We start from the raw sequence: 144179 nt of genomic DNA, 5'->3' as shown, positions 1-144179 counted from the left end.
AGTTTTCTTACCCATTGAATTTAATTCTTATGTTCCTTTTCTAATATACATCTGTAAAAAGTTATACATTGTTAATGTTCTGCCATAATGCCATTTTGTTTTGCACATGGGCACCCCTTTAGCCAAGTCGTGTCAGTCATTGCTATGTTAAATCACCCACAAGCCCCCTGGAGTGCATGTCGTCATCTGCTTGACTGTATAAAGATCAGCACGTGTGGTTTCAAACCACCTGAGTATTGGATGAAAATGGCGTTAGCGTATTTACTTTGCTATTCAAACTCTTTTTGGTTATAGAACATTTTTTTTAGCACTAAGGTTTTTCATTTCTCCTTAGCATTTTAACCTTGACAATCATGCAGTTTGATGATTAGTTACGACTTTGGCTTCTCTTTTGACTCTGCTAACTTCGTTTGATCCCTTTATTCTAAAAATCTCTTTTTGAGTAAGATGACCTTACAGTTTTTGCGAAATTGATAGTAATATTCACTTTGCTTTCAGTATCTAAATCATGAAATATGAAACACACTAAAAAGAGGTCTGCGTTGGGTTGGCACTCTGCCCGGGATTTGTTCTTGCTTTTCGCTGGGATTGGCTCCAGCAGACCCCCGTGACCCTGTGTTAGGATATAGTGGGTTGGAAAATGACTGACTGACTGATTGACTAAAAAGAGGCTTTTTGAAATGTAAAGAATATTGCTGCTGCTGCATGTGTCTGCTCGCTCACTTTTTCTAACGCTATTCATCCTCTTAGCAATTCAGCATCTGCTTTGGCGTAAGGATCCTGTAGCGGATCACTTGCTAATAGCACCACAATCACCCATTTTTGCACTTGCATTGCCTGTCATAATGTCTAAAAACCCTAACAAATGACAACTAGTTTACACAACTGCTCAAATGGACAGGGACACACAGTGGGTGGGTTAAGAACTGACGGAGGATATCTTATTAGCTTCCAGCTACTGTATAAAAATAGGGTAATGGGATGTGAAGGGATATTGAACGGTATGTTGTCTGTATGTGACAAAGTAAACACCTTTCTTCCGGTGTCAATGCTGCAAACTTTGGAGGTTGCAAAACAATATTGTTTCACTTCAGATTCATTTTCATACACATTTCCGACCACGTTTCCATGTCTATGTCCTAATAGTTGTGCTTATTTTGTATGGAGTCTGCACGTTCCCCCATGTCTATGTGTGTTTTTCTAACACCTATCAGGTTACTTGGTGTTTCTCCTCTCATATTTTTCTGTCAGCCCTTTTGTAAAATCACTAGCAAGTCAAATCTCCTCCTTCTGGCACAAGACTTCCAAATTCTAAATTCATGAACATCCAAAGAAGGGGATGTCCCAGCATGGGTAGGTATTTTTTCCTTGCACCTGGAAAAGCTTTGGAATCATGAAGAATTCACAACAGAACATTATGGCTTTGTAGGCCAATGCCTCCAAATTTTGTTTCTCACTAAAGTTGTTTTGAAATTGTATTATGTGATGAGAATAATAGCCATCTATTTTCAAACGTGCTTATGTAGATTGGGATCATAAGGGACACACTGGGTAAAAAGTGGTAAGCAGCCATGGAAACCCCACACAAAACCAAGTACACACCACAAACCTTATGTGCTCAGGTTAGGCTTTGAACCCAAGTAAGGTAAGCTAAGAGGCAGCAATACTAACCTCTACTCCAGCCATGATAACCTTTCTATAACATTGTTTCCCAACCTTTGTGGTGTCACAACCCGTATTTTCACATGCCAGTTTATTTATGATCCACCTCGAGTCCCACTCTGTGAGTTTCACGTGATTTTCTAAGTTGAGAGAGGGGATGGACGCCATTGGTGAATTGAGCACGATCTTCAAAACAAGGGTTTTGGGGGAGTTCCACAGGATCACCAGAGCGTTAGATAAATCAAGCACAATCGTCAGTGCCTTTCCTCCATAGTAAACTGAACATGATTGGTTGAGCGTGTGTTGATGCTGCCGCCGTGAATTGAGCCTGATCAAAGGACCGGTGAACACGGATTTGCCAGAGTCTACCACAACTTACCTGCGATGCTGCTGCAGGGAATCAAGCATGATCATTAGAGTTGAGGATAAAGTTTCGTCCAGGGTCAGTTTGTGATACAACTGTGAGGCTGTTGCTGTGAATCAAGTGTAATCTTCCCACTCCAGTAACTTCGTCTGTCTCCAATCTTGGAATCAAAATGGATACGGTTCTGAAAATGGATGCTCAAGTCAACAGCACAGTAAAATCCTGCTTTTTCCATCTCAGGCGAATCGCCAAACTCAAGCCTATTCTGTCTAACCACCTCCTGGAATCAGTAATCCATGCATTCATTACGTCCCAGCTTGACTACTCTAATTCCTGCCTTTTTGGTATCAGTAAAGCCACTCTTTCTAGACTCCAACTGGCTCAGAAGGCGGCTGCAAGGCTTCTAACTGGAAGCAGCAGAAGCCAACACATTTCACCGATTTTAAAAACCCTACACTGGCTGCCGGTTAGATTCAGAATCGATTTTAAGATTCTCCTCCTAACCTATAAGGCATTAAACGGTCTAGCCCCCGCCTATTTGAGTGTCTTGCTCCATTGTCACAATCCCCCTCGTGTTCTTAGATCCGCAGATCAGCTGCTCCTAACCGTTCCCAAGGCACGTTTTAAAGCTCGTGGTGAAAGGGCTTTTCCGTCTGTGCACCCAGGCTCTGGAACTCCTTACCCTTCGTGGGGTAGGCGTAGGCAAGCCGCCTCAGTTGCCACATTTAAATCATGCCTAAAAACGCACTTCTTTACATTGGCTTTTAATTCTTAACCTGTTTTATTTTCTACTTGCTTCTTTCTATTTCTCAATTTTATTGGGTCCTCTGACCTGTTTTTAGTATCTCTGTTTTAATTCTCTCTTAATGTTTGTTTTTAGTCCTGCTTCTTTTTTAACTGTACAGCGCTTCAGTCAGTTGTAATGCTGTGCTTTTAAGCGCTCAACAAATAAAATGGTATGGTATGGTAATTGTTGGAGCAGTGGGGGTTGGGGGGATTGGTGGGCTTGCATATTTTCCTCCGCGGTTTTCTGTGGCCCACCTGGAATGCCACCACAGCACACAGGTTGGAAAACATTGTCCTATAGAATTTATTTTTATCAAGCACATATGCAATTTTTAAGTCTCTCTTCTATACTTGATTATGTATTAAACTACCTAGAGGAAGAAAAGTAGTGTAGAGGGTCATGTGTTCCTCTAATGAAAAAAAAATCCATCCATTCATCCCTTGAATCTGGTTAATCTAAATCAGAGTTGTACGAAGTCAGACACCATTAAAAGCAGCATTGTTCACAATGTTGGTGAGCATACACTGCTACAGCGCATTGCCGCACCCACCACTTGACAAAACAGCTCAGGATTCTGGTTAGCAACCCCGCAGGCAGACATGTGGACCAATCCCACCCTCCAGAAATGACCATCGATCTGCCACAGCCAGGTGTTACATGGGCATCCCCCTGGCCTGGTCCAGCAGCTCGAGTGCTGTAACTGACACTTCCTAGCAATGCAGGTAATGTGCTTCATTAAGGACTCCATGAGCAACTACTCATTTGCCCAAGGATTCTCCAAAGTGACAAAGTACTGAAGGAGTCCAGTCTTCGTCTCAGGTCACTGGATAGTGTCCATGTCTCGCAACCTTTTAGCAAAACAGGGAGCACCAGAACTCTAAAGACTTGGACCTTCATCCTTTTGCAGAGATATCGGGACCACCACATACTCCTTTGCAGCAACCTCATGACCCCCCATGCTCCCCAAATCCATCTACTGACTTATTAGGAAGAGTCACCATAAAACATGAATGTTGCTGTAGAAGTAAGTAAACCTCTCGACGCAGTTGACGCTCACTCCATAGACAAACTGCTAATGGCTGTGCCCAAGAAGTCATTAAAGTCCTGTGTCTTTTTTTTTTATCTAGGACATTTGCATGCCCAGACACTCAGATTATTCGCTCAGTCTCTTGAACACCCCGATCAGAGCCTCCACTGACTCTACAAAGATCACAGCATTGTCTTCAAAGTCAAGATCAGTGAATCTTTCTTCACCAGTAGATGCCCCACAGCTGCTGGACCCCATGACCCTCCCCAACACCCAGTCCTTCAATGCAAACATTGAGCAGACTAGGAGAAAGAACACCCCCTGACGAATCCTCAAATGAACACTTTATGAAAATCAACAAAGGCTGCTGATATTCAGGTTTGCACTTGATGAGAACCCTCAGTGCCAGGATGTGCTCAATACTTGACCTTTTAGGCATAAAAACAGACTGGTCCAGGTGATAGGTGAGCAAGTTGGTATGACGGTAAACTACATCCGGCCCTGCAAGTGGTCCTCCAACTTGCAGGGTAAATTTGGGGGTTGGTGGCAGGATTGGCGCTCCAGCCACTTCACATAGCTCCAAAACTGCAGCTGTCCACAGAAAGGCTGCTCGAATTTTGAAGGGGATGGGGGAAAGCCCTAAGGAGCCTCATCACCAGAAGAGTAGAGACCACCAGAGAGCCAATGGGTTGAGGCCTGTTGGTGATCAGCACTTGGGTCCCAATTTTGCGGTAGCCCATCTGGCTAGGCGCGTGGATGTTTTGTCTCTCCGGCATCATTGTTCACAAGGCAGAAACAGTACTGACCAAGATGGCAGTAATTCCAGGTTGACCTCACTCAAACTGGGGCCAATTTACCCTTAGAGTTACCTGTGTGTTTTTGAAATGTGCAAGAAAGAAGTATCACAGGCATAGAGAGAATTTGCAAAGTCTAAACAGAAAGTAACAAGAGTGCAATTTGACTCTAGGTCCCTAGAGCTATAAGGCAGCAGTGCACGTCCACAATGGGATCAGAAAATGGATGGACTGACTTTAAACACCTTTAAAAGGCTCTTTATAAAAAGGAATTTCTTTGTTAAGCAGGATTAAAGTTATAATGTATCTATACAAGGCCACAATTTATGTTAAAATGCCTGTAAAACTGGTTATGGAAGCATTTGCAGTATTTAGGTTAATAACGAATAAACGTTCAGTATTTCTTTAAAAAAAGTAGGAAAAACTGCAGAAGTGCTGTCCATCCTTCCATCAGTTTTCTAATCGATTCATACAGATTCAGGGTCACTGGATACCAGCAGGACTGGGCACAAGGTAAGTAGGTAGACCCTGAATGTGCCAGTCGATTGAAAGGCATACTTAGTCATTCTGGGCCAGTTTAAAAGTTGCCAATCCAGATGTGCAACCTTAATGTGTTAAATGACATTTCCTAGGACAGGGGTGGCGAATTCCAGGCCTCGAGTGCCGCAGTGACTGCAGGTTTTCATTCTTACCATCTTCTTAAATAGTGAGAGTTTTTGCTGCTGATTACTTCTTTTAATTAACTTGACTCAGGCCCCATAGTTGTTTCTTTTTATTTAAATAGCAGCCAAACAATAATGAGACACAAACCAAGCCACCATATGACCAGCTCCCCTGTGCCCATTACACAATATCTGAAATTAAAGAGAGGTGATGGTCTTGGTAAGGTTGATCTCTCAGGTCACCAAAACATCTTGATGTTGCTCTTAGAAAGAACTGAAAAACAACTGTTTTTGAAATGTGTGCTGTGGCAGAATGAGAGAAGTAACAAGCCATGGAATTAAATTATGGGTTTAATTAACAGCAAAAATTGGCTTCTCATTAAGAAAGTAATTGGAGTGATACTGGTTGGAGTTTAGCTGGTCATCTGTTAGCTCGTTTCACATCTCATTTCTGCTTGGCTGTCATTTAATGAAGAAAGGAATCAATTCAGAGGGCTGAACTCTTCTTACAGGGCTATTAAAGTGATGGGGAAAAAGTTAATTAGCAGTGAAAACTGGTCACTGATTAGGAAAAGGGTTAGAATGAAAACCTGCAGCCACTGTGGCACTAAAGGCCAGAAGTTCGCCACCCCTGCCCTAGAATATTAACCTGAACAGATTAAAATAATTGTAGGTGATTTTAATATTTGGCTTTTTTTCTAGTACAAACAAACTCAAACCATGTGTAGGCACATGTAGGATGCATATCAAGTTTGGCCTCTTTTCATAAAGGCATAAAAGCTTTACATTTTGCCATTTGCAAGGAATGCACAAAACCCACATATGCTTGCCTTGGCTTATTTCTGTTTATTTTGCCTTTGTCAACTGAGCGTTCCCTTCTGGAGTCTCTCCACACCCCAATAATGCCACAGAATGCCAAAGGATTACAAATTATTTAAATCATTCTGAACAATAATACACAAAAGAAAGATAAACTTGTGGAAAAAAAAACAAAAGGCAAGACAAAAAAACAATCCGTCTGCCTCTTGGGTCTTCCTTTTGCAGGTCCTGTCCCTGCCTGCCTGAAGTGGGATATCTCATTCACCTTGTAAGAGGCCATTTCAACCCCCCCTCTACCAAGAATATCAAGCTCCTCAATAGCAGTAGGAAGAATAGAAAGTAGTAGGAAGACATGTATTGTCTCAATAGATGTGACAGAAGAAGAAAGTTTGAGCAAGACAGAGATCGCTGACCATTGTGGCACCCATTCCATCAAATGAATAACCCATCAATTTCATATAGATGCTGTCTGTATGATGGCTTCTCTATGTTTACAGATCTCATTCACAGGATACTCTCAATACTTTCCCCACCCAGGTTAGAGGTGAAGAGGTCAAGACTGAATATCTGTTGGGTCCTTTTCAAGAACGTACTCATAGGCAAAAATCATTTTTAAAAGGTCATCTAGCTGCTCGGTCTTGGGTTCCTTCTGTTCAAAGGCACTAGAAAGGGTACTCTAAACATAAGTTGCCTCTATTCCTTCCTAGCTATAAATCTGAAACTGGTAGCATCAGATTTCTACAGTGAAAATTGCAAAACAAAGTAATTGTTCACTACTTGGAACATCTATGCCCTTATGGACATTGGTGATCATATTGAATGAAGAACTCCCAACACTGCCAGGAAACTAGTGGCATTCAATATCAATACCGTAGCCCTCAGCAAGATGTGTTTTCAAAGCAAGAGACAGGTAGGAGAATGTGAAGGTGGCTACACTTTCTTTTGAAAGAGACTACTATAAGGAAGCCAGAATAGCTATCATGTCATCAAGTACATCATGACCCTCTACATCAGTGAAAATCTGTTTATACTGGCTGCCAACAAAAACAAGGAACAGTTTTACTATGATCTTGACATGGTAATGACTGCTTGTCAGATAATTCGATTGAGGGACTTCTACACAATGCTTTGGTGTAAATCTATCATATTACAGGGTGCCATTGGCAAGAGAGGTGTGGGAAAGGGCCAGTTCTAATAGAATCCTCTTTCTGTGTTACTGTACAGAACTGATCTGCTGTGTGCAACATCGGGCTGGCTCACCTTTCCAGTCCCTGCTATTATGCGACATGCCTTCTGGTTACAATTTCTGGAGAAAATCTAGAAGCAATTGACCACTTTCCATACCTAGGCAACCCATAGTTCCACAAGGCAACTAATGAGGAAGATGTTCAACACTGCACTAGTTGTATCAACACCTTGTGACATGCGAATCCCTGTCTTGCACCCCAAAACACGAGGCCGAGTCTCAATACTTTAGCAAAACCATCTTTATTGAAAGAGGAACAGCATGGTTATTTATTGTAGCGGGATCTACCACTCTACTATACACAGAGACAGCAATCAGACAAGGTCGTGGCCAGCTTAGTGGCCAAGTAATACTGTTCCCTGCATTTATAATGTTCCTTGCATCACCCATCGATGGCTGGCGAGTATAGCGCAAATGCGGTCGGCTTGGCTTTGCTTTTACAGTGAGCCGCTACAGAGCTGGGAGCCTGCTGTTGCCCCGGCAACTGATATGCTGTCTTCTGCAGACGCGGTGATAGCACTTTGTGATACTCTTCAGTGTCTTCCCGTCGAGGGGAGTCCCAAAAGAGTTTAGAAACCTTACAACCTCATTTTGGAAACTGTGCCATTGGTCTATGAGAACTGTGACTTTAAGAAGAAAGACATCCTGATAATCTGCAAGATGGTTTGCACCACCTCTCCTCTACAGAGTAGAAAGACCTAGGTTACCATACTTTGTTACCTATTAATCCTTAAATTACTCCATTGGCATTTCCACTAGAAGATTTTCCATATCAGCTAAGAAAACCACATAATCAATTCCAGCATTGCAGAGTCAAAAAATTAATTATCATATCAGTGAAGCTATGCAACAACAACCCTGGTGGCTGGGCCAAAGCCTCAGAATGCCCAATTTCCAAATCACCAGACGCGGTGATAGCACTTCGTGATACTCTTCAGTGTCTTCCCGTCGAGGGGAGTCCCAAAAGAGTTTAGAAACCTTACAACCTCATTTTGGAAACTGTGCCATTGGTCTATGAGAACTGTGACTTCATGAAGAAAGACAACCTGATAATCTGCAAGATGGTTTGCACCACCTCTCCTCTACAGAGTACAAAGACATAGGTTACCATAGTTTGTTACCTATTAATCCTTAAATTACTCCTTTGGCATTTCCACTAGAAGATTTTCCATATCAGCTAAGAAAACCACATAATCAATTCCAGCATTGCAGAGTCAAAAAATTAATTATCATATCAGTGAAGCTATGCAACAACAACCCTGGTGGCTGGGCCAAAGCCTCAGAATGCCCAATTTCCAAATCACCAGACAAGTCCTCTACTCCTTGTTGATCCAAGGTCATACAATCCAAAATGCCTATAGAAAGACACCCTGAAGGCCTCCTTTACTAATGCTAGCTGGAAGAACCCAAACAACAGAACAGGGTGCTGTGAGTTTCATCCTTTTATTCTGAGACTCATAGTCTCTCTTTTGAGACGGACAAAAGACGACAGAAGGAGAGGGAGGAAACCCACATCTGCAGGAGCTATTCACATGCAGAATTTAATACTCTGACTGTCCTAAAGTCTATGGCTCGAGGATTGGACTCTGTCTCACATATAACCATGATGGATGTCATTCTCTTTTTAAGTGACCACAGAAAGATCCACAGCTGGTGTCCCTGCACACTTTCGAATGCCAAGTCTCTGAGGTAACCTTCACACTGTCTTTTTCTTTAAGAAGTGCAACACGGTTGAAAAGTACATGGACAAGGGCACACTCTCTGTTGTTGTCATGCAGTATTACATATAGAAAGAGCCTTCTGTAGATGAGGATTATCATCTGTAATAGTGTTAATAATATAAACTGATGCCACTTAAAAATGTGGATGGCAAGTATCTTCAAATTAATGAGCAAAATATACTTAAACAATTAAATGTTGTCACGACTCAGATGGGTCACTCTATTGGTGATGCTAGAAATTCTGCTGTAAGAATAAGGGTTTTCAGATTTTAAAGGCAGACAAATATCACCCATAGACCAATTTAAGTTGACCACCCCAAAAATTTAACAGTTTTGTCTACTTTGTTAGGCTGGGCCTGTACTAAGGGTTTCATCCGTTATAACCCAATTATTCTCTTTACTTCAAGTCACCTCAAATATTGCATTTTCCATGTATAGTTTTAAAGGCTGCTGATGACTAATCTCTTCTCTGCCCCAAGTCATTTCTTTGACCGCCTTCTTTCAAAGGACCAAGATGCGGTCATTTTTTTCCACATTACAAGGCCATCTGTTTTTTGTCCAAGTTTGCCGTGCTACCCATACATGCATTCTCTCTTTGTTTTGTCAACGGTCTTGCTTTCAAAAGGGTCCTACAAATCTAAAATACTGTAGCTGTTCCGCAAGCAACTTTAGAAAACCATTTTTTTCCTTCTCCCCAACCCCACCCCATCCAACTTCTTAAATGAATTTCCTGTTTTCCTTTTCCAAAGTAGCAGAAAAGTGCCATGTAATGGAATTGTAATGAAGAAGTGATGTATTGCACAAGGCTTTGTCAGACACTCTTGCATAGTGAATGAACTGTACAGTGCAATTTCATTTGTTTCAATACTGCTGTAACTTGAATAAGCCTAAGAGTGATTAACAAAAACTGCTGGGTGAAAAAGAGAGGCTGATAAAGAAAGACTAACACTGCCAGTCAGAGCACACCCTCACTGGTGATATCTGTATGTGTTGTGGGTTCCCTGGAGGGCAATTCTACCACTGAGAGGTGAACAAACAGGTGAGACAGTTTATGACCCGGATCAGAAAGCCAACTCAAATTCAATTAGCTCAGTTCACATTCTGACCGCTTTTTGTTCATCCCTCCAATTTTTCAAGATTCAAGAGTTTATTCATCACATACACAGTTATACAGGTACAGCATGCAGTGAAATTAAAAGCTGGTCTACTCCAAGATTGTGCAAAGCAAAAGCAAAACACACAACAGAATAAATCTCACCATTATAAAAAAAAAAATCTCGGAAGGAGACGAGACGTGATTTTCTCGGAGAGACACTTATATGTCCCACGAGATGAGTCCATGCCCGGTGCCGGAAATAAAAGGACAAACAGTAGATGAGGTTAGAGATAATGGAAGTACAAAAATTCGAAAGTCTCAAAAAAAATAGGATAGGAAAGATTGCATTAGCGCAAACAAACAGAAATTATTACTCGGTGAAAGAATGGAACAGCGAAGAGAGATCAAATATATTGTTCGGATTTATACTTTAAGTTGGAGACTTGTAGATTGTCTAATTTGTGTTGCCAGCGAGAATTAAAAGATTCCAAAAACGCTGGCGCAGTATGAAGTCCCGTGAGGCGGAGACTTTCAACATGAGATTCTTTCAAGTCACGCCCTACTTACAACTATTTTCAAACAAGACCACGGTCATCTAACCTCAGTCGTGTGAATGCTTTTGTCTGACACAGTTCCTGTGCTCTCAGCTCTTAAGTCGTGTGAATGCTTTTGGCAGGCACACGTCCTGTGCTCTGAGCTCTAATTAATTTTATCAGGATAGTAACAATTATATACGTTTTAAATGACAAGACAACGATGAAGCGAAGAAGAGAGCATGGACAAACATTTGAAAAAGTTGTTTTATTAATTAGAGAGAAAGAAACGATATTCACTCATAGGCAGTTATAAGTTGCGTTGTCATGATGTAAGTCCAAACACGGAATCAAAATTCAATGTGATCTTGAAGAAAAGTTAATTCCAAATATTGTTTCTACTAAAGTTTTAAAGTAAAAGTGAAAAATAATGCATATGTAACAATTCCCATGAAAACAGCAATTTCTTAAAATTGTATATCTGGTTAACCAAACCTGGGGGTGGGCGAGTGAAACGAGCAGGGGGCGGAACCCCCAAGTAATAAAATTAAGAAAAAAAGATAATAAATGTAACTAAATTAAATAAAATTGACTAAATTATGTTAAACTAGCTTAAAATTAAAGTATGAAATTTGAAACAATAAAAAAGTATAAAGTGACTGTGCAGTAAATTACAGTGAGCGTGCCATGAGTTTTAGGTTTGAATGTCTGTTAGCATATCAGTTCAGAATCTTGGTGGTCAGAGGGTAAAAGCTCCTCTTGAGTCTTTCAGTTTTTGCCATTAGGCTATACAGTGCGAGTTTAATTACTTTAGGTTTCTTATTGTGCATAGCCAGGATTTATTTGTTTTATTGCTTTACAGTATATTGAATAAAACCAACCACTTATTGCATAGCTAAGCTCAGAGGTGGAGTCCAATGGGACTCACTTCTCCTTCACCTGTGATATGCCAGATTCCTTATAGCTGATTTATGGAATGGGTGACATGGTTCTCTGTTGAAATCCTGGCTCCTGGCCAATGTCTGTTAGGAGTTTGCTTGCTGTTCCTATGTCCACATAGGAGTCCAGCCATTCAATCTTTCTAAAATGGCCCCAATATAAATAAGTGTGACTGAGTGTGCTCTAAACCAAGCTGTCCGTCTTATGACAGATGCTGCCAGGATAGGCTCTGGCCTCTGAACTTCTGAACTGGATTAAACAAGTCTGATGACGAATGGAGGATTTCCAGAAAGGAAAGATTAGTGACAGTGGGTAACCTCACAGAGCCTGATCAGCAGGTTCTAAGAGTTTTCTTAGAAACCCTGTTTCTTTTTAAAACCCCAAAACAATCCTTTCATGTTGGTTAGTATCTTCAAATTGCTCTGTGTGGATGTGAGGTTCCCTGCAGTAAATCAGTATCCCATCTTAGGCTGCTCTATTAAGTGTACATACTAGTGTTCAAAATACAAAAAGAAATGAAGGACTTTTCAGACGCAACTCTGCTTTTTACGGTAATGCACTGAATCATTCCGCTTATAGTTGCGTTTTGGTTATGTTTCAAGTCTTGCAACTGCTGGGATGGCAGAAGTCAGAGAGTTTACTATGATGAATGGCACCAAAGAAACTCCACAGTCCAAGTAGATTTGTTTCAAACTTTAGTGAAATTCCAAAACAGAGTCACAAAAAATTTCATACCAACACAAAAAAGTAAGGCATTCGAGGTTACAGTTCTAAACTTCTGTATCTTGTATACTGTATACTATAATATGCTATTAATGAAGACTACATCATACTAGTCTATCGTCAAAAAACTATATGACCACTTATTCAGCCATTTTAAGTCACTAATATTCCGGATTATAAAATAATAGGTTAGGACATTCCCTTCATATGTTAGCCTGTAGGGGTCAAGGTAGAACTTTCCATTATCCATCTAGTATTCTATTCCGCTATGTAAAGCTAAAAATTAATTCATAATTAAGCAATTTGTTTATGAAATGAAAACTATTTCTTTGATATTTGAAATTGAATGGAAAAGCTGAGGATTATCATTTTGTGTTTGAAGTTTATTCCTTAGGAATAATAAAGTTCAGTACAATCTGGAAAACAAATCAATACAAGATTAATCAGAGTTAACATGAGTTGTTTGGATTGTTTTTGCACTATCTGAATTAAATCTTAGGAATGGAGAGGAGTAAAGTTTCTTTCCATAGTAACATTCAAAACACATTTGAAATGCCACATTTTCTTATTTTTGACTGTATCTACTGCTCCCACCTATGAATTTTCACTTTCAGATCATCCTAAAAGATCAGAAAATTACTAGAAATAGCTGTTGTCCTACAATGCAACATGGGAGTTGTTCGCAGAAGCCAGTATTAGTTTGTGTACAACAGAAATATATTAAACAAATATTTGAATTATAGGAACTGGATTATTAAAATTATTATAGTGGAACATATTTCAATGGTCTCACCTTGCCCCTTGTCAAATTTTCTATGGTAAAATAAGTAGTATAATTTCTCCAGCAGTTACACACAAATGGTCCGGTATGAAGGAATTTAGTGATAGAGAGTAGATAGAGAGTATAAAAGAAAACACTAACATTTGAACTATTGCTTATAGAGTGTGACACATAAACAAAACATCATTTTTTAGACTGTCCCTAACCTTAACAACTTTTCAAAACACAGTAAATACTGTACATCGATAATTATGAAATTACATTTTTATATTTGCCAGTGTTTTGTCAATCAAAGGAAGGCACGGTGCTAGGACTGCCCAGAAGGGCTACGTCTTTTAACATTTAAAGGTCAGTCCTATTGTTTTGGAGCTTAATAACACAGTTCTAATAACCCACTGCCACATTGCAAACCCAATACAGTGGAACCTCGGGTCACGAACGTCTCTGAACAGGTACAAATTGGATTATGACCACAAAGTTTGCCAAACTTTTGCATCTGTTCATGACCACACACTCGGGTGACGAAAAAGCCAGTTTCCCTTGCGGTTCATACGCACCGGTGATTTACGCACGTGTTCAGTCTCTCCCTGTACAGTACATTGTTCTCAGTCCGACGTGCATCGCTCTCATGTCAAGAGAGCAGTTTTAAATAAATAATTGCTGCGCTTGCAGCTTAGTGAGGGGGTGTGGTGGTTGATTGCTACAGCTGCCACGTCCTCTTCATAAATAGAAGCGCGAGGCGGCTAAAGGGAGGAAAAAGAAAAGAAAGACAGAGGTTGTGGAGTGAGGAAGTAAGCAGGAAGCAGTGTGGAAAGAACCAGTGTGAGCGAGCGCGTGCTCGCAGGCAGGCAGCTGGACAGTGAGCCCAAGCAGGGGTGTTTTGGCCAACACTCGGTGGGGCAGAAGGAAGCGGTCGCTCCAGCTGAGTGATTAAGGAGCTGGAGTGACCAGAAGAATGACGGCTGGCCGCGTAAAGCAGAGAAGGCAGTTAAAGAATGCACCGGGCTTGTTTTTAAAGGGACTGCTTCGAGCATCGTTTTAACCTTGTTGTATTTAATGAAGACTTTTTTCTATTGGATTTTAACCCCCACTTCACTTCTGTTTTTATGGGATCATTTATTTAATGGAGGATTCTGAAAGCACTGCACTATTTAATTTGTTTTTGATTATTGTTTTGTTGATTTTAATAAAAGCACTTGGCACTTTTTGCACTATCCGATTGCTCCATTGTATTGCCTCACTGTCATGCTCATCGGTAACATTACCAACGGTGACGGGTTTAAAGCCTTCCGGAAGCGAGATGGGAGCATGCAGCGAACCTGCATCGTCACAGACTTTACCTCAAAACTGTAATTTCCTCTCCAACCAGTTCCTCCTCACTTCCTTCATGCCAGAACTCGACTCATTCTTGGTTGTTTATGGTTAGTTTTTGTATAAATTCCGGATTTTTCAAATGTTCAAAAAATTGTTTACAGAGAGTGGTTCGTAAGGCTATAGCGTGAACTCTTGCAATGTTAGTTTTCTCTGTTCAAGGTTTTCTCTGTGTTATTCAATGTTTTTACATTTAGTTTACTATTACACTGTGCATTCTATGGTATAATTAACTATTTTTGTGCTTAAATATATTTAAAAAAAAATATTTACATACAGCTTGTACGGTCAGGAACGGATTAATTGTATTTACATACAATCCTATGGGGGAAATGTACCATGTTGCAATTGTGACCACAAAGGGGTGCCAGAGAGCCCCAAACAGTAACAAAAAAGACACAGTAACACACTGGTCGTTAAATGCATAAAACAAATTTATTTCATTGTCCTGCTGGCCATTTTGTGTGTTACTGCATTGGCATCCCATCCGGGTAATGGAATCTTCTTCATCCATTTGCCTCCTACAGAATGTTTTTCTTTCTTTCCTCAAAAATGGCTGATTTGCTGCATCACAACACTTTCATTGTTGTTGCAAAGATATTTTTAAATCCTGCAGTTATTGGTTTTGTAATTTTGAAATACAGTATAGTTTCTTTTCCAACTACATACAGATCTGCCCTTCAGAGCAATACAAAGGCCATTGGTTTTCAATAATGGACATGTATGCTATAGATACTAATTTGAAAACAGTAAAAGAGGAGAAAAAGAATCCCGCTTTGTTTTATACTGCTTCAAAACAGTAAAACTAGACATCTTGTTTGTGGATATTTTTTCTGGGTGTTAATGACAAATCCAAGGACACTTTTAAGTCTTTGGAAGCTGATTTTAACATCTATGGAAATAAGAATAACATTCAAATTGCATTTTTAGGTAAAAGTGTTACTGTATTTTGCCACTTATTCTGCTGAAGAAGAGGCTACTGTCAAGCCAGATTTTAATATGGAATTTGTTTGTTTTTAAGACTTTTAAGAGAAATAATTTTACAGTTTAGAAGACTCATTCCCAAAACTGTGAGTGCCATCCTGAAATTCCCTCTCCTGTGCTATACATATGCAAATATAGACATTCAAGCACTTCTGTTTGATGCATAAAAGGGGTCTTATCTCCAACATTCCAGTCATCAATCAGCTCTTCATGCTCTTTTTGAACTCTGTGAAAATAAACGTTTCAGCTGTCAACAGGATCCCCATTTACTGTACTTTCCAAATCACAAAGACAAAGTCTTATTTGCCAATACACACCCTGTAATTTTCGAGCAACAGCTTCTGTTCCTTAAGTAATTTTGTGCAGTCTGTGTTTACTTTCTTTTATTAATGCAATTTAGGGAATACCTTTTCATGCACTCTCTTTTTTTATTTTTTATGCCCCTTTCTGTGATTTAATGAAAGTCCATACTTACTGTAATCCCAGACAACTCTTTACATCCAGTCATACAGGAGTTTTCTGATGGGACTAGACTCAAAGAGCCTTATGCTATTAAAATATATCGAATAGATGTATTTAAATTATTTTCCAATTACCTAGTTCTGTGAGAAAGGAAAACTGTCTTTTAAATTATATGAAAGAAGCAATGTCCCTAAAGACGGACTGGAATGTAAACATAAATGAGGAGCAAAATGCTAAGAAGCAATAAGAAAATGTCAAAGGGAAAAGAAGAAGGTATTTTCAAATTGTAACAGTGCATGAAACCGACAGTGACGCAGTGGCATTTGGTGCAAAGGTCAAGCAAAAGAAAATAAAAGATCAAATGTGGACAAACCATCCAGAGTCTATTGAGAGGAGTTTTAGTCCTGTATTATTAAAATGTGCAGAAGGAAGCTGGCACCACAGTTAAACCGCTGTGCTCAGGTTACTCATAGATCGTACGGAACGCCATTTATGCCAAAATGAAATAAATATAATGGTAATTACTGTAAGAAATAATCAGTGTGCAGGCAATACAGGTATATACTGTATGAGTCATTAAATTAAAAAAAAATGCAAAAATAGATGATTTTGAAATACTATTTTATAATTTTATTTATATTTCTGTATTTATCTTACATTTAACTATTGCATTTATTTAACAATGAGACTTTTCCTGAACAACACATTTCTGAATGGTCATCTTAATGCCAACACTATTTATTTAAGATCAGTATTTGTCACTTATCAATCAAGACCTGAAACTTTTCCTATTGGTTAATCATTTACATTTATATTTTTCTGTTTAGTAGACGGCTTTAACACTAGAATTACCAAAGCCTACGAAAAAACTCATAATCCCAGCCCACCTTAAATCCATTCGCACCTCTTCGTCAGTGTTGAGTTGTAAATGTGTCGATACGAAGCAAGAAACCTGCTATCCCATCCCCCCACCAATGCAGAAAGTTCTCTCAGCTCAAGTCTGTTTACCTGCGCGTGAGTTGCCTAGAGTTGTATAGGGTAAATAATATATCGTTATTTGGAATACATGCATTTTATGTGTGTTCCATGTCTACAACAATCTATGTAAACACATTGTTAAAACAGAAACATTTTTCATCTTTTAGTAATAATTGAAAAAATGTAGACATGAAGTGTATAAAGTGTGAAGCCTGAAGTCCAAATATCAAATAAACACTTTCACAAAAGGTACAAATATAACAGATCAAATGTGCTTCCATTCAAAAATATAACTGCAGAAAAGGAACTCACGTTAGGGTGCGACATTGACACTGCTCTAATAAGAACTGCTGACTGGTAATCAAAAGGTCACCGGTTCGATCTTGGATGCCTCTGTTTTGAGTAGTGAGCTGCTCTTATTCTTACTATTATACTGTAGAATAAAAGCATACGTTTGATTTGAGTCTGTAACAGCCGGTGTAAATTTATGGTACTTGTAAAGGTTAGTGTTTTTTTTTTTCTTTCTTTCAGTTTTATTGTGTCAGTCATGTTCACGCTCCCCCCGATCTGACACTGCCGTTTTCAAATAAAGACGTGCTATAACAGAGGTGAACTCAGATGACGATGAGGGTTCTACAATCGGAGAAAGAGAACAGAAGCCCTCCCTGCAAGAAATGTCCACTCAGATAAGAACAACACAGCTGTACCAGGCGTAAAGGCAAAAGATGGCACCATTTGGATGCAGCAAGAGGTCGGGCGTCATCCTGCCAGTCAGTCTACCCCATACCTGTTCTTCAATGAAACAGCAGTCTTTATAGAGCTCGCCAACATATCGTGCAAAGTCCTGTTTGTGATTATGTTTTGTGATAGTTGGAAGAAAATCAGGAGTATCTGCAGAAAAGCCTGGAAGAATACCCAAACACCATTGACAACAGAGGGATCAAGATGAGTTTGACCACAGCCTATTAGAGCTGTGAGGCAGTAACACTAACCATCATATCCAGTCTCTTTATAGTTAATATTAATAGTGCCACAGCATACCTCTGCCATAAGGAGGAAAAAGGGGAAACATCACTACCGTTGGGTCCACAAAATTAATTCACATTTGAGTTTGCAACATTTTTCAAAAAGGATATCTTGTCATGTTATTTTCTATCTTGTCTCCATTTTACCTTTGGCACATTGCTCTGATAATGCAGCAGACTAGCTGGAATTTAAGTTTCCATGCCAAATGGTGAAAACACCCCTGTATTTCACATTCATCAGCTTTACAGATTTTTAATTGTACTTTATTTTAAAGATTTCATCATAATGAATAAATTACAAATCAGTAACACAAAGTAATACATGTTATTCAATTCAGATCAGACATGTCCTCCTTTACCCATCAAATGAGCAGAAAAAGAAAAAATATAATGTAAATCACTCAAAGATGCGAAAATATTCAAGACCTTTATTTTTTTGCAATGGTTTAGAATAGTCAGTTCATTGAGGATAGCGTCGTGCCACATGCATGGGCCAATACATAATGGGGTAGGGCTGTGCGATATGACCAAAATCTTATATCCCGATATTTCATTTCATATCACGATATAGTACATTTTCTTTGTATTCAGTGAATAGTTTATATAATCACCACTCCTTTTTTTCATTTAAATTAAAAAAATCAAAAATGAGAAGTACTCAACTTGTAATTATTTCTGTTCTTTTATTTAGAACATTTGAGCAAATGTTTGACTTAGAATGTAAACATAAAATGTTAAAGTATCAAATATAAAACACTTTTCAAAAACAAATTACTAAAGGCCCAATATAAAATACTGCTATATAAAATGCCTGACATTACAAAATGTGAACTGTAGCAGCAATAACTCTCACAACATATATTAAATATAAAAGGATCAAAGCACTAACAACTAAACTATATAAGGCCAATAAACCCTTTAAACAAAATAAATACAAGTCTAACATTAACTGTCAAAACCAAATGTAAACATTGTACTTCAAACTGTAGCAGCAATAAGGCTTACGACAAAAATATATTAAATATATAATATTAAATATATTTTTTAGGCTACATTCTAGTAAAATGTTAATTTGCACATCGTAGTGTGGCAAATCTCCGTTAATGAGTTACAGCTGATCGCCCCGTGAGTGGGACTGAACGGCGCTAACGTGTTGATGCCGTCCAGCCCCAAGCACGGGCGATCCGCGGTAACTCGTTAACGGAGATTTGCCGTGTTAATGCAGTTGTGGCGTAAATGTCATTTTAACAAGATTAACGCTGACAGCAAACACTGCAGGGAAAATTATGCCTTAAGCAAATTGTTTTGGTAGCAATTAATCTTCCAAGCTTTTAACAGGCTCGTTTAAATAGTACTTTTACAACTGTAATATCCTACGTGGCCTGCCTCTCAGTTGTAAACTCTCTGCATGCTCGCTCACGTGCTTTTTGCAGAGGTGGTTACAAGAGGTTTGTCGTGTTGGAGTCTGTGGTAGCGATCGGTTTGCAGCAGCATTTGCACAGTACCGTTTTCTGGTCCGTGTCATACTCTTCAAATCCAAACCATCTCTGTACTACAGAGGTAGCCCCTCGTTTAGGAACAAGGTCCTTCTGTGTGGAGCTACCTGGTGTTGCCTCGTCTTCATCAGCCATGCTAGTGTGTCTGCATCCACGTGGTGGCCATCAAAACAATGAAAAAAATATTGCCGTAAACAGTTTATTTTGCTACACCACGAAACAAACGATAGCGTAATGTACAGCGATAGACGTTTTCATATTGTCATCCGATATATATGGTTATATCGAACAGCCCGAGTAGCGATTGGTTTGCAACAGCATTTGCACAGTACCGTTTTCTGGTCCGTGTCAGACTCTTCAAATCCAAACCCACTCCATACTACAGAGGTAGCCCCTCGTTTAGGAACAAGGTCCTTCTGTGTGGAGCTACCTGGTGTTGCCTCGTCTTCATCAGCCATGCTAGTGTTTCTGCATCCACGTGGTGGCCATCAAAACAATGAAAAAAATATTGTCGTAAACAGTTTATTTTGCGACACCACGAAACAAACGATAGCGTAATGTGCAGCGATAGACGTTTTCATATTGTCATCCGATATATATCGTTATATCGAACAGCCCTATAATGGAGGTCATTCATTTGTCATCTTCTGATCCTAAATGTCTCACTACTTAAGCAGATTCCTCCCACTGATCTAGTACTATATTGTTACATCATTTAAGTCTATTCCTTTTTGTGTCCATGTTCTTGTACTTTTGGTTTATGTTTGCATTTTCCTTTGGGTACATTTTACTTGATTTACTATATATTCGGGTATTTTTTGTGTTTGCAGCTGTGTTTTCACTTACTGCTTTAATATCCTTTCACTTCATGCTTCATCAACAAATTCATTATTATTAAAATAACAGTCAACAGCCTTTGTCCTTTTATGCTTGGAAGAATCTTTTCAAATCCACAAATAGGTAACTGCTTAGTGGGAAACATCCAAGATCAATGAGCTGTGCATACAGCAGCTTGATACAGCTAAATGCAGTTTTAAATATTAAAACAGATCAAATATATGTCTTGAAGTAAGGATTTAACAGAAGGTGGAAGTTTGCCTTCTAATAAGTAAATGGATAAACTGAAAAGCAGCTACCAAGAATTACTTTCAGAACCAGGACCAGGATTGAGAAACACATTCTCATTTTGTCTCCTTTGTCACTAAACTTTTCATTTTATATATAATGACTTAATAAAACACACTTCTCAAATTTTTCAGAGGAACAAATAATTTGTAATCATGAACAAAAATAGAAACTGTTTTAGGAAGGTGAAAATAAAAATCTTTTGCCTTTCCAAAAACCATCCATCTTTCCAAATTCTATTTCCTCTTTTTCCATTACAGAGTCATGGAGAACATCAGGTACAAGTCAAAAGCTTAGCTTAGCTTAGCTTGAACACCAGTCCAATAGTGTACATACTTGCTGATATTGGGACACATTAATCATAACTTTTCCTCATATGCATCCAGGAAAAACTCATATATATGAGGAGAACTCTGGTCCATGGAGTACAGTGCCTTCATAGAGTATTCAGACGTTTTCACTTTTTACACAGTTTCTTATGTTGCAGCCTTAAACTAAAATAATAATAATAAAAAAATCTGACATCAAACAACACTCAGTACTCCAGAATGACAATGTGAAAAAGGTATTTTATTAAAAATAAAAATGGAAATATCACATTGACACAAGTATTCAGGATTCTGCCACTGAGATTACCACCGGTTATCACTGAGGTGTTTCTGCACCTTTGGAGTTCACCTGTAGCCAATTCAATTTATTGGACCTGATTAGGAAAGGGCGGCACGGTGGCGCAGTGGTAGTGCTGCTGCCTCGCAGTTAGGAGGCTCGGGTTCACTTCCCGGGTCCTCCCTGCGTGGAGTTGGCATGTTCTCCCCGTGTCTGCGTGGGTTAACTCCGGGCGCTCCGGTTTCCTCCCACAGTCCAAAGACATGCAGGCTAGGTGGATTGGCGATTCTAAATTGGCCCTAGTGTGGGTGTGTTTGTGTGTGTTCTGCAGTGGGTTGGCACCCTGCCCGGAATTGGTTCCTGGGATTGGCTCCAGCAGACCCCCCGTGACCCTGTGTTTGGATTCAGCGGGTTGGAAAATGGATGGATGGATGGATGATTAGGAAGGTCCTAAACTGGCAATGTGTATCAGAGCAAACACCTAAGCAAACATGACAATGGAGACAGAATTATGTTGAGGCAGCAAAATATAATTCTACAGCATCAACACCACCGAAGGTTTCCAACTGCACAATGGCTTCAATAATTCCACAATAATAAAATAATTTTGTAACAACCATAAATCTCTCTATAGCTGGCTTCCCGGGAAAAAATGGATAATTGAAGGAGACACACCTTGTTAAGAGTGTTGACTGAAAAACCAATGGTCATTCTGGCCAAAATCCAGATAACCTATGTGAAGATGGGAAAAACTTCCAAAAGGACAATCACCACTGAATCATTCCACTAATTTGAGTTTTATGGTAGAATGCCAAAATGTCACATGAAACCCACTTGCAGTTTGGACTCTCAGACTGTGAGAAACAAGATTCTCTGGTCTGATGAAACCAAGACTAGTGTTATGTTTGGAGGAAACAAGGTATCATTCATCATCTGTGCAATAACATTCCAATTATGAAGCATGGTGGGGGCAACTTCATGCATGTTTTTCAGCAACATGGACCAGAAGACTAGTCAAGGTTGAGGGAAAGCTGACCAAAAGGCAGAGATATCCTTAATGAAAACCTGTTCTAGAGTGCTCTGGACAACAGACTGGGTTGAAGGTATTGAAAGATGGTTGATAAGGGGAAATAATTTGAATAATTCTAGCACAAGGCTGTAATATAATAAAAATGTTTAAAAAGTGAAGGGGTCTGAATACTTTTTGAAAGTACCATATAAGGCTTAAGTTGTGCCAACCCTTCTTATTTTTCTTTTTCAGATTTTATTTCCTGAAGGATGCTGCTAAAGAAGATAAACATTCGTGTTTTATTGAACTGAAAAGTAGAACATTTCCTGTTAAATCAGATTATTAAAATCAGTGTTCCTCACTAATAAGTGCCTGTATTAGTAGCTTAATATAATACTAGCCATCCCCTGTGGCTCTACCCACGTAGTAGTGAAACAGGTAGAGCAACTCGAACGGAGGCTGGCGCATGAGTGAGGAGGGCCATTCCTGGCTCCCTACTCCTGACATCATGCTTCCCCTTCCGTTGGCCCACAACCTCCATCTTGGAATAGCACGAATATATCACTCCTGCAACTGAACCATAATGCGATGAGAGAAGTCTCAAAATCAACCAGAATGTTCAAGCAAATTATAGAAAATAAAAATAAAATATATATATATATATATATATATATATATATAGATATGATGATGAACGGTGCCTGGTTTCCTCCAAACGTGATGCCTGGCATTCACACCAAAGAGTTCAATCTTTGTCTCATCAGACCAGAGAATTTTGTTTCTCATGGTCTGAGAGTCCTTCAGGTGCCTTTTGGGAAACTCCAGGAGGGCTGCCATGTGCCTTTTACTAAGGAGTGGCTTCCGTCTGGCCACTCTACCATACAGGCCTGATTGGTGGATTGCTGCAGAGATGGTTATCCTTCTGGAAGGTTCTCCTCTCTCCACAGAGGACCTCTGGAGCTCTGACAGAGTGACCATCGGTTTAGATGTCCGGCCAGCTCTAGGAAGAGTCCTGGTAGTTTTGAACTTCTTCCACTTATGGATGATGGAGGCCACTGTGTTCATTGGGACCTTCAAAGCAGCAGAAATTTTTCTGTAACCTTCCCCGATTTGTGCCTTGCGACAATCCTGTCTCGGAGGTCTACAGACAATTCCTTTGACTTCCTGCTTGGTTTGTGCTCTGACATGAACTGTCAACTGTGGGACCTTATATAGACAGGTGTGTGCCTTTCCAAATCATGTCCAATCAACTGAATTTACCAGAGGTGGACTCCAATTAAGCCGCAGAAACATCTCAAGCATGATCAGGGGAAACAGGATGCACCTGAGCTCAATTTTGAGCTTCATGGCAAAGGCAGTGAATACTCCTGTATTTTTAATTTTTTTTTTATTTATAATAAATTTGCAAAAATCTCATGTAAACTTTTTTCACGTTGTCATTATGGGGTGTTGTGTGTAGAATTCTGAGGAAAAAAATTAATTAAATCCATTTTGGAATAAGGCTGTAACATAACAAAATGTGGAAAAAGTGATGCGCTGTGAATACTTTCCAGATGCACTCTATCTGTTTATCTATCTAAATCTAAATCATTGAACACCTTGTTGCTGTTTTTCCCAGGATTATCAGATGTTGCGTCTCCCACTGCTATACATGAAATACTGTACTTTATTAGTGTATAGCTAGTGATTACTCTAATAGTGCAAAGTGCCTACCACAGGACTATTGCCCTTTAGTGGTTCCAGTTTATTTAACTATATTTTTCTTTCCTAAATTCATAGCATCCATTTCTTTCAGGTTACTGATTTTTCTCTTCTGAGAAATTTGTTTGATAATACATCTAGCGTACTGCATTACACTCTGAAGAAATAATCTTGAAAAAACCCCAATCCCAGACAAAGATCATAATTTAAACCAGTTAACTTGCATGCACTTAAACCTAATTAATAACAAATATAAAAATGCCAGAATCAACAAGAATTCAGAACTAGGCTCGGTGCCACAGGGGGTGGTGCCCCCTCAACTAAAGAGTCCTGCCCTCATAGCTTTGGACAAAAAATTCTGAACACTACATAACTTGCATCCTGAAAAACAGAAGTTGTCAGTGGTCAAATCATTACAATAACTCAAGCTCTGACAGAGTGACCATCGGATTTTTGGTCGCCGCACTGAGTAAGGCCCTTCTACCCCGATTGCTCAGTTTAGATGGCCGGCCGGCTCTAGGAAGACTTCTGGTGGTTTCAGCCTTCTTCCACTTACAGATAATGGAGGCCACTGTGCTCATTGGGACCTTCCAAGCAGCAGAAATTTTTCTGTAACCTTCCCCAGATTTGTGCCTCGAGACAATCCTGTCTCAGAGGTCTACAGACAATTCCTTTGACTTCATGCTTGGTTTAGGCTCTGACATGAACTGTCAACTGTGGGACCTTTTATAGACAGGTGTGTGCCTTTCCAAATCATGTCCAATCAACTGAGTTTACCACAGGTGGACTCCAATTAAGCTGCAGAAACATCTCAAGGATGATCAGGGGAAACAGGATGCACCTGAGCTCAATTTGGAGCTTCACGGCAAAGGCTGTGAATACTTATGTACATGTGCTTTCTCAATTTTTTTTATTTTTAATAAATTTGCAAAAATCAAGTAAACTTTTTTCACATTGTCATTATGGGGTGTTGTGTATAGAGTTCTGAGGAAAAAAATTAATTTAATCCATTTTGGAATAAGGCTGTAACATAACAAAATGTGGAAAAAGTACACACACACAGACAGAGATTTATACAGGGTTTTGTAAGAGACTTATTTCGGCCTTTCTTTAAGGAATAAGGATAAGAGTGGCAACATTTAGCAGTCCGTTAAAGCTATTACTCACCTTTTGACAAATTCAGATTGACAACCACAAAACCAAACACAAATTGAAATAAGAAACTTGAAGCCAATAATTATCTTCCAAATTGTTTTTCTTGTTTGAATGGTACATCTCTTACAAAGCCTTTTAACTTGTTAGTCAAAGTCTGGATGCTTTGCTGTGCGCTACCTCCCTTTAAAGAATAATCATGCTTCCAATGTTATATTTTAGCCAGGGTTTTTTTTGTGGCTTAAGTATATTTTTCTTATTTTTGAATGATTATTTTTCATGTTTTATTGTTCATCTATGCTTTATTATTTTCATATTTTGTATTTATACTATTTGCATATGTTGCTTCCTTTCTGTGGGTGGAACCCCAAGAGGCAGAGCCACCATCATGTCACAGCTGCACATTTCCTTTGGACCTTGCATCAGTAGCCTTACACATCTTGTTGTTTTAGAATAGACATCACCATTATTTGGAGAAGACTTTGATTACGTGAGTACAATATGATTTAGCACTTTGCAAATTGAGTTAAAATGGGAAGCTGATGAATATTTAGTTGCATTTCTGTGTGCATTGTTGAATATTTGATGTTAAGATATATTTCAGTACTTTTCTTTTGTATTTTTATGACAAAATGATATGTTGACAGATCTTCATTTTGTGTGACTTTTTGTATGCCATTACTTAGGATGACATTTAATCAGCACTGGTGCCGGTAGTCTAATACATTGGGAAATACAATCTCTGTTTCTCACCCTTCATGCAAGGTTTAATGGAAGTCATCTCCTTCCTTGGTTGCCATCCAGCTTTCCACAACTCCAGTATTCTTTTCCCTGCCATGTCCACTACCTGCACATCCATGAGACTGGCTCCACATCATATTGCTCATGTGTGTTCAGGGACAACATCATCTGCACTCACTTTCCATGACCCAATCCAAGCCAGGATCCTTTCCAGTTCTCGGGGGTGGCCATGTATCTAGGCATTAATGCAGTATTTAAGCAGACAAGTCAAGCCAATGGGAAAAACTTTATTTAATAAATCTGACCTAGACTTAATATTCCTAATACAGGCCTTACTAGAGTACTTACACATATTCCGATTCATCTTAATCATCTTCTGATCTTAAATCAGAACAAGTAATATTAAAGATATTGACTCAATCTCCAAGCAATCTTTGTGTCACCCCCTAATAAGAAGGTAAAATTCATATTACATAAACAAAAAAAATGAGCTTATTGTCAATCATCAACCGTAGAGGCGTAATCAAGTGAAAACTAGCATAATTTACAGTATTCACTCAACACCTCTATCTGCAAGTCAGTAGTAATTTCAACCAATTTTTAACAAAACCTTGAAGGTTAGCTGCTGGCATTTTAATGCAAATAGCTATAATGACAGATGCACAGTCATTCCTGGCAGACATCTAGGCCATAAAACTGATTAATAGAGAATGAAAGAGCAGCAGGTTTCCACTTTATATTTACAAACTACACTTTGGTATGGCAATAAACGCACCATGTTAACCTATAAAATATGCCATTAATTTGCATGTTCCCTACCCTTCTTTCATGCTTTTTTCCCTCTTTTTAATGGTTGTTATTGTACCGCAGCAATGGGCAGAAGCAGTAAATGAATGGGAAAGCATAATTACTAGCCGTGCAGTGTATAGATATTGAAATTAGTTTTCAATGAGTTATGGGAAAATTCCCAGCTATCTCATGAGTACTTTAAAAAGCACAGAGGACTAACTGCTGTCATTCCATTTTTGTGTAGGAATTGGAAGAGCAGCATTGTTTTGAGCCTCAGATTCTTGCCATCCTCATTTTCTAAACAGTATGGCAAACAGAAGGGACAGATTAGTCAATGATACTGTACTTTCACTAAGATTGATACATTATCTAAGATCTACCTGACATTTACAAAAGCAGGAAAACTAAGTTTTTTAAATACAGTGGTGTGAAAAACTATTTGCCCCCTTCCTGATTTCTTATTCTTTTGCATGTTTGTCACACAAAATGTTTCTGATCATCAAACACATTTAACCATTAGTCAAATATAACACAAGTAAACACAAAATGCAGTTTTTAAATGATGGTTTTTATTATTTAGGGAGAAAAAAAAATCCAAACCTACATGGCCCTGTGTGAAAAAGTAATTGCCCCCTGAACCTAATAACTGGTTGGGCCACCCTTAGCAGCAATAAGTGCAATCAAGCGTTTGCGATAACTTGCAATGAGTCTTTTACAGTGCTCTGGAGGAATTTTGGCCCACTCATCTTTGCAGAATTGTTGTAATTCAGCTTTATTTGAGGGTTTTCTAGCATGGACCGCCTTTTTAAGGTCATTGAGATGCCATAGCATCTCAATTGGATTCAGGTCAGAACTTTGACTAGGCCACTCCAAAGTCTTCATTTTGTTTTTCTTCAGCCATTCAGAGGTGGATCTGCTGGTGTGTTTTGGGTCATTGTCCTGTTGCAGCACCCAAGATCGCTTCAGCTTGAGTTGACGAACAGATGGCCAGACATTCTCCTTCAGGATTTTTTGGTAGACAGTAGAATTCATGGTTCCATCTATCACAGCAAGCCTTCCAGGTACTGAAGCAGCAAAACAACCCCAGACCATCACACTACCACCACCATATTTTACTGTTGGTATGATGTTCTTTTTCTGAAATGCTGTGTTCCTTTTACGCCAGATGTAACGGGACATTTGCCTTCCAAAAAGTTCAACTTTTGTCTCATCAAGTCTTGGCAATCATTGAGATGTTTCTTAGCAAAATTGAGACAAGCCCTAATGTTCTTTTTGCTTAACAGTGGTTTGCGTCTTGGAAATCTGCCATGCAGGCCGTTTTTGCCCAGTCTCTTTCTTATGGTGGAGTCGTGAACACTGACCTTAATTGAGGCAAGTGAGGCCTGCAGTTCTTTAGACGTTGTCCTGGGGTCTTTTGTGACCTCTCGGATGAGTCGTCTCTGCGCTCTTGGGGTAATTTTGGTCGGCCGGCCACTCCTGGGAAGGTTCACCACTGTTCCATGTTTTTGCCATTTGTGGATAATGGCTCTCACTGTGGTTCGCTGGAGTCCCAAAGCTTTAGAAATGGCTTTATAACCTTTACCAGACTGATAGATCTCAATTACTTCTGTTCTCATTTGTTCCTGAATTTCTTTGGATCTTGGCATGATGTCTAGCTTTTGAGGTGCTTTTGGTCTACTTCTCTGTGTCAGGCAGCTCCTATTTAAGTGATTTCTTGATTAAAACAGGTGTGGCAGTAATCAGGCCTGGGGGTGGCTACAGAAATTGAACTCAGGTGTGATACACCACAGTTAGGTTATTTTTTAACAAGGGGGCAATTACTTTTTCACACTGGTCCATGTAGGTTTGGATTTTTTTTCTCCCTAAATAATAAAAACCATCATTTAAAAACTGCATTTTGTGTTTACTTGTGTTATATTTGACTAATGGTTAAATGTGTTTGATGATCAAAAACATTTAGTGTGACAAACATGCAAAAGAATAAGAAAACAGGAAGGGGGCAAATAGTTTTTCACACCACTGTATATGATCTATGCAAAATCTATGTTATCTATTTGTTTTAAGCAAAACATCCTACTGTAATGCATAATCGTTAGCCTGTTTACATTGTTCATTTACAGTCCTAAGATCAATTCAAAACAGCAGCAAAAATCATTAACTAAGGCAACAGCACATGAAAGAAGGATAAGGAACATAACAAATGTATCAAACATTTTTGAATACTGCTCTGTAAAATAAATAAAAGTGGCCTAGGTTTACTCAGTCTTGTAGAGCAATAAATTTGAATTAGACATACAGTATATTTAACTTTAAACTATGAAAAAGTGGATACGAAATGGACGAATTTATTGGGGGTAAAATACTAGATTTGTGAGAATTCAAAAACTTTTTTTTTAATTTAGTTTTAAAACTGGAACTCTCCTGGGAGGTGGTGTGCTTGTTGTCTGGCCATTCCATCTCAGGTCTATTTAAATATGATCATTGCAGCAGAATTATGGCATCTTAACAACGTAACTACTTCTCCATGGTGTTAAAAATACCTGGCAGAATTTCATATTTTTATTTAAAAGATGTACAGAATATTTAATCCTAATTTTTGAACAAGTAAATGAACAGCATGAGCAAATATAACATGGATAAAATGCTCAGCTTGCGAGAATTAAGGCTGTTTTTGAGTTAATTCCTTATCCATAAGTGATGCTCACCACAGTTACTGTGTTTGTCTGAAAATGTACAGTGAATAAATAATGGATATTCAACACAGATACAGACTTGTTCTTGATACAGAATTAAAAATGTTAGTTCTAATACAGGTTAAGCTACATAGGACAACTGTGTCTGGTAGTGAATATGAGACGGCATACAGCATTCACAGGTAGGTAGCAAAAAAATGTTACCATAAATAAAACTGAATTCAAGCATACTCTGAATGCTCTGTTTAAAGTTAAAAAGTTTGCCACAGATCTCCTTTATAAACTTTCCTTATGTGTCTTTGCTTTTGTAAGTAGCATTAAAGCCATATATTAAAATGAAAATAAACAGAAAGCAAGAATAAATTTAGTATCGTAGAGCACCTTCATCACAGAAGCCTGGCTAATACATCTTGGTTCAAAGGCAAGTTTTAGTGGAGAACAAACTGCAGTGATTAAAAATTAAAATAGATAGGCTCAGGAGATTCTTTCATAGCATGTTAAGTAGTATAAACAAGTTTTGTTTTAGGTTACTCAGTCACTATACGTCCACTCAAAACTGCCATTTTTCCATAAACTTCATTTTGGTTAGGCCTAGACAATCATTCACCAAATGACCCAGAGAACATACAGTAGTAGGACACAAGTTCCTCCACATCAGAAGAAAACCTCTCCATGTTTTTTTCCTATGTTGTTCATTTGTAATTTCAAAATTTCAATTTCTTTTCTACATATTTTAACAGATTTACTTGCTCTGTGGTGGACTGCACTCTGTATAGGGCTGTCTCCATAATTGCACTTAGTCCTTCCTACGATAGCCTTCAGTCCACACTATTCAGTATTGGATTAAGCGGGTTTGAGAATGTTACTATACAGTATGTTCACACAATCTTAGTTTGTGATATTACGTACAACTTTTAATTACTGCCAAAAACCCAGCAAATAGATGAACAGAAGAGTAATGTGTTGAAAGATTTGGAAAAGGCCCGATTAGAAATATTTAGAGCCAACTCAAATGTTTGATGTCTCATTTAAGAATCCATTAATTACTCCATATTCATATATAATAAATTCATTAAACACAAATGCAACTCCCTCTCCATCCTCAGCTTAGTGGGTGGTGAGACCAAAGGATAGGTTCATGCAGTCATTCTGGATAGACTTCAAACCAACCAGATGTGTTACATTTGTGGTCTTTCCAATAGGTGACCTTTGACAAACAACATTACTCCTTTTCCAAGTAAAGTTAATGTAAAAACGGACTTCCAATGGGAGTTAGCTTGCTTGTTGTCTGGTCACTTCAACTTTTTTTTTTTGAATACAATCTTTGCAGCAGCATTAAACTTTCTAACAATGTAACTGCTTCTGCATGGGTTTAAAAACTCTCAGTTTCATTAAGTACATAGCCCTTTCACCATCCTCTGGCTAAAATGTTTCCTCCCACACAACTGACTAAAATCTGACACCCAAATTTATTTTAGGTGTTTGCATTGTTACCCCTTTATTATGACAAAACTCAAATATAGAGTACGTTTCCTTTAATTTTGCGCATTTGTGTACAGTAAGGAAAAAAATGAAATGCATCAGAACTTTCAACTAACGTTCTTAATACAAAACAAACAATTATGATAACGACCATTACTGCATAACACACATGTTCTTACCGATTTTTAAGGTAATTTCACTCTTAGTGTGTTCTGGACAAATGAAGAAAGCACAAACAGTGTAACTGTTACCATATAATTGAATCATCATGTTTTCGTTTGCTCATAATAGGGTACTCATATCTCAAAAAGGCAAAAAATAAAATTGACAGGATAAAAAAAAAAGTATTCTCATGTTTTGCCTAAAAGTGGGTTAAATTTGACCACATGATCTTACTTATGCAATAAATTCAGAAATAGAAAATTGACAAAATACTTAAGTTAAACATTTTGTAAATTACTCATTTAAAAGAGGCATGTAGAACTTGCATGTATTGTATAACTAAAAAATAATCATTTATAGTCTCAAAGACAGCAGATCTTGGAACTCCGAGTGTCTCTGATTAGACTGTGTTTCTTCAAAATACAGACACAAATGGAATAGATGTTTTGCTTATTGATGACAACATATTTCAGGTATTTATTTACTGTAAATATTAAATGTATGTCAAAATCAAAGTGAGCCTTTCTTTCTTCCTTATACCTCCTAATATGTCTCACCATATTTCAAGAAAATTTGACAGCAGTAGATGCAAATGTCACAGTGACTCAGTTTGTAGTATCAAAACTAAAATGCAAATATGTGAACATGCATTATAGATATGCAAATCCTGAAAGTTATACAGTATCTAAATAAATGGGAAGAACTTCAAACTAGTCACTATTTCTTCAGGATAGGCTACAATTAATTAAAGAACATTTTGGAAAATGTAATTCTTAAAAGTGCATGATGTACACTTAATTATATTGTTGCTTAGGCCCCGCTTATGTTAGTGAGGTGCTGGGAATGGGCATTTGGAGGGGAAGAGTTTATACAAAAACATGAGGTTTAGCTCTACTTCTGATGAAGTCAAAACTGTGTGAAAACAGAAAATTTGCTTGTTTGCTCCTTATGCACAGACGTTCATTATGGAAATACAATTTGGCATTACCTACTGTCCTCTTTCTCCTATATATTTCTAAGACTCCCATCCAATCAATGAAAGATGCTGGGGACACACCTGGAAAACGCTGGTTTCCTTCATGCTCAACATTGTGATTTGTAACTAGCCAATGTGCTTTATTATACAGTTCTGACAGAAAGACCAAAAACAAAAACACCCAAAGAGAGTACATGAATGTTTGCAAAAGATGGCATATTTTAAAATACATAAAAACTATATATGCTGTTTTAAACCTCTACAATGCCAGGTACCACTGTTCACCAATTTAAAGACACAATTTATAAGCTAAGACTGACCTGCTAATTTAACTCAAAATGAAAGACACACTTTCTTATACTGGCAAAAAGTTGTATTTTATTCAAAAATTAAAATGGTAAGTGGCAGGAAGAACTTATTATTCTTTCACAATGTACATTAAAGTGAAGAGGTCATGCCTGAATTTCTCCATCAAACAAAGAGTGGTTTAATTAATAAGAATAAATACTGTAATGTTATTATAAAGACAACAGAACACCTCAAAAATCAGGTAAATTGCAAAGTTAAAAAAAATTCAAGAAACTAAAAAATGTTTTGTGACAAGCATAGGGTACAACCATCAACTCTTTAAAACATACATTATTTTTTTTTTTTTTTAACAAAACCGTAAAATTAGATTGTCAAGAACAGATTTTTCAAATCAAATGCATAATTTGTAAACAAACACAAAAACATGAATACAGAATTCACCTGCAAACAAGCAGTTGCTGTCTTACCACATGATTGTTGATTCAACACCAACATAATTCAAATTAATTTTGCCCCCTGCCCTGACCATTTTGATAACACATTTGTGTTAGCTGTACTCTTTGCAGACTATATTTCAATTGCCAAACTTAAGTATCAAGGTTATAACATTCTTTTTTATGAAGAAATAGGGGATCTGGCAAAAGATTTTTCGATTTATTAAGTTACGGTCATGAAAATAAGTTATAAACAAGTTCAGTTTTTGCCTGCATAAAATAGTGGTAAAATTTTGAGCATAATTCTAAACAGAAGTTTACCTAAGATTATAATATTAAATCGGTGATCAAATTAAGTAATGGAAAATAAACTGACTCCTTAATTCCACCTACCCAAACTGTCTCAACATGATTCCATTTATTCTCATGTATATTGCCATATTACTCTTCTGAAAATTCCATACAGCGAGTACAAATAACGTTTTTGTGCTCCAAAAATCAAGCATGTTATGGTCAATTTAATTGCCCAATTACAACTTCACATTAAATACCTTTGGGTAGAAGGTCAGGTTGAAAGTCACCAAGATGCTACATCATTCCTTTAATTGCATCTAAAATATTCTTAAAGTGTAAAAATGTTTGGTTGTCCTGCTAAAAAATTATAAAACAAATATTTAATGTTCATATTCCACACCACTCATCATTTATGTACACACTGACTTCTTTGCATTTTCACATTCATTGAAATGGATATTTTTACGGTATAGCAGTAAGGTAATAACTCCCATTCAATCAAGTTTAAAGGCTGACTGTATAACGTACTTTACATATAAAATGAGTAGATACAAATTTTAAAAGAAACAATAACAGCACGGACCAACAACCTTCACAAAACAGCAAATAACACATTACTTTGAACAAATTCTGTTGCACCATTTATGTTAGTTTGGAACATACTTAAGTTCACTCATCTCTAGTAGCTCAGCCACTAAACTTCAACATCAACTATTCATAAAGGTCTTTTTTTACAACCTATTTTGAAGTTAGGGACTAAAGAAATTAATCACTGGACCAGGTATGCAATACACACCTCTGAACTATTAGTCTTATTTTTCCATGGAAAGTTTAAAGGGTTAGGGAACAAAAATAAATATCTTATAAAGTAACAGAATGGGTTTGCTTTAGAAAGCATTGGCATTAAGAGTGAAATCTTCACAGTGAAATAAGTTGCAGATTATTTCCCAAAAAACAGCATCAGTGCTTAAAACATTTAGGAAGCTCTTAATTTTATAATGAAATGTAAAAGTAGAAATATAACAGAATGCTAAAACACATATATTGTAATTTATAACCTTAAATACATTACTTAGAAGGTTGAAATTGAGCAAGCAGTGTTTATGGAAATATTAACTATTTAAAACCCTTCAGTTTAAATGTCTACATAACTTGTTTGATCACATCAGATAACCAGCCACAAATACACACACAGTAACAGTAGGTCTTTAGCCTCTGGGAATCTGTTTCTCTGAACTCCCTCCAAACCTCTCTCTCAGACAGAAACTCATCTCAATGTGTAAATTCTCATTAACAGGAGGTTATGTTGCTATTGAGATTTATACAATTCTTCTTGAATATGTTATCTATCTGTGTGTTATAACGTCCTTTTATTTCTAACTCTGCTATACTGTTTAACTAGTCTTATCCTCAATTGATTTCTTTATTGTGACTAAACACCAAACCATTTTCACTTCCTTCCCTGTGTGTTAGCTATATATTACAACTATGTATTGCACCCCTTGTTATTTAAGGACTGTGATCTGGTTGGCTCTGTAAAGTGCCAAATTGATAGCATTCTCAGTCAAAGCTCCAATATAAAAGATCCTTTCTTGGTAAAAATAATATTGGCACTACCCACCAACAACCAAAGCAAAAAAGAGAGTGGTACCTGATTGATCAACCAAATACACCACACATTGTCTATGTGCCTTAAACTTCACAGAAGTGTCTTACAAAATTAAGAATGAAGCAATATTAATCCTAATATCAGCTGCTGTGAACTTTGTTCCATTCTTTTACTCATTTCCACATCATTAGAAGCCCATGGCAGGAACAAAGCTTGGATGGGTAACCAGACCACAGTAGAAAATACTCACATTCAGCTAATTTAGTGATGCTATAAACCCAAATTTTACACAAAAGAGCGGAAGAGTTGATTTCATTCAGAAAGCACAAGAATTCAACAAACCCACCAACTCTTAACCTTAATGTTTGCCAAAATGAAGTACATGGATATGCCATATTAATAAAAATTATTCTACATTATCAATCATAAAAAGCATTTCTATTTGAAGTGCTGTGGATTGCTGATTTATAAAGGCAACACATTTTGTCCAGTTCATTAAAAAAAATCACGTTCGGCTGTAATATTTTTAAGGTATCCTTTCTTTTTTGAGCACAGGATAAATTGTCAAAATGAATAGTTGTGGCCTGACTGATCTGAAGCACAGCAGGTTTATTCATAAGCCAAGTTGCTTTCTACACATTTATACTCCCTTTTTTTCTATACATTTAAAAAAAGTCATATACTTTATAAATAATGGATTATTAAATGTTGAAATAAAACATGCAAAATCCCAGAAAATTGCGGTATAAACCATATATTTACCATATTCAGATTATTTTTTCGAATACTGCTTCAATTAAGGTAATGTTCTCCTAATTTAAAACTAGGAAATAATTGAAATAAGAAAAGGTCTACATGCAGTGAAAAATGAAAGGATCAAGATTTTTGATATTTCTGCCAGTGGAGAAGAATCTGGAGTAACCTTTAAATCACATATATGGGTTCCCTAACCATACAGTATATGCTTCAATCATATAATAAAGAGTCACTGAATTTAATAAATTAACAAAAGTCACCTAACTTTCTTGTTTTCAAAATTGCAATACAAAAACATTTAATTTTTTAGCACATTTCATTGATTATGGATAACAAAAAGCCATTGTTTTCAAAATGCAAAAGGGGTGAAGGGAATACTAAATATGCTTAACTAAAAGCAATATTTGATATATTTACCAGTTCCTGTCAGAATGAACAGAGAAAAAGAAAGTAAATGGATTCTGTTCTTTTTATAACTCAAATAAACCATAGTTTGTAAAGAATATATAACTTATGATAATGTGTTTGGATTATGGCTTGGACTGAAAACTGTATGAAGTGTTAATCAGTAATGATTTCAAACTAAAATGAATTAGTATAAGACAATATGCATCATAAAGTATTAGAGACTCCAACTTCTTGCTAAGAATAAAATATATAAAACTAAATACCTTTTTCAATAACACGATTTCACTTTCATGGATGCAAAAGTAGTTAGTCAAATGTTTAGCCAATAAACTTCAGTAACTCATCTACCTGCAATGTATTAAGAATAAAAAGTCTATTTGCTTCTTCTAGAGAAGGGGGTGGTTTCGATCTGCTCCATCTCAGAGTGAACATCTGTGCATGTGTTCCAAAAGTTGATTCTGAGTTAACAATATAAAAAATATCAACTTAAAGAGAAATTTAAAAAATGATTATCTGTTTTCATATATTTAATTTTTGTTGCAAATATTTTGAAACATCGTGATAGCACATAGGATAATTTGAATGGCACTGGAAACATTGTTTGACTAAAGCCACAAAAACAGAACACATGATGAATGTGGATCAATTTGTATTTCTGCAGTTGCTTCACATTCCCATAATCAAGCCAATGTCTTTTAAAAAGAAAACAAAAAAACTAACAAGATTTGCTGTTCTTAAAAAATAGTTGAAGGGAACACATTACTTTCTTTTGTTTGCATGAAAAGTTAAACAGTAGGAGTATTTTCTTGATTTGATTAAGGAGTATTATGCAGCATGCAGAGACCAAAAAAAAGAAGAAGAGAAAAAAAAAAAAAAAAAAAACTTGTGAATGACATGACCTTCCTCATAAATACAAAATGTACTTAACTCTATCTGCAAAACAGTGTCCAATAAAATACCTAAATAAACAAAATTAATCACCGCTTAAAATTCGTTCAATCTCCTCTAATCTTTTTAAAGCAGCAGCTCTTTTCTGTTCAATTTCTTTTATCTCCTCTGCAGATTTGGCTTTAGTCCGTTTGTCAGCCTGGCTGTTTTCCAAAGCTTGATTTGACTGCTCCTTGTTCTCACTTGTCTTTCTGGCAGGGGAAGGCTTCTGTGCATTCTTATCATTTTTTGGTTTTTCTTGCAGAGTTTTTTTTTTTTCTAGCGATGGACTCTGAGCACCACCTGCTGGAGATACTTGCTGCCCTGCTGCAATTTTCCCTCGAACTATATTCAGATGGCGATGGATGTACTCCTCATGCGGTGCTAAAGCTAAGGTTTCCACTAGGCATTTCTCAGCTTCAAGAAGATCCTGCTCTTCAAAATATACTACACATAAATTATGCTTTCCTTGTACATTGTTGGGGTCTATTTTAAGGATCCTCTGAAAACATTCTTTTGCTCCCTTAGTGTCCTTTTTCTGATTCATTAGGATGTCACCTTTTAGAATGAGTCCTTTAACATGTTCAGGATAATACTGCAGCAGCTCATTAAGGACAGGTAAAGCATCCAGTTCTCTCCCCATCTGGGAATAGAGAAGGGCTAGATTAAAGAGTGCACTCCTAAATCCGTGTTGCATTTGTATGGCTTTTTTCATCCATTTCTCTGCATCATCATTGTTATTATCATCCATGGCAAGCATTCCAAGGTTAAAGTAACCATTGGCGTCATTTGGGTCTTGTTCAACATAGAGTAAAAATCTGCGTTTAGCCTCAGGCCTCAGTCTTTCATCACCTATTTAAGTATAAAACAAAAGAAAGAGGAAAATAGATGACTGTCCATTTTATGACTGTCCATTTTATAGATCTATAACTGCATTTACATCTGCATGTTTTAATTTAGTCATTATTAATGATTACACAGTCATTCACAAATGCGGGCTATGTACTATACACAATCTTTATATTTTAATCTATGAGTTTAATAGCAAGCATAGGATTTCTAACTAGTCCTTCTGCACAATAAAAAGTGTTAATAATCTCCATCCTTGGTGACTGGGTCAGAATATTATTGTAAAGATGGACATTGAATGTTGATACATATCAATAACAGTATACAGTCATATGAAAAAGTTTGGGAACCCCTGTTAATTCTTTGGATTTTTGTTTATCATTGGCTGAGCTTTCAAAGTAGCAACTTCCTTTTAACACTAGAATTACCAGAGCCTACGAAAAAACTATATCATTTTCAGAATAACAAAATACTTTTTGTTGGACCAAACAAATTTTCATAACATCAAACAAAATATTCAGAAAAATTAATACTTTTTGGTGACCCAAACAAGTGTTCATATAAAATCATGTTAAAACAAATTTTGTTTTAATAAATGTAAAATCCAGTATAACAAATGTTTTTTCAACCAAAAATAGCAACCAAAGATAATTAATGTGATGCAAAAAATACTTAATCCTGTGCCTATACTTTCACTGAGTCTTGGGAACCCTCTTTTTTGTTAGACCACAACAAAGTGACAGTCTGTTGCAAAATTTCTGGTCCCGGACAGTCTTTGCAAGGCTGTAGGCACAACATAATACAGGTATAGCCAAATTCGGAGTTTCGGAGTCTGTGCTCCACCAACAATCCGTATGTTGTGTCTTGTACAGATACTACACTGTTCAAACTTCATGGTGCATGTCAAAGTTTTTGTTGCAGTGAACAACAGAAATGAGAAACGGCGTCAGTTTAACCTGAAAGACAAATTAACAATCTTGGAAAAATGATGTAGCGAAAGTGTTCGTGAAATTATCTTCACCTAACGTTTCATTTTTACTCTGTATTTTCATACCTGTATTTCTATTAAAGTAAAAAAAAAAAAAAAAGAAGGTTACATCTAATGTCTCATTTTCAAATAAAATATTTTTTGCCGTGGTGTTTTGTTTAAGTGGTGTTTTTTTTTTAATACAAGTATTATCAAGCTTGGGACATAGAGTTACACAAGAGACAGGAAGAGGTGTCCAGCTTTCCAAAGAAAATACAGGCACTTTATTACTGTAAAGAAAAGGCAGGTACAGTCTCAAGACTACATTTGAAATAAGAGCTGTTAGGAGATGCAACATGGGCAGGCGTCCTGCTTTAATTCCCATCTACAGATTAGAAGAACACAAGCAGCTCGGAGTCATCACTTTGGCAAAGGCAGTCTAGAGAAGGGAGATCAGGAGAGTGTGAGGAGGAGCAGGTCAAAGACCAGTGTTGCATGCTCTAAACATTATGCAACAAGCACATTATGCAGTAAACCAGATCTGGCAAAGGACAGCTCTGCCCTAGATTTATTGTATACCAGACCCAGGTGAGCAGCTACGGAGCCACTGCCATTAGAGATGACAAATTGCTAGTGACGCCGGTCACAATAGTAGAGATATTTTCCCCATATTTGTTAAAAAAATATATTTTTATTGTCTCATGAGTTTGGTTACAATAGGATTCCGCCTGTATTAAAAGTAAAAACTGCATTTTAACAGTGACAGTCCAAATTGGCTCCACAGAAACAAAGTAGCAACTTCCTTTTAACACTAAAATTACCAGAGCCTACGAAAAAACTCGTAGATCCGGCCCACCTTAAATCTGTTCGCACCTCTCCACCAGCATCCTTTGTCCTGTAAATGTGGCGATACAGACAAGCAGAAAGCAGCCGGCTCTTCCATCCCCCCACCAACTTAGAATGTGCACGAACTTCTCCCAGCTCATGCCTTGATTGATTATCTAGGAGTGAAGTGGAGTTTTAGACTGGAAATAATAAATTGTTATTTGGAACATACGCATTTCATGTGTGTTCCGTTTCTACAATAATCTGTGTGAACACATTTTCAAAACAGAAACTTATTTATATTTTAGTAGTAAATGACAAAACGTAGGCATAAACTATATAATGTATGAAGCCTGAAGTCCAAAGATCAAATAAACACTTTCACAAAAAGTTCAAGGAAAAGACAACTGCTTCCGTGGCGTAGCGATAAGATTTCCTGACTTGTAATCAAGAGGCCTCCGGTTCGACCCCCACTGTCTCCTATATTTGCCGTTTTCAATAGTGAGCTGCTCTTACTGTTAATATTATACAGTACAGACAAACATTTGGTTTGCATCTGTAACACACAGTGTACATTTATAGGACTTGTAAAAGTTACCATTTTTTTTTCACTTTTATTCTCTCTAAATCACGATCACAATACATACTAAAGGGATCTGACGCCGTTAGTTTTTATTTGAAAATGGGAATAACTGGAGATGTGAGTGGTGTTTTGAGACAATGGAACTGGACAGTCTCTTATCTGGAGGGATAAAAGCTGACACACAGACGCTAGTGAATCTGCCTTCTACGTATCTCAACGTCACTTGATTTTTTTTTATTCAGTTTTATTGAGTGTTCGATGCCTTATGGAAACAGTAGTATTTTAAACAATAAGTTTATTGGATTAACAGAAAATATGCATCATAACAAAATTAGACAAGTGCATAAATTTGGGCACCCCCGCAAGGATATTACATCAACACTTAGTTGAGCCTCCTTTTGCAAATATACTACTCAAAAGAATTAAAGGAACACTTTTTAATCAGAGTATAGCATAGTCAATGAAACTTATGAGACATTAATCTGGTCAGTTAAGTAGCAGAGGGGGTTGTTAATCAGTTTCAGCTGCTGTGGTGTTAATGAAATTAACAACAGATGCACTAGAGGGGCAACAATGAGATGACCCCCAAAACAGGAATGGTTTAACAGGTGGAGGCCACTGACATTTTTCCCTCCTCACTTTTTCTGACTGTTTCTTCACTAGTTTTGCATTTGGCTACAGTCATTGTCACTACTGGTAGCATGAGGCGATACCTGGACCCTACAGAGGTTGCACAGGTAGTCCAACTTCTCCAGGATGGCACATCAATACGTGTCATTGCCAGAAGGTTTGCTGTGTCTCCCTGCACAATCTCAAGGGCATGGAGGAGATTCTAGGAGACAAGCAGTTACTCTAGGAGAGCTGGAGAGGGCCATAGAAGGTCCATAACCCATCAGCAGGACCAGTATCTGCTTCTTTGGGCAAGGAGGAACAGGATGAGCACTGCCAGAGCCCTACAAAATGACCTCCAGCAGGCCACTGGTGTGAATGTCTCTGACCAAACAACCAGAAAGACTTCATGAGGGTGACCCAAGGGCCCCATGTCCTCTAATGGGCCCTGAGCTCACTGCCCAGCAGCATGCAGCTCGATTGGCATTTGCTATAGAATACCAGAATTGTCAGATGCACCACTGGTGCCCTGTGCTTTTTACAGATGAGAGCAGGTTCACCCTGAGCACGTGACAGAAGTGAAAGGGTCTGGAGAAGCCATGGAGAACATTATGCTGCCTGTAACATCATTCAGCATGAGCAGTTTGGTGGTGGGTTAATGATTGTCTGGGGAGGCATATCCATGGAGGGTCACACAGACCGCTACAGGCTTGACAAAGGCACCTTGGCTGCCATAAGGTATCAGGATGAAATCCTTGGACCCATTGTCAGACCCTATGCTGGTACAGTGGCTCCTGGTGCACGACAATTCTTGGCCTCATGTGGTGAGAGTATGCAGGCAGTTCCTGGAGGATGAAGGAATTGATACCATTGACTGGCCACCACACTTTCCTGACCTAAATCCAACAGAACACCTCTGGGACATTATGTTTTGGTCCATTCAATGCCACCAGGTTGCACCTCAGACTGTCCAGGAGCTCAGTGATGCCCTGGTCCAGATCTGGGAGGAGATCCCCCACAACACCATCTGTCATTTCATTAGAAGCATGCACCGATGTTGTTAGGCATGTATACAAGAACACAGGGGCCATACAAAGTGCTGCGTACAATTTTGAGTTGCTGCAATTAAATTTTGGCAAAATGGACTAGCCTGCCACATAATTTTTTCACTCTGATTTTTGGGGCGTCTTTGAATTCAGGGCTCTGTAGGTTGATCATTTTCATTTCCATCAAACGATGTGGCATCCTTTCATTCCTAACACATTACCCAGTCTATATCAGTATAGATATCCAAGAGGATTTCTTTTTCCCATTGAGATCTGATGTGTTTTCAAAGTGTTCCTTTAATTTTTTTTGAGCAGTTTATAACAGCCTCTAGACGCATCCTATAGCCTTTGATGAATGTCTGAATTCTGGATGGAGGTATTTTTGACCATTCTTCCATACAAAATCTCTCCAGGTCAGCTAAATTTGAAGGCTGCCGAGCATGGACAGCCTGCTTAAGATCATCCCAAAAATTTTAGATGATATTTCAGTCAGCGGGACAGTGCCGGTCATTTCAGAACAGTGTACTTCTCCCACTGCATGAATGCTTTTGTAGATTTTGAACTGTGTTTTGGGTCATTGTCTTGTTGGAATATCCAACCCCTGCGTAACTTCAACTTTGTGCCTGATGCTTGAACATTATCCTGAAGAATTTGTTGATATTGGGTTGAAGTCATCCGACCCTTGACTTTAACAAGGGCCCCAGTCCCTGAACAGCCACACAGCCCCATAACATGATGGAACCTCTACCAAGTTTGACAGTAGGTAGCAGGTGTTTTTCTTGGAATGCGGCATTCTTCTTCCACCATACAAAGCACTTTTTGTTATGATCAAATAACTCAATTTTTGTCTCATCAGTCCAAAGCACTTTGTTCCAAAATGAACCTCGCTTGTCTAAATGAGCATTTGCATACAACAAGCAACTCTGTTTGTGGTGTGAGTGCAGAAAGGGCTTCTTTCTCATCACCCTGCCATACAGATGTTCTTTGCGCAAGTTGCACTGAATTGTAGAACGATGTAGAGATACACCATCTGCAGCAAGATGTTCTTGTAGGTCTTTGGAGGTGATCTGTGGGTTGTCTGTAACCATTCTCACAATCCTGCGCACATGCTGCTCCTGTATTTTTCTTGGCCTACCAGACCTGGGTTTAACAGCAACTGTGCCCTTACATTTCCTGATTACATTCCTTACAGTTGAAACTGACAGTTGAAACCTCCAAGATAGCATTTTGTAACCTTCCCCTAAACCATGATAAAGAACAATCTTTGTTTTCAGATCTTTTGAGAGTTGCTTTGAGGATCCCATGCTGTCACTCTTCAGAGGTGAGTCAAAGGGAAGCACAACTTACAACTGACCACCTTAAATACAATTTCTCATGACTGGACATGGGCGACGCAGCAGGTAGCGATGCTGCCTCACAGTTAGGAGACCGGGGTTCGCCCTACGTGGAGTTTGCATATTCTCCCCGTGTCTGTGTGGGTTTCTTCCGGGTGCTCCGGTTTCCTCCCACAGTCCAAAGACATACAGGTTAGGTGCATTGGCAATTCTAAATTGTCTCTAGTGTATGCTTGGCGTGTATGTGTGTGTGTGTGTTTGTGCCCTGCCCGGGATTTGTTTCCTGCCTTGCGCCCTGGGTTGGCTGGGACTGGCTATAGCAGACCACTGTGACCCTGTAGTTTGGATATAGCGTATTGGATAATGGATGATTGGACACACCTGTCTATGAAGTTCAAGGCATAACGAGCTAATCCAACCAATTTTGTGTTGCAAGTAATCAGTGTTGAGCAGTGACATGCATTCAAATCAGCAAAATTACAAGGGTACCCAAATTTTTACACAGGTAGTTTTTCACATTTGATTGAATTTCATACAATTAAATACTGCTTCACTAAAAAATCTTTGTTCAGAAAACACCCCAGTACTCAGATGTTCCTAGGAAATGGAAGACATACCACTGTTAGGTAGAGTAAAGTATGCAGGCAGAGAGGGGTTCCAAAACTTTTTAATATATAAGAACTCTGTATGGTAGAACGAGAGAGAGAGAGAGAGAGAGAGAGAGAGAGAGAGAGACACAACGTAAATCTACCAAATTAAACCGGATTGAAATCTAACAATTAATTTGGATTATTTGACACCATTGACAAAATCTAACATCAGCCTGGGTTTAAAAATTTTGCCAAAATGTTTTTTGGTAACAGTTTTCAATTTCGCTACAACAACCTGCTAAACACAAAATCCCATTTCATTTCCTTTACACAAGTTAGTACTGGCAACTCTTGTTTTTTAGTCTTTGACTGCAATAATAATCAGAAAACCGGTTTATATGTAATTGGAGCAGGAAGTACATATGTATATTATTTTATTTGACACAACAATAGCATGTTGTGGAACATAGAAACAAAGCTCCAAGCATTTGAAAAGGGTTTAAAATGTTGTGTACAAAGTACTTAACTTTAAACATAATTATAGGAGGAGTTGCAATAATATAACTGCTGCAACGATGCCTAAATCCATGTATCCTAATAAAGTGACTGCCTGCTTGTAAATTATATGTACTCTTAAACTCTTATGTTTATGTAACCTACCCTACCCCATTTTCTATAGAAAGCAGAAAATCTTTCAGGTAGTTGACAAACTAAGGACTATAAATGAAGGTTAGTGATTGGAACAGGTGCACTGTTCCAGTCTGACAGAGGGTGGCAGAATGAGCTAAAGGAAGCTAATCTATACATAGCCTTGTTCAACAGAACCTGTAAATAACTCACCTTATATGATAAATTGCTACTAATCCATACATAGTATCACTATAAAAGTGTCAATATAAAGGCAAGTCAATGTCTTACAGAGACGGAAGCTGTCTGCAAAATTGTGACGTTTTACTCTTTGTCAAGAAAGATGCCTCCGACTTCTCTCAGAGAAGTGAAATGAAATCCTCAAAAACCCCAATGAAGAAATAAGACAATTATATTGATCCATTCCTTCCCTTCTACTGAATGTTGGTATATATTATATTATACTGCAATATATACAGGTCAGATCCTGTTATAGCAAATACCGAAGCAAAATAATTTTCAGAATAACAAATACTTTTTGTTGGCCCAAACAAACTTTCATAACAAACAAAATTTTCAGAAAAATGAATACTTTTTGGTGACCCAAACAAGTGTTCATATAAAATCATGTTAAACGAATTTTGCTTTATTAAATGTAAAATTCAGTATAACAGATGTTTTTTCAACCAAAAATAGCCACCAAAGATAATTAATGTGATGCAAAACATACTTAATCCTGTGCCTATACTTTCACTGAGTCTTGGGAACCCTGCAACAGACTCTTTTTTGTTAGACCAAAATAAAGTGAGTCTGTGGCAAAATTTCTGGTCCCGGGCAGTCTTTGCAAGGCTGTAGGTACAACATACAGGTATAGCCAAATTTGGAGTTTCGGAGTCTGTGCTCCACCGACCATCCGCATGGGTAGTTGTGTCTTGTACAGATACTACACTGTTCAAATTTCATGGTGCTTGTCGAAGTTTTCTTTGCAGTGAACAACAGAAATAAGAAACGGCGTCAATTTAACCTGAAAGAAAAATTAACAATCTTGGAAAAATGATGTCGCGAAAGTGTTTGCGACTTTATCTTCACCTAACGTTTCATTTTTACTCTATTTTCATACCTGTATTTCTATTAAAAAAAAAAAGGTTACATCTGACGTCTCATTTTCAAATAAAATTTTCTGCAGTTTAAGAAGCACTTTTTTTTTTTTTATACAGTTATTATTAAGCTTGGGTCACAGAGTTACACAAGAGACAGGAAGAGGTGTCCAGCTTTCCAAAGAAAATACAGGCACTTTATTACTGTAAAGAAAAGGCAGGTACGGTCTCAAGACTACATTTGAAATAAGAGCTGTTAGGAAACGCAACACGGGCAGGCATCCTTCTTTAATTCCCCATCTTCAGATTAGAAGAACACCAGCAGCTCGGAGTAATTACTTTGGCAAAGGGAGTTTAGAGAAGGGAGATCAGGTAGAGTGTGAGGAGGAGCAGGTCAAAAACCAGTGTTGCATGCTCTAAACATTATGCAACAAGCACGTTATGCAGTAAACCAGATCTGGCAGGGGACAGCTCTGTCCTAGATTTATTGTTTACCAGACCCAGGTGAGCAGCTACGGAGCCGCTGCCAACCAGGACACTTCTTGTTGCGGACTCCTAATGATCCTGCTGTCTTTGTCCTATTAACCATCTCTCTCTGCCTCATCTCCACTCCCCTTCCCTTTCACTGCACAGGCTCCCTTTTATCCATCCATGGGCACAACATCTCAATTACAATATACAATAGTCAATTAGGTCATTGGAACCAAACATGCTCTGACATGCAAATGTGACCAGCCCCAATTACCCCATCAAATAACCAGTGGCTGCACACACATACACACACACAGAGTTCAAATTAAAAAAATGTGTATTGCCACAGAATCTTTTCTTGTCCAGTTACACAGTTTGGCCAGATGGCCAACTCTAGGAAGAGTCTTGGTGATTCCAGACTTAATCCATTTCAGAAGTATTGAGGTCACTGTGCTACTGGAAGCACTCAAAGCTTTAAAGATGGTTTTATACTCTTTCCTGATTGAGGCCTAACCACAATTTGATTGTGAGGGTCTACAGAGAATTCCTAGGATTTCATCTCTTGGTATTTGTCCTGACATGTAATGTGAACTGTGGGACCTTACGTAAATAGGAGATAGGTGTGTCAGTCTATGACCTGTCCAATCAATTCAATTTGTTACAAATGGATTCTGATCATGTTCTTGGCACATTCAATGGATAACTAAAGCAAAAAGGATGCACTTGACTACAATTGAAAGTGCCAGAGCAGAGATTTTGCAAACATTACTAAAAATATGTTTTCACTTTGTCTTTATGCATTATTGTGTGTAGATTTATGGGCAACAAATTCAAATCTTCCTATTAAATTTCCAACACAAAAAAAGTGTGCAGAAAGTGAAGGGTTGGAGTATTTTCTGAATTCACTACATCATAAAGCAGATGGGATGCATTAAGGCGACCATACTATTTCTTGAAACAAAGCAGATTCAATTACCATCAAAATAAATTTCATTTTGCATATAAGCAAGCCTTTAGCAGGAACTCATTAATAAGCTGAAAAATTGTACTCAGATTTTATACTTCAATTCCTGAGCCACATGTCCTAGTAAGGATCATGGTGGAACCCGATCCAAAATAGCCATCTCCATTAACCTAGATATTATTCATGATTTTGCCCTTTGGTTTTCTACTAGTGAGCTTCTCCTAGTGATACAAAGAGAGGAGTCTTAGTGAAATTTACTACTGACTTAAACCCGAACTCTCTCAACTGGCTTCTCCCTATCCAGAAAAGCAATGTTTCTATTCGAATGACCTAGTACAGGGGAGTCCAACCTGTTGGTGATGATCAAACTGAATGATCTAATAATGGTGTCACCCACTTGGAAATTAATTTTTGGAAAACAGAATGTCATACTCACTGTATTAATGCAATTTGCCAGTTAGACCTGGGGATGGCAACAAATGTGGCAAATTTAGAACAACATAGTATTCTTGATTTTGATGCAATTTGCAAAATTTTAATATAACAACTGAAACATAGATTACATTTTGAAGCTGCTACTACACCCTAGGAGACTCGATTCACTCATCCTACAGTGTTTCACTATCCATTGCAATTTAAAATGTTCAGAAACATCATCTAAGTAATAATTTAATAACCAGAGCAAAAGCACCAAGCCTGCAAATTTCCAGCTTTGAAATCCAGCTCTTGGAGGACTACTCCGCTAAAACTGTTCTGTTTTTAATTTATCATGCAAGGTGTTACACTCAAATAATGTGCTGGAATACATAAAATGGGTGCATGTCACCAGGTAGATGAACTGCATATTTGTCTTTCATTTTAATTTCTGCTGTTCTGCAACCAGTAGGTAGTGGCCTAAGGTAGCTGTTGGACAGCATCTGTCCCAGCAGGAGACCTGAATACAGGCATAAAAGTGTGTGCGAAAGAAAGAAGTTTGTTATGTTATAATTGTGAAAGTTTATCAGAAATGACCAGTGATCACATTGTAATTCTAGTTCTAGAGATAGTGAAGCAGACACAGGTAATGATGTTGTATAAATGGGGAAACACTGACACCACTTCTAAATGTGCATGTTGTAACAACTCTGGGCAACGTAAATTATGGCAAGTATGATGTGTGTACACAGCAGCTCATCCAGCATTGTACTCCATGGTGCTCATATGGTCTGGTGTCAGTTACGATGAGCTTCAGATGTTTCTGTTGCCCGTTTTCTTTCACTGAATTGATGCTGCAACACAGCTTTCCAGGGCCTGACCTCAACTTGAGATTCTCCTTCCACAGCTACTCAGAAATGCCTGTACAATTGCCTCATCTTTTGTCTACTCAGTTTTGCCCAAGGCCCTACTTTACACTACTCACCTGAGGCAATTTGATCTACCATACTTTTCCCCAGCTACATTAGCCTGAAACACCACCAGTGACCATGTGTCCTGACCAATACATTTTATCAGATGAAATAGTAATAGTGGAGCTTCAGAGGCACCAGTTTCTCAGTTGTCTTCCTTCCTTCATTCTTCAGCTTTGAAGCTCCCTAGCAACTCCTCAGAAGATTTCAGCAAGTCCATTTTAGGTCTCTGTGGCATTCTGCCCTTTGCTAAGTAGAACTGAAAGTCTTCTCTTCCCATGTCAGATCCCAATATATCGCCATGCCACTGCAGTATTCACCAGAGCCAAGTGCCATCAAACCCTCACCCTTTTCAGATGCTCTTTTAGGTAGCTTGCTGTTTACAAACAAGTTGGAATTCATTTTGTGAATTTGGAAGACTTGCCTTTTTATAGGCTCTCTTATAGCTGGATCAAAAGCTGTTCATTTCAATGATGGAATGCCAGCTCATGGTGTTGTTGAACAATCACCAGCCTGATACAACTTGTCAGTACTGTTACAGAAAGTAATAATTTAAAAGCCTGACATTGAAATACTCTGATGAACAAAACATTAAAATCTGAAATGTCTTAATGACCCATCCTGGATAAGCATTACAAGTGAAAAATGTTTTTTTTAGCTTATTTGTCAGGTGTTTACAGTTTGCTGACAGCAACTCTTTTGTCATTTTTCACAGTAGTGAGAAGTACTCTTTGAAAATAAAATTGATCGCTACACTTTATATACCTGAGCAGAATGTTGTGGTTGAGTTAGCATTGTCTCTAATGAGCAACAGGTAAAGTATATTGGTTTATTGGTAGCTTGACAAAAACGTTTTGTATGAGTATGGTCCACATACCGATGAAAAACTAAACCTGCTGATGTGTTTTTGGTTTTCTTACATAGATGCAATAATAATGTTTTTATACATATTTTCCTCCCTGTTTAAATGTATCAGTGTTTTGGTTTTTTTTTTGTATTATTAAACATGGCGTCCTGTGCTCTGATGGCTATCAAGCATACTGTATTTCTGAACTTTAAAATTGCATACACTGCATCTTTTTTGCTCTATCACTCAAATTCACGTGCGGTTTCTGTGGTTTTTGTTTTTATTCATTCACCATTCCTGTGCTTGCGTAGTGCCTAGTCAAGCTTAACAGCTGCTAAGGTTTGACATTATATATTAGTTTATCCATGGTTCACTCAAAACACTTCGGTTGGGTCCAAACAATGGTTCAAACCCAGGAGCCCTTTCCCTACTAAGTCTACCTCTGATTGTAACAGCATACATTGATAACAAATTTGTAATAATCCTAAACCTAGAAGCATCACCAAATGGCTCTACCATTGCTTAGGCTCTGTAGCCCCATATAACTTAGAAGGAAAAATATGGGATGACCTCTACCCCAACTTCACACAGTTCAAAGGGAAAACTATGTTTAATCTCTTACTTCAAGAAAAAGTTTGCTTTTCCACATAGTAAAATTGGTTGCCGTTTGCTTATTAAATAAAACAAGCTAGACAGCATCTTTGAAACTCCAACACATTTTCTTTTGACTTTCCATATTTTCTCCAAATCTGTCACAACTGAGAATAAGAAACTGCACATGAAAATAAGGTTGTTTGATGAAATGTGTTCAGCATTCGCCAAAAAGTTTTTATTTTGGATCTGTGGAGAAATATGGCTTATGAACCTCTTTCTTGCCAAGTACACATTTTCTACATTTTAAAAATGTGCAAAAAAGGTGACCTGTAGGATATAAAAAATGCTATTACTCAAAAGACATTTAGAAAATTTAAAAGTGAGGGCATAGTTTACACTTCTAATATTTTTTAATGTGTTGTGAGTGATGTTACTAAATAGGTGAAAATCTGGTACAGAGTATGCGATGCATGTATGCAAATATAAACAATGTTTTTCTCTCACACAAAATGCTGTTCTATTAGCAGCACTCGTTTTAAGTAGGCTAATAGCTGGAACAGTAAGTAAGATGCTGGTATTGTTTAAGACCTCATTAAATGCACTCTGTGCTTTAGCAAAAAGATAGAAACTTAAAAGGTAATATGACACTGGGGTAGAATACAGCAAAAGGAATTAAAATGAATTTATGGCTAAATGATTCTGTGTAATGTCTATGGCATCTTGTACCATAATCCATGAGAGAACAAACAATTCTCTCCTAACTATTTGTGCAAAGAAAAACATCTGACTGGAATTGTAACTAAAATAAAGCAAGTAATATAAAAACAAACTCTTGTTCAATTTCCTCCAACAATAGAATTCTATAGCCACAATTTTCCATCCATCCATTATCCAACCTGCTATATCCATACACAGGGTCACGGGGGTCTGCTGGAGCCAATCCCAGCCAGCACAGGGCGCAAGGCAGGAACAAACCCCCAGGCAGGGCGCCGGCACATGCGCGCGCACACACACACACACACACACACAAAGGACAATTTAGGATCGTCAATGCACCTAACCTGCATTTCTTCGGAGGAAACCGGAGCACCTGGAGGAAACCCACGCAGACACAGGGAGAACATGCAAACTCCACGCAGGGAGGACCTGGGAAGCGAGCCCAGGTCTCCTTACTGCGAGGCGGTAGTGCTACCACTGCGCCACCGTGCCGCTCCCACAATGTTCAGATTATTTATTTATATTTTTTGATTGGATTACACATGCCAAAAATGGAAAAAAAAAAATCAGCTTTCTATATGGTATATGCTGGTAAGGGTAAAGGCACACAAAATACGTGAATAAATCAATTTGGATTTTGCCTACCGTTACTAAACGGTTTAACAGTTGAGGGGCCAAATGACACTGAAGGTCAGACTCCACATTTAGAATGTTCATGACAAGTTCTGAGATGGCAAAGTTGAGAAATGTCGCGGTCTACTTACCAGATTCCTGCATTAAAAGAGCAGAGTTGAATAGTGCCAATTTATGTTTAGGATTAAGCTCTAATGCCTGATTAAAATTGTTTAGAGCTTCTGAAGGTTCCTTCATTTCAATATTGACAATGGCCAAGTTGTACCATAGGTCTGCATTGGCGCTGTCCAGTTCTAAAGCTCTCAGATATGCATCTCTAGCTTCATTAGGCTTATTCATTTTCAAAAGCAACTCCCCTCTGATTGTGTAAGGAAACAAGAAATACAAAAAATAGCATTTCAGAAATTTAAAAGAAAAATGTAATGTACAAAGAAAAGACTTTTATTACTAAACATTTTGAAATATCTGACCAAAATAAAACACATGCAACTCATGTTTATTCAATTTATGTACAGGCTTCAGAAAAAGTTTCTTCAAATAAGAACACCTAATATTTTTTTTCTGTTGCTATCTCAAAATAAGATTAATAAATTTGTGTTAAATAAGCATTTAAATATACACAGCTCATAAAAAGGCACTCTCAAATCTGGCCTATATTAAGATATCGGTCTTTGCTTTCTAGACAGAAATCAGAAATACCAGTGGTAAGAGAGCATACAAATCCAGGTAGGCAGTGTAGTGTAGTGAAGTGGTTAAAGGCTTTGGACTTCAAACTATGAGTTTATGGGTTCAAATCTCGCTACTGACACTGTGTGAGCATGAGCAAGTCAAAGTCACACTGTCAACTGGAAGACCAAAAGAAATGTTACCAATAGTATCACAAATGTTGCAAGTAACTTTGGATCAAGGCGTCAACCAAATAAGTAAATGTAAATCCAACACAGACACGCTGTCATATTTGTGTCTTTCCAAAATTATAGTTAAAAGGGGTAAGAAAAAAAGTCTTTGGCAACCAGACAACAAATATTGTCCAACGAGCACAAGTAGTATTCATAAAACATGATTACAGAGAGAAAAATTATTGACTTAGAGGCCAAAAACAAAGCACATGTGTATACATGAAGTTAAAGTTCCTTCTAACACATCTAGAAAAGTAAATAATCTTGCTTATGGCGTGTGATCATGTCAGAAATGTTGTGGCCCTCAATCCAACCATTGTGAGTAACAGACTCTCAGACTAGACAACAGATATTTCAGGCATGGACATGTAGCCTCTCACCACAGTTAAGATGCATGTTAAATGTTGTCACTGAACACACACAACCTTTTTGCCTTCAAGTCTCCATCTTAACAATGCAGCAGATTCTGTAACTTCTTGGAAAGATTGTCAGCTACTGTATACAGCTGTCTGGCACTTAATTTTTAATCTTCAAAGTATTAGTATGGGATTGTAATATATCTCTGTTTTTAGCAGTTTTGAAAACTCTAAACCAAAAACAGAAAAATATAAATAAAAGTATCAAGCAGGCTTTAGGTATATTAATCACAATGTGACTGTTGAGAGTTTGGGTCTTATTCTTGGCTCAAAGCTCAAATTCTTAAATTAGATTAATTCAGTTGTAAGAAAAAAGTTTTGTCATCTTAAATTTCTAGGTGCAAGTCTTTTCACTCTTTAAAGGACTAAGATAGTTATACTGTATGTGCTTTCATTTCTTTTTGATTTGATGACTGCAATGCACTATATTTAAAAATGTTAAGTTCGGAGTTGGTCTCGCCCATTGTTGGAGATGAACTTTTAAGGGCGTGCTCCATTAGCAGCGGTGTTATTTTATATATAATATATATATAAAAATATATATATATATAAAATATATATATATATATATATAGATATATATATATATATATATATATATATATATATAAATAAATAAATAAACCGGATTCCAAAAAAGTTGGGACACTATACAAATAGTGAATAAAAACTGAATGCAATGATGTGGAGGTGCCAACTTCTATTTTATTCAGAATAGAACATAAATCACGGAACAAAAGTTTAAACTGAGAAAATGTATCATTTAAAGGGAAAAATATGTTGATTCAGAATTTCATGAATCCCAAAAAAGTTGGGATAAGGCCATTTTCACCACTGTGTGGCATCTCCCCTTCTTACAACACTCAACAGACGTCTGGGGACCGAGGAGACCAGTTTCTCAAGTTTAGAAATAGGAATGCTCTCCCATTCTTGTCTAATACAGGCCTCTAACTGTTCAATCGTCTTGGGCCTTCTTTGTCACACCTTCCTCTTTATGATGCGCCAAATGTTCTCTATAGGTGAAAGATCTGGACTGCAGACTGGCCATTTCAGTACCCGGATCCTTCTCCTATGCAGCCATGATGTTGTGATTGATGCAGAATGTGGTCTGGCATTATCTTGTTGAAAATACAGGGTCTTCCCTGAAAGAGATGACGTCTGGATGGGAGCATATGTTGTTCTAGAACCTGAATATATTTTTTGCATTGATGGTGCCTTTCCAGACATGCAAGCTGCCCATGCCACACGCACTCATGCAACCCCATACCATCAGAGATGCAGGCTTCTGAACTGAGCGTTGATAACAACTTGGGTTGTCCTTGTCCTCTTTGGTCCGGATGACATGGTCCCAGATTTCCAAAAAGAACTTTGAATCGTGACTCGTCTGACCACAGAACAGTCTTCCATTTTGCCACACTCCATTTTAAATGATCCCTGGCCCAGTGACAACGCCTGAGCTTGTGGATCTTGCTTAGAAATGGCTTCTTCTTTGCACTGTAGAGTTTCAGCTGGCAACGGCGGATGGCACGGTGGATTGTGTTCACTGACAATGGTTTCTGGAAGTATTCCTGAGCCCATTCTGTGATTTCCTTTACAGTAGCATTCCTGTTTGTGGTGCAGTGTCGTTTAAGGGCCCGGAGATCACGGGCATCCAGTATGGTTTTACGCCTTGACCCTTATGCACAGAGATTGTTCCAGATTCTCTGAATCTTCGGATGATGTTATGCACAGTTGATGATGATAGATGCAAAGTCTTTGCAATTTTTCGCTGGGTAACACCTTTCTGATATTGCTCCACTATCTTTCTGCACAACATTGTGGGAATTGGTGATCCTCTACCCATCTTGGCTTCTGAGAGACACTGCCACTCTGAGAAGCTCTTTTAATATCCAATCATGTTGCCAATTGACCTAATTAGTGTTTATTGGTCTTCCAGCTCTTCGTTATGCTCAAATTTACTTTTTCCAGCCTCTTATTGCTACTTGTCCCAACTTTTTTGGGATTTGTTGACACCGTGAAATTTTGAATCAACGTATTTTTCCTTTAAAATGATAAATTTACTCGGATTAAACGTTTGATCTGTCATCTACGTTCCATTACAAATAAAATATTGACATTTGCCATCTCCACATCATTGCATTCAGTTTTTATTCACAATTTGTTTAGTGTCCCAACTTTTTTGGAATCCGGTTTGTGTATATATATGTTTTGAGAAATCCTGTATTTATTCATCCCGAGGGGATTTAATAATACTACATGCAAGTACAAATAAGCACGAGTAGCAAACAAAGGGATCAGAAGGAAAAGGATAAGGCAGCAAAAGCCCCATCCAAGTCTAAACCAGCCTCAAGTTCATGGTAAGTCTTCCCAGAGACTGACCTGGAACAGACTGCTGAAAGTACAGACCTGCCAGGACCAGACACGGCAAAAATGCCCTCTAGCCGAGAATGTTAGTGGGAGTGAAACTGCGAGTGAGGCACACATTGAGCATTCAGTGACTCCAGGAGGATCATTGGAGCCAAGCATGGCCTTTTCATCACCGCTGGCAACTTCAGCTAATCTCCCAACGAGTCTGTGACATCATCTCATACTGAACTCGCAACTCTGCCTAAGGAGATCAGGAAAGTTCGAAATGCATTCTCCAAGCTGAAGGTAATGATCGCCGCGCTCTGGGGGTAACAATGTAAGGCAAGACACAAACAAGAAAAATATAGAAATAAAAGAACAAAATAAATTAACTAAAGAACAAAATAAAGGTTGAGAAAAATGAGAAACTATATCAAGATGTGAAAGACCTGGAGCAACGCTGGAGTACTAAATTCACTATAACCTTAAAAGAAATGCTACGAAAAATTAATGAAAAAAATACAAGTAAGTTAGAGAATATAATAATAGTATTTGCTGCTCTGTTTGAAGATGTTAAGCAAACGTTCACAGCCCGTATTGACATAGCTGAACAATCGCTTCTACTGTGGATAAAAAAAAGCAATGGCTGCAAAATCAGAATGCAAAGTGCTCGTGGACAAACTGGTACCACTGGAAGACAGAAGGAACAACATCAGAATTAAAGTCTTCCTGAAAAACGGGAAAGTCCAAACCCAATGAAATTCATAGCTGAACTATTTTCTCAAATAACTGGAGAGGACTTTAAATCGGACATCGAGATCTCTGCAGTTTACCGTACAGTGGATCGAAGGCCTCCAAACCAATAAGCCTAATTGTCCTTTTTGAGAAACTACAGGCCAAACAAAATCTCATCCTTTCTCAAACAGAAACACAAGATTTTTGAAAATACCCACATTTGTATTTTTCCAGATTTCTTATCTTCTACAGTTGCTAAACATGACGCATTCTACAACATTAAACAGTGCTTGTGTAGAGCTGAAATCAAATACAGCCTCTTGTACCCTGCGCCAAACTGAAAGTGGTTATTGAAGATCAGTTTTACACTTTTAGTTCTCTGGACAAAGCAGATAAGGTGCAGAGAAGACTAATCTCGACTTTCTTTTGAAACACATGATAATAAGTCACAGCATGTTCTGGCAAGGCAAAGAAGATTCTACTTGAAGCTTGTACTCTGGATCGTTTCTAAAGAGCAACTTGCCGTAACTATGTATTATATAGCTTTTTTTTTTTACTTTATTTTATACTATACTTCATTTCTGGTGATCCCTTTCCTCTTTTCATCTATTTAATAATTCAATCAAATCACTTATCTTGATATTTCTTTCTTTAATTATATGCACATTTGAACCACTTATGGCTAGATCTTGGCCAATTGATTACTAAAAAGTCAACAGTTATTGTTTAAGGTTCAGTCACTATATTTACATTTCTTTCATTAATTATTTACACACTTTGGCTACCACAAAGTAACAAGCTATTGTCTTTTTGTTAAACTTTCATCATAACAACAGTGGAGGGTTGTTATGCTGCCACTCCTCAAAGTTATTAACAATTTTTGTTAAAATTCGCATTAAACTGGAACTTTTTGCAATTGTTCACTTTCTTTTTATTGCATGTATAGTTCATGGATGCAATTGACTCCAACTGTGTTTATTTGGATTTACTTTTGTGGACTTTGCCTTGACTGGGTTTGCAGCCTCGGAGAAAACCGAATCTTTCTGTGGCACAATGGATGAATCCGATGGACATTTCTTTGCACTGTGACGATCTATGAGCCGGGGATCATCTCTCTTTTTAAACTCTGTCTTCTTGGTTATAATTTATACACTGGATTGCACTTGATTCCTCCTATACGTGCTTAATGGCAAAGAAATGATCTGAGGTTTACACCCAGCTGGATGCAGCTCTGTAATACCCAGCATTATATGTATGTGGCTATATGTTGGAACCTCCAAATTTTGGAATCTTTACGTGCATTTTGTAATTTCCTGCTATGCTTTTTCTGCTGCTTACCACTCATCTTCGCCACCCATCCTCCTGTCTCACCTTCTCCGCAGTGCTGTGCTGCTTTTCTGCTACTATCAGATAAGTATTGCTCTCTACTATGCTAAAATACTCTTGTGACAAACTCCTTCATATTAAACAGTTTGTCCAGAGGAAATGGCCAGACTGGAATGTCCTAAAAGACAATGGTATTGTGTGGCGCCCTAAATATTTAGATCGCGGATCAGGTCACCGCCACAGCTGGGCTGCAAATGAAAAGTTCACCAGCCGCATTTGCTCAAGAATATACCGTCCTACTCATGGCTTTGGAAATAGAAGTGTCAGTGTGCCAAATCTGCAATATGTTAAAATAAACTCTGGTCATGGATCTGTGCACAACGAACCCACATCGGCTAATATTGCATTGTTTAACTCAATATCTCTTAATGGCAAAGCACTGGTGCTATCAGAATTCATTACAGACTGAAACCTTGACTTGCTATGCTTAACAGAAACTTAGCAAAAATTCACATTCACTTCAAGAAACCTCGCAGCTCAAAACAAGGCGGAGGAACTGCAGTAATTGCTGGATTGAAGTTAAACATCCAAAGAATCCCCATTGACGGTCCATTGTCTTTTTAGTGTCTGGCTTTTAACACTAGAATTACCAGAGCCTACGAAAAAACTCGTAAATCCGTCCCACCTTAAATCGCTTCTTAAAATCGTTCACAGCTCTCCATCAGTGTCTTTTGTCATCTAAATGTGCTGATAAAAATTAGGCTGCAAGCAGCCGGCTATTCCACCCCCCCCCACCGACTTAGAACGTGCACAAACTTCTCCCAGCTCATGCCTTGATTGATTTTCTGGGAGTGAAGTGGAGTTTTAGAGTGGAAATAATAGATCGTTGTTTGGAACACACGCATTTCATGTCTGTTCCATTTCTACAGTAATCTGTGTAAACACATTGTTAAAACAGAAATGTTTTTTATATTCTACTAGTAAATGACAAAATGTAGGCATAAACTATATAATGTATGAAGCCTGAAGTATCACACAAATACTTTCACAAAAGCTACAAATCTAACACAGCAATTGCGCTTTTATTCAAAAATATAACTGCAGAAACAAAAAGCCGCCTTAACATGCGACATTGACACCCATTTATTATGACTCATTTGTCATATGTCATTTACTAGTAGAATATAAAAAATGTTTGTTTTCTGACTATAAAGCAGTGCTTTTCACTGTCTCATTACCTCTACCTCCTATCTGTAAAGGTCAAATTTCTTTCAGAAACCTTAAAAATACTGTCCCTCTGTTCTTGCTGGATCCATTTCTGATCATTTTCTGTCTTCACCTAATCCATCAACACTAGATAATCTTGTTGACCACTATAACTCAGCCCTTCATTCAGCACTCGATAAAACAGCTCCTTTAAAACATAAGGAGGTTTACTTTAAGCGTTCAGCTCCATGGTATAATTCAGAGCTATGATCTATGACAGCAACTGGCCGACACCTTGAGAGAATGTCACGTAAGACTGACCTCACTGTTCACATCCAGGCTTTCTTTGACCATCAAAGGGCTTACAGGGATGCACTAACTGCAGCCAAGAACACACATTATGGCAGAATAATAGGAAGTGGCCATGATAACCCAAGGGTTTTGTTCTCTGTAGTTAATAAATTACTTCAACCTGCATCTGGCCCAATTACCTCCTCTACTGAAGTCTGTGAAAAATTCCTCCACTTTTTCCACAATAAAATTAAAGATCTAAATAATTCAACTAACATAAATCCATCATCCATTTATATCCTTCCCTGTCTTCCCACTCCATCCAGCTCCTTTTCTAAAGTTTCACCAGTCATATCGGCATTTTTTAATGACCTGTTTTGTAAGATGAGGCCAACTACTTGTGTAATGGACCCCATTACACAAGTAGTTGTGTAACACCGCACTTCTTAAATCCTGCCTTCATGCCATAATCCAGACTGTTGCGACAATAATCAATACATCCCTCAACACTGGGTTTGTGCCAGCCACTTTCAAAATCACTACTGTAACCCCCATGTTAAAAAAGTCTGGTCTTGATGGTGATGATCTTAACAATTTTCGGCCCATTTCCCCACTTTTCTGTCAAAAATTCTTGAGTCTGTGGTAGCCTCATCGCTCACCAATTACTTAACCTCTGATAATTTGATAGAACCCTTTCAGTCTGGTTTCAGGGTGCAGCACAGTTGTGAAACTGCTCTTCTTCGGGTAGCCAATGATTTGCTTATGGCAGCAGACTCTGGACAAACCAGCATATTAATTCTGTTAGACCTCAGTGCAGCATTTGACACTGTCAGAAATGACATTCTACTGTCCAGAATGGAGAACACGCTGGGTATCTCTGGCACTGCCCTCCAGTGGTTCAAGTCCTATCTGACTGATAGGCAAGAGTATGTTAGTCTTGGGAACAGCAGATCCAGCTCACCGCCAGCCACACAAGGAGTTCCTCAGGTATCTGTCCTATGCCCTCTTCTTATAAGTACAATCACCCCACTGTAAACTTGCACTACAGTTATAATATCTCACAACCTGGGCCACTTTATAAAGCGCGTATTTACATTTGATGACGATATCATTTTTAAGGTGAAATGCAGCAAAATATGTTTGTTAAATTATACACATAAAACTTTAACTTCATTTAAATAATCTATATTCTTCACTGGAAGTGTCGTGAAGGATAGAATAATTAAACATGTACTACGAAGATATTTCGATGTTCTTTAAACGTTTTGAAGAATCGGTGATAAGCTTACAGATGGCTTAACGTCTATTACAGAGCTGATTGTGTGGCGATCGGTAACTTGGGGAAAGAAAAGCAAGGACTCTTGGGGCGGCCACGCCAATATATATTGAATATAAAACAGAAAGAGAAAATAACACAGCTAAAAACGCAGCGACAAATTTTGACAAAAGATAAATGCTTGTCATGAGCACGAGGCTCATGAAACACATGTTTAACAATGTGCTTTAGCTCCTATCATCATGAAAATGACATCACGTATACATCTCAGTATTTTAGTTATTCAGAGAGCTGTAATATCACAAATGTAATGGACTCTGTGTCCAGTTGGAGGAAGAGAGCCAGTTTAAGAAGCAAGTAGTGATTCACACACATAGATCACATACAAGTAGAAGATCAAATACAAAACAAAGCATTTAACGTGCTATTTTAATTACGATGTAATTTTGAGAAACTGGTTAATTAAACAATTTTAAGATGAAGTTTATAATGTTCTACTAAATGACAAAATAAACTAAGTGAGTGGAAATGTCGAGATTGAAGTTGACATTTCGTGCTTTTTCCCCCACCGTGTGCCTTTTTTCTCTGTACCCTAATAAGCTTTCATAAGACACTCAGACAGTGGGCTTACAACTCTTCTTTTCACGGCAACTTTGATATGTGACTTCTTTTTATTTCCGGCACTGTGCGATTTTGTGAATGTGAGCTTTCAAGTTTCTCCAACACGCTATGTCACTCGATCAACTTCATTTTGTTGATTATACCACGGTTTATTTGAACAAATAGTATGTTTTTCCTTTGCCTCCACTTGGTATTCGCTGAAATTCTTATATTTTCCCCGTGCTTTTCCCATTGTCTTTTCACAGAAGGCTGCGCTTAAGGGGAATTTATATTGATTTGCATATTCAAATAGGCGTAATTCTGGGAGGATTTGGGGTGTTACAAAATGCGCATGCACGAGCGTTAGTTTTCACGCTGATCGGGATTTATGTAACGAAAGAACGTGGAAGTTGGAGTACGCACAGATTCCTGCATCTGGATTTTTCTGTGCGTAAGCACATTTCGGCTTTTGTGCTTACGCCATGTTATAGTGCGAGTTCTACGTACGGCATTATACATGAGGCCCCAGGACTGTCAGATGCAATATCTGATTCTGAAGGGTGATATGTCATGGTTATTTAATACTAAAATTATTTTGATTTTTAATATCTATCCACCTAACGTGGATGACAGAGCTTTCTTTTCCACATTGTATTTGCATCTATCACTAAAATGAACGCTCACAAAATTATAAGGGTCGGATTTTGGGTTTTAAATCCAGGCCTGGATAGACCATTGGCTACAATGGCGATAACATCTAATACTGAAAAGTAAATATTAAACAGTCTGCAATGGGTTTCCTAAATCCTAACCTATGAGCATACTCCTCCTACTCACTCATACTGTACATCATTGTTATTCAAGAATTTAATATTTCCTCAGACAAATTTTTTGCATACTATCAAATCTTATTATCGTTATCTCTGACCAGGCCCCTGATTATGGTGCTTGAATTACTTCATCCTACATGCCCATCTTGTAGATGGCATCTTAACCCCCTGTCGTTAGCAGAATGGAACTGTACAGAATCTAAGCAAACTGATAAGGAAGTCCATAATGCAATAACAGCAATTAACAACGCAGACAGATATAAAATTATTGACCATAAAAATCTAACTGATACATTTAGAGATTATTACAAGTCCTTATATTGTACTCAATTTAAAAAATATAACACAACATCTAATCAGTTTCTTGATTCATTAGAGATACCACAGCTAGATACACTTAGTGCTACAGAACTAGATAAACCTATGACACTTTCGGAATTACTAGATGCTATAAACTCACTTCAAAGTGGGAAAGCAGCTGGCCCTGGTTACCCAGCAGAATTTTATAAAAAATTCTCAAATATGTTAGCTCCACTATCATTGGCAATGTTCATAGAAGTTAAAGGCAAAACAAATTCTACCTCAAACTTTTCACCAAGCATTAATTACCATCTTTCCTAAGAAGAACAAGGACATACTACAATGTACATCATAAAGACCAATCTCACTTCTGAATAAAATGTTAAGATACTCTCCAAACTTTTAGCCAGAAGGACTGAAAGTTCTTCCTTTGGTAATATCACAAGACCAAACAGGATTTATTAAAGGCAGACACTTAACTTCTAACCTTCGATGCTTGTTTAATATAATATATTCACCCATTATATTTAACACCCTAGAGATCTTATTATCTTTAGATACAGAAAAAACATTTGATATGGTTGAATGGGACTATCTATTCACCACATTGCACAAATATGGGTTCGGCCTAAACATATGTGCATGTATCAAACTACTTTATACTAGTCCAGAAGCCTCGGTTCATATTAACATGGTTTCAGATACTCGACATTAATGCCCCTTATCACCTTTGCTCTTTGCATTCACCATTGAACCATTGGCTGTATACTTTTGAAACACTTCAGAGATAAAGGGAATTTCCAGAGAAGGACTTGAACAGAAAATATCACTATATGCAGATGATATGGTACTGTATACAGTGGGGAAAGTATTGAATGCGTCCATGTTTTTCTCACTAAATATATTTCTAATGGGGTTATTGACATGAAATTTTCACCAGATGTCAGTAACAACCCAAGTAATCCAAACACAAATAAATCAAAATAAATAAGTCCATAAATTATATGTAATAAAGTGGACTGACAGAGGGAAGAAGAAGTATTGACATGCTTACTGAAATTTATTTAATACTTAGATGAAAAGCCTTTGTTGGAAATGACAGCTTCAAGATGCCTCCTGTATGGAGAAATTAGTCGCATGCATTTCTCAGGTGTGATTTTAGCTCATTCTTCAACACAATCTGTCTTCAAATCTTGAAGGTCCCTTGAGCCTCTTATGAGTTCTGATCTTCAGTTCTTTCCATAGATAAAACAGCCCCACACCATAATGTGTGCAATGACATCCAAATAGTTCAATTTTGGTTTTATCTGACCAGACTATATTGTCGTAATATTTCATTGGCTTGTCCAAATGTTACGCAGGAAACTTTAAACAAGCTTCAACATCCTTTTTTTTCCAGTAGTGGAGTCATGCATGGTGAGTGTGCATAAAGGCCATGGCAGTGGAGTGCATTATTGTTTTCTTTAAAACAACTGTACCTGCTAATTTCCAGGTCTTTCTGAAGCTCTCAGCCAGTGGTCATTGGCTCATGGACAACTTTTTTTTGACTCCTCTGTCAGAAATCTTGCAAGGAGCACCTGGTCGTGGCCGGTTTATGATGAACTGATGTTCTTTCCACTTCCGGATTATGGCCCCAGTGGTGCTCACTGGAACATACAGAAGTTAAAAAATACGTCTGTAACCAATGCCATCAGTATGTTTTGCAACAATAAGGTTGCGAAGTTCTTGAGAGAACTCTTTGCTTTTACCCATTATGAGACGCTTCTTGTGTGACACCTTGGTAATAAAAATCCTTTTCATAGGCCATGAATTAGGACTAAACCAACTGATATTAATTTGCACTTATTGAGGGCAGGATTGCTTTCTAAATACTGACAGATACTGACCGGTTTCTTGGCTTTCCATGCCTTTTATTACCTCCTTTTTTTCATATATTCAATAGTTTTTCCCTGTGTCATTATACTTTTACACATAACTTAGTTTACGGACTTATTTGTTTTGATTTTTAGTATGTGTGGATAACTTGCGTTGTTACCGACATCTGGTGAAAATTTCATGTCAATAGCCCCATTGGAAATATATTTACTGAGAAAAACGTTGACACATAAAATACTATTATTTTCCTTGCTGTATGTCAGACCCACAAAATTCTGTGCCAGCAGTCCTAAAAGCATTATCAAATTTTCAAAAGATATCTGAACTTAAAATCAATTTCAGTAAGAGAATACTTATTGAATTCTCTAGTATGTTATATCGGACTGGTCAGCTTCCCTGTTATCTTAGCAAATCAATTTAAATATCTAGGGGTAAGTATTACAAGTACATATACAGTAAAAGTTTTTTTCTTCAAAGCTTTGCTGCCTGCATGGAAAAAAAATAAACAAGATGTGACTAAATGGTATACCCTCCACCTTATATTAGCAGAAAGAATGAATATTGTTAAGATGATCATCCTTCCGAAGCTGCTCTTCCTATTTCAAAGCATCCTCATATACATTAACAAACATTTTTTTGAAGAAATTAGACTCAGTCATAACTTCATTTACTTGGAAGTCAAAAGTCCATGCATCCAAAGGGTGACTCTACAATGACCTAAAGCAGAAGGGGGCACGGCACTTCCCAACTTTCAATTCTATTGCTGGGTAGCAAATTATAGAAGCTATTAAGACCTGGAAAAAATCGACAGAAGCCTGGTCTACAATAGAAATAAAATCTTGCAGTACTTCTTTATATTCCATGCTCTGCACCCCAGTTAATACAAATTACTATCATTACACTAAAAAATCCTATTACACTTCATTCTCTCAGAATGTGGAACCAATGAAGGAAGCACTTTAAAAGCAGACAAGCTTTTATCTGTTGCACCTTTACATAACAACCACCTTTTTGCACCCTCTCAAACATATACATTATTCAATATCAGGAAAATGTTGGTATTAAAACATTTAGAAACTTGTATGTAGATGAATTTCTTTACATCCTATAAACAATTACAACAAATACAACTTCTCATCAACACAATTTGTTACATTTGTCTCGACTGTACGGAATGTTATCTGCTTCTAATTAAAACCGATAAAAATAAACAAACAGTTAATAAGTTTGTTTTATCCAAATTAGTGTTACTCTAGAATGCAGCTGCCAGGATGCTCACAGCTCACTGGTACTGGGAAGAGGCTCAGCATATAGTTAGTTTTAGCATTGTCGGAGCTTATTTGTCCAGTATCATTTTTGAGACCCTTAAAACCATCAGGTCAGTTATTTTTGAAAACTGCCCTCTTTCTCGTTAAATCAAAGGCACCACTGTTGGTTTGGAATTGTCTACCCCATTTCTTAGGGACGCACCTTATGTTAGTGCTTGTAAGGCCCAGCTTAAAGACTTTTTTGTTACCAAGGCTATTATGAGAGCTCAGTTTTCTTTCTTAATGTAACCTTGTTTTGCATGCATTTTAATTGTTTAATATCTTGGAATTTTACGAGTTAGTGAGAATAACGTTCTCTTATAGGCTTTCTTATTATTAAATTTACTCAATGAGAAGACATTTTCAATATGTTAAAATTTCTGAAACCAAAACATCTTAGAATCAATGTATACAGATGCTTATAGTCAGTGGAGCAGGAAGACTGATACAACATTCATCATTTTGACGTGAATAATCTTGGCCGTATGTGTGTTCACCTATTGGCTTGCATAAACAACATGTTGATGGCCCAAAACTACATTTAATTCAGTACATGCGATCCCATAATTGCCAAGGTCAAAAACTTTATGATGCAGAACTGGAATGACAGTGTATTCTGTACATAGAGATGCACAGAAATAAAGTTGCAAGGCATATAATTTCAGCTATGCACCTGAAAGAAAATACCATGTTGCATATTTTCATGTAAAGCAACAATCAAGGGCAAGATATTCAAAAGTTACTGAAATGTGTTTTAGAACAAGAAAAATGCAGTCTCCTAAACACTTCTTGTAGCAAATTGTGGAGGAAACGAAGTTCTATTAATTTGACAGAAGATACTGCTAATGCTCTCAAATTTCTGCCAATGCTTGCGCCAAGTTGGAATGCTGCTGTGACATAAGTGATTATGCTGAGAATACCTCATATATTCTAGTTTATTACCATAAAAACAGTGTATTAACATAAAAAATACAAGTGAAAACAGATTCAATGCATACTATTTTCTAAAAGATGTTACAAACCCACTAAGATTTAAAAAGAAAAGGTTAACAACTCTTGTCATTAATTATTCTGAATATAGCTATGGTGTGTTTAAAAAGACTGATGGTTCAGCAATACATTATTCCTCCTGAATTATGATCCTTATGAACCCTATGAAGCCATCCTTATGCATTTAGACTTAAATTTGAAATATACAAATGCTGAATCTAAAAATTACATTTTTTGGCAAAGCAGAAAGGTTGATAAATAACGAACATACACTTTGGACCTATCTAAGAAAGTTTTCTAAAGAAATTTCAATGCTTAGGTCAGGCTATGTCATGATGATTCTCCACCTTTTTAGGTGTAATTTTATAACTATTCCTTGAACAGCTGGAAGCTTTTAATTACTGCAACTACTTGGTATACAAAGAGAGGAAAAGCAAAATCCTTGCTGCATTGACTAAAACATTGTATTATTATGGGGTGTAATCAAAGATGTTTTCAAACTAATTTAACTTTTATTTTAAAATCAATGCCTTATTCATTGACACTGTATATTCCTAATAAGCTGCTTTTTTTTTTTTTTTTTGCAGAGACATTTGTGTGGATAGTTGGTTTATTATGAGTTAAATGTTATCTATAAAGCTAACTCTAGTGCTGCCACTACAATAGACTTTCCTCTCTCCATCACCAATAAATCCCTCAAAAAGGCTGTACAGTATATGAAAGCTTCTCTCTGAATAAACTTCAGAGTTTTAAAAATCTGTGTCACTCATATTGCCGGTCTTTTTTTAAAATTAAGCCCCTTTTCAGTCTTTTAGTATAGATTCAGTTTAACTGAACACTTTCCTTCAATTTTAAACGCAGTTCTTCTTGGTTCACAACAGACATTTCAAAATTTTAGTACTCATAAAAGGTTGCCTTTGTCCAACATGTAGCAGTAACAAAAATAGATACTGAGCTTCTGCAGATTAGGCCTTGTACTTATACTGAAGTCTTACCCACTGACATGTGGGAAAACAGATGAATGGGAGTATATCAGTCAACCCACATATTATTGCAGGGAATAATATAGCTTCCATCAATCTTCAAGTTTGTACTGCAGTGGCAGGTGTGTGAGTAACAGACTTTTTTCCTGTCCCCTGCATGAATTACTTCAGGTAGACTTATACATATATGGAAAGTAGAATTATGTACATTGTAAATGTGGTATGACACTGAAGCCACAGGAAAGGATGCAGACAGAATATGAATATAATGGATTACTTAATTTTAAATGTCATAAAAACACATACATTTAAGATAATAATAATAAAACAACAACTAACCTACTGATGTATGCTTGCTTGAAGTCTGGTCTCATGCTTATAGCTTGCCTATACAATTGGTCAGCTTCTTCCAAACGAGATTCATTTGCACGAATTAAATTTGCAAGGTTAATATACACATTAAGATGGTTTGGTGCAACACGAGTGGCATACTTTTTCCCAGGAATAACCTGTATTGGAAGGAAAAAAAAAAAAAAAAGTACAGCCTGTTAGTTAAAATAGCAGACCATACAGATGCATAGTTGGGTTTTTTTTCCTGAGGGGAAAAATAGTGCCAACAGCCTGAAAGAGACTGCTAATGTACATATGTTTTTGATTAACTGAAAGCGATGTTTTTAAGAGACCATATATAGTTTTAAAACTGCCAAGCAAATGATGCCAGAAATCATTTGTTTATGTAATACTTTGTCATTAATAACTGTTGTATGCTTGGGAAAGAATTGTATAAAAATGTCAAGCTTTCGTAAAGTGGTGATTTATACATGTATATGCTGAGGTGAGCACCTACATTGAGACTAATAGGAGTGAAAAATCTTATTACCTTTGGATAACCGAGTTCTATGCACACACTATTATATATATATATATATATATATATATATATATATATATATATATATATATATATATATATATATATATATATATATATATATATATATATATATATATATATATATATATATATATATATATATACGCTTGCGTGTGGATGTCTGTTGCCTCTGCTTCAAATAAACCAGCACCATCTTGTTTTGATTTTTGTGGATCAGTCACGAACAAAAGTGGACATTGACATCCAAGATCCACTCACTTACATTAAGTTATTCCTGGATGATGATGTAATCAACAGAATTGTTGTTGAGACGAATCGTTACGCTGAACAGTGTCAGGCAAATAACTGTACATCTAAGCAGTTTTCCCATTCAAAAAGATGGGAACCAGTAACTGCGAATTAAAATCTGAGCATTTTTAGGCTTACTGATATTACAAGAACTTGTAGTACAACCTGAGCAGCAATGATACTGGTCCAAGAACAAAAATCCAACTTGTACCGGCGTGTGCTGTTTAAAAACTGATAAATCTGGAAAGAAAATCTGAAAAGAAACAAGCTATGACTGATGCTGGATTGTGTCTTTCACCGTGCTTTAAGATATACCACACAAAGGACTTATTTTGAGATCATATACCGTTTTGGAATCATAAGTAGCATTATTATTACTGTTATTATTTTTGTTATTATTTTTATTCATCATTACTATTATTATTCGTATTATTATTATTACTAGACATTAAGCCCGTTACAATAACGGGCGCTAGAACAGTAGTGCTTAAACATTAGTAGGAACAGTCTATATTAAATGGCAAGGACCTTGACCTCATTGTTTCTTGTCTTAATTTTTTTTTGTCAAAAATATTTTTGCAAGAAGCCTAAAGTAAAATAATAATAAAAATAGGACCATCTACAACATTGACAAAAACATCTGGATAACTTCTAACTCTTGATAATGCAACATATAACTGACCATGGCTGAGTACTGGTTCTGGCAAGTAAATGCCAACTTTTTGTAAGGTTTGCTCTTCTGAGTCTCTCTCTTTTAGCGTTTTTCTGACGCTCATTTTCTTTTTCTTCAATCGATCTGTTTGTTCGTATTTTTTTTTGTCTTTCAGCCTTTCTTTTGTTGATGTTTACTTGTTGAGCTGACCATTCTTCCAGGAGATGTTATATAGGATTTGATTGTCTGTGTCTTTTGTCCTACTTGACGTGTCCTTTTTTTTTTTTTGGGTGGCATGTTGTTAGTAAATATGTCCGTAATATTTTCTCTTACAGTAATACTGGCTTGTATGTGGCTGTAATAAGCGTCAGTGTATTGTGTGCCTTTAAAATTTCTCTCGCAGTAATACTGGTTTGTGTTTCCGTAAAATGCCTGTAATTTTCTCTGACAGTAATACTGGCTTTGATGTCCGTAATATGACTTTAATTTTCTGTCACAACAGTGGGCAATCAGCAGAGTGTCCCCAACAACTGATGTAATGTGTGGCGTGCAGTTTATAATCGTGACTGTGTTGTCTCCCCAGCAAGTACTGTGCAGTTCCCCAGCAAGTATTTTAATCTGTGCTGGCGTTTAGCTGATTATTGTATGTGTGGCATCTCCCCAGCAACGGATTTAATGTGCACGGCCGCGACTACCTAATCAGCGCTCTCCCAGCAATTATGTCTTTTATTTGCTTATCATGTGCTGCCACGGCAAGGCCATTCACTGTGTGTCCAGCTTTCAGTGTGTGTGCTTTATTTGCTTATTATGCGCTGCCGCGGATAGGCCATTCACTGTGTGCCCAGCTTCCCGTGTGTGTGTGTCTTCTGGTGAAGTGCGCATGGGCGGTGCAATGTGTGTTGCGGCCCCGCACATGCGCACTTCACCAGAAGACACACACATACGGACACCTGGACGCACACAGGGCTTTTTTTTAAACAGGATTTGTAGTATTATACTTTTGAGATTTAATATAAAAATGTAATTATTCGCACAAAAAAATGCAATGCTTTTTATATGGTTTTTGGAATAAAATGCAATGCTAAGGAGGTTAATAGTCAGAAACTTCCAAAAGTACATATTAAACAGCTGTTTGGGGAATGTTAGTATAGAATGATTAAGATAAAAATGTATTACATTTTAAAGGTTACTTATTTAATTGTTACTACTATTATTTTTATTATTAGTGTAGCACGTTTTACTAACTGCTTTTAGAAAAAGCACTCAAAATGGTCTTTACCAGCTGGGGTGCAAAGTTCCTTGTGTTTTAACATTTTCATGAAAATAGACTTCAGCTGGTCTTTTGTGGTAATATACTGACACAGGAAAATGTCTTTCCATACGAGTTGCAATTTGGCAATAACCTCACTGGAAGTGTTTTTGTTTCATGCCAGTAGTATCATGAATTGATGAATTGTGTAGTTTACAGGAGTATACACATTGAAATATTGTTCCACAAAAAAGGATCCTGTACAAACAAACAGGTCTTCAATCACTTTTCTAATCAATACTACAGTATGTCTGCTCTCCAGCAAGCACAAACATTTTCCACATTCATGCAAAAATTAAATTGCTAACTCGGGTATTATGGGATATGGATATGCGTTATCTTTTTCATAGTTGCTATTTTTACCCCCCAGCAAAAGCATTATCAGTACTAACCTGTTCAAGCAGCAGTTTTTGCTATTTTCCCCCCCAGCAAAAGCATTATCAGTACTAACCTGTTCAAGCAGCAGTGAAACAGAACTGAAATGGAAAGCACTTGAGTGCTTGTCAAGTGGAAAATGGACTTGTGCCATCCTTAAAGAGCAGTAAAACTACAGTAGAATGATGGTGTAGTATTTCCTCCCTAGTATTTTGTTCATGGTATTTTCTTCATTTTCTTATCCACATCTTTTAATCTTTCAGATATGTCTTTGTGATTTTAATAAATTGTTCTATTATTGATCGTTTCCTGACAAATACAGCACTTGACAGTTGCTGTTCACAGGACTATTTTCTCACCTTTCAAGATCCATTCACCCTTAACAAGGAACCATCATGTTTGAATTCACTTGACATGGAAAATTACCAGATCACTCTGAAATATGTGAACAAGTAAATGTGTGTGGGGAAAAAAGCTTTTAAGTGCTTTTCTTCCTATCTGGCAAAACAAGTTCACGGTTAACTGCAAATAATATACAGTTAGTCATTTCATGTGTTAAGGGGCACAAATATCTTGCTCTGAACACACCAGTTTGGAACCAAAAAATTAAATTTCACTTTCCAGCAAACAGCATTATTAATACATTGCATGCAAAGTTGTAGCCAACTTTATTAAACAGCATGTGTCACACAGCCTGTGATTAAGAGTCCAAGTGCATACTTAAAACTTTACTACACATTTTAATTAAATATTGGTTGCACTTAATAGAAAAAAATAAATCACCTTAATGGTGCAGAGATCTAGGTAATAGTGACTTTAAATAATAATGTATTATGTAAAATTAACTGTAGTCCATTTAGTGTAAGTTGTGGCAAAAACAGCCCAACACAAAGATTTTTGTACCTGATGGGGATCCCAGACATGCAATTATAGCATATTATTTACATAATAAATATGCTATAATTGAATGAATAAATCATTGCTAAAAACCAAAATGAAATTAATGGCTGAATACCTGGGGCATGAGTGATTTTGCGACCATATATGCATCTTCAGCTTCTTTGGTATGATTTAAATTTTTGTATGTTCTTCCCACATTCATATGAGCACCAATATCATCTAAAAACAAAAAACAACAATTATCTTTACTCATACTTGATAAAGAAACTCACAACATGTATTCAAACAGATTTAAAGATTATATTTTTTAAACCTTAACTACTCACATGACTCCTCACCTCATTAAATTCTCGTGCGGTGAAAAAATGGACTATTTATATGCACGCTGCAAGGTTTTTAATCTCTTATATAGATTTCTCTTCTGGTTCGTCCTGCTTCCACTTCAAAACCGGTCACGCCCACACGGCATTTCTCGATTCCTATTCGTCCTCCTCCAAACCCTTCCCCACGTTGCCTGCGGCTCCTCTTCAAAACCGGTCCCACCCACACGCAGCCGACAGCATTTCTCGATTCCTATTCGTCCACTTCGCCACTATGAATCCTTCCTACCAATTCTGATCAGGTAGAATGCCCAGAGGGGACTGGGCGGGCTCATGGTCTGGAATCCCTGCAGATTTTTTTTTTTTTCTGTCCACCCGGACCTTACTTATTCTATGTTAATTAATGTTAGCTTATTTTATTTTCTGTGTCTTTTATTCTTCTATTCTTCATTATGTAAAGCACTTTGAGCTACATTTTTTTTGTATGAAAATGTGCTATATAAATAAACGTTGTTGTTCTTGTTGATCATGTCTCCACAGCAGCATATAATGTATGATAACACCAACACATCAGTCCTCAGTCATTCTTTTCTTTCACAAAACACTACAGTTTCATCTACTGGTACAACCTTCCTCTGCAACATTTGTAGTAAACCTTTCAAAACAAAACACAGCCTTGCCAAACACAAGAAAATTCACTGCAGCAACAAATTGTTTTTCAGTGTCACACTTGCACAAAATGTTTCACAACGCAGAACTATCTTCACAAACACACAAAAATTCACAGTTGAAAAATTACCTGACTCCCACTCCAGTAGCACATTCTTCCAGTACGATTCCTGCAACAAAACTTTTCAAACGCGAACCTCACTTGGTAAACACAACAAATGGCATTCTTCTAAACAACTATATGAATGCCAGAAATGCAATAAGAAGTTCACTACACAGGACAAGCTGACTAAACAAAACAAAACTCATTGACAAGTCTTGCAATGCAACATTTGCAAAGCAACGTTTCCAAACCAACGCAGTCTCAGCAGACATACACACAATCCTCTTCCTGTTAACACAGGTAGTTCACCTCATTCCTGTCTTCCCGTCCAAGAGTACAACATTGGGACTCCAGACCAGCAGTGTAAACACTGTGATGCACTATACTGGCCTGCTGAACGTAATACATCCAACAAGTACTCGAGGTGCTGCCACAACGGTAAAGCAGCTTTACTACCTTTGCGGGAGCCACCTGTGTCTTTAAAACAGCTTCTTACACAGCAAACAAAAGGTGGCAAAAATCATCATGAACACATTCGAGAATACAACTCTTCTCTAGCGTTTGCTTCCATGGGTGCACAGATAACTCAACCTCCTGGTCATGGACCATACGGTTTTAAAATACACGGACAAACTTATCACCAAATCTCTTCACTATACGCTAACACTTCTACCTCTCCAGGATATGGACAGTTGTATGTTTTTGACACAGCGCAAGCTACTGAAGTATGCTTACAATGTAAAGCAAACTCTGCATGCAGCGAAAACTTACTTCTCCCAGCTAGATTCCATGCTCAGAACCATCAACCTCTTCACTAAATCATACAAACACATGCATGAAATCGCTCAGTCCAATCCAACAGCATCTGTACGAATGGTTTTCAAGGAAAACCCTGGGCAGGATTTATGACGATACAATGTCCCGACATGTCACACTGATGTTGCAGTGATTTTAGTCGGAGAAGATGGCAAACTCCCTGCCAAAAGGGACATTTGCATCTATCCCAGAGGCAACTGCAGTAAACAGATTTCAACCCTCAATATGAATTGCGATCCTATGGTTTACCCACTTTTATTCCCTTACAGAGACATTAGCTGGCACAAAGATTTACAACATGTTCCCGATAAAAGAACCGGCAACCGAATCAGGCTAACTCAATGCCAATTTTACATGTACAAATTATCAATGAGGAATACATTTAGTATTTTGCACTCCAGCGGCAAACTATTCCAACAGTACGTCGTAGATGCGTATGTTAAAACAGAGGGTGTGCGTCTCAACTATCACAGATTACATCAACAAGATCTGCGCGTGGAACAATACAAAGGACTATCAGACGCACTGCAAGCAAAGGCTGAAAATAACGTACATGTAGGTAAAATTATCATATTAGCGTCCACATTTCCAGCAAGTCCAAGATAAAGGCAACAAACCTATTGTTGTGCGTGGCTTTTTCTAGGGTAAGATCTTTCGACTCATTATCTGTTGTCTCCAGCAAAACACCTATTCAGAACTGCGTCTTTCAAGAAGTATTTCTTCTTGATTTCTGAATTTCTTTCTCACCGTTTTCCGTTCCTATTCTTACACCGCCAGTGGGCATCGGCTAGTATAAAATATTGCAATAATTTTTAATTGTGCATGTTTTTCAATGCATTTTAATACCATATTACTTAATAGTATGACACAGTCCAGGACTATTAGAAAAATAAGTCTGATCCACATCTCCAGTACGCATTCGTAACCAGTCACACATTCATCCACTGCAGGATTTACACATCTATCATTTCACTTCAGTTATTGAATGTTCATTGCAAGAACAACATCTCATCGTTGTCATACATGCACAAGTATCCACGCTTTGTACCAAATGCACCATATGCAACTGTGCATCCACTCATAAAACCAGCTTGGGGGCACACTAGAGGAAAACCACTGCAACACTGTACTTTGTAGTGAATCAAGCCGAGGATAGATGGCGGATGTTGCCGGTAGGTTCAAGAAAAAGGACGTTGGACAATAATAACAGACTGGTGTACAAAATACACCAGCATGAGTAGTTAAGGGTTAATCTTCAAAGACAGACTTTGTTTTTGTACTATTAGTTCTGCTTGATCACCATGCTGAATACTGAAGACACTGCACTGTTAAACTTGCTTAACCCAGTCATGGCTGTAAAAAGTGTGAGGCAGGGAGCATCTCATCTAACAAAGGCAGTAATACAAAATTAATTCAGAAATTCATCCATCTGACTTGTTTGTTCAACTAGGGAGATAACACAGTCACATCAAAACTTGCCTTCTTAATGCTACTTTTATTTTGACAAATATATTAAAAGGTGCCTAGGCATAAAAATAGTTATTTTAAATTAAATTACTGTAACCACAATTAATAGGAGTTATTATTAGATTTCATTCAGTCAGTTCACTTTCAGTTAAAGAATGTATTGCTCCAAGGATAGTATTACTATGACATCTACACGCAAAGTTACCTTAATTTATGCTGTTGACAAGAAGTTCTAAAATAAGATATGTGAATACTAAAACTGTTCTATCAATACATAATTATTAACATCAGACTGTCATGGCTAAGGAGGCAGAATGGGAATTTTTAACCTATACAGCCCACATAAAACTTGACAAAAATATTATTTGTGATACTTTCCAGGCTACTAACCCATATAGAATTTGGTAATCACTGAAGTTTTGCAGTGTTCAAATCTGCAAAATAGTCAAAATAGTATTACAAAATAAACAGCAAGCCAAAGCGACTGTAGTTCAATGACCTCACAAGCTAAGTAATTTCTCCAGCGACAACAGCAAGGTCACATATCTGGCATTTGTTACAAAATGTGCATTAAAAATAGTAAAAAATTAGTCATCAAGAAAAATAATTAAAAAAAAAAAAAAAAAGACTACGTTTATATGCAGATCGTTGGCTCTTGTAAACAGAAATCTTTTGAAAAGTTGCAAGCTGGAATAGCAATGGGAAGAACTTTTCAATATACAATGTCATACACCAATAGCATTTAAAAGGGCTTAATGAAAGAAGTTAATTACCGATTTGTAAAAAACTAAGAAAAATACAGTTTACTTTGGTCATTTTAGGGTAGTTCAAGATGTATACTTTAAAAAAAATCAAATCCAAACATTCTTTACATAATAATTTTATTTAAATTCTTTAAGCCAAATTTAACCTATTAACTTCAATCTAAAATCACCAAAATTGATCAATTAACTTATAATACATAATTATGAAAAATACATTAATTACAATTATTCTCAGTAAATTGTACACTACTTTTAATGGTGTTAAGGCAGCAAGCAAAGAAACTGTTTATTTAGAACAATGGCATCAGTAAAATACTGGGAACAGAACGAAAAGGCAGTGATTTACTAATGCTCAAACATCTAGAACCTCCAGCAACATTTAAAGAAAAAAAACAGTCAATGGTACGAAGGTTGTTACCTTAAAAGTTGAAAAAAAAAATAAAAAATAAAAATAAAGGAAATTTTTACCAACAAAAATAGACTACTTTCTTAGTTATTAATTTAGTCTTTAGAGTAATTTATGTTTGATGCAAAAATAAAATTTATAAATCAGCTTTGAAGCTTGAAAAACCTAGGTAAATAAAACTGCTCTCCTAATCACATATGATTGCTGTAGTCCCAACAATAAGCAGCCAGCAATAATATTATTATAATTTATTATCTTCAAATAATATTGTCACTCTGTTCTGAAATGTGGACTTAAAATGAGAAAAAAGGCCATATGTTTTTGGTGTATCCTTAACCTGTGCAATTCTGCTATTAACAATTTACTGCAGGCAAAAGGCATACTGGTAACAACGAATTACAACAGACGGGCTTCCATTCCCAGCCAGCCAAGACAATACCTATGCAGAATCTATACTATTCTTTGGTGTGCTTGATTAAATTCCTTGAAGTGCTCAGTTTTTTCTCCCCAATGTACTAATAGTGCATGTGAAAAGTGCCGATGTATCGCTGACATAGAATACTGTTTCTGCAAATTTAAACTGGATAGATAGAGATACTTTATTAATCCCAAGGGGAAATTCACATAATCCAGCAGCAGTATACTGATACAAAGAAACAATATTAAATAGTAATAAAAATGAAAAATTGAAAAAAATAAAAATAAAAAAAAGCAGACAATAACTGAGCAATGTTAGCATTTACTCCCCCAGGTGGAATTGAAGAGTCGCATAGTGTGGGGGAGGAACGATCTCCTCAGTCTGTCAGTGGAGTAGGACAGTGAGAAAAGTCTGTCACTGAAGCTACTCCTCTGCCTGGAGATGACACTGTTCAATGGATGCAGTGGATTATTCATGATTGACAGGAGTTTGCTTAATGCTCGTCGCTCTGCCACAGATGTTAAACTGTCCAACTTTACTCCTACAATAGAGCCTGAATTCTTAACAAGTTTGTCCAGGCGTGAGGCGTCTTTCATCTTTATGCTGCCACCCCAGCACACCACCGCGTAGAAGAGGGCACTCGCCACAACCGTCTGGTAGAACATCTGCAGCATCTTCCTTTGGGACAGGAGTGATACAAGATGTTTTACAAAGCCTTGGGACTCTCCCCTGTTCCAGGCTCAGGTTGAAGATGCACTGTAGAGGACTCCCCAGTTCCAACGCACAGGCCTTCAGCAATCGTGGCGATACACCATCTGGACCTGCTGCTTTGCCAGCACGAAGTCTTTTCAGCTCTCTGCTCACCTGGGCTGCTGTAATTGTGGGTGGGGATGTCTCACCTATGCTGGTATCAGCAGAAGGATGGTTGGAGGATGCAGTACTCCGAGGTGAGAGTGGGTTAGGGTGATCAAACCTATTAAAGAAGTTGTTCATTTGGTTTGCTCTCTCCACATCTGTCTCGATGGCGTCCACCCGCTGCGAGCTGCAGCCAGTGATAATCTTCATCCCATCCCACACTTCCTTCATGCTGTTGTTCTGCAACTTCTGCTCCAGCTTTCTCCTGTACTGCTCTTTCGCTGCCCTGAGCTGGACTCGGAGTTCCTTCTGCACGCGCTTGAGCTCATGCTGATCACCACCTTTAAAAGCCCTTTCCTTCTGGTTCAAAAGGCCCTTGATGTCACTTGTAACCCATGGCTTGTTGTTAGCATAGCAGCATACTGTTCTTACTGGAACTACAATGTCCATACAGAAGTTGATGTAATCAGTTGTGCATTCAACAGCCTCTTCAATGTTCTCACTATGTGACCCAAGCAATATATCCCAGTCTGTAGTTCCAAAGCAGTCTCTCAGAGCCTGCTCTGCCTCAGGGGACCACTTCCTGAATGAGCATGTAGTTGTAGGTAGCGCCTCACTCTTGGTTTGTATGAGGCTGAAGCAGAACCAGGTTATGATCTGCTTTCCCAAAGCGCAGGCAGCAGGGTGGCGCTGTATGCGCCTTTAACGCTTGCATACAGTAGGTCGATAGTCCTGTTTCCCCGAGTGTTACAATCCACATACTGGGAGAAGGCAGGTAATGTTTTGTCCAGTGTTACATGGTTAAAGTCTCCAGCGATTAGCACAAGTGCCTCAGGGTGCTGCGTTTGTAACTTAGCAACTGCGGAATGGATGATGTCACTCGCCATCTCCGCGTTCGCTTGAGGGGGATGTAAACAATAACAACAATCACGTGTCCAAACTCTCTGGGCAAGTAATAGGGACGCAGACTTATGGCCAACAATTTGATGTCCCTGCATCAATTGGAGATTTTAACGCTTACATGTCCACAGTTGCACCACTTTGTATTGACATAGAGAGCGAGTCCTCCTCCTTTCTTCTTTCCGCAGGTACTTGCGTCTCTGTCCGCTCTAACTGTGCTAAACCCAGGTAGCTCCACGTTAGCATCTGGGATGGTGGTAGTTAGCCACGTTTCACTAAAACACAGCAAGCTGCATTCTCTGTAGGTTCTGACATTTTTCACCAGCACAGCCAGTTTGTCGATCTTATTTGATAGTGAGTTGACATTTCCCAGGATCACAGAAGGCACCGACGGTTTATAACGCCATTTTCTCTCAAGTTGTCTCGATTTAATCTTATCTTTTACCTTTGCCGCTCGGCTGCCCTGATATCGTCTTCTTACCTCGTCAGGTAAATAAGGAACCACACCGGCATAAGCATTTCTTCTCAGTGCTTTAAGCTGACTACTTGAATAGGCGATTCTCGGAGTGTAAAAATCCATGTCAAGTAGTAAAAATAGTAAAAAGTGTCCAGGGAGCAATTCCACATAAAAGAAAGTGGTAGAAGTGATCAGTGAAATAGAGAAAAACAGAGATAAAAAGGTAAAAAGATAAAGTCATATACGGAGCTGCTGGAAAGGCTGCCATTCGGATGCGGCGCCGGAAATGTAAAAGAATGTTAAAGAAAATGAATGGAAAAAAGGAAAAGTGCCGAAGAATAAATTTTAGGGTAACATAGCATTCATCTTTAAGAAATTGCATAAAGGGTTAATAAATGTCACAAACGAGATAAAGATAAAGTGAAAAACAAAATGTACACTGAAATACAAGAATCGGTTTAGGAAAAATACTGAATTGATCAAGTAAACAAAGAATGTACCTGAAGAAAGGTTGATGTAATATACAAAATGTACTGAAGGATGACTAAGAAATCAGCAGATATCCTATAAACTAGAATGGACAGTTGTTACACAGAAATGTCAAGAGTGGTGACTCATCTCAAAAGGTATAAGAACCACCAGAATATAATATAATAGACTTTTATTTTATATAAATCATTTGGGTGTAAACCAACCAGAGTAGAATGTATGCATTGATTGCCACTGTATGTAACATTGATTGACACTGTATGTAAATTCAACAGTTTCTAAAATTAACCTCTATTCTTTGATTCTCTGACCATTCTGTAACAGACTGCTTTTGAAGAATGATCCATCCAAGGCAATTTGCTGAGGAGTAATTAAAAGATACAATGAACAGTTTTTCTCCTGCCTGATTACTGAATTGCCCTGTTACAGGATGTTTCTTTCTTTAATAAGATGTTAAATTTCGATCACAAAAAGACTAGCTAGGCTGCTTACTTTTACCAAGACAAGAACTAACAAAAACAAATCCATACTAAATAATAAAATAACTATTAAAAAAGGATTACTAGAATGAAACACCCTATCAATCAATTACCAAAGTAACTAAAAAGGAAGCACTAATGGTCCTTAGACATAGGGTTGTCATGCCTCTACAGCTCTACATTAAGTTTTCCAACAAATATTCTGTTAAGTCATCTATCACAAACTGACATAAACCAGTTTTTGGTTGAATTCCCTAAACTATAACTGCAAAACCTATTATTTTGCCTAGGTTGGGGAGCACAGTCTGGGATCCTGTTGGCAACCCCCCAGGAATTCATGTGGTCCAGTCCCACCCTCCAGAAATTACTCTCTATCCGCCACAGTCAGGGGTTATGTGGGCGTCTCCTTGACCTGATCCAGCCACTTCGGTCCTCAACAATGAGGACCCTGCGAGCCGGAACACACTTGGGGAATTGCACCACATGGACGTAGTGCTAACGGACAGCTTTCTGACAATGCAGGTAATGTGCCTCATTTGGGACTCCATGAGCAACTGCTCATTCGACAAAGTCAAACCAGTTGTACCCAAGGATTCAGTTCAGTGGATAGTGTCCATGTCTCACAACCATATAGAAAGACAGGAATTCTCTATGGAACTTTGTCATTCTGAAAAGGTTTTGTAAGTGCCATACACCCCTTTCCAGCAACCTCATGACTCCCCATGCTCTCCCAATCCATCTACTGACTTCATAGGAAGAGTCACCAGAGACATGAATGTTACTGCTGAGGTAAGTAAACCTCTCAACAATGTTGACACTCTCTCCGCAGGCAGACACACTGCTGATGGCTATGCCTAAGAGGGCGTAAAAGGCCTAGATCTTGAATTTTATCCAGGACACTAGCAAGCCCAGACATTCAGATCCCTCACTCATTCTCTCAAGAACCCCAATCAAAACCTCCATTGACCACGCGAAGATCATAGCATTTACGGCAAAGTCAAGATCAGTGAATCTTTCTTCGCCAACAGATGTCCCACAGCCACTGGACTCCACGACCTTGCCCAACACCCAGTCCATGCAAGAACTGAACTGAGTAGGAGCAAGAACACACCCCTGACAAGCCCCAGAATCAAATGAGAAAAATGCAGAGGTTCTGCCTCCACTCTGCACAGCAATCACAGTACCAGTGTACAGACCAGCCATGATATCAAGCAATCTTGAGGGGATCCCACAAACGCTTTAAGAAAATTTTTTTTATTGAAATACAGGATTTTTACCATTTGTTGATTATCTGAAGTTGGGCTAAAACAAAATAAATTGTAAATTGTTCAATGTTGTATTTTATTAAAATGTGTGGTTTAACAGTACATGTGTGAATAATTAATGGTTAACTTGAGATGCACATATGACTTCTAACACACTACTATCAAGTAGTATCAAAATGCTACAATTATGCTACTGTATAAAAATGATTCAATAGTACCTATTTTAGCAAGGTTTTGCAATAATTAAATGCTTCATTGTGAAGTCAGAAAATACCTATACCATTTGATATTCAATGTTATTATCTGTATTACGTCTAGATTTTAAGAAAACAGATACAATACACATTGACAGTTATTTTAATCATTTACAGTTAGATGTTACCTGGTTGTACTCTTGTAGCTTGAAGAAAGAACTTCAGAGCCGTTTTGTAATTGTTCTGACTTTCCAATGCATGACCCACATTGTTCCAAAGCTTGGCATTATTTTTATTAACCTATGAAATGAATAGAGTGTTTGTGTAAAAAGAAAATACACTTTGACAGCTTTCCTTAATTATTTACCAAGTTTAAAGATTGTGAGGAGCAATAAACAATGTAATATTTTTAGGACATACACTTTAGAATAAGCACATCATCCCAGATTCCTTGAAATATATAACTTAATAATAAAATCTTAACAGAGTATAAAAAGACATAAAATACAAAAGTAAATGTGACACTTGTTGATTTAAAGTTTATTGTAATGTAGGTTATCTGAAATTATGGTTTACAAGCAATACTCATGGAAACACTGATTATTCAAACATCATTCTATGAAATTACCTTATACTATTTTCATTAATCTACTTTAGAAATATTTTTTTTAATTATAACTTTGTTCCCTTTTTTGCACCTTGAGCACAATGGAATATGAATTTTATTGTACTCAACACATACAGTACAACTTAATCAAACCTTGGATGACCAATAGCTATCTTTTTTGCATGTATACTACTTATAAATTTCATAATGAGATTCTTACAAATTTAAGGAAGTTTTCACAGTCTCCAAAGTACCTAATCCTAAAACACTACTTGGTAGCACACTGCATGTGTCTATGGCTGTCTGTATGAGCAAAACCTTTCTAATGTTTTACCACAATTTTCCATTAACAACTTTCCATGTGTTTTCTCCGGCAGAACTTCAACCTCATTCCGAGGGAGGCGAAGGACATTGAGTCTGAATGGGCCACGTTCCAAAGCCTCTATTGTCGAAACAGCAGAATGGAGCTGTGGCCGCAAGGTTGTCGGTGCCTCTCGTGGCGGTAATTTACGAACCCGGTGGTGGTGGACACCTAAGGTTCGAGAGGCCGTCAAGCTGAATAAAGAGTCCTATCAGGTCTGGTTGACCAGTGGGACTCCAGAGGCAGCGGAGGGGTACCGGCGGGCCAAGCATGTGGTGGCATTGGCTGTTGCAGAGGCAAAAACTTGGGCATGGGAGGAGTTTGGGGAAACCATGGAAAACGACTTTCGGTCGGCACCGAGAAGATTCTGGCAAACCGTCAGGCACCTCAGGAGGGGAAAGCGGTGCTCCATCAAAACTGTGTACAGTGGAGATGGGGCCCTGCTGACTTCAACTGTAGACGTTACTGACTGGTGGAAGGAATACTTAGAGGATCTTCTCAATCCCACCAGCATGTCTTCCTTAGAGGAAGCAGAGCTGGAGGACTCTGGGGGGAGGCCCGTCCATAACAAGGTCTGAGGTCACCAAGGTAGTTAAAAATCTATCTAAAAAAAAAAAAAAGCTCCGAGGTGGCGGGGGCCCCTGGAGTGGACGAGGTTCAACCTTGGTTCCTCAAGGCTCTGGATGTTATGGGGCTGTCCTGTTGACACGTCTCTACAACATCGCGGGCAGTGCCTCTGGATTGGCAAACCGGGGTGGTGCTTCCCCTTTTTAAGAAGGGTGACTGGAGGATGTGCTCCAACTACAGGGGGATCACACTCCTCAGCCTCCCCAGTAAGGTCTATTCAGGGGTGTTGGAGAAGAGAGTTCGGTCGATGGTCGAATCTCTGATTCAAGAAGAACAATGTGGATACCGTCCCGGATGTGGAACACTGGACCTGCTCTACACCCTGGCCAGGATCCTGGAGGGGGCATGGGAGTTTGCCCAACCAGTCCACATGTGTTTTGTGGATTTGGAGAAGGCATTCGACCATGTCCCTTGAAGTATCCTATGGGGTGTGCTCCAAGAGTATGGGGTACAAGGCTCGTTGTTACGAGCCATCCAGTCTCTGTACAGGAGGAGCAGGAGCTTGGTCCGCATTGCCGGTAATAAATCGGACTCGTTTCCTGTTGAGGTTGGATTCCGCCTTTGTCACCGATTTCTGTTTATAAAAGTTATATGGACAGAATTTCTAGACTCCGCCAGGAAGTGGAGGGGGTCTGGTTCGGTGACCTCAGAATCTCGTCCCTCCTATTTGCGGATGACGTGGTTCTGTTGGCGTCATCGGACAGTGACCGCCAGCTCTCACTGGAGCGGTTCGCAGCCGAGTGCAAAGCAGCGGGAATGAGAGTCAGCACCTCTAAATCCGAGGCCATGGTTCTCTGCCGGAAAAGGGTGGAATGCTCTCTCCGGGTTGGGAGCACAGTACTGCCTCAAATGGAGGAGTTCAAGTATCTCGCGGTCTTGTTCACGAGTGAAGGAAGAATGGAGCGGTGAGGTTGACAGACGGATTGGTGTAGCATACGCAGTAATGTGGCCTCTGCAACGGTCCGTCGTGGTGAAGAGAGCCGAGCCAAAAGGCAAGGCTGTCGATTTACCAGTCGATCGACGTTCCTACCCTCACCTATGGCCACGAACATTGGGTAGTGACCGAAAGAGCAAGATTGTGGATACAGGCGGCCGAAATGAGTTTTCTCCACAGGTTGGCTGGACTTTCCCTTAGAGATAGGGTGAGGAGTTCAGTTATCCGGGAGAGACTCTGAGTAGAGTCGCTGCTCCTCCGCATTGAAAGGAGTCAGTTGAGGTGGTTCAGGCATCTGGTTAGGATGCCCCCTGGACGCCTCCCTGGTTGTTCCGGTTATGCCCCACTGATAGAAGGCCACGGGGCAGACCCAGGACACGCTGGAGGGATTATATCTCCCAGCTGGCCCTGGAACGCCTCGTGGTCCTCCCGGAGGAGCTGGAGGAGGTGACCGGGGAGAGGGATGTCTGGGCTTCCCTGCTTAGGCTGCTGCCCCCGCGACCCGACCTCGGATAAGCAGTGGATAATGGATGGATGGATGAAGTTTCCATGTGTTCTCCCGTATTCTTGTTGAATAGTTCATTTTAAAGTAACAGCTGTAATTCACAACACTTATTCCCTACATAATTTTAACCACATCCAGTAAGTAACTGCATGATCTTTGTTTGAACTGAAAAGGTTCAATTATTGTAATCCCTCCTCACAACCCTACAATAAGCCTAATCTATTTTCTCTGGACTTCCTCTTCCATTGCTACCTATTCCTCCAAATAAGGAGACCAAAATCACCAATTATATGTTCAAATCTAACATTTTAACTTCCTACCTTATATTTGCATAAATAAAATTTTAGCTGCCACAAGTATGTTCATCCAATTTTGAATTCTGGCCAAGTCCACCTTTAATGATATGGCCAATTCCAGTTATCTGCGACTTCAAATAGTTTAGCATTATTTGCAAACATAACCAGTTTATTATTTATATTCCACCACAGATTCCTGAGAAACCCCTTTAAAAGTGTATTAGTGAAACAGTCTTCTACATCTAAACCCCTGTTGACTATTCACTAATATTCCTTGTTCTTTTCATGGGATGGTAATCCTTTTTTATAATAGTTCCCATTAAATTTATCCACGATTCAATGGGTAATGCAATGTGCTGCATTTTTTTCTTTTTTTATTAAATTAGTATCAACAGTTTATATAATGTACATTCAATTACCACCTTAAGCACTTGAAGATAAATGTCATCACATCCTGACAATTTGCTTGATTTCAGAAAACACATTTAAAGATTTAATTAGCATTAATTACAATTATTAAAAAAAAACATTATGTTTATATGCCATAATGGTGTATATATTCATATAAGATAAAAGTGACTTGTAAAAATATTTGAATGTTCAAAGCTGGGTATTAAATTTACTACCAAATACATGAGAATTTCAATATAACATGCAGTGTTGATGGAATGTAAGTAACAGCATGTAAAGCTTTAACATTTAGGAATGCTTCTAAAATATGTACTAATTTATTATGTTCTTACAGAATTCCATTAATGATAACCTTAATGTATTTCAATTATCTGCTTTCGAATACATTTGTCAAATACATTTTAAGGCATTACCACCGAATGCTGACTTATTGATTCTCATCATAGCGGTGCACATACTTTAGATGCAGCTACTTCTCTAGGTGTGGAAACAATTGCATTTGTCATTATTGTCATGCTCGTCCCGAGTGTCCTGGGCATCTCACTTTAAGGTATGATCGAGAGATGCTGCGGACTATTAAGTACAACTTTAAAAACTTGTGGAAGATTACAGACATCCCATATTGAAAGAGTGACCTGCACAGCCTCCGACTACTGCGGAGATCTCTGGAGTTGTCTAATACAGTTGACCATGGTAGGATGCGCAGGAAGCAATGTGAACAGAGAGGAAAGTGGGGGAAGAGGGCTGGCATTTATGCAAGGCTAAAAGCAAATTCAAACAGATGGACCATCCCATCACTTTTACTTGCTAACATTCGTTCCTTGGAAAATTATCTGGATTATATATGGCTGCAACTACATATGCAGCGCGAAGTTAGAGATTACCGTGTTGTTGTTTTGATTGATAATGTGGCTTCATAACATCTCCGATGAACAACCACCCAGTTGTACAGGATAAGATCCTTTTATACTAATAGGAATGCAGAGAGCTCCGGTAAGACCCAAGGTGAAGGACTATGTGTATATATATCAACAAATGACTATGTGTGTATATATCAACAATGCATGGTGCAGTAACAGTGAAATTGTTGCAACTCACTGTTTACATCTGGTGGAATATTTGATTGTGAAATATTTTTTTACCAGCCACAGGAATTCACTGCCACTCTGGTGGTGTCTGTGTACATTCCTCCCTGTGTTAACACCCAGGAGGCCCTAAGCAGTTCCACAGTGCCACCAATGAGCTAGAGACTGACCATTCGGACAGTCTTTTGTGGTAACTGAAGATTTCAGTCTTGTAAATTTAAAAACTGTTATGCCTAAATTCCACTAGCACATACTCTTTCCGACTGGAGGAGCCAACACGTTTGACTTGGTGTACACAAATGTCAAAGAGGTTTATAAAATAGCCCCTCGTCCTTATATTGGAGACTCAGAACCACATTTCTGTTATACTTTTTCCAGCACACAAACCGGTACTGAAATGCAACAAGACTGTACAGAAGCAAATCAGAGTCAGTACTTCATCACTGCTTTACATGCAGTGATTGGAACATGTTCAGAGACTCTGCCAAATACAACAATTTTACCATTGATGTAAAGGAGTACAGTAATCCCTCCTCGATCGCGGGGGTTGCGTTCCAGAACCCCCCGCAATAGGTGAAAATCCGCGAAGTAGAAACCATGTTTGTATGGTTATTTTTATATATTTTAAGCCCTTAAACTCTTCCACACTATTAACATTATTAGAGCCCTCTAGACATGAAATAACACCCTTTAGTCAAAAGTTTAAACTGTGCTCCATGACAAGACAGAGACGACAGTTCTTTCTCAATGTGTGTCAGGAGCAGAGAATTTCAGAGAGAGAATGTGTGTCAGGAGCAGAGAATTTCAGAGAGAGAGAGAGAGAGAGAGAGAGAGAGAGAGATGGCTAAGAAAAGCAGAAATCCGCAAACCAGTGAAAAATCCGTGATATATATTTAGATATGCTTACATTTAAAATCTGCGATGGAGTGAAGCCGCGAAAGTTAAAGCGCGATATAGAGTGGGATCACTGTACACCGATTCACTTCTTGGTTATATAGAGAAGTGTATGGGTAATGTCACAGTAATCAAAACCTTCACAACTGTGGACAATTAGACGCCGTAGATGACCTCAGAGGTCCGGAAAGGGTTTAGAATCAGGGACGCTGCCTTCACATTAGGGGACAAAGTAGCCCTCAGGCTGACAAGAGCGGACTCATCGGAGTCATCAAGAAAGCTAAGCTGAACTACACAGGAATATATGAGGAAACATTTTGTGACTCCAGAGACACAAGGCACATTTGTGTATTGTATTATATTGTATTGACCCTCTTCTTTGATACCCACTGCAAGCCCAACCAATTCTGGAAAGAGGTCTCTCTTTGAATTGCCTTTCCCAAGGTTTCTTCCATTTATTCCCTACAAGGGTTTTTTTGGGAGTTTTTTCTGGTCTTCTTAGAGAGTCAAGGCTGGGGGGCTGTCAAGAGGCAAGGCCTGTTAAAGCCTATTGCAACACTTCTAGTGTGATTTTGGGCTATACAAAAAAATAAATTGTATTGTATTCAGGCCAGAATGGGCTAAAAAAAGTATACCACATGTTGAGGTCATCGATGCCTCCCTCCATCACAGGCTAAATGAGTTCTATGGCAGGTCTGCGGCACTAAATTGTACATCAGGTAAGAAACCCCCCGCCAATGGTGAGCAGGTGCTTAGATTGTGTATAGCTGACAGGAGGAGGACACTGAGCAGCTGCAATCCACATAAAGCTGCAGGACCTGATAATATACCTGATCAGGTGTTAAAAAGGCTGTGCTGCCAAGTTAGCAGGTGTTTTTACAGACATCTTTAAAAATCATCCTTCATCAGACTGCCATCATTGTTCCTGTGCCCAAGAAAACAACTGTAACCTGCCTCAAGGACTTCCATCCTATGGCACTGACCTAACCCTAACCCTGGTCATAATGAAATGCTTCGAATGACTAGTAATGGGTCGCATTAAAGCTAGCCTCCCAGCTTCACTGGACCATTTACAGCTCACGTATCATGCCAATCGGTCCACAGATGACATAATCACACTTGTCCTATACACCTATCTATCCTACCTGGAGTAAAACAACAGCTATACCAGGATTTTGCTTATCAACTTCAGTTCAGCCTTTAATACTATCATCCCACAGCAGCTAATAGAGAAACTTTCTATGCTCGGAAAGAACACCTCCACTTTGTAACTGGATCCTGTTCTTTGTGTCAGAAAGACAACAGATAGTATGTGTTGGCATTAACATATCATACACCATCAAAATGAACACAGGGATCCTCAGGGCTGCATGCTCAGTCCATTGCTCTTTGCTAACACATCACTGTACTGCCAAATCCATCACAAAATCAACTCATTATGTCTGCTGATAATACAACAGTAGTAGGAATCATTAGTAATGAAGATGAAACAGAGCAGACGTGGAATAATTAGTGAGCTGGTTTGAGGACAACAATCTGTCACTTTATGTCAACAAAAGAGTCGATTGTGGACTTCAGAACAAAGGCTGAACATCCCAGACTGCATATCAGTGGCTATGCTGTGGAGAGGGTCAGCAGCACAAAATTTTTGGGTGTCTACATCACGAAGGATCTCTCCTGGACTCTCAAAACCATACACCAGACCAAGAAAGCTCAGCAGAGGTTGCACTTAATTAGGAGGCTGAAATAAATGAGAATCCCTCCTCCCATCTTCTACTGGGGCACCATTGAGAGCTGCATCACATCTTGGTTCAGAAACTGCAGTGCTTCAGACAGGAAGACTCTGCAATATGTGGCAAGGATGGCTAAGAGGGTTATTGGGGTCTCTCTCCCCTCCATTGACAACTTTTTTTTTTTTTTAAGGACAGATGCAAGATAAAAGCCCACTGCATTGAGAGGAGCTCCTTACATCAGTCTCATGGCAAGAAATGTTTGATTTCTTGCCATCTGGTAGGAAACATCGCTCCATAAAACCAAGAACAGCCAGAATGTAGCTTCTTTCCACAGACAATAATTCTGCTAAACAATATGAAACATGCACATAAGCCAGTTTTTCGACAATTTTTTAGCCACAGTACTGAAACTGACTATTTTACATAAGTATTGGTTAGACTGTTTTTTCCCTTTCCCTTTTCAAACATTTTCTGGTCTTGAGTAACACAATTTGGTCCCACTGCATTTTAGATTTGGCTTAAATGACAAACTTGAACTTAATGTATGCATGTATTTGTTGTACCTTTAATGCAGACATAAACAATGTATATTCAGATTCCCAGTCCCAATTTCTGTGCATGGTTTTGACAGCATGCGTAGCAATCAAAGCTGCTATACCAATCCACATTATTTTTTTCAAGTTACTAAAACAAAACAGAAAAGAGAAAATAAAATGTACAATACCGAGTATACATTTTTAATGACAGTTTAATAAATAAAAATAATGCCTTAAAAAAAAATTAATTTCCTGAAATTTGATTCTCAAAGATTTATCCACTGTCTTAATTACAGTGCGTATTTCTAAATGAAAATTAGCAAAAAGTTCTTACCAGGTGTATGCAAGCTTTTTCCAACCATGTGCTACTAATATACAATAACCCATACTGGGAACATAGAGGACTCTCTCTGCCACCACAAACCCAACTGGAAAGAACAAGTTTGATGCAGGAATAAACGGCAACACTAATAAAGACAATGCCTAAAAGAAGAACATGGACATATAAGATACATTTCTATTGAATCATACAAACACTTTAAAAAGACTAAATCAGAAGTAATGCATTGTATGCATCTTTATTATCTTAAATGCTTTTATTTCTAGCAATTATCAATAATACAAAAAGTAAGCTTAAGTATTTAAGAGCAAATAAATGAAAAAATCCTTTGAAAAATTGTATTTGAAAAGCTTAAACTAGCTCAAACATTTTTCCTTTTACTTTTATTAACCAATTTTATTACCCATAATCAAACTACTTCTTAATACATTATCCTCCAATTAGATATTATTTAACAGGCTTTGTTTTTAGCTACTTCAGAGTTTACAAAGAATAGTACATTTAAAGCACAGACGTGTTCTCTGATAAAAACTTTATAAAAATACTTTTGTGTGAAGAAAACAGTTTTTGCATAAATGTAATTACACATGCAACCTTCAACTTTAGGTCACTTTTTATTTAAAAAAAAAAAACACATAAAACACACACGCGTGCATATAGATTTGTCTTACTTCAACAGCAAATCAACCAAAATACATGCATTTTGAAATAAAGTAATAAAGGCTTGATTTTTTTCCCCTAATTAAAAGAAGTTTGCTATATAATAACTAGAATGGTGTCAAAACATTTAATTTTATTTTGAGATTATCAACTGCTCTGCAGAATAAGCTCTGGGTAAGGAATACAAGTACCCAGGTCTTCCTTACTCAACCTGAATGTGCCCATTAGTCATTTTGAAAACAAGGTTTAAACAAAATATATGGTTTTCAATTTCATGCATTTAGTATTAAACTAATTTCAACCAAATACAGCACGATTTAAATCCCTGCATAGGTTTATAAGCATTGTTTGATATTAACAGATTTTGATTCTATTCTTAGGAAAAAACATTAAAATAAATAAACTTAAAAAAAAAAAAAAAATCACATTAATGCTATATGTGGCCCATAAAATCTAAACAATTATATTCGTATAGTTAATAATAATGTTGCCGTTTCGTCTCATGGGTCAAAAGTGACCCTGCTGGTAATTGTCAGACCACAATAAGGTGCCAGGTAAAAGTCAGATTTAAATCAGCTTTTTTTTTTTTTGGATGAATGCCTAGATAAGTCACTCTCTATGTACTGTCAGAACTACAAGAATCTGAAAAGATTCACTGAACACGCAAAGAATATAAACACATACATTCTTAAACCCATTGTAATTCAATTTAAGCTCACTAGGGGCCTACTCTGCCTAGCCTACTAGCCTACTCTGGTAAAAAAAAGGGTGGAAGGCATAAAATCTTTTATAAAAAGGAGCTAATTAATATCTGTCAATCCACTTTCCTAGTACTACTATTGAGAATGAAGTATAAAAATCCATACATACAGAAAGAGAAAAAGCAAAATATACAATCCATATTAAAAAAAGGAAAGAAAAAGATGATTGAGGCAGCTGTGCTACTGTACTGCGCCACTGTGCAATGAAAAATAAAAATGTTTTTAATATGCAGCAGGTCTTTATACAGTAAAAAGATCCCATGCTTTCCAACACTCCTGTGTATACATTTACCAGGGTTCTTCAACTTCAGTCCTGGAGGGCCACAGTGGCTTCAGGTATATAAGTCTAACCCATTCCTTAATTAGTGACCCGTTTTTGCTAATTAACTTCTTTTGATTTTAATTGACTTGCTCTTGAAGACTTAGACTCCTTAATTGTTTGTTTTTTCTTCATTAGCAGATAAACAATAAGGAGATACATGACCAACAAACTGTGTTGATCATACGATATATAAAAATAAAGAAAGATGAAGGTCTAAGGGATGTCTCCAAAACATTTTAACAATGCTCTTAGAAAAGAGAAAAATCAATCATTTTGGAAATGTATGCATGATATTGCAAAACGAGAGCAGAAACAAGCCATGGAATTAAAGAATTGATTTAATTAACAACAAGAATCGGTGCCTAATTAAGCAACTGGATGGAGTGAAACTGGTTGGAGTTTGAGGCATTGGCTTAGCTGGTCTTCTGTTGGCACACTCGCATCACATTTCATTTCTGTTTGGGTGCGATTTAAGGAAAGAAAGGAAGCAATTCAGAGGAACGAGTAAGAAATTAATGGGATCAAATTTTTGTAAACAGATCAATTAAAATTAATTCAAAATAAGTTAATTAGCACCAAAAATATGTCACTAATTAAGAAATGAGTTATAATGAAAACCTGCAGTCACTGCCCTCCAGGCACTGCATAGAGTGTCATTATAAAATATACTAACCCAAAAAAAAAAAAAAATTATTTGAACTATTCGTAGGATGAGCTCATATAATCTATCATAGGTCAAAAGGTTGGACACTTTCATGCCTTTCTAGTCTGTACTATAAATATCTGCAATATTTTTCTTTCACACTTTAATTTTTACAGTAAATATTACTTAATGAGAAGTACGTTAAAGAAGTGGGTAATTTTGCTGCTGCCAGGCCCTAGGAAACTTGGCTTAAACAGTACATTGCTGTCTATGTTTAGTCTACACTTTCATCTCATATCCTACAGGTGTTCTCCTACGGGAGCCTTTTATAGAACACGTTCAAGATAAGATCCAATACACTGTGAGGTACTTGTGTACTAAATGGACGGCAGTGAAACCACCCCTATGGAGCCCAACACTAGCCTTTTCTTCAGTTGATGGCAGCACCAATGCAAAATGGTAAAACATTTTTTGAAAATGCTAACAGTTAATACTGTATTAAATCTGTATTATGTCATTGTTCTTTTTATCAATAATGCAAATCTATTATCGTGACACAAAGACTGGCCTACCCAAACTACAAATAATAACCTTAAATTTAGTGGGGGTGGAGGTTTCACTGCAGTCCGTTTAGTACACAAGTACCCACTGAAATAATAATAATTACAGTATTTGCCTTTATATAGAGCATTTCTCACTGCTCAAAGCACTCAGCAATTGCAGGTTAAGGGTCTTGCTCAAGGGCCCAACAGAGCAGACTAAATAAGAATAAGGGGTTCTCGGTAAAAGAACTGATAGAAAAAAAAAAATCATTGGATACAAGGTAAAATGGCATTTTTCCCCAGAGAGACCTGTACTATGTTACACTGCAGAACTATGATTTATCTTTTGGATGTTACACTCTCGCTATTTAGTCTACTCATATTAAGATGCAACCAAAGTACACATGCAACCCAAAGCCAAAAAAAACACATTATATTAAATCCAATGAATCAACCAGACTTATTTTAAAAGAAAATGACACCATAGAAGCAAAAAAGAATTTTTCTTTGACCTAAATTTTTTATTTCCAAAAAAAAAAAAAGACATACAACTGTCTGTAGCACTTTTTAGCCATTCAAATGGATACCATTCAGATATTGTAGCTTCACCAACCTTAAAATCCAATTATATTTTATCCACTGTCATTTGATTTAAACACAAGTTAGTAAAATCAAATCAGTTATATTGCATTAGGCGAGACATGAAAAAATACTCTGTGTGTCACAATTTAAAAAGTTGGTTTAAATTTAAGTCTACATACAAATGTGAGTTTTAATTCAGACTCAAGGAAGGTATTTCATTTATCAAAGCAGAGAATCTTAACTGAGTGTGATCCAAAAATTTCCCAATCTGGGAATGATAGATCAAGTGGATCTATCAGTTTACATCAAATGCTCTGAAAATGGTGGAGGGGAATTTCAGGTGGGCTGGCTTCAAATACAATATCCTGGCAGTACTGGACTTTCAGCAGCTCACTACAGCCATGAGTGCCTCCTGTTGTCTCAAATTACATCTGTGACATGGAGGCAGTGTTAACATGGTCTTCCAGTTCGCCACCAGCTTCCCTAAATCAGGTGAACACCGCACACAAACTCTCTACTCTACACATCCTCTTTCTCAAAAAGTCCAGGGGCAACAGACATAGAGCAAAGAGGAACAAACTGGCACTAAATCAGCACTTTGCAGTAAGATTCCATACCTGACTTCCATTAGCAAAACTCAAGACCCAGATAAAGGTCAACAAAAGGTGAAAAGGGAGAGGTTAGAACTAGCTTCATGACATTATGAAAGAGAAAACCCACAAACAGGAATAAGCAAAAGGACCAATAAATTTCATGTTCCTCTTGCTAGGCAGAACCACATGACAGTCATCAATATCTACAAACCCTGAACACTTCTACCACAACCTTCAAGAAACTTTCCATAATATTTATGCACACACTCACAAAAAGAAACAAATATACAGATTATAAATATACAATATATATCATATACATGCACAGACATAAACACAAGGTTTAAAGAGTTGTTAGAGTTGGCAATTGCTATACTCTGGTAAGAAAGTGAAGAACAAACACTGTAAAAGTATGCCTCGATGCATGCTCAATAATCCAGGTAAGGAAATTTTAAAAAGTTGATTCAGTTCATCGGGACATAGTTAATTTCCAGGGAGATATGTTACATCACTCATCCAAGTGACTTCCTCAGTCTCAGTTAACTGCAGGTTTCTCCAACCTTATAAACAGGCATACGTGAAAAAGGAACAACCATTTCTGAACCGAGGAGGGGGCCTAAGGGTACATCTTTCACCATCAACGCTGTGATTGCAGGCATTTCCCAACTCTCTGTGAATGGTACTCGTGGACATTGATCACACAGCCCATTGTTAGTCAATGGCGCTAGTTTCGGTCATTATGCAAAGGTATTGTTTATAAGGTTGGAGAAACCTGCGGTCAACTGAGACTGAGGAAGTCACTTGGATGAGTGATGTAGCGTATCTCCCTAGAAAAGAACTATATCCAGATGAACTGAATCAACTTTCTAGAACTGTAAAAGTATATTTTTAAGACAATTCAAATATACAGTATGTGTCAGCCAAATATATAATGTTTCTGACTGTTACCATGAATATAAGAACTGTATGCAAATTAAAATACAGCCAGAAAGTACTCCTTACAACCTTTTTTCTAGTAGAAAGCAGAATTATCATAAAAGAATACTAATAAAACTTTAAAGACTAATGATTCAAATATTCAGACTTACACTTAAACTTAGTTTAAAACCTTTAAGCAAGATTATAATGAGCATCGATATACTGTAGTAACAGAAAACAAACAAAAACAATTACAGGTCAAATCCTGTTATAGCGAATACTGAAGTAACGAAATTTTCAGAATAACGAACAGTTTAACTTATCCTGGACAAACATTCAAACAACATCATGTTTAACGGATTTCATTTTAACAAACTGTAAATTTCAGTATAAGAAATATTTTTTTGACCAAAAATGATCACCGAAGATATTAATGCAATGCAAATAATACTTAATGCTGCAGCTACAGTTTGTTGCAAAATTTCTGGTTTCGGGCAGTCTCAGTGATGCTCGACAACAGTGTGGCCAAGACATCATACACATAGCCGAATTCTGAGTCAGTGCTCCACCAAGCATTCACATGGGTAGTTGTCGCGTGTGTTAATCAGTTTCGTAGTGCTTCTCAGTTTACTTTGCAATGAAGAGAGCAAAAAAAAAAGCAGGCCGCGTCAGTTTATGCTGAAAAACATCCAACATCCCATTTTCAAATAAAATATTCTTTGCAGTTTAAGTATTTTTTTTTTTAATGCAGGTATTGTCAAGCTTGGGTCACAGAGTTGGACAAGAGACAGAAAGGCGAGTCCAAGTTTCCAAGGAAAATAGTTACCTTATTATTAGAGCAGTTACTTCAGCACTCAAGCACACAAGACAGGAACCGCAACATGGTACCTGCTTTAGCTCCCATCTACAGATTAGAAGAATTACTGCTGTGGCAGACCAAGAGAATGCATGGAAGAGCAGGTCAAAGCCTGGTGTTAAATGTTCTAAATATTGTGACACAAGCATTATACGAGGTAAGCCTGATCTTGCAGAGGACAACCAATTACTTTGCCCTTGGTTTACTTTTTACCAGAAGCAGTGCAGCTACAGAGCTATGCTTGTGCCGCTGCTGTTAGAGATTGTGAATGCTATGAGATTTCCGTTATAACCAAGTATTTTTTCGGTCCCATGAATTTTGTTAGAATGTGATTCCACCTGTACCATTTTGCATGCAAATTCTGTATTGAACTCTTGCCAACATACTTTTTAAATGAAAAATACATAAAATCTTACCATTATAACAGATTTTGATGAATGGCCAAAATATTTAAGGCTGTTATAAACCATTATTCCTAAAACACCGTAAAATGCAACAGTGGCTACATTTCTTATATCAAGGAAAGACTCCACTAGGGGAATAGTTCCCATTGTCCAGTCACAACAGAGGTCAGAAGGACTTAAAAGCAGCCATGCATTTACAGGAAGAAGGTAGTTGAAGGTTAGCTGTCTTGCAGGGGTCTGGCTAACAGCAGCAGGATTATCAAACCTGAAAAAAGTAAATACCAAAATTTAATTCAAACCCTCAGAGAGAAACAAAGTATTCCCCATATGCTCAATATTGTAGAATTACTTAAAAATACATGGAAATGCTAATAGTCTGACAGACAAAATTAAAAAACAACAAAAAAAATCCACCCATACCTTATGGACACCCCAACACAGTTTTCAAATGTAGTGTTTATGCAACTGTTTCTCAGAAATAATTTCAAGGGGTACATTTTTAATTTTTTACACTTTATTTTAAAATTGCAACCTCCAATACATGATACACTTTAGCAAAATTAATCTTGTTTCCTTTCTAGAACAGCCAATAGTAAAAGATACTGCTCTGTTCTACCTCCTGTGATCAAGAAAGAAAGCAATTCTAAAAACATTTTTCAAATTTAATGTTAGCCTTTGATAGACTGTTAAAAACAAATACATTAAGACTTTTAGCACATTATTGCCTCTTTGAGAAATAGCCCTTCAGAGCAAAAATACAAATTAGTTATTAATAAATTCAATGCAATTAAGTGTATGTAATTAATCCTAGCAACATATTTTAAATGCTGCCGCACACAAACAAATCAGGAACATCTCCAAAGCATTGTTAAGGTATGGACACTGACACTAACATATGGGGAGACATGGTTGGTAACAGACTCTTGTTTTGCTTGCAGCTCATAGGAAGTAATGCACAAAGACCATTTCCATTTTGATATCAGAGGTCTCACCTCTTCTATCCCCTGGGATATTTAAAGAAGAAGATTGCTGAAGCCAGCGTTCAGATCAAACCTGAGACCAAAGAGTGCTGATCTCTGCTATAATGAAGCAAATAATTTCCTAAGGAAAGGAATTACATGCTGCAAATTTTATTTTTGTCTGTTTTTATCCTTTTGCATTAAATGGGGTGCAGAATGGCTCACAACCCTTTATTTGCAAAAAAAAAAAAAAAAATTTTGAAAATGTATTAAAAATCAAAAACTGAACTCTTTCATCTATATAAGTATTCAGGCCCTTTGCTGTTGAAACTTGACACAAATTGCGGTCAGGTGGATTCTGTTTTGGTTTATACTTGTGACGTGTCTAGCATTTGATTAGAGACCACTTGAGGCAAACTGAATTGATTGGGCACAGTTTAGAAAGACAACTGTGTACATAAGGTTACACAATTCGCAATGCATGCCAGGAAAAAAACAAAAACAACTAAAAACCATGAAGTCCAACATCTAATGAAGACCAAGCACTGGATATCAGTTACTTGATACCATCATCTCTGTGGTGAACTATGGTAGCTGCAGCATCATAATATGGGGGTGGTTCTCAGTATGAGAGACAAGGACTGCCCCAGACTGCAAACAACCTTAGACTGAGGCAACTGTACACTTTTCAGCATGACAATGGCGTGAACCATACAGCCCAAACATTGGAGTGGTCTCTTATATACACAGGTGTGAACTCTTCTAAGCTACTGTATGTCTAATCAATTCAATTTGCAAAAGGCCTTGAATACATAGAGATTTCAGTTGTTGATTTTTAAGTACATTTGTAAAAAGTTCTGAAAACATGCTTTTGCTTTGTCAATATGGGTTATTGAGTATAGATTGGTGAGCAAAAATGGCAAATTTATCCACTTAAAATTTAATCTACAATAAAGGGACAATAAAGTGAAAAGATCTGAAGACTTTTTTGAATCAACTATGTACATGTCACTTCAACAGAATGAAATCCATTATGAATTAAAAACATTTTATTATAATGTATTAGGGGGCTCCGCTAGCCCAACCCCAGGTTTGGTTTACCAGATAAACAATTTAAAGAGATTATTTTTATGGGAATTACACATGCATGATTTTCATTTTTACTTTAAAACTTTTTGTAAAAACAATATTTTTCCTTTATTTCCTGCCCCAGGCATGGTTAAATCTCTTTCTCGCTCGATTTATAACGCTGCTCGTGTTGTGAAATGGGGGTCTGAACGCACGCTAAAGAGATGTGAATTGGTTCAGCTTCTGTCTTGCTGCTGCTGCTGGCCAGCTGCATGTTCTGCTTGTCACGCTTTGTGTCAATCATTTAAAAACCTGTACAGCAGCTGTCCTTTTGCCACTTCACGTTTCTGCTGCTAGTGTCCTGAAGCGTGGGGGGTATTGGCTGAACACATGCCAAGGATATGCGCTCTGATCATCTGCAGGCTTGCTGCAGCTGCTACTGCTGGCGAGCTGCGTGTTCTGCTTGTCGTTGTTTTAAGAGCTGGGAGCACCTGAAGTGTGTCTGCCAAAAGCATTCCAACAACTGCTACATTAGATGTCTGTGAACTTGTTTTAAAAATTGTAAGTTGGGAATGATATGCAAAAGTCACTGTCTCACGTGTTTTGTTTCCTAAGGTTGTAATGTCTAGTCTTGTGTATCGTCAAAATGTCTCTCTCTGAGATGATCTGGTCTTGATTGCTTGGCTCAGTCCCCCAGACCCCTAACCCCCCGGAGATGCGCTATGCTCCTGCCACTTCGTATTACTCTCGCTCGCTTTGTGAAGGGAGGAGCTGAACACATGCTAGGGAGAAGTGGACGGATCAGCTACTGGCTTTGTGCTACTTCTGCCAAGGTGCATATTCTCTTTGTCAATCTGCACGACGAGAATTTAAAAGCCTGTACAGCAGCCATCCTTCTGTCTCACTGCCTTGTCTTGCATGACATTTAAACGTCTCTTGTGGGACATCAAATTGTTGTCCGAGAAGACCATGTCTTGTCTCCCTGCCAAGATTTTTTTTTTATAATAGAGAGAAATGAATGGTGCCATACAAATGTGCTTTCGATTTAGCATTCTGGTTCCACTTTACTTCCACTACTCTTTACAATATGAAATTCATACTTACCTAGTAAAGACTGGCAACTGTGACTGAATAACTTGAACTCGAATGATTACTAATAATAAAGTGCTGAATGTGAGAAAAATTAGCTTCAGAAGCATCTGTAGTACAGGGTATGGAAGGCCATCTTTTCCTCTGATGAACTGTAACACTGCTCCCCAGAGGACTTGCAAATTAAACTATAAAATGGAATAAAATAAAATCTCAATTACAGTTTTGAACTAAGGATTTAGGTTATGAATGAATAATATATGATGAAGGATCTAACAATAGTAAACTACAGGTAAAATTTAGTTACAACAAATATCTTTACAACAAAATTTTCATTACAACAAAGTATTTTTATGGTCCCAACAGTTTCTCCATATGACACGAGTCTATAGAAATCACATTACTACAAAGTACATTCAGCAGATACTTTCATTATAACAAAATGCCAGAATGAATCATCCACATTGCAGTTAGTTCTGTGGTCGCAGCTCAGTTGTGCACAACGATCCCCAAACAGAAACAATTTTTTTTTCTTTCTTCTGACTTTCCTTGCACTGTATTTATTTATTTAAATTTGTTGTTTTTGTTTTAGGTGGTTTTCAGTGATACCTTTTGCTTATTGCTTGTCAACATTTGAAAAACATACATTGGAATTTAACTCATTGTCAGCCTCCTATAGAAACGGCAGACACAAAAAAACGATAACTGTTCAAATTAAGGGAAAAAAAAAAAACACCTTTACATTTTTGTAGCTCTTGATTGCAGCAAAAAGAAAAAGACGTTGCCAGTGAATTCGGAATTTCTCCATTGACACTGTCAACTTTCTTGAAAGGCTGAGCAAAAAAAAAAAAATGAATAAAAACCTCAGGTCCCAAATGTATACGAACCGCTGCATTTGAAGACGTTGAAGCAGCCATTTTTATGTGGTTCATCGATTCTCGTTCAAGAAAAACATTCCTATTAATGTGGCACTCATTCAAGAAAATGTTAGTTTTTAAAAATCTCTTGGGACCTCCTCCAACTGGACAACACACCGAAGAGAATCCCAAAGTGCGATCACTGCATCTGTGGAAGATTGTTTATCTGTTGCCAGGGCAACGGCAGGCTCACAGCACGGGGGCGGTTCTTCACCAAAGCAAACAGGAAAGATCTTGATAGGTGTCTGAGTATAGGAGAGAGGCAGATCACGCTACAACAAACAACCCTGATGTTCCTGTTTAAAGCTGAATAAAGCTGGTTTTGCTAAAGTGCTGAGACTAAGCCTCGTGTTTTGGGGTGCAAGACAGGGACTTCTAGCATACCCACAAATCTTTTAGGATTCACTTCTGTGGCGCCTCACTGCAGCGTTTTGAGCCTGTGGTTGCCCTGCCCCGGCAACAGACAAAATCTTCAACAGATGCAGCAATCGTGCTTCGGGATGCGCTTCAGCATGACATTCCCGTTAATTCAGTGTAATGTTGAATTAATGCTTTAAGATAATACTTGAAGAACTTTGCTAATTTGTATTAATTTATGTTTATATTACAGCTTTTTAACAAATAAAGTGTGGAACCAGTCACTAAAATTGCACAAGATAAACTCATTCCTTTTGTGGAGATTCCTTGGAGCAAAAAGTGTTTTATTTTACTCATTTTCTTAACATTTCTTTTAATTATAACACAGTGCACTATAAAATGTCTAACAAAAGGAGCCCCCAACATTTAGACATTGCAAAACACTCATGCTGGTGCCATTAGTTCACCACTAACAAAGACTGCATTTTAAATTTAATTTAAATTTCTATTTAGATAGATAGCTATGATAACCAGTTTTATATCCAAATTACAAGTTAATATCAAACAAACAGTTGATTTAACACTATTGTTGTACATATTGAGCAGTGGAGAGGTGCATTATTACCAGAAGTGTAATACCTTTTGTTATCCATCACAATTTAATTGCAAATCATCAAATAATGGCAACATTACAATACTGTCCTTTCACTAAAAAACAATATTGTTCAAATGGTTGTGTCCTTGAACAGGCTTCCAAAATATAAAGAAACTGCTGAGCAACTACAAATGCTGAGGGTCTTATCATAAATTATTTTAAACAATACACAGAACATATTAAAATAAAATACTGTTTTAAGTGAAAATTATTTAAAAGAACATTAACCACTCTGTTAGTACTTCTGGAGAGATTGTTACCTAAACATTACTTTAAATATAAATGTATATAAAATTGTTATGATATTCAACAAACACTAGTAATAACTAAATAAATAAAACATTATATACAAAAAATACATCTATACTAATAAAAGGCAAAGCCCTCACTCACTCATCACTAATTCTCTAACTTCCCGTATAGGAAGAAAGCTGAAATTTGGCAGGCTCATTCCTTACAGCTTACTTACAAAAGTTGGGCAGGATTCATTTAGAAATTCTACGCGTAATGGTCATAACTGGAATGCATTTTTGTCCATATACTGTAATAGAATGCAGCTCGATAGCCGTGGGAGGCGGAGTTTCGTATTAAAGCATTTAACCAATCACATTTCAGCCATCATTTGTTACCAGGCAGAGAGGCTTTCACAATCTGTTGTGGAGGCACTCCAACACAGAATAAATGTCGATTAACCTGTTGCTTCAACCAATCAGATTTTGGGTTGGTGTCAGTAGGGCCCTCTAGCAGGCGTACGGCAACGTCACCGTATTCAGACCCACTGATTGGATAGAAGCCGATATGAGGAACTCTCCGAGGTCACTGAACGCACCGCAAACGCTCCGAGCAAAAGATCGTTGCGTGCACTACGGCCAATTCCATGGCAGGATTCTGGACAATATTATTTGCCAGAGACAGACCAGATTTCAAGACCACGAAAACCTGATGTTTGTCACGCTCCTTGAGCCCCAGAAGTTTCGGGAATACAAGAAAAATTACACGCATGCAGCCTTCTCCACTTTAACACAAGAGCCACGGAGCGCTTTTTGATCTGTCTAGGCTAAAAACAGAACTGACTGTAATGTATGCCATGGATGATTTTGCAGGAAAATCTCTCACTGATCTCCTTGACTTCCATCATCAGAAAAATCTGAATGAGAGCATGGGGCAGCTGTTCACATTGGTATATTTGGCGGTGAGCATTCCTGTGTACACTGCTTCTGTCGAGCGGACATTTTCAGCCATAAAGCAAATTGAAACTTATGCCAAAAATACCATAGGGTGGGTTCGCCTTTCAGCATTAGCTTCGATGGCGATAGAAAGTGAGGTTATGATGGAACTGAAGCGCACGGATAATCCGTACGACAGAGTAATTGAAATGTTTTTGAGGAAAGAGGACGATGGATTTTATTTACAAATAATCCGAATTTTTGGTGAGTAAAATGTTGCAATAATATTGCAAGTTTATGAGTTATTATTGATGTTTATGTGTGTCACAGCTGTGACTGCAGTAGAAAAGAACTTGTTCATCCCTGGTTTGTCTATTCAATACACACAGTGGTACCTCGGTATACGTCTGCTTTGGAATAAGTCCAACTTGGTATACGTCCTGTTTAGACACGAAAAATTTTGCTTGGTATTACGACCTTTGTTTGGAATACGACTCACTTGCTAACCTTGTTTACCTCTCTCGAGACAAAGCCACGACTGCCCACGAGCATTAGTGCGCCAGTTGCTAGCATTCAGTGAACAACCCGCGCTATAACTCTCTGTGAACTTTCACGTGTGTGATATAGCGGGTCCACAGCTCTGTCAAAGTCCAGCTTTAAAGTAAATAATCACCGCCGCAGCTTGGTGAGGGGCGTGGTGGTTATGTGGCTGAAGGTTGTCAGGGAGATTAGCGATGTGGGCGTTTCTCACCAAAGTGCACTTGTGAGGGACCGTCCGCATTCATGATTGTTCCTGGGGCTACTTATCTTGATAAACAGAAGTGCGCATCGGCTAGAAGGGGAGGAAAAAGAAAGAACGGACATGAGGTTGAGAGAGAGAGAGAGAGAGAGAGAGAGAGAGAGAGAGCAAAGTAGCTGAAGTAGGCAGAGTTAACGTCAGCTGCAAGTAGGGTGACTCCCCTGTTGGGAAGCAGGGGGGCCGCCAGGTAAAAAGGCACCGGGCTTCTTCTTGGGTTTTTTTTATAAAAAAAAGAATGCTTCCTGCTCTAATTTAACTTCGTTGTTTTAAGAAGACTTTTTTCTATTGTTTTTAACCTCCACGTTTCACTTCTGATTTTATGGATTATTTATTGGAACTTTGGAGACTGCACTTTAATTTGAACACCTTGTTTTGTTAATTGTTTTAATAAAAGCACTTTGCACTTTTTCACCATCCCCTTGCTTTGTTGTTACCGATGAGGTTAGCAGTAAGCACATTACCGATGGTGTAGGGTTCAAGGGCTCCCCGGCAGCAGATGGGAGCATACAGCAAACCTGCATCGTCACAACGTGATTTTGCGTTTTTTTCCATGTAAATTTGAATTGATTGTTGAAAAGTATGAAGGTGGCATGCGTATCTATATATAGGCACTCGGCCGGGTTCGCCCAGGAGGACCAGAGGAGGGCTTGTACCTCCTCCAGACCGCGAGGGGGCGTCCATCCTGGTTACGCTGGGGGCCTCGGGTAGGGGGCATGGAAGCCCAGCCCCGTAGGGGCCCGTGGCCACCGCCAGGCGGCGCCCCGCTGCCTGAACAGCCCTGGAGCCCAGCACTTCCGCCACACCAGGAAGTGCTGGGGGGAAAGACTACAGGGGACACCCGGACGACTTCCGGGTGCGCAGCCGGCACTTCCGCCACACAAGGGCGTGTCTGCGGAGGACTGCCGGGAAGCAGCTGGAGCCCATCCGGGTTCCCATAAAAGGGGCCGCCTCCCAGCAGTTGGCACGAGAGTCGGGAGGAAGGAAGACAAAGCTTGCGAGAGCACAGGAGGCGGCCAGGACTTTGGGGGATCGGTGCAAGAGGCACTGGGGTTTGTGAGAGCACGGTAACTTTGTAAATATTAGTCTGTAAATAAACAGTGTGTGGTGAAGAACAACATGTCTGTCTGTCTGTCTGTGTCTGTGTCCGGGCCAGCGTTCACAATATTACTCTCATTTTACTCTCGCACCCACTTGGTTTGAGAAGTATGAAAAAATATGAGGTTAACACAGAAAAACAGATCACCAATTGAAGCTTTATGAATAATGGATACTTTATTCGCCATCAATAATTGTTTTGGTAAAGCCATACTCCAGCTCTTCTGAAAGGACCCTGAGGCGTTCCAAGGCCAGCCAGGAGATATAATCCCTCCAGCGTGTCCTTGGTCTGCCCCGTGGCCTTCTCCCAGTGGGGCATGCTCGGAACACTCCCCCAGGGAGGCGTCCAGGGGGCATCCTAACCAGATGCCCAAACCACCTCAACTGACTCCTCTCAATGTGGAGGAGCAGCAACTCTACTCCAAGTCTTTCCCGGATAACTGAACTCCTCACCCTATCTCTAAGGGAAAGTCTAGCCACCCTGCGGAGAAAACTCATTTCGGCTGCTTGTATTAGCAATCTTGCTCTTTCGGTCACTACCCAAAGCTCGTGGCCATGGGTGAGAGCAGGAACGTAGATCAACTGGTAAATCGACAGCCTCGACTTTTGGCTCGGCTCTCTCTTCACCATGATGGACTGTTGCAGAGCCTGCATTATCTGTCAACGTCCTGCTCCATTGTTCCCTCACTCGTGAACAAGACCCCGAGATACTTGAACTCCTCCACTTGAGACAGCAATGTGTTCCCAACCTGGAGAGAGCATGCCACCCTTTTCTGGCTGAGAACCATGGCCTCGGATTTAGAGATGCTGACTCTCAACACTGCCACTTCACACTCGGCTGCAAACCGCTCCAGTGAGAGACGGAGGTCACTGTCCAATGAAGCCAACAGAACCACGTCATCCGCAAATAGCAGAGATGAGATTCCGAGGTCACTGAACCAGACCCCCTCCACTCCCTGGCGGAGTCTAGAAATTCTGTCCATATAACTTATAAACAGAAATCGGTGACAAAGTGCAGCCCTGGCGGAGTCCAACCTCAACAGGAAACGAGTCTGACTTATTACCGGCAATGCGGACCAAGCTCCTGTTCCTCCTGTACAGGGACTGAATGGCTCGTAACAACGAGCCTTGTATCCCGTACTCTTGGAGCACACCCCATAGGAGGGACTGTCGAAAACCTTCTCCAAATCCACAAAACACATGTGGACTGTTTGGGCAAACTCCCATGCCTCCTCCAGGATCCTGGCCAGGGTGTAGAGCTGGTCCAGTGTTCCAAGGCCGGGACAGAATCCGCATTGTTCCTCTTGAATCCGAGATTCGACCATCAACCGAACTCTCTTTTTCATCACCCCTGAATAGACCTTAACAGGGAGGCTGAAGAGTGTGTGTATGTGTATATTTTTTTCTAAAAAATAAACACAAAATGTATAAATGCAACTGCAATACTTGTTTGGGTACAAGAGACTAAATTTTTCCAAAATGAGACACACTGTTTCCAAACAGGGGACCACCTTGTGCCAAACTGTATAATTTTGCAATGTTATGGTATATGGCATTTAAAGTCATATGAAAAAGTTTGGGAACCCCTCTCAGCCAGCATAATTTACTCTACTTCCAACTAAAAACAAAAAAGATAACAGTGATATGTCTTTCATTTCCTAGGAACATTCGAGTACGAAGGTGTTTACCAAACAAAGATTTTTAGTGAAGCAGTATTTACTTGTATGAAATTAAAATCAAATGTGAAAAACTGGCTGTGCAAAAATTTGGGTACCCTTGCAATTTTGCCGATTTGAATGCATGTAACCGCTCAATACCGATTACTTGCAACACCAAATTGGTTGGATTAGATCATTAAGCCTTGAACTTCATAGGCAGGTGTGTCCAATCATGAGAAAAGGTATTTAAGGAGGTTAATTGCAAGTTGTGCTTCCCTTTGACTCTCCTCTGAAGAGTGACAGCATGGGATCCTCAAAGCAACTCTCAAAAGATCAGAAAACAAAGATTGTTCAGTATCATCTTTTAGGGGAAGGCTACAAAAAGCCATCTTGGAGGTTTAAACTGTCAGTTTCAACTGTAAGGAATGAATAAGGAAATGGAAGGCCACAGGCACAGTTGCTGTTAAACCCAGGTCTGGCAGGCCACGAAAAATAGAGCAGCGGCATATGCGCAGGATTGCGAGAATGGTAACAGACAACCCACAGATCACCTCCAAAGACCTGCAAGAACATCTTGCTGCAGATGGTGCATCTATAAATCGTTCTACAATTCAGCGCAATTTGCACAAAGAACATTTATCTCTATGGCAGGGTGATGAGAAAGAAGCCCTTTCTGCACTCTCACCACAAACAGTCACCTGTTGTATGCAAATGCTCATTTAGACAAGCAATATTCAAGTGTTTTGGACTGATGAGACAAAATTGAGTTATTTTGGTTATTTTGAGTTATTATTATTTTGGTCATAGCAAAAAGCGCTTGCATGGTGGAAGAACTCCGCATTCCAAGAAAAACACCTGCTAACTACCGTCACATTTGGTGGAGGTTCCATGGGACTGTGTGAAGAGTTCAGGGACTGGGGCCCTTGTTAAAGTCGAGGGTCAGATGAATTCAACCCAATATCAACAAATTCTTCAGGATAATGTTCAAGCATCAGTCACAAAGTTGAAGTTAGTTACACAGGGGTTGGATATTCCAACAAGACAATGACCCAAAACACAGTTCAAAATCTACAAGGGCATTCATGCAGAGTGAGAAGTACAATGTTCTGGAATGGCCGTCACAGTCCCTGGACTTGAATATCATCGAAAATCTATGGGATGATTTGAAGCAGGATGTCCATGCTCGGCAGCCATTAAATTTAACTGGAGTGATTTTGTATGGAAGAATGGTCAAAAATGCCTCCATCCAGAATCCAGACACTCCTCAAAGGCTATAGGAGGCATTTACAGGCTGTTACATTTGCAGAAGGAGGCTCAACTAAGTATTGATGTAATATCTCTGTTGGGGTGCCAAAGTTTATGCACCTGTCTAATTTTGTTATGATGCATATTGCATGTTTTCTGTTAGTCCAGTAAACTTAATGTCACTGCTGAAATACTACTGTTTCCATAAGGCATGTCATATATTAAAAGGAAGTTGCTACTTTTAAAGCTCAGCAAATGATAAACAAAAATCCAAAGAATTAAGAGGGGTTCCCAAACTTTTTCATATGACAGTAAATTTGGTGCCATGACAGCTAACGGATTACAGCATAAAAAGAAATTTTACTCAAGGTTTGAGCATCGTAAAATGTTACGTACTATAAAATTCAGTCTTTTCGACACTATTTTTTCTGCGTTTTCTTTAATAGATATTGCCTTAATCGTATTTAAATTAAAAAAAAAACACAACTTTTAAAACTTTGGAGTGTACTCACTGCTCTTGAGTAATAAAGGAGCTGCAAATGACTGAAGCAGAATAACATCAGTTTATTTGTGGGTATGTAATCTGGGCACAATAATACCCAAAACCCCATAGGTCATAAAGGGTTAAGGTGGTCTTGGCCCAAACTATAAAGACTATTGCTGTGTTAATGTGATCCTGGAGAGAAGGGAAATGGAAGTTTCACAGTTGGAAATATCATGTGAACACCCTTTGAAGTGGGACAAAAACAGTGCTACATTTATTTTCAGAGTTAATATAAAAATTTTAAAAACTAATGAGACAGAAATGGGTTTTTGTGCCAATGTGTATTTGAAGCAACAGGTTTACTTTACTCTTTAAGCTTAATTTTATTTGAATATAAAAGACCAAGTAGCAAATTAACAGCAAGCTTTTATTTCTACCAAAAAAATCAAATCAGAAACTGACATGAACACAATTAAAATGGGAAAGCAGATGTCATTTTGGGACAGACTGTACCAGTAATTCTGAAAACTCCCATAGCATGTGAACACAGCATCAATGTATGAGCAGAAGTATTTATTTATTTTTTTTTTAAATGGAAGAGAAAATGATGAAAAATACCTTTAAAACTGAAGAAGCACCAAACACTTTCCCAGCTAATGTGGCTGACAGCTAATTCAAAAACAACCCAAAAACAAAACCAACATCTGACTTCTTGGTTTTGACTTTTCTTATTAATTTCCTTAATATATATTAGGGAAATTAATAAGAAAAGTCAAAACTAAGAAGTCAGATGTTCCTTAGGCCAAAATGCAAGACAAAATTTAAGTCAAAAATTACAGAAGCAAAGGTAAAAAGGTTTCAAAAGGCACAAAAGGGTTGTTTTTGAAGCCACAAACCTGGATAAAGAAGTGTTTCCAAAGGTGCCTTTTTAACCCGTCACATTGTTAACTTTGGGTTATGGCCTCTGAGGACACACCCCTAACGCAAGAGGCTCCCCTAACAATGGGAAGTCAAAATAGTGTCAATTATGAACAAACAATAATGTGGGCAAACACGGCACAAAATAAACAAAAACAAATGCAAGTTTTAAATAAAAAAACTAGAGCCAGACTCAAATTGTAAAAGAAAGGAGAATATTGTGCAAAAACTGAAATAACGAATCACTAAAACCAATGAAATGATTAAAACAGTATCTTCACAAATTATGAGAACTGCAAACTATAAAAAAATGATTCCTTAAATATTACATGCAAATAGACTGGAATTCATGTACATTTTCTCTAAAAACAAATTCAGAAATAAATACATGTACAAAACATGTAGTGTATGTGTTCTTACCCCTTGAGCTATAAATACTTCATAGACACAGCATATTCCAATGACAGTTATCCCCTGCTCTTTACATAAAGTTGCTATTGCAACTAAAATCACTGTCAGTGCAATGGGACCCCATACTGCAATACAAAACAAAATTAGTTATAGCTTTCATTTATTTTCCTGCATACATAAACTGTGTTTACCTATATACTATGTTAATCTATCACTTCATTAACTTTACTTAGGGGTCAGAAATTCACATTTTGAAGCATAAAAAGTAGTATAAAAAGTATAATATTGTACACAGATTATAGATAACACAACTGGCACTAGACAATAAAGAACTTACCAATAGTATTGTCAGATCCTTTAGATTTGGTATATGCTAGTAATGCAGCTAATAAAAATATTGATGATAAAAGTTCAGCTCTACCAACAACACCAGTAACCTAGCAAAAAATAAATAAATAAAAAGTGAAAAAGCCTATTGACAGTTTTTAACAATATACTTAGTCTATTTCATGCTTTATTAGTACAAATGTGTGCATTTCCTCTCGCTTTTACCACAGTGTTACTGATATTAGTCCTCATTTAATGTTCTATGATTAACAGCTATATATAATTGCATTTTCAAAGTAAAGTAAGGAGATCGCATTGCCTGTACCAATAAGAAAAATTTCAATATTCAGCCCATGATGTTTGTTTACTTTTCAACCCATCATCAAAATTACCAAATGCCATGTACTAACCCTCCATAAAGCAATTTCACCACATGATACTTTGCAATACTGTACTGTGTTGACAAAATTATCTGTTACGCTCTAACACAGATAGAGATTTTTTTCGTACTTTAGACTTATGTTTAATCAATTTTGATACTTGCATAATAAAATTGATATTTTAGTAGCATTTATTCTACTGCTATCAATAAAATGGGAAGGTTTCTATTCACTGAAAATGGTGAGTTTTTTCTTTTTCAACTGGGGGTGGTGTGAAGAGTGAGGCTTCATTCTATTCAGCTAGAGGAATCAGGTGGCTTAACACTCTCTCCTTCAGTTGCTAAACATTTGACAGCTAGTCCATGCTACATGAAGAGATAAATTTCTGATTCTTGGCACATACAAAATGACATGATCAGAGTAGCATACATTTTGCATTATCCACAAACTTGTCACACAAAGTAATTACAGAAATTGGTGAAAACACATTTTTGGCATGCAAGGAAAAGGGTGACCTCATAATTACCCAATGTCACAGGAGTCAAATATGATCAATATGTCTCAGTATATGCCCCCCAGTTTGGCTGAACACAGAAAATGAATGCCTTAATTTAAATTTTCAGACATTAAAAAAAAAAAAAAAAAGAGAGCTAGACTAGATAGATAGATAAGGTTAACTTACTGCTTCTGTATGTACTGGATGAACAGCAAAAAGCAACGCAGCTACTAAACTTGACTTTTTATCCAAAAACAGCTTACAGACACGAAGGAATATTAAACAAACCACAGCATGAAGAAATAAGTTTAAGAGATGATAGGACATGGCAGAGAGTTCGCTGAACATATAGTTTATACGAAATGTCAGGACAGTTAAAGGTCGGTAAGACTTGTGACTCCTTTCCTGCAAAGATAAAAGGAACAAATAAAAGAGATTAAAGATGGGTTAATGCTCTAATATATGCCTATATCCATAAGCACCCTAAATTTTCTTTTGCAGAAATAAATTAGCCATATATTTTTGCCTAAATTGATAACACATTTAAAAGCTGACTTGCTCTACTTAAATAAAATAATCACTAATAAATTAATAATGTTGCCATTGATATAATTTCTACCAAACATAATAATTATGGTAATGATGGCTATGTATTTCAGCAAGAATTGCTCTTATCAAAGTAAGTGTGCCGTGCCCTGAAGTACTGTCATTACTTATTGCTAGTCTCCCACCCTCCACCTTTACTCAGGAAATTACATCACCTTGAACTTTTTTTTTCTCCCCCTTAAACCTTTTGTCACTTCCAGTGTTTTGTGTGTATTGATCCTGGGCTATTGCTTGTTTCAAAAAAGAATTTATTTCATCTTTTGTTCTTGGTTTACCAGCATGTATGCAAATTTTACTTCAAGATTATGACTTGCTTTGTTGTGTGTGACTCTGAAGTCTAGTCCATTTTGCTAACTGCTTTAAGGTGCTATTAAGTGGTATTTTAAAAATAGATGTGCTACAGAAAGATAGAGAAACTGTGCTCAATGATTACTACAAATGAATATCAGAACATCAAGATAAGAACAGAGGTCTGCATAATAAATTTAATTGAAGATGAGCAACTTTTGCTTCGCCTAATGAACTATGAGCTATAATATCCCACTGACAACACTTGTGTGCTCCAGTTTTAGTCATTTCAGTTAGCCACCTCATTTTAAAGTAGGGATATTTCCTTTTGGACAGATATGCCCTAAGAATGTCTCATAGTATAAAAATCAACTCATATTTTCCTTTGAAGCTATGCAGACTAGTGAAATCGCCAAAATTTTTAGTTCAAGCACTTTGTCACTGTATAACGCAACAAAAATTACTTTTGAGACAACTCTAAGGTGCATTTAAAATCCAAAAGGCAAAATAGTTCAAATAGATAAACAATACAATAAATACAAATAACTAAAAACAGAGTTATCACATAAATTACTTTCAAAATATTAGCAAGATGCCAAATACAATGTTAAATTTTGAAGTCACCAGACAGATTGCTATTGCATAAATGTATGGCAGCAGAGATTATTATTGCATATTATTAAACAGTATATTACACATTACCTTCATAACTCATTGTACATGTTCAACGAAAAATTCTCAGAATGAGGACACATCAGAGTTCAACAAATTTATAGCAATTGGGAAGAAGCTGTTTTTAGTCTATATGTATGTGTACGGACTGATCTGAAATGCCCGCCTTATGGAAGGAGTTTAAAACAAGTTATGTCCAGGATGAGTGATGTCCTTGATGTTTTTAGCTGTTCTCACAAAGCGAGTCTTGCATAGATGTTCAAGTGATGGCAGTTTATTGCCAATAAATGTCTTGTGCTGTTTTTACAACCTGTTGCAGAGTTTACTTGGCGGCTTTTTTGCAGTTGTACCAAGCGGTCATGCACATAGTTAAAATGCTCTCTATTGTGCATCTATAAACGTTGCACAATAGCTTCTGGGGAAGGTTGGCCCTCCTTTGTCTTCTCTGATTGTAATGGTGTTGTTGTGCTTTGCCTACTACCACTGAAGTGTATTGTCAGCCCAGGAGAAGTCCTCTGTGATGGGTTGACAGTCATGGGTGAAAAGTGCATAGAGAAGGAGCCTTAGCACTTAGCCCTATGGCACACCAGTGCTTAGGGTGTGGATGGAAGACATGTACTTGTCTAATCTACAGACTGATGAGAAAATCCAGTAATCAGATGCATATGGAGGGAGTTAGTCTTACTGCATGAAGCTGATTGATCAGTAGACTAGGTATGAAGGTGTTAAACCTTCATCACTACAGCATAAATTGTTAGGGTTACTGTATTCAGCCACTGCACAAAGTGGTCAGTAAGGATTTACTTATTTACAGTATAATAGTAATACTACTACTACTACTACATTTTATTTATTTGTAGGCGCCTTTCTAAACACTCAAGGACACTGAACAATAGATAAAACAGATTATAAACAAAAGTAAAATGCAAAATTAAAATCAGACAGAGCAATTGTAATCAAAGAGAAAAAGCAGTCTTTAACAAATGAGTTTTAAGTTTAGATTTGAAAAGTGAAAATTATTCAATATTTCTAAGCTCAGATGGTAGCGAGTTCCAGAGCTAGTGGTAAGACGGACAAAGGAGACAGTCAAGTGGATGGAGGAAGAGGATCTAAAGGTATGGAAGGGAATGGCAACATGGAGGTCAGACAGATATGGAGAGGCAAGGTTGTGGATAGCCTTAAAAGTTAGTAGGAGAATTTTGAATTGGAATCAGAACTGAACTGGAAGCCAATGAAGCTGCTGCAAAATGGGAGTGATATGGTGAATGGAGGGGGTTCTAGCAATGATGCTAGCAACTGAACTCTGGACCAGTTGAAGCTTATAAAGAGATTTGCGCGAAAGACAGAGCCCTGGGGCACACCAGAAGTAACAGCAGTGGGTGGGGATATGAAAGCTTTAAGCTGAACAAACTGAGTGCGGCCTGAGAGGTAGGATCTGAACCAATCTAGTGGAGTGTGGGTAAAGCCAATCAAAGATAATCTATTGAGAAGAGTAGTGTGACAGTGTCAAAGGCTGCTAATCAGTGATCATGATAAATCATACCAATGGTTATATGAGGGAAAAAAAAAAAAAAAATCACTCAAATCCACAGAAAAATCATGATACTGCACATAATATATAAAAGGTAATGAACCTAAAATATTTCGAGCTTTTGTTAACAAGATATTTCTAACATTTTAGGGATTCGTTTGCAATAGACCGTACTGATATTTAGTATTTTCCTCCCAAAAACTACTTTGATCATACAAAATAGGAAGCGGTGTGCCATTTGAAAAACAAAAGTCACTTATTCTTTAGAAACAAAACTTGAGTATCTTCAATGATTTTTTTTGAAATACAGACCTCCCCACCCCCCACTAAAAAGAAGTCAAACAAAAGAGATACAGCAGGAGGTTGAAAGTTATATATATATATATCAAGTTTGTAGTTACAGTACTATGAATGATTTTTAAAGGTCTAAAGAAATGTAGTAATTAATGAAGCAAATGAGAATTTCAGGATTTACAAAAAAGTGATAAACAGAAGCAGAGGATCATCCTTAATGATATTAATTAACCATACGCACATTGAACATTTAAAATCATCCAAAAACTCAAATCATAAATAGGTTTGTCTGGCTTTTTAAAAGTTGTTTAAAATGTGATTTTCTACCCAACACTTCAAACAGTTAATCTAATCAATACTCAAGCATCCAACTGTACTCCCAGGTTTAGTAACTCTTACAATACCAAATTATGCAAATGTTTTAATTTCATTGGTAAATACCATTAAGGGCCCTTAAGCAACTTAACTATGCTACAGCATCTTAAGTTTCTGCACAAACTTGTCATATAATAGTGAAGGTAAGACACATTACTTGCTATGTACTGTAGAATGAAACATTCATAAAAGGTGAAATTGTATTTCTGATGGTCTGCTGTGAGATACAGGTGCACTTCAATAAAATAGAATATCATCGTAAACTTAATTTATTTCAGTAATTCAATTCAAAAAGTGAAACTCATATTATATAGATTCAATACACAGAGTAATATATTTCCAGCTTTTATTTCTTTTCATTTTGCTGATCATGGCCTACAGGTAATGAAAACTCAAAAGTCATTATGTCAGAAAATTAGAATATTATATAACACCAATAAAAAAATGACTTAATACAGAAATGTTGGCCTACTGAAAAGTATATTTATGTACGCACTCAATACTTGGTTGGGGCTCTTTATGCATGAATTACTGCATCAATGCGGCTTGGTATGGAGGTGATCAGCCTGTGGCACTGCTGAGGTGTTATGGAAGCCCATGATGCTTTGATAGCCGCCTTCAGCTTGTTTGCAATGTTGGGTATGGTGTTTCTCATCTTCCGCTTGACAATGCCCCATAGATTCTCCATGGGGTTTAGGTCAGGCGAGTTTGCTGGCCAGTCAAGCACAGTGATACCATGGTCATTAAAACAGAAATTGATACTTTTGGCAGTGTGGGCAGGTGCCAAGTCCTGCTGGAACATGAAATCAGCATCTCCATAAAGCTTGTCAGCAGAGGGAAGCATGAAGTGTTCTAAAATTTCCTGGTAGATGGTTGCACTGACTTTGGACTTGATAAACACAGTTGACCAACACCAGCAGATGACATGGCTCCTTAAGTCATTACTCACTGTAGAAACTTCACAATGGACCTCAAGCAACTTGGATTCTATGCCTCTACACTATTCCTGCAGACTCTGGGACCTTGATTTCCAAATGAAATGCAAAATTTACTTTTATATGAAAATAGGACTTTGGACCACTGAGCAATAGTCAAGTCTGTTTTCTCCTTAGCCCAGGTAAGATGCTTCTGACATTGTCTCTGGTTCAGGAGTGTCTTGACACAAAGAATGCGACAGTTGTAGCCCAGGTCCTGGATACATCTGTGTGTGTGGTGGCTCTTAAAGCACTTACTCCAGCCGTAGTCCACTCCTTGCGAGTCTCCCTTTAATTCTTGAATGGGCTGTGCTTCAATCTTCTCAAGGCTGCGGTTACTCCTATTGCTTGTGTACCTTTTTCTGCCACATTGGTTTTCTTCTACTCAACTTTCCATTAATAGGCTTGGATACAGCACTTTGTGAACAGCCAGCTTCTTTAGCTATGAATCAGTAGTCTTCCACATGACGGTGTGACTTACTGAACCAGACTAAGAGACCATTTAAAGGCTCAAAACACCGTTGCAGGTGTTTTGGGTTAATTAGCAGAGTGGAGTGTGATACCATGAGTCTAGAATATTGAACTTTTTCACAATATTCTAATTTTGAGAGATACTGACTTTTTAGTTTTCATTATCTGTAGGCCATAATCAGCAAAATGAAGTAAAAGCTTGAAATACATCACTCTGTGTGTAATTAATCTATATACTGTATGGTTTCACTATTTGAATAGAATTACTGAAATAGAATATCATTGAAAACTTAAATTTAAAAATTTACTGAAATGCAATTATGTTTTTGGGCTGCAAACTGAAATAAATTACCATTATGACATTTTAAACATCAATTATTAGTTACACTGTGATTTTGCATGAATTATAAAACTACCAACAAGTTATTATAAAAATAATCATTTTAGATGTTCACATTGCTTTTGCAGGTCTTCTCACTTCGCCCCATTAAATACATTTCCCTGAATTTCTAATAAGGCAACCTTTTCACACATCAGGGACCTCATGCAGAACGCCGTGTGTAGAATTCGCACTATAACATGACGTAAGCACAAAAGCCGAAATGTGCTGACGCACAGAAAAATCTAGATGCAGGAATCTGTGCGTACTCCAACTTCCACGTTCTTCCGCTACATAAATCCCAGGCAGTGAGAAAAGTAACGCTCGTGCACGCGCCACCTGTCCCGCCCCAACTCCTCCCAGAATTACGCCTCTATGTATATGCAAATCAATACAAAATAGCTCTTAAGCTCAGCCTTCTGCAAAAAAGACAAATGGGAAAAGCATGGGGGAAAATAATAATTTCAGCGAATACCAAGTGGAGGCAAGGAAAAACATACTATTAGATGGTTTAAACAACTAGATGGTGGTATAAACAACAAAATGAAGTTGAACGACTGACATAGCGTGTCGGAGAAGCTCGAAAGTTAAAGTTCACAAAGTTGTACAGTGCTCCAAATAAAAAAAAGAAGTTGTCAGATACTGAAGTCACTGTGAAAAGGCGAGTCGTAGCCCACCATCCGAGTGTCATATGAAAGCTTATCAGGGTACATAGGGAAAAAAAAAAAAAAGACACACAGTGGGGGAAAAAGCACGAAATGTTAACTTCAATCTTGTAGTTTATTTTGTCATTAAAGTAGAACATCATAAACTTCATCTTAAAATCGTTTAAATTAACTAGTTTCTCAAATCACACCGTAATTAAAGTAGCATGTTAAATGCTTTGTTTTGTAGGTGTTCTTCTATGTGCTCTGTGTGTGTGAATCACTATGTGCTTCTTAACACTAGAATTACCAGAGCCTACGAAAAATCTCGTAGGTCCGTCCCACCTTAAATCGCTTCTTAAAACCGTTCTCACCTCTCTGCCAGTGTCTTTTGTTAATTTAAATGTGCTGATAAAAGAAAAGCTGCAAGTAGCTGGCTATTCCATCCCCCCCAATGACTTAAAACATGCACAAACTTCTCCCAGCTCATGCCTTGATTGATTATCTGGGAGTGAAGTCGAGTTTTAGAGTGGAAATAATAGATTATTATTTGGAATACACGCATTTCACGTGTGTTCCGTTTCTACAGTAATCCGTGTAAACACATTTTTAAAACAGAAACATTTTTCATATTGTAGTAGTATATGACAAAATGTAAGCATAAACTATATAATGTAAGAAGCCTGAAGTCCAAATATCGAACACTTTCACAAAAGGTATAAATATAACAGAACAAGCATGCTTTTATTCAAAAATATAACTGCAGAAAAAGGCCGCCTTAGCATGCCACATTGACACATACTTACTACAGCTGCCACGGTAGCGTAATGGTATCAGCCGCTGACTAATATTCAAAAGGTCATGAGTTCGATCCCACACGATTCAGTTTTGAGAAGTAAACTGCTCTTATTCTTACTATTTTAGAATAAAAACATGCATTTGATTTCAGTGTGTAACAGCCGATGTAATTTATGATACTTGTAAAGGTTAGGAGTTTTTTTTTTTATTCACTTTTCATTCTCTCAGTCGTGTTCAGGATCCTTCCCTAATCCGAGAATGCTGTTTTCACATAAAGCGTACTTGTGACTGCATTCTCGTACCAATGCTTGCGAACTGAAGTGCCTGCGTGCACTTTTCGTGGCATTACACATCTATTTTTTGGAGCATGCCCGTGTCGCTCAAACACATGAACATATGTTGGTGTACAAGTATAACAAAACAAGTGCACTTTTATTCTAGAGTATAAGTGAAGAAAAAATAAAGCAAGTTACAGTAGGCGGTTGATACGACAGCTTGCATGGTCCAATGCTAAGAACTGCTGATTTCCGATCTGTGCTATATAAAATCATCACATTCAAATATTAACAATTCCCACACACCCTTCCTACATTCAAGACATGTGTACACATCTCTCTGTGCTATGGTTTCTATTACACTGAATGAGCACCTGACATTGTACTTTCTTCCCTATATAAATAACATTTGAGCTATAGCGTGTCTTTATATGAAAACAGCATTGTCAGAATGGGGGTGGGGTGGGGGAGGGGAGATGGTCGTGAACGCGACCGAGAGAATGGAATTTAAAAAAAAAAAAAAAAAAGCTAACCTTTACAATTATCATGCATTTACACTGGCTCTTACAGACTGACTGAAATCAAATGTATGTTTTTATTCTAAAATATTCAGTACTGTACATGCAATATTATTTGAAAACAAACAGTGTCAGATCGGGTTTGAATACACGCTGACGCCGTTACAGAAGGAGTCAGCTTATTCAGTGCAGCAGTTTCAACGCACAGTACATGCAATATTATTTGAAAACGAACAGCGTCAGATCGGGCACATATTCAAACCCGATCTGACGGTGTTCATTTTCAAATAATATTGCATTAGTGCGATGATGTTTTTACATATATTGTCTCTTTCATTCATCTTGCGGTTTGTAATCAGTGACTGCGTGTTTTTTCCTCAATCTTGCCAGTTCGCACATGTTGCTGTATGGTGGCGTTTCTTTTGTACTCCAGGACATGCAGAGGACAGAATAGTACAGAGCAGTAAGTTCAGCGCTATATGCAATCAGACAGACAGACAGGCAGAGAAGGCACTAGATATATAAATAAACAGGGAAGGCACTGTATAATAGATATATAAAAAACAGCTAAGGGGATAGATATATAGAAAGGTAGGAAGGAAAGGCATTATATGATGGCAGACAGGGAAGCTCCTATATAATAATAAAATTACCGTTATTACTATATAGATAGACAGGGAGTTCAGGCAGGCAGAACGGCGAAGGTTAAAAATAAATACATTTTCTCCCCAGTGGGAAATCGAACTTGGATCTCTTGAGGTACAGCAAGTCTACTGCGCTCTAAGTGACGAAATCTTACCAGTACGCCACGGAAGCTGTTGTAAAAGTCTTGAACCTTTTATGAAAGTGTTTATTTGCTCTTTGGCTGTTAAACTATAAAATGTGTGAAGCCTATGTCTACATTTTGTAACATTTATTACTAAAATATGAAAAAGTTTCTGTTTTAACATTGTGTTTACACAGATCACTGTAGAAACGGAACACACATGAAATGCGTATGTTCCAAATAACAATCTATTATTTCCACTCTAAAACTCCACTTCACTCCCAGATAATCGAGGCACGAGCTCGGAGAAGTTCGTGCACATTCCGAGTCAGTGGGGGGATGGAATAGCCGGCTGCTTGCAGTTTGTTTTTAATCGGCACATTTACAGGACAAAGGAGGCTGGCGGAGAGGCGAGAACGGTTTTAAGAAGCGATTTAAGGTGGGACGGATCTAAGAGTTTTTTCGTAGGCTCTGGTAATTCTAGTGTTAAACCGGCGCTCTTCCTCCAACAGGACACAGAATCCATTACATTCGTGATATTACATCTCTCTGAATAACTAAAATACTAAGATGTATACGTGATATTTTCATGATGATAGGAGTTATAGCACGCTATTAAACAGTGGTGCAGTGATTGTGTGTGACCTTTGATGAAATAATTTATTGCAGCAGTACACAGGGGCGGCTCTAGGTGGCCCTGGGCAGAGAAGGAATCAGTGGCCCGTTTGCCCGTCAATGTCAATATGGTATCTTATGAACAGCTGATGGTCACGTCCATTGCAGACACTGCATAGCCGCCTCGTGCTCTTGACACAAGCGTTTAATTTTTGCCGCTGCATTTTTAGCTGTGTCATTATTTTCTCTTTCGGTTTTATATTCAATATAAATTGGCTTGGCGGCCCTGTGCAGGTGCACAGTTTGCACATGCCTAAGGCCGCCCCTGCAGTACTGTCTCTTTCAAACGTATGAACCTCCAATTCCTGTCCTTCCTTTTCTTTCTCCAAGTAACCGATCACAACACAATCAGCTCTGTAATAGACGTTAAGCCATCTGTAAGCTTATAACGTTGATTCTTCAAAACTTTTAAGGAACACTGAAATATCTTCGTAGTACATGTTTAATTATTCTATCCTTCACGCCTGTCCCAGTGAAGCATACAGTATGAGGCAGGAACAATCGTGAGCAGAGCGCCAGATTCTTGCTAGCGTAGCAACACCATGTCCTTTAATTATTAACAATATAGGATTATTCAAATTAAAAGTTAAAATTTTATCTGTATAATATAATCAACATATTTTGCTGCATTTCATGTTAAAAATGATATCGTCATCATATATTAATATGCACTTTATAAAGTGGCTCAGGTTGTGCAATATTATAACTGTAGTGCAAGTTTACAATAAGGCGATTGTACTTATAAGTACAAGCAGTTCTACAAGGAGCAGTTTATGGACTGATTGAGTGCGTTTAGAGCTCTTGGGATGAAACTCTTTCTGAACCGTGAGGTCCAGACAGGAAAGGGGTGAAGCGTTTGCCATGTGAGAAGAAGTTCAAATAGGAAGCATGGCAGAGGCAGCGTGTGCTGGATGCTGTATACCGATAATTCTCTTTCCGATCAGCTTCTCCGAGTGGTGCAGTAGAAGTATAATATGGAAAAAGATGATCTGCTGTGGCAACCCCTAACGGGAGCAACTGAAAGAATAAGAAGAAGGTGCATTGAGAGTAACAACGTTAAAGCAGTTATGGTATTTGGAATAGTTTGATCATTCTGTGGACCATTATATTGTTACAGGTTAATTACAATCAGATGCATTAAACTAACAAAAAATATGCGGTTAATTTCAGTGTATTTATAAAGCCGTGTCAGAGACATGGATCTGAAAAAGCAAGAAACCACATAGGAACAGTAGTACTGCTTTGATGCTGGGTGCCACCAGTCTGCAAAACCGATCGGAGAACTTGCGTACGACAGGGTATGAGGTACCGTGGAAATATGCGTCGCTTTACGCCAAGTAGGTTTTATACATCACGATTTGAACGTGGAAACGTTCTTATGCAACATTTCTGTGCGTACACACCGTTAATACATGAGGCCCCAGGTCTTTGGTGTCCTTTCAATTCTTGAAAGTGTATCTGTTTTTAGGATAATGTATATTTCAATTTTGGAGTGATTAAAATCCCTAACTTGGTATATCTGTGAAATTTTCTTCCTGTTATTACCCTAATTATAGAACACTAGCAAAATACCTGCACTTCGCAGCGGAAAAGTAGTGTGTTAAAGAAGTTATGAAAAAGGAAAAATTTTATAAATAACGTAATATAATTGTTTTCACATACATACCATACATATTCACTCACTCACTCTTTGGGGTGCGAGCCGTTGCTGGCCAAATGGGTGCCCTAAGCAGAAATTTACTTGTGCCCCCACCACAAAATATTACGGAAGTAAAAATAAAATAAAAAAAAAAAAACCTACTTAATGACACCATATGGTCATTATTAATCAATAATCATAATTGCCTCTGTGTTTTAATATAATGCATTTTAAGTCATTTTATTTATTTTGATCTGCTTGTATTCATATTAAGAAAGATGTGTTAGTTGTGAAATTATTACCAACATTAAAAAAAATTATCAACGTCGACAGAATAAAAAAAGTTCCATAGGATGATGAATGTACCTGAAAGTGATGCATGGGCTTCATCTTGGGCTTTTTTTTTTTCTTTCGTTTCTCGGCGCCGGACTGTTGATATCGCTTTCCAGGACCAGGCATATTGTTCAATTATCATCATTTTTGGCCAAATAGGCAGCCGTAACAGAGGCGAGGGTGCGCCGTGCGCGTCATCACGTGTGCTTGGCCTACTCTGCGTTCACCATAAAATGCAATATATACGTTTATATTTTTGTTTATTTGTATATGTATATTATTAATATTAATTTATTATTATAATACTGTATATAAAAACAATTTTTTTGAGCAGCTGGGATCGTACCCCCTTGGGAGTTGGTGCCCTACGCAGACTGCGTACTCTGCGTATAGGGAGCGGAGGTACTGCGAGCAACTGTTGCTGGGGGTGCCAGAATCCATCAAGGAAGAAAAATGAAAAACATTATTTGTACAAAATCTTTATTTATCCATTCCTAAATAATTAAATGGGCAGGCTATTTTGTATCAGTGCAATACGCGGTTTGTTAAAACGGATGACTCGCTCTCTTACATGCAAGTCTGCGTGGATATTATGAACTATGGTATCTGTTGAAGTTCTATTTAAATTTTTAAACAGAAGGAATTTTTATTTAGTCAACAGAAATATCTTTGGTAGGAATTTAAGTTAAATGTAGGCATCATTGCATACATTTTTCTTGACAATACAAATGTAAAGAGTAAATCTGCCTTACATTCCAACCAAAGATATTTGTGTCGACTAAATAGAACTTGAAAAGATATATTTTTTCGAATGTGATCGCGCAATTCAGATCGAGTTGATGCGCACCGACGCATCGAGCCCGCGTGCTATTGTGGTTTTGCCTGCGTGCCTCAATAAGTCACCCTCCCCTTGCTCTTACTTTTTTACCATTCATCTAATAAATACACTGAGTATGGCTTTACCAAAACAATTATTGATGGCGAATAAAGTATTCATTATTCATAAAGCTTCAATTGGTGATCTGTCTTTCTGCGTTAACCGCATATTTTTTCATACGTCTCAAACCAGGGGGATGTGAGGGTAAAATAAATCGGGAAGCGCGTGTACATACTCGGTGCACCCCCTCTCGGGAATCGAACCTCAGACGTCGGCACTGTGGTTGTTTCTTAATGCATCAGTAAACGGCTCGTCTTCCTCTTTATCTGAGATGTAACACACTGCATGCACTGTTTTTTTTAACACTGTCTTCCTTTAGCATGACATTGACTTTTTCCACCCCACGGTTGTATTTAATGTCAGCTAAGTTTCTCTCGCAGTTTCGCGGAGTTTGTGCCAAACACCACCCTGACCATCTCATCTTCTTCTGCATAAGCACAGTCCTTCACCCATGAATATTTAGCGGCAGTGTTTCTATTGGATTGCCGCTGACGGACAGCCTTATATGGGCAGGCACTAAATTACGTGGGAGGCAGCATCGAGCAGAAGTCTATTATAGTATATGGACAAAAAAAAAAAAAAAAAGGTTCCAGTTATGACCATTACGCATTGGATTTCGAAATGAAACCTGCCCAACTTTTGTAAGGAAGCTGTAAGGAATGACCCTGCCAAATTTCAGCCTTCTACCTACACGGGAAGTTGGAGAACTAGTGATGAGAGAGTGAGTGAGGGCTTTGCCTTTTATTAGTATAGATAACCAAGAAAGCTTTCAACATTTAAAACATACAATGGAAATGTCACAATTGGATCATTCTTGTGATCACAACCCACCAAGGCTATGTTCAGGAGTTTACTTAAGTGGGTTAAAAACTTAACATCAGCATGGATTAAGGTTCTATGGCAGTGTTTATCTTCCATCTATATAAAATCTGTTTGTCTGTCTGTATATCTGTCCGCTTCTCATAAGAGAACTACTTAACTGATTTAGATTGGGTTTTTTTCTATAATTTGCTTGAACGTTCTGGTTGATTTTGCAACTTCTCTCACTGCGCTATGTATCATAGTTCGCTTGCAGTACCTATTTATTTGCGTGAATCCGAGAGACAAGCAGTGGGCATCGGGGAGGGGGGCAGAGCCCTCCTCACTCACACGGCAGCCTCAGGAAGAACCGTAACTCTGCTTAGCTAGCATACGAGACAACTACTTAACGGATTTAGATCGGGTTTTTTTCCTCTAATTTGCTTGAACATTCTGGTTGATTTTGTGACTTTCTCATCGTGATAAGAATCATAGTTCGCTTGCGGGAGTGATATATTTGCGCTAATCCAAGAGAGAGGCTGCAGGCTAAGGGGAGGGGGAAGCATGACGGCAGAAGTGGTGAGCCAGGCTCCTCACTGTCCCGTTTCACTAATATGTGGGCGAAGTTGCAGGGGACGGCTAGTTTCAGCTATAACAAAACCTTGATTATCCATCAAGGGTCAGGATCAACGTCCTGACAGATAAGAGAAGACAAGTAACAGCTACTTCAAAAATGATATACAGTAGATTCACTTAGCAAACAGTTGCATTTATTTACACAAAAAAAACTAACTTAACAAAATTATATAATATTGTAATGACCAGCATAAGTAAATACAGCTCAGAGATATTGTAGTTTTCTCCGTTATCTGGGTTACAGAGCACATCTCCAAAACAATAAAAGAATGCTTTTCCTACCAATAATTATCTCCTGCCATTCACTTCCTATCTTTTCTATACCGCAAACACTCCTGCTTATTGTCTCCTGACTTCCTTCTCAAAACTTCCTTCTGCCACGCCTTCCTTTTTCTCCTAAGAGGCGTGTTCCCCTCCTTACAGAACAGAAGCCCTTAACCCAGTCCTATCACTTACACAGCATTCTGCCCTTTCTGCCACTACACAGCACATCTCAAGCTGCCTGCACAACACAATATTAACAAAATAGCAGAATTTAAAAAGAAAATTAGAAAGCAGACGAACGTTAACATTAAACACAGAACATAACTTCAGTGGTTTCAATTTTTGACACCTTTTTCAATTTTGTTGGCATCACACTTTATATTGTTCACGGTTGCTCTTCCCACTCCATAAACTGAAGCAATACTTGAAGTGCTTGTCATTTCGTAAACGCTATTACAGCTGAAGGGATGTAACCAACACTGTAAATTCAAAATGCGGTATGACATGTGGTGCTGGGGAAAAACACTATGTGCTAGAAAAGGGAGAGTTGTTCCAATGTGCAGAGCTCGCAGCGTATCGTGCAACAGTAGTATTAGGTAAACGATGATGTGCACAATGTTTTGTTTTAGATTTTTTTTTTTGCCCTGACAGTTAGAGACTGTCGGTTAACCGAGTTACATATAATTAAGGTTTTACGGTAGTCTAAATATCTGTCTCAGGATATTTTCTCATAAACTGCTATTTACAATTTCTTCCTACATTCCATGTGTCATGTCATGTTACTACTGAAAGTTTTAAAATTTGCCAACTGTCTCTACACTATCTTCTAAATAATTTTATGGGCAGCCTAAATAAGAAAAAGATCTAGATTCACTTTTAGTTAAAGTAGAGGTTCAGTATTTTGACAAATGACATGCTTACAGTCCTAAAAAGCTCTCTTAACTATTTGATCCTTAGCGGTCTTTTACAAAACTCACAAACAGTCCTGTGTCAACGTTTGTTGCATTGTGTATAAAACAAAGCCTGTAAATATACGGTGATGTCTCTAATGGATTTGTTTCTTAAAATTTATTTTCAAAGCATTCAAAACCTTGCTGTTCTCTGTGCCCAAAACCTGTCTAATGCCAGGTGTGTGCACCTGCTATGCTAAAAAATGTGACATTCTGTCAATTGCTACGTATACAGCTTGTCTGAAATTTTAAGCAGTTTTTGAATGCTAGAGTCGAAACGTTAATGCAAATGGAAAACTAAAGCTAAAGGAAAGATTGTGCATTTGGTGAAGGTAGTAAGCATTCTAATAAGTTAACTGTGAGCCACACATCATACACAATACATGCACTTACAACATATTCAGTGCTTCCTTCAGTAACCAATTGCTAAAATATAACTACCTTCATTGTCCCCTTATTTTATTTTCTGAAAACACTGTACCTCAGACATCGGAGTACCCCAAAAGTCATTGAAAAATAGATTCTTGAAAGGTGTTGAGGGTCTAAGGTCTTTGTTATCCAAAATAGCTGAAACATCATCAAATACAAATCCACAGAACAAGCAGTTCCAATAGCAAACTACCACAACTCCAAAAACTAGTATCAGCTCCTTCCAGGTAACTTCAGCCATCTTCATGTAGACTTTATGGATCCAAATCTGTTTAGAAATGGATATAAAGAAACATTAGGGGGAAAAAAATAGATAATCTAATCTCTTAACAGATGGATTTTCATTATACATGTTTCTCTGTTTGCAGGTGAAAAATTGTTTGGTTACACTTAGTCACTGCTCAAGACAACTGGACAACACACTATTAACAGTGTATAATGCAATACTTGTATTATATTATAAAACATATTGTAAAAGTTTTTAAAGTATTAAAACTCACTGAAGATAAATTAAACACACACACACACACACACAGCTTGTCATGTGGAAATGGTAGTTAATACATACCCATTTAACATCTTGCCATTTTAACCTTTTTATTTATTTATTTTTTTTAATTTCTGCTGCCTTTAAACCATAACTGTTCCCTTAACACAATATTCAAAGAATACAATGCAATATCATCCTTGTGTAATACTTGTATATAACTAGAACACTAAGCTACATTACTTTAGAGCATTAAAATTATTTTAAAAAAAAAAAAAAAAAAAAAAAAATGACAAGAGATGTATCCAAATGGACTACAGTATGATGCTATTTAATCCTTACATGCAACTGCTTGAGGGAAACTTTTGTAATGTTGATCAACTGGCTTTTGTGAATCACTTCAAAACTGAAATTGTACAGGAAAAACTGTATTAGTCTGAATTGAAACTGGTAATCAATAAGAATAATGTGAATTTCAAGTATATATTATCATTATTAGATGTTTACGATTTTCATTTGTTTACATTGTACAGTCAAGAATTTCTTTACATGTTTTCCCATCACTTGTATGTTCAAGCTTTATAGTCAGACTATAAAGTTCTAACAAAGAATCATGTTTTGCTTTATGTGATATTGGCCATGTGGTGCTGTGCTCATTTTAAATAAGCAATTGCACCCTGCAACAGTGCATGCTCTAATCAGGTATTAGCCCGCTTCGCTCAGAGGACACTTGGGGGGTGCATGCCCGATAACAAATACACCTGTTAATTAATAGCATCAGGCAGGTGCCACATTAATTTCTCGGATGGCGTGACATGTTCACATGAGTGCCCTGTAAGAAGCATTGTGTAAGGAGAGCCCTGCATGGGACAGAATGGGAGAGGTGAAAAGAAAAAGATAATACAGAAGCAGAAGTGTGAGAACAGCATCAAGAGAAGCACACAGCCAGCCAGGGTGTGAAAGGCAGCACAGTGGATGTCCCCACAATGAAGCAAGGAGCGTTGCTCCGGGGGCGGATCGTCTCCACCGATTTACTGTTGTGGAATGGGAACGACTGTGGTGGAGTCCTACCCCAGGGAACCAAAGTACGCCAGGGGTGCAGGAAGGAAGATGGGAGGACAACCGAACCCAAGCAGTCTTCCTAACACCACTTGTGGCAGCCAAGGCGGGGTTCAGGTTGGTGAGGACTGTGGCTGTTGGAGTCACCGCCAACTGAGGGAGCTATGGGTATGATGGGCTCATCAGTCAGACCATGAAGGACCCGATGGTTGATGGTTTTAATCTCATTTTATTCTGGATTTTTAATCTCACGGATTGTAACCTGTTTTAATGGATTATTTACTTACTGAAGAGTTTTCAGCACTGCACTTTGTTCTGAACAATGTTTTTGTATTGTTTTTAATAAAAACACTGGAGTACTTTTGCACAAACCCCTTGCTTTGTGTGTTGTGTCCTCATCCACTGGCTCATCCCTTTGGTACGTTATTGGCGGTAGTGTAGGGCTGACCAGCACCATCTCACTTTAACTTATTACAAACAGGAATGAAGTTTACAGGCTTCACATTTACTTGGCCCATGCAATGAATAAAATGCTTTAATCTTTGTACAGAAAATAGCAGGAGAAAAGTAGTAATTGTGTGAATGGCACACAGCATGGGTTATGGAAAGCATCTATAGTGCAATGGGAAGTCCTTGGTGGTGATGATACGAAATAAATTGCAGCAGAAGTCTGTATTAAAAAGGACATCACCAATATTATAAAGGTGATTTAAAACTGATCTATTCAAAGCAGAACACCTCTAAAAATCCTGACCCTCATTTAAGTACTGCCTCTTTATACACAGTGTCAAAATGACTACCAACAAAAAAAAAAACACCTTACTAATTATTTTTAGTCTCTTAAAAGAACTGCCCTGTTCTATTCTTGTCACATTCTGAAAAAGAGCGTCTCCATCAACTACAGAAAACATTGCCCTCATTCTATTTAATCCTGGCTTGGCTTCATCTATTAATTTGCGGAGTGTTTTTTTAATTTTTCATTTTTAAATTTCCGCTGTATGTGATTTTTTACTTTAAAAAGCATTAAATGCTGATCATTTAGCAAAGTACAGTAACATGACATATGTTAAGTCAGTTAGTGTATCTGTTTTATTTCTATTAGGGCCCATTCACACTTAAGCATTGTAGACTTCCAACAATTGTTTGGCATTTTTCAAGCTTTTTCACGGCACTTTGTAAAGTGTTTACAATGTAGCATTTTGTAGGGAAAATATGATTAACACCATTCCCATCACCATTCTGTGGACTGTGAGATATTCTAATGTTGTGATGCGATTGTTACGTCTCCAGAATATCTTCTATAGTATGCCTTTAATGCTTACAATTCCGACAATCACAGTACTGAAACGTACGTGTCAATGTCAAGAGCACAGATATTGGGTTCATCCTGTTCTTCAGCAAAAAGAGTGTACAGGAAATAGAATAAAGAACTCAGGCAGCATCCTAAAAAATTCCAGGATTAGACAAGGCTGGTAAGTATATAAGTACAGCGATATGTGATGGTGTCTTTATGGGATTAACAGAAGTTTATTCCTGTCACTGGAAAGTAATTGTATTTTTTTGCAAAGACATTGTCTGCTTTCGTCAGCGCAACATTGTGTATGCATGTGCCCCCACGATCTAGTACGAACTAGTGAGATAGAAATTAAGGAATCAAGAGACAAGTACTGAACAGATGTTAGACATACATTTAATTTTGTATGTGCTGACTGGTAAATTCAATCAGCCCAGTTTAGGGTCACAGGGAGATGGCAATTATCACAGCAGCACCAGGCTTAAGGCAAGAAGCAAATGTTAGTTCTGGTCTCTCAATTGCCAGCTACACATGTGCTTAACCCCTCTATCAACAGTAGTCGCTAGAAGAAAGAAGCATGGCCGAAATAAATCTATTAGCTATAATTTTCACATTACCACTTATGAAAATAGATACCCTAAATGAAACGTGTATGAAAGACTAAGCCTAGTTTTATGTAAACTTTTGGCCTCAATTGAATAGAATTTTAAGTAAAAACAACTACCTATAAATTCAAAAGAACAACAGATACTATGGAAGAAAGGAGAATATTTACTTTTCATTGAAAAGTCAGAAGTTACTTTACTTCAAAATTACTATTGTGACGGATGGCTGGAGCCCATGCCTGGCCGGGATGCCCCTTCACCATACAGTGGGTACGGAAAGCATTCAGACCCCCTTCAATTTTTCACTCTTTGTTATATTGCAGCCATTTGCTAAAATCATTTAAATTAATTTTTTCCCTCATTAATGTACACATAGCACCCCATATTGACAGACAAAAAAATTTTTTTGAAATTGTTGCAGATTTATTAAAAAAGAAAAACTGAAATATCATATGATCCCAGTATTCAAACCCTTTGCTGTGACACTCATATATTTAACTCAGGTTCTTTCCATTTCTTCTGATCATCCTTGAGATCACCTTCATTTGAGTCCAGCTGTGTTTGATTATACCGATTGGATTTGATTAGGAAAGCCACACACCTGTCTATATAAGACCTTACAGCTCACAATGCTTGTCAGAGCAAATGAGAATCATGAGGTCAAAGGAACTGCCTGAAGAGATCAGAGACAGAATTGTGGCAAGGCACAGATCTGGCCAAGGTTACAAAAAAATTTCTGCTGCACTTAAGGTACCCAAGAGCACAGTGGCCTCCATAATCCTTAAATGGAAGACGTCTGGGACGACCAGAACCCTTCCTAGAGCTGGCCATCCGGCCAAGCTGAGCTACCGGGGCAGAAGAGCCTTGGTGAGAGAGGTAAAGAAGAACCCAAAGATCACTTTGGCTGAGCTCCAGAAATGCAGTCAGGAGATGGGAGAAAGTTGTAGAAAGTCAACCATCACTGCAGCCCTCCACCAGTCAGGGCTATATGGCAGAGTGGCATGTCGGAAGCCTCTCCTCAGTGCAAGACACATGACAGCCCGCATGGAGTTTGCTAAAAGACACCTGAAGGACTCCGAGATGGTGAGAAATAAGATTCTCTGGTCTGATGAGACCAAGATAGAACTTTTTGGCCTTAATTCTAAGCGGTATGTGTGGAGACAACCAGGCACTGCTCATCACTTGTCCAATACAGTCCCCACAGTAAAGCATGGCGGCGGCAGCATCATGCTGTGGGGGTGTTTTTTAGCTGCAGGGACAGGACGACTGGTTGCAATCGAGGGAAAGATGAATGCGGCCAAGTACAGGGATATCATGGACAAAAACCTTCTCCAGATTGCTAAGGACCTCAGACTGGGCCGAAGGTTTACCTTCCAACAAGACAATGACCCTAAGCACACAGATAAAATAACGAAGGAGTGGCTTCACAACAACTCTGTGACTGTTCTTGAATGGCCCAGCCAGAGCCCTGACTTAAACCCAATTGAGCATCTCTGGAGAGACCTAAAAATGGCTGTCCACCAACTTTTACCATCCAACCTGACAGAACTGGAGATGATCTGCAGGGAGGAATGGCAGAGGATCCCCAAATCCAGGTGTGAAAAACTTGTTGCATCTTTCCCAAGAAGACTCATGGCTGTATTAGCTCAAAAGGGTGCTTCTACTAAATACTGAGCAAAGGGTCTGAATACTTAGGACCATGTGATATTTCAGTTTTTCTTTAATAAATCTGCAACAATTTAAAAAATTCTTTTTTTTGTCTGTCAATATGGGGTGCCGCGTGTACATCAATGAGGGAAAAAATTAATTTAAATGATTTTAGCAAATGGCTGCAATATAACAGCGTGAAAAATTGAAGGGGGTCTGAATACTTTCCGTACCCACTGTATCTGCCAGGGGAGTAAGGGTGGGAAGCCCAGTATCACCCCCTGGATGCTAGATAGCAGCCTCCCTGGGTTGCAGCGGTGCCTCTGACTCCCCCAGGGCTTCATGGGGGTTGGAGTTCTGTGGGGTTCCGCAGGTGCCGCCAGGGGGTGATGAAACAGGAGCGGCTGGCCCCTTTTGGACACTGGTTTCGCCGTACCCAGAAGTGCAGCCGGATGTGGGCAATCAAACACCTGGAGCACTTCCGGGTAACCAATAAAAGGGAGCCAGAGACCACCACTCAGCAGCTAGAGTCAGGAGCAGGAGGAGGACAAAGCTTGTGGAGATGTGGTGGTAGAAGAGGAGCGTTTTGGTGTTTAGTGCTTGTGTTTGGGACTGCGTTATTTGATTATGGGGAAGACGTGCTCTCCAGCTGAAGAAAATAAAAGTCTTTTGCACTTTTATACGTGCCTCCCGTGTCCGGTCTGTGTCAGGTTGGGTTAAAATTCAGTAACAATTTTTGGTATACAGTATATGCCCCAGGTATACAGTATATGCCCCAGATACAACAGAGTGCAAACATAATGGGATTTACATTATTGTTGTTGAATGTAAAAAGTGGATGAATAAAATGTATCCCTAAAAAGCTAAGTGTGCCTTACTAATTAAACAAGGTTTAATAGTAACAAATCTATGCATCAGTTTGGTGAATCTTTTCGTCTTTATTATTCTGAACAATTTTTAGTTATCATGAATTTCCCCTGGAATCTGAGAGAAATATTTTTTGTCAATAAACTAAACTGTAACTACATCACATACAACATTCTCAAATCTACTTAATCTAATTGTGTTATGGGATGATGGATCCAACTTCAGCTGTATCAGGCACTGTAGGAAGAAGGTTACTTTGTACCAATATAATCTGTGAAAATTTATTTCAAAGAGATGCAATTCAGCTGAAAGAGGGAGACAGTCAAGAGAGATGGACAAATGACAACTGGAAGGCTCAGGCTAGTGAAATGGACAGAAAACATGTGAAGGACACACAATAATGCTATTTTAAAAGTGTTGATGTATATCAATATGGTTTTAAAAAAAAAAACACACACACACACACACACACACACAATCTGCCATAAATGATGAGAATAGGTGAAGGTGTTATTTGGATTCAGTCCAGAAATAAACAGCCTGTCCCCATATCTGACAAGAATTCTATGTCTGGCAGTTGCCCATGTCTGACAAAGATTTTATGAATATGTAAATATGTGAGTGGTTATAATGACAAGGACCCAGCACAAACTCAGAAAAGCGTCCATGTCCTCGACACTCCGCTGGATGGGATATCTGTTCATCAGCATTCCCCCACTTGGTTGTGATGTCTCTTGGCTTCTCTCTGGACTGAATATGTACTCTGAGATAAAGAGACTTCAGCTCTGAGAATTTTGCATCTGCGTTGACTTCAGCTGCCTGGGTGGGGGATGGGATAGCAGGGTGCATGCTGCTTGACATATTTGCACAACAGATGCGGATAAGGAGTGCAAGGGAATTTAAGGTGGCATGGCATTACTAATATTTTCATAGGCTTCAGGGATCCTAGTGTTGAGATATCCATGAAACAGATTTTATTGGGCTATTTTTTTTTTTTTTTAAAGAATACAACATTTACTGTAGTTTGAAATTATTCAGCACACAACTTACTGCCTTAGACAATAAATAAGCATGACCCTTTTTAAACTTTCTGTGTTACAAAAACTATGGACAATTTTTTTTTTCTACTCAATGTTATTTCTTTATAATCTTGGTATATATATTATTTTGCCCTTTGAAATAGCATTTTTATAATTTTTTTAAAAATACCTTATCTGTTCTTGCAGGCAGAATTGGGATTTATGGAGCAAGGATCCATAGGCGATAGAAAAAGCCTAAAAAAAAAAATTTAAAAAAAAATCAATTACATCTACTTTGAGTGGAAAAGGTTTCAATATAAGAAAACATCGCTTCTGTGTTTATGAGGCATCATTTTGACAATGGAGGAAAACTAGAAATAACTACACTGTGTGCACAATTATTAGGCAAGTGAGTATTTTGACCATATCGTCATTTTTAATGTGTATATTCCAACTCCAAGCTGTATTAACTTGAATGCTTATTGGATTTAAGCACGTCAGGTGATGTGTATTTGTGTAATGAGGGAGGGTGTGGCCTAAGGAGATCAACACCCTATATCAAGGTGTGCAGAATTATTAGGCAGCTAGATTTCCTCAGGCAAAATGGGCCAAAAAAAGAGATTTAACTGACTCTGAAAAGTCAAAAATTGTAAAAAGTCTTTCAGAGGGATGCAGCACTTTTGGAATTGCTAAGATATTGGTGTGTGATCACAGAACCATCAAACATTTTGTTGCAAATAGTCAACAGGGTCGCAAGAAACGTGTTGAGAACAAAAGACGCAAATTAGCTGCCAAAGATTTGAGAAGAATCAAACGTGAAGCTACCAGGAACCCATTATCCTCCAGTACTTTCATATTCCAGAGCTGCAACCTACCTGGAGTGCCCAGAAGTACAAGGTGTTCAGTGCTCAAAGACATGGCCAAGGTAAGGAGGGCTGAAACCCAACCACCACTGAACAAGAAACATAAGTTGAAACGTCAAAACTGGGCCAAGAAATATCTGAAGACAGATTTTTTCAAAGGTTTTATGGACCGATTAGATGAGAGTGACTCTTGATGGACCAGATGGATGGACCTGTGGATCAGTAATGGGCACAGAGCTCCACTCCAACGTGGAGGTGGGGTACTGGTATGAGCTGGTATTTTTAAAGATGAGCTAGTTGGACCTTTTGCATTGAAGATGAACTCAAAATCAACTCCCAAACCTACTGCCAGTTTTTCGAAGACACTTTCTTCAAACAGCGATACAGGAAGAAGACCATGATTTTTATGCAGGCCAATGCTCCATCACTTGCATCGAAGTTCTCCACTGCGTGGCCAGCCAGTAAAGGCCTTAAAGATGAAGGAATAATGACATGGTCCCCCTTCCTCATCTGACCTAAACCCTATCGAGAACTTGTGGGCACTTCTTAAACGCTAGATTTACGAGGGAGAAAAACAATACACCTCTCTGAAGAGTGACTGGGAGGCTGTAGTCTCTGCTCCACAAAAAGCTGATCGTCAACAGAAAAGGAAACTGACAGACTCCATGAATGGAAAGGCTTATGACTGTTATTGGAAAGAAGGGTGGCTATATTGGTCATTGATTGATTGATTGATTGATTTTTTTTGAAATGTCAGAGATGTTTATTTGTAAATTTTGAGGTGTTTGTTTATTATTCTCACTATAACAGATGAAAATAAACAAGTGAGATGGGAAAATTTTAATTTTCCTTTAGTTGCATAATAAATCTGCACACTAATAGTTGCCTAATAATTGTGCGCACAAATGTATTCCCCTGATGATCTTCACACTCACATTTCTGTTGTGAAACATTCAGGTTTCAGGTTTATTAACATTTTGGATTGACTGATAGCACTGTGTTTGTTCCATATTAAAATTAATCCTCAAAAATACAACTTGCCTAATAATTCTGCACTCCCTGTATTTCATCACAGATTCTTGGTACTATTTCATTGAAGTAGGGACATGGTCTTTGCTCATTTGTCTGCCTCCAGCAGCCATAGAGAGTGCAGTTATGACAGAACAAAGCCGAGCCACCCCAGCATATTACATTCTGTGTTATTTTACACAGTTTGTGGAGCCAGATATATGCAGAGTGTGAGTGCAGGAAATAGCATGTATGAGTTTTCTTATACTTAACTATATATTTGAATGGAACCGATCACGCTGCACTGTATTATTAATAAAATCCCTAGATTTCTGAAAGTGCCCAGGCATCTTTCCCACAGTGTGTCTTGCGCACACACTATAAAAAAATAAACTTGAAAATGAACAGAGTGTGTGATTGAGCAGATTTAAGCACCTCAAACCAATTATGAATTTTTTTTTAATGCATGAGGAGTTATTTTTGCCAATTATATGGTAAAAGAACTGAGCACAATGTTATTCAGTGAGTAAATTCACTAACACTGATGCCAATTAACCTGTACATACATGGTGAGAACATGCAGACTTCTGTGTAGAACCTGTATTGTGAGGCAGGAATGGTAGCCCACTCTGCCATGTTAAAACTGCACTGAACTTACTAATCTTGAACCGGATTTAACTTGGGTGAACTGGTGTGGTGTTGCTAAACTGACCCTACAGTGCATATATTTGTCCCAAGTTGGATTGTTGCCCTATCAAGGGATTCATGCCTTGTATCTGTTGAATGATTGCTGCAATGGGCTCCAATTGTACCGCAACACTACCCTGGATAAACAACCAACAATCAAATTAATAATCTGAGCCTGGCAAAAGGCAAGCAAGCAGACAAAAAGTACACTTCTCCCCCCAGTGTTTCAATTTATGCACATGATAAAATTAAGGTCACCTAAAACAATACAGTGAAAATTAATGACAACATAAGCAATTTTTCTGAAAGGATATTATTAATAATAATAATAATAATAAAGCAGCACTGACACGAAATTAAATATGTTACCACAGGCCATAAGCTTAGTAAACAATAACCAAGAGACTAAACCTTTCAGTCAATACATTTTTCTAGGAATTTTAATATCTTTTGGTATATTTCAGGAGGTTTAAGAGAATTTCCTACCTGTGATTTCAATGTTTACCACTTCTCATCTGTAATTTAAAGACTTTCATCCAGTGAGCTCTCAGTTGAATTCCAACAGACATGCGAGTTTAATTGGTGCATTCATTAGAATGTAATTTATAGCTCCTTAGTAACTTGAATCTCCTGCAGAATATGCAGCAATAATGTCTAATTAGTCCAAGCTTGAACATGTCCTGCAACAAATCTCTACTTCATTTAAACTACTCCTGTGAGCAGTTAGAAAACAATTAACTGTTGAGAAAAAAAGCTACAAAATTAAAACATAGCTCTAAAATTCCTGTACAGCTTAGTTGATTATAACCTTCATGCAAAAAGCTATGAACTTATTTAGAGAAGAAAAAGGTTTGATAAAGAATACAAAGTAAAATGACATAAAACTAAAAATAAATGAAACTTTTTCTGTTATATTATCTATCTATATATCTATCTATCTATATAAGCTTATTAAAAATATTTTTAGTTAATGCAGAAATTGGATGGATAACATTTCTTTTTTAGAACAGATCATTACCATCATCTTGACATTAGAACAACAATGAAATGAAGGAATAATTGCTTAATGAAATTATAAAATCAGAATATTCTATCAGTGTCTGTAAATATTTTGTGAAAATCTGGTAATGTAGATAAGACATTATTTACACTGAGAAGGCTAACAAAAGAAAAATATGAAATTTTCATTTAACTTAAAAAAAGAAGATGACTAAAGACTTCATTAAGAGTGACAGAATACACAAATGCCTGCGATTTCAAGTAATGTAAGCAATCTACCCCTTTTCTGAACAACATTTTAATTCACTTCAGGTTTGTGGGGATCTCAATTTAAAAAAAAAAACAAAAAAAAAAAACACACACACACACACATCAAAAATAAGGCCTTTCCCAAAGCTGCTTCCTGCCTTGCTTAAAGTATTTGCTTGCATCATACGGAGCCAAATTCAAGTCAACAACTAACCTATTAAACACATCTACATGAATTTTAATCCAGGTACTTGACAATGCTAAATTAGCCCAGTATGCGTAATTTTGAGTGTGTAAGCATGTGTCCTGTAATAAGAATAGTAAACAATATAAAGCATTCATGTTTGTTTGAGGGGATGTCTTGTTCGCAATATGTGCAGTCAATACAGCTAAGTCAGTACAAAGACTTTAAGGTGCAGAGAGGTTTCAGGATTAGTGGGGATCTCAGGACTGAACTAAAATGGGGTAATTCCTTCCATTTATACTAGTGCAGATCTGAATATGTTTATAATTTTGCAACCCCTTATATACTGTCAGTGTATTCTATTCACAACCTTTCTGTTTTCTTATTACTCCGTTTTTCTAAAACATATCAAATTTGTTCAAAGAGGAGAGTTTAAATACTGCACACTAAGGTTGCCATGATTAATCAATGTAATAGACTGAAAATTTTATATTTTTTAATTGACCAGTTATCCGCCCCACACTGGGTGATGGCATGCAATGACTTTTTCTACGGTTTTTGAGTAGGTCAATATTGGAGGGGGGCACACTATATTTATCAGAAGCAGGTTCAATTATCAGGCAAAATTCTCTTTTGTATGGAAGTATTTCACCTATAAATCTGAGAAAATGGTTATTTATTGTGTAAAAAAAGAGAAGGTGTTCCAAAATGACACTAGCTAAATGCATGAACACCTGTAGGGAAAGCACTGCTGGAGGTAAAGCAATGTGCAAGACAACAATACCATTAGTAATCCACTTACACTTACTTAGTCATTCGACCATAGTACTTTTAGTGCTGCAACACTGGCAGTCTTGAGAAACTCATGCTAGGGGATTTCTTAGGACAGAACAGATAAATTGTTCACTAAACACACTAAATGTAAATTGTCACCATTGTTACTTGCAAGTGGACTGAAGTAAAAGAGCGTTCCAGTATATTTGGCGTATTTAGCTCACCTACCTGAAATACTTTGCTATCTTTACTTTGGGCAGAGCTGCATTTTCACATTTTGCCAGATATGTATGCCAGGGTTGGTAAGTTTAACGGTCTTATAGTGACTCCAATAGAAAGCCACTTATCAGCAAGTGTCAAAGTTAAGCAGTAATCACATTTCATATAAACATATGTCAGCTTTGTATTTTCCAGTATTTTTCCCCCAAAATTTAAACTGTAAATAAATAAAGTTCAATAAACAGTAAGGCTGACTCAGTAAGATGTGGTTTTACACATCCAGCATAGTTGATCCAAATTTAGAGAGATTGTAGTACAGCAACGCACAGCCGTCTGCCCTCTTGCAGGGAAGCGGCAACTGCGAAATTGAATGTTTTCAAAAGAAATACAGTTTCTACTGCAGTTTAGATTTCTAAATATGCAGACTGTGCAGCTCAGCAAAATTAAAAAGGTATGTACATCTTAAAAAGGTTCTAGGTTCCTTCCATGTCCTCAGATGAAAGGCTGATGACCATGCCGCTGACCTTGTCTCATTAGACCGGGAAAAGCCACATGCAAGATATACTGAATGCTGCCTATAACGCTTTCTTCAATGTACATGTTTCCTTTCACTTTCTCAAATTACTGCAGATTTATTTCAGTCAGTCAAAAATTATCCACACTCTGGCAGCAGAATTTATTTTAATGAACTTTCAGTAAAGGCAAATGCATAATTTTTCAAAATAATCACCCTGCTTTCAATACAGTTTGCTCATCTGTCAACAGGCTGTTTTAGGCTGAGCTGCAAGCCAGAAACACATCACTGTCTTCACTGCTTCATCCTCATAGGGCTTCTTTCAGGGGACCAAACAGGTGATAGTCCAATGGAGCAAGATCAGGACTATAAGGAGGATGCTGTAACCCCTCAAAACAAAGTTTTTACAGAGTTTCAATAGTGCTGGCAGAGGTGTGCAGACGTGCATTGTCATACAAGAACATAATGCCCTTGGATAACAGTCCTTTGTGTTTTGTCCGAAGTTTAGGCTTTAGCTCCTCAGTAAGCATCTATCTCACTGTAACGAGCACGGTCGATTGTTGAACCTTTCTACTGTTCCAATATTGGCCCTATAAGCATCAATTTTCTAGTTGATTATTGACTTTTGAACTTTTTCTTGGTCAGCAATTGAGGATGTTTTAATTCCTCCGTTGTTTACGTTCAGGTTCGTAGTGATGAATCCATGTCTCATCACCAGTAATGATTCTTTTTAAGAAACTTACACCTTCCTTAGAGTATCGGTACAAATTTTGATTGCAGATACTCAAATATTAGAACATTAGAACACTCTAGACAAGAACAGGCCATTCAGCCCAACAAAGCTCTCCAATCCTATCCACTTATTTCTTCCAAAAACACATCAAGTCAAGTTTTGAAACTCCCTAAAGTCTTACTGTCTACAACACTATTTGGTAGCTTATTCCAAGTGTCTGTCTTCTTTCTATAAAAAAAAGAACGTCCTAACATTTGGGCAAAATTTACCCTTAACAAGTTTCCGACTGTGTCCCGGTGTTCTTGATGAACTCATTTTAAAATAACAGTCTCAATCCACTGTGCTAATTCCCTTCATAGTTGTAAACACTTCAAATCATGTCACCTCAATCTTTTTTGCTTAAACTGTATAGGCTCAGCTCTTTTAATCTTCCCTCATAATTCAACCCCTGGAGCCCTGGAATCAGCCTAGTCGCTCTTCTCTGAACCTTTTCTAGTGCTGCTATGTCCTTTTTGTAGCCTGGACACCAAAACTGCACACAGTACTTCAGATGAGGCATCACCAGTGCATTATAAAAGTTGAGCATAACCTCCTTGGACTTGTACTCCACACACCGTGCTATATAACCTAACATTCTGTTAGCCTTCTTAATAGCTTCTGAACACTGTCTGGAAATCAACAGCATTATGACTCCTAAATCCTACTCATAAAGTATACTCTCATTTTTACTTCCTGTGTGTAATACATTAAATTTCATCTGCCACAAATCTGCCTAGGCCTGTAGGCTATCCAAGTCTTTCTGTAATGATATAACAAATTATCTACTAATCCACCTATCTTGGTATCATCTGCAAACTTACATGCATTACAACGCTTCTGTTTGTGCTCTTCTGTGTGTTGCTTCGGTATTCATCTGACACAAACTTTTCGAAACCCAAGTCTATCATGAATTATTGTATAGACAGAGCCATGGCAGATTTGCAAATCATTTGGCACATCATCTACCGTTCACACCTGCACAGTGGTGACCTCGTACGGAAAGTGCTGATAAAACATTGCTGCCAACAGAAGTTAACATAAGCGGAGTGTGGATAATTTTGACTCACCCTCGTACTTAATAAAGTTATCTAACACTTGTACTGTCCATGTGAAAAAGGTATCGAGTTGCTCTATCAAAAAGCAACTAAAATTGATAGTCTCAGCTGACTGAACGCTGCCAGATTTGCCTGCAGCCGGCCCTGTTTAATCTAAACCTTACCATATGTGGACTCTTCCAATATGAGTGTAGTAGTTACCATAAGGTTTCAACATAAATATTATGCCTTAATCAAAAGGCAAAGAGATGGAAAAAGCAGTAGAAAGCTATTAATTGAGAAACCGTTGTAAAGCCATTGCTAAGTCTTTGTAAATCCACCAAATTACTGCGAGAGCCAGGTTTTCCCAATGGAGAACATTTGGAAGTGGTAAATTTGTCCAGGAAAAACTGGTCTGCCAAACCAACTCTAAGGCAAAGTGATGACTACCTCCTGGAGTCACAAAGCATCCAAGTAGAACATTTGATAAAACTGAAAGCCTTCTGTACCTCAGCTAAGGTCAGTGTTTATGACTCTGCAATCAGAAAGAGACCAGGTATGATACATGAGAGTACCAAGGTGAAAACCTATTTTATCCAAAAGTAAACTCAGCACTCACCAATCTCAAGACATTAGAATAATGTTCTATATGCAGACAAGTCAAGTGTTCGACAGTAACATCATCACTACAATAAAACATAATGGTGGATGTGTGATGGGTGTGGAGAATGCTTTGCTACCTCATGATCTGGAAGACTTGCCATTAGGGATGGAGCCATGAATTCTATATTTTACCAGAATAATCTTAAAAATTATGCCTAGTCTGTGATCTTATGTATAATTGGGTTATGCATCCGGACAATGGCTCAAAACATAAGAAGTCTCAAACTAAATGGCTTAGAAGAGACAAAATTCAAGTTTTTACATAGCCCAGCCCTGACAAGAACCCAACACAGATGCCATGGCAGTACCCGAAACAAGCAGAACACATCTGCAAACAACCAATGTGTCTGAATTTTGTTTTGCAGAGATTACATAAAACTTTAGTTTTACAGTAGCAATACAAATAACTGAAAACAAATTATTGATACAAAAGGTGTTGAAACCAAGTAATAAAACTATGGAGGCAATAAATTTTCACAATTGTGATAAGGGTCCTGGATAACCTTTCTTCTTGAATAAAGAAAATAATTTAAAAAGTGTAGTAGGTGTTCACACAGATTGCCTTTCTCGAATACTGCATTTTGCCTAAACATCTGAGGCCATTCACTGTGCAAAATATGCAAAAACAGAGGATAATAGGTAGAGGGGAAAACATTTTGATTATGTCCCTAATAAACTTAGGTAAGAACGAAAGAAAGACACATTTTGGAGCAAAAGCTATTAAAATGGGAACAAGTTTTAGAAACGGGTTCATACTGTAAAAGAAAGTTGCTTATTCTGCACAATATGCACAAACAATGCTAGCAAAAAGTCTAGAGTATGAAATAATCACGTAATCGGTGAATTATAAAATTTGAGGATCTACTTATTTCCAAATATTTACTGTTAAAAACAGTTAGTGTGCTCAAGTTTTACAATTAAAAGCATTAAGCAAATCTATCCAATGCATGCATCCAAATATTCCTAGGATCTACTTCATCTGTAAAAGAAATTTTTCCAGCTGCCTACACCAGAATAAGCAGGTTCAGAAAATGAATGGAAAGGAAGTACATAGAATTGATACATTCTCACCTAAAATAATACTTTATGAAACACACACAGGGCTTATTATATTAGTTGTGTTTTAAAAAGGAATATCCATAGTAAAGGTTGGAGGGAGTGGAATGATAGTACAAGGTCCAGAATTAGACATCGGGGAGGTCATACTCTATATTGCAGTTTCAGTCTCGTGGCCAAAGGTTTTCTTTAAATCAGTTTCCAAAGTAAATGGTTCAGTGTTACTTCAAACTTATCTAATTGTTTAGTTTTTTTTTTTCTTATTTTGCATTAAGAAATGTGTGCTGGTATTATTTATATGTAAACAAAGTTCAGATATTTGCATTTTTGTCATCTCTTAAAATGTTGACTTTTTTTAACATATATCTCTATCTATCTATCTATATCTATATCTATATCTATATCTATATATCTCTATGTCACCCGACCATGGGATACACACAACAGAGACCATGGGATACACACAACAGAGCCCCGCCTGCCAACTCTAACCCTCCTCCCGTGTCATGGGATACGCACAATAGAACCCCGCACACCAACTCTAACCCTCCTCCTGCGTCCACCCTCGCTCTCGAGGACTTATCCCTACCAACGAAGTAACTTTCACCAGCATTGACTCCATCATCACAGACAATCCTTCAGATCAATTTTCATTCCCCGAAGTATTTCTTAAGAGTCTAACTCCCACTGGCATGCCTCAGCAATAAACTCAAAATTAAAATTGGTTCAGTCATCATGCTTCTCAGAAACCTCATGCCAGCTAAAGGTCTCTGTCATGGCACTAGAGTGACTGTTACCAGCATTCACTGCAATGTACTGGAGTGTAAAACAATCGCAGCTGCTACCTCACAAACTGTCCTTATTCCCCAGATTTCCCTGACCCCATCAGACTCAAATTTGCCTTTTACACGCAGACAATTTCCTGTTAGATTGGCCTTTGCAATGACAATTAATAAGGCACAGGGCCAAACTTTCAGAAAGATATTCCTGTATCTGCCAAAACCAGTTTTCAGTCACAGACAATTGTATGTTGCTCTCTCCAGAGTTCCATCTTTTCATTCACTCACAGTTGTATCCTCAAACCCACCCCATTTGGACAACTGTGTCTGTCAGGAAGTGTTCACCCATCAATAAATAATTATGCGCGGGTTGGCTAGTTCTTTTTAATTTACCTATCCCAGTGGAGTTTACTCCATTCATTGTATTCAAATACTGACATTAATGATGAGCAGTACAGACACAGGTGTAAATGACAGAATACTAAGAAGCAGCAACTGCTTTGATATTAAATTCACTTGTGTGCCAATTATTATGAAAAGGCTTAAATTTAAAGACCATATGCTAATGCACAACACAAAAATTGTTGCTACATTCCACTAAAATTGTAGCATTTTTTTTTTAATATTTTTAAATATACCCATTTTATAAATTTCTGGTTTGAAAGAAGAAAAAAAAAAAAAAAAACTGGGAAATGACAAGCTTGTTTAATTAAGGAAGGAGTCTGGTTAAAAGCAAAAGGCAGCTGGGATGGACACTTGCAATTAAGGTGGTCAGCAGAAGTGAATTTGAGGACCCCTCAGTTAAGCCTTTAATTACGGTACTAGTTAGCACACAAACAAATGCATATACATACACATACATACACACAAACACACATATATACACATATACACATACAGAATTCCAAAAATGATATTTTCGGACTCAGGGAGGTCTAAAACGTTGATACTCAAAATCAGATCAAAATCAGATTATAGTGTGCACATTATGTCACCAGGTTATCAGAGAAACAGAAACATTACTGCAAAGAACATATTAGCGGGGGTGTGCTTCACATTTTCAGGACATTTACACCAAATGATGAGATACCAGCCATCCTAACAATGCCCCATGTTGCGATCTGGAAAATGGTACTGCTGCCTGAAGACCAGTTCAGAGACACAAATAGGAATGGTTTTCCAGAGTCTATCCGCATCTTGAATAAAGAAAGTGTCTGTAACCACATAAATGCCCTATTCTTGATTTTCTTGCATTGAGATATTTTTTATTTATTGTTTGTCACATATTTTGTAGTTCTGGTTTAATGCATATTATTGCATTAATTTAGCATAGCTTTTTTTTTTTTGATAGTTGTAAAGCTGTGTGTTACGGTTTATTTTACTGTTGTATTCTTTATAGCAGTCTTGGACTTTAGCAACTAAGCATTTCACTACATGTTATAGTCTAGTGTATGTGACAAATAAAACATGAATGGGTTCATTGGGTCGATATTATCGCATATACACGGTATAGTGAAATTCTTACTTAGGTCTTAATCAACATTCAATCGCGCATGCCTCCTTCCACTTCAAGGTATTCCGAGTAGGGACTTATCACGACAGCGCCTAAGCCAAGGCAAAATCAATCCCAGTCTAGGTCTCACACACACACACACACTCCCGTAATTACTCACTCTTAAAATCAGTTATTTATAAATTCGCGAACTTTTTTCCTCTCAATAGAACATTTCTTAAAATCAAACACTTGGAGAATGATACCGACGAAAAACTCAACCATGAGCGACTCTGTCCAGATAGTAATGCTATTTCCAATTGAAAAATAAGAGTTTAACAATAGTTTACAAAGACAATAAAGGTATTTAGTAACCACCAAATTGTCGAGTCAAAGATACTTAAAAACATATGGTATGTAATCCTTCGATTCATCTTAAACAGCTCGTTGAAAAATCTAAACAAAAGAACATAATCTGTGATTTAACGTAAATGTCATACGTATCATGTACTTAGAAAGCTCTAAAGAAAACAAAATCCATTTAAGTTTTGCGAATCTCGATCTCCCATAAATAACAAGAGATTGTTCTTAAACTTGATTCGGCCAAGCGATTATCTCTAGCCTAACTGCCACTCTTGCCAAAGCGTCAATTGTGCGACAAGCCACCCCGATTCAACACTTCACACGAAATACGTTTCATAAATGGCAAAAATGCACAATTAGACATAAAACCATCTGTGCACCTTTGCCGTAGACCGATTTAAATTAAGCCCGAACGGACACATACGTGTTAAGTGAGCTTTCTTCCTGCCTCCAACCCGAATCAAGATGTTCTGAATACACCGACATGGTGTCTCATTCGCATCATTCCATGGAGTGCTTCCGTGTGACAATTACGACTGTACGAATGCAAACACAAAAACACCCACTTACCTCCAATGTTATTTTGATAAAACGCCTGCCCATGTGTACTATTTATCCTTCAATGGACATTTTTGTGACTCTGTAGCCACAGGTAACTGCGGCGTGACATCATTTCCGGTGCGACGCCCATGCTCTTAAAGGCGCAGCGACTCTCTGCACTCATGCGCAGAAGCAACCAATTACGATACGGCGCGCGATAAACCCATGGTTAGCAACATTTTTTTTAATTTAAACCTTGAAAAAGTATTCTTACTTAAACTAGTGTTCCATCTGGTGGTTACTATTGTACTCCATAACTGGTTAAAGTGACGTGTCCAAAATGTTTAATTATACATGCACCTTTTACATTCTTAATTATTCACTATAATCTCATGACGAATGTTAGTCTATTTTAGCAACTAAAGTGGCAATATACTGTAATAACCAGTCCTGGTAGAACGGACAGACAGAGCAGATTTACAGCTGACCATTTAAACTCATCAAATTACATAATACAGTATGTATATCAGTGGCCAGTGGCGTTTTTAAAATAAAAGCTCAGGTGGGGCTCAAATGTTATTTTATGTTTGCCTACTTCATTAAAAGTAGATTACTCGGTTTTCAGCTAGCCTCTTTATTTCTCCATAATTTTCTACTCTTGATCTTTCCCTGATGTAATCTAGCCAGCTTCTCCATCCATCCATCCATTTTCTAACCCGCTGAATCCGAATACAGGGTCACGGGGGTCTGCTGGAGCCAATCCCAGCCAACACAGGGCACAAGGCAGGAACCAATCCTGGGCAGGGTGCCAACCCACTGCAGGACACACACAAACACACCCACACACCAAGCACACACTAGGGCCAATTTAGAATCGCCAATCCACCTAACCTGCATGTCTTTGGATTGTGGGAGGAAACCGGAGCGCCCGGAGGAA

General features: G+C 38.0%; 1 protein-coding gene across 2 annotated transcripts; it reads right to left on the bottom strand.

Annotated features, from left to right (window-relative positions):
• Positions 1-32257: 32257 nt before the first annotated feature.
• tmtc3 (transmembrane O-mannosyltransferase targeting cadherins 3) lies at positions 32258-143370 on the bottom strand. 2 transcript variants are annotated; one of them, XM_039761785.1, is made up of 16 exons: positions 143273-143370; positions 134091-134234; positions 131237-131301; positions 124121-124336; positions 109003-109221; positions 107951-108050; positions 107623-107738; positions 97924-98096; positions 94805-95057; positions 88506-88654; positions 88199-88319; positions 80371-80482; positions 70696-70799; positions 66501-66670; positions 50913-51139; positions 32258-37495 (listed from the first exon to the last, which is right to left on the bottom strand). In XM_039761785.1, the coding sequence occupies exons 4-16, from the start codon at positions 124313-124315 to the stop codon at positions 36690-36692; spliced, it is 2745 nt and encodes a 914-aa protein (XP_039617719.1). In that variant the 5' UTR covers positions 124316-124336; positions 131237-131301; positions 134091-134234; positions 143273-143370; the 3' UTR covers positions 32258-36689. The 2 variants fall into 2 exon arrangements, with proteins under 2 accessions (XP_039617719.1, XP_039617720.1); XM_039761786.1 differs by lacking the exon at positions 143273-143370 and adding an exon at positions 143127-143188.
• Positions 143371-144179: the final 809 nt, after the last annotated feature.

Source organism: Polypterus senegalus, chromosome 8, assembly GCF_016835505.1.
Source record: "Polypterus senegalus isolate Bchr_013 chromosome 8, ASM1683550v1, whole genome shotgun sequence".
Classification (NCBI taxonomy): Eukaryota; Metazoa; Chordata; class Cladistia; order Polypteriformes; family Polypteridae; genus Polypterus; species Polypterus senegalus.
Note: the sequence above shows the minus strand (reverse complement) of the source record. Positions and strands in the feature narration are given on the sequence as shown.

Coding starts and splice junctions, on each gene's coding strand:
- tmtc3 (XM_039761785.1), bottom strand. CDS start 124,315: ATGAAGATGGCTGAAGTTACCTGGAAGGAGCTGATACTAGTTTTTGGA. Junction 108,051..109,002: donor ATCCAGTACATACAGAAGCA/GTAAGTTAACCT, acceptor ATTTTTTGCTAG/GTTACTGGTGTTGTTGGTAG. Junction 66,671..70,695: donor CAAAATCACTCATGCCCCAG/GTATTCAGCCAT, acceptor CTTCCAATACAG/GTTATTCCTGGGAAAAAGTA.